This window comes from Vulpes lagopus, chromosome 3 (assembly GCF_018345385.1).
Source record: "Vulpes lagopus strain Blue_001 chromosome 3, ASM1834538v1, whole genome shotgun sequence".
NCBI lineage: Eukaryota > Metazoa > Chordata > Mammalia > Carnivora > Canidae > Vulpes > Vulpes lagopus.
Genome location: NC_054826.1, coordinates 68,996,069 through 69,103,803, shown reverse-complemented (window position 1 = coordinate 69,103,803; position 107,735 = coordinate 68,996,069). Strand labels below are relative to the sequence as shown.

At 37.1% G+C, this 107,735-nt stretch overlaps 1 protein-coding gene across 3 annotated transcripts; it reads left to right on the top strand.

Annotated features, from left to right (window-relative positions):
• Positions 1-1,650: 1,650 nt before the first annotated feature.
• On the top strand, positions 1,651-102,636 carry MYPN (myopalladin). 3 transcript variants are annotated; one of them, XM_041749451.1, is made up of 20 exons: positions 18,811-19,141; positions 29,158-30,060; positions 48,760-48,935; positions 51,413-51,464; positions 54,671-54,785; positions 55,996-56,067; positions 64,103-64,244; positions 66,081-66,104; positions 68,561-68,677; positions 69,296-69,668; positions 76,974-77,570; positions 77,929-78,067; positions 86,647-86,868; positions 88,045-88,194; positions 89,080-89,162; positions 90,950-91,076; positions 92,370-92,577; positions 94,267-94,432; positions 97,185-97,318; positions 99,807-102,636. In XM_041749451.1, the coding sequence occupies exons 2-20, from the start codon at positions 29,159-29,161 to the stop codon at positions 99,974-99,976; spliced, it is 3,969 nt and encodes a 1,322-aa protein (XP_041605385.1). In that variant the 5' UTR covers positions 18,811-19,141; position 29,158; the 3' UTR covers positions 99,977-102,636. The 3 variants fall into 3 exon arrangements, with proteins under 3 accessions (XP_041605386.1, XP_041605388.1, XP_041605385.1); XM_041749452.1 differs by lacking the exons at positions 18,811-19,141; positions 29,158-30,060 and adding an exon at positions 1,651-1,743; XM_041749454.1 differs by lacking the exons at positions 18,811-19,141; positions 29,158-30,060 and adding an exon at positions 15,676-15,699.
• Positions 102,637-107,735: the final 5,099 nt, after the last annotated feature.

The following is a 107,735-nucleotide window of genomic DNA, read 5'->3' as shown; positions in this document are numbered from 1 at the left end:
CTGGGGTGATATTTCTAAAATGCAGATTTGATCATATCTCCTTATAATTTTTTATCATCTAGGCATTTAACATGCTATGTAATCAAGTCTTTACCCCCCTCTGCAACCTCATCCCTACCACATCCTCCAAATCAAACCTTTATTTTATGAGCTATGAAAAATTCTCATACCTTCCCACATTTTCATGTTGTTTTTTTTTTTTTAAGATTTTACTTATTTATTCATGAGAAGCATAAAGAGAGAGAGAGATTGAGAGAGAGAGAGAGGCAGAAACACAGGCAGAGGGAGAAGCAGGCTCCATACAGGGAGTCCGACGTGGGACTCGATCCCGGGTCTCCAGGATCACGCCCTGGGCCGAAGGCAGGCACTAAACCACTGGGCCACCAGGGCTGCCTTCATGTTGTTTCTTTAACGTAGGGAAATTATCATTTTTCAAGATTCAGCTTAATCAGTACTTTCCTGTGAAGACTTGGGAGAACTCAGTCCTCTGTTGTAGAACTTGCCATTTTACAACATAATCAATTGCCTGTCTTCTCCCTCACTAGGTCAGGTCAAGGTCAGGAACTGGGATCTTTTCACCCTTGTATCCCCAAGAATGAATAAATATAAATTATTTCATATTAGTCAGAAGCTCTAGTTGGCATAATTTTTATCTTTGAATAATAAAACATGAGAGAGAAATTGTTAGGAAATCTTTCAAAACAATGTCTCCAGGGAAAAAGTTTTTCTTTGTTTAGATTATAATCTTTCTAAAGGAGGGGCCTGTATTATACTCTTTTTAAATTTTTTTCCAATGCCTGGGAGAGTACTATGTTCATAGAATAATCTGAAGTCCATTTTTACTGATTAACCAAATGAGCGAATCCATTTATTACATCAGAACTAAATCTCAACAGGAATTTATAAGCTCTGCCTCTTTGAATCGCTATGTATATTGAAACATCTCATAAGTTCTTTGACGACAGGAGCTCTGCCTTATTGATTTTTATATTCCTAGGTCGTAACTGAGAGCACAGAACACAGTAGAAGTTTGATAAATCTGTTATCAAGATTACATTAACGAAACACATCTGCTTTGCTTCTTATTGTACCTCTATGACCTACGGCAACATCTCTTTTTAAATAATTTTATTTTTTAAAATTTTAATTCTAGTATAATATACAGGAATGTATTAGTTTCAGGTATACAACATAGTATATAATAATTCTATATATTATTATGTGCTCATCAAGGGAAGTGTCCTCTTGATCGTCTTCATCTATTTCACCCATCCCTAAGACAACATCTTACCCACAGTAAAAACCCAGTAAATATTTTTTAGATAAATATGATTTGGAATCTGGCTATTGGAAGGACAACTAAAATCTAATGCAAAAAAAGTTTCCCGTGTTCCCTGGGATTCAGGAATAAATTCAGATTAGAATAAGTGTAATTGTGAAAGATATTTTATTTATTACCATGAAAGAGCTCAACACCACGGAGGTGGGGAGGTGGAGGAGAAGAGAAAGAAGTTGGAAACAAACAAATGAGACTCAGAGGAGAAAATAGCTCCTCCGAGGGGAGCCACATGCTCTGATACCCATGGCAGCCGCATGAGGAAGCAACCTAAAATTAGCAGAATGGGCAAGCCCAGGGAGGGAAAGCCACAGCAGCTCTCCCTGCCCTCAACAAGTGAGGTGAAGGGCCCAGAGCCCTGGGGGAACCCTCCTTAGCCTGTGGAGCTCCACTGCATTTCATGCTAGGTAAGGCTCTTCCTTGGAACTCACCTTGGGATATAAAGCAAGAGACTTCTTAAGGGGATGTCCAGACAATTGAAAGATTTAATATTGCCTAGTAATGAGGTACCTCTAAGAATCTAATGATTAAGAGAGCAGTAAAAGTATTCCTTATATCCAACTTTACATAAAGTATTCAACTGAACCACCCCTTTTTACCTTGTTGAATTGAGGCTCTCTGAGGTATGTAGATGCTGAGCTTTGGGTTTTTTTAATAAAGTGTTGAAAGTAAAGAGAGGAGGCTGTCCTGAAAAAATTGTAAAACCATGTGCAAGAGGAATGAGGAAAAGATCCCTCACAGTGGCATAAGAAAAAGGATGACATACTGTAGAGCCAAAAAGGAAAGATTAGTGAGAACACAAATAGGACTACAGTGTGCATTTTTCACAGATAAAGTACAGAGTTGTTGAGCTGACTGAGGGGAGACAACAGAATTCTGGAGGGGGCCAGGATTGTCTCAGTGTTATTATTTCATAACAGGAGATCAGTGATTTATTTTATGATGCACATATATTATTCCCAGTGGGGGTATTCATCTATCACTCTCCATGGTTCCTGTAAGTTCCTATTTTCTGTAGATTTCCTATTATCTGTAGATTTTATATTATCTATTGCTTTTGGAAGTTATAATTCATTAATGATAAAAACCTCTAGTGCTACTAAAAGGGTGTCTTACATGGTTGATTTGAGGGATTGTGCAATTGGATAGGAGAAATTCAGAACTACTTAAAATTACAGCAGTATTGAGATATAATTCACATACCATACAATTAACCTATTTAATGTGTACAATACAGTGTTTTTTAAAGTATATTTACAGAATTCTGCAACCATTGCTGCCATCAATTTTATAACATTTTGTCACCTCCGCAACTAAAAAAAAAGCTCCCCCAAAACAAAACAAACAAAAAAACCCCATCCTATACCGAAAAGCAGTCACTCCTCATTTCATCCAACATTTCCCTCCCCCACAGCCCTAGGATCTGCTTTCTGTTTCTATAGATTTGCCTTTTCTGAACATTTTATTTATTGCATATGATTTCATTATACAATCATACAATATGTAGTCTTCTGTAATTTTTTTTTTGGTGGGGGTAGTTAATGTTTAAGTGTGTAGCTACAAAGAAAAGAACCCTCTTCTATTGGGAGTATTAAGTGTTGGTTCATCCTAAAAGAGACTTGTCATTGCCTCCAGTCTCCATTTATGAGCATTTATAATCCATTACTCTAAGATTATTCATTTATATGGCACTTCAGTGCTATATATAATCATGTAATTAATAAATGTTTGTCTATCACTTTTATTAAATGATAATCTTGGATATAACCTGATGGGATAAAGTGCATCCATTCAGGATATCATTAGATGGTATATCCTAAGGTTTGGTAAACAATAATAAATAAAGTAAGATGTAGTATGTCTAAAACATTGGCAGGTATTAGATTCTCAGAAAATAGCCATATATTCCTCTATGCCACTTTCAATGTCAAACATTTAATTATTAAACATACAGAGCAGATTTGAAGAAACTCTTAACCTAGCAGAGGGCTTTAAACATACTAGTTACTCAATAAATGCTTATTAAAATAGGGAAGGGAGTATTTTACAGCTATAATATTATTTCATAAAGGCTGTGGAAAACAGTTTTGTATGCTGGACTAGGAGGCACCAATTGTAATTTCAAGTTCAGGCTGATATCAACTGCAGTCTTGGACAACTGACTTACTTTCTCTGATCCTCAATTTATCTACAACTCCAGACTGAGAATGATATGCTGGATCATAGCTAAAATGCCATCCCCGTTGTTCATACTGTGGAAATATCTTAAGGCAAGGTCTTCAAGACACTTCTGCCCTATATTTATTTCATGCTAAAGGTCACACACTGAGTTATAGGATTGCTCCTTAGGGAAGTCCAGTTGGTTGTCCTAAGATCTTGCAACTTATAATTACCTTGGTGAAATCACCAGATTCTATCACCTGATCTTCAGCTGTCAAAGCTCAGGAACCTAATTTGTTTTTCAAAATTTCTTTTACTGATCCATCCTTTAGCAGTGTACTTACCTTATCCAAACGTTCACAAAAGTCATACAGCATCCACAATTCCAATTTGTTAATTTACAAGAAAGATGGCTTTTTGACAAATCAAAGGTGATGTTCTCCTATCAACTTACTTTTTCTCTGCAAGGAAATCTATTTTTTTTTAAAAAACTAAATTGAAATCAGAATACTGCTATGTGGAACATTCGTGAAGCACATGAAGAATTAGAAAACTGCTTTCAGCCTTGCTGTAGTTCACTGTGTTTACTTTTCAAGTATTATAAAGGATTGGAGCAAAACAGGTAATTGGCCACGGCATTTCGCAGTGTCGGCCTGGGACTCCCAGTACCACTGTCAGGATCAGGTAAAGGCTCTCTTGGATAAATGCTGCTGATTCTTCTTTGATTTCTCTTTCCTACTTGTCATTTTGATTACTTCCTCAGATATAGATGTAGGTGTAGATACAGATAAAATGTAGCCACATATTTATATTTATATACACATACATTTGGTAGATAGATAACACCAATTAGGTGATATCCAAATTTTGCTATTTTTTTTCCTTTGGGTGTTCTTGGAGCTCTTTTTTTTTTCCTTTTTGTCTTGAGGGGAGACTATTGTTTTTTCTCTTTATAAATATAATACATGCGTATATATAAAATATATGCTTAGTAGAAGTATTTAAAAAGTACAACCAAGGGGATCCCTGGGTGGCTCAGCGGTTTAGCGTCTGCCTTCCGCCTGGGGCATGATCCTGGAGTCCTGGAATCGAGTCTCGTATCGGGCTCCCTGCATGGAGCCTGCTTCTCCCTCTGCCTGTGTCTCTTGCCTCTCTCTTTCTCTGTGTGTGTGTGTGTGTGTCATGCATAAATAAATTAAATCTTAAAAAAAAAAAGTACAACCAAGAAAAAATGTGAGAGAAAATCCCCCATAATTCCACTTCCTAGATATAACCATTTAACATTTAGGAATATTTTACTCCAGAACTTTAAAAAATAAAAATAAAACAGAGGCATATTATAAACACTGTTTTGGCGACTTTTCAGAAAAATTTTATATATCATTATTATCTTTTGATGTTAAAAATGTATGCTGTTTTTTTAATTTTTGCTACTACAAACAGTTCTTTATGAACATCCTTATAAATATATTGGAATGATAATTGTTCTTTTCTTAAATTTACATACATTAATCAGTGTATGTTGATTTTCTATTTTAATTTTCTGAGTGTTAGAGGTGCTCTACTGATGCCTCCATGTGTTTCCTATAATATAAAATTCTTTTTTAGCCCTTCTTAAAAAAAAAAAGATTTTACTTATTTATTTGAGAATGAAAGAGAAGAGAGGAGCAGAGGGGGAGGGAGCAAGACAAGGGGACTCCACACTGAGCATGGAGGCCCTCTATCTCATGACCGGAGATCATGACCCGAGCGGAAACCAACAGTTGGCTGCTTAACTAACTGAGCCACCCAGGCGCCCCAATATAAAATTCTATCATATTTATATATCACTTCTAAGGATTTTTTTGTTTCTATATCACATTTAGATTTTAAATACTTTATATATTGTACTTATATTCATAATCTCTTGAAACAAAATATTTTCCTCAGTTTTCAGTAACTGAAAAAATAAGTTAACTAAAGCATATAGCATGATTTGCTCAAGGTCACATAGCTAAAGAGAGAGCTGGAGCTAGAACTTGCTTTTTTCCTTAGGTCAATGATTTCCGATTTGTGAGTAAGACCCCTGGACAACCATGAAACAATTGTAAAGGGTCCGCAAATGCATGTGTACATCGAACATTGTGTGAAAACAGAATAAACATATTACTTACTAGTATTACCAGTAATAAAACATAAATTTGTTGGAAATAAATATTAATGATTGCTTTTTGTCATTACGTATTTTTAAATCAATGGGTAAAAAATTATCATCACTTAAGAAATCCACAACATTTTTAAAAAAGATTTTATTTATTTATTCATGAAAGACACACAGAGGCAGAGACATAGGCAGAGGGAGAAGCAGGTTCCCTGCAGAGACCCTGATGTGAGACTTGATCCCAGGATCCTGGGATCACAACCTGAGCTGAAGGCAGACACTCAACCACTGAACAACCCAAGTGCCCCTATAACACTTTTTTTTAAAAGATTATTTATTTATGTAAGAGAGAGAGCATAAGCAGGGGAACGAGGAGGGTCAGAGGAAGGGTCATAGGAACAGAGAGAAACAGACCCTCCACTGAGCAGGGAGCCTGATGTAGGGCTCCATCCCAGGACTCCAAGATCATGACCCAAGTGGAAAGCAGACACTTAGCCTACTGGACCACCCAGGTGCCCCAAGAGATCCACAACATTTTAAAAGTGTCCTTATACTTAAAAGAATTAGGAAACTGCTTTTGGCCTTGCTGTAGTTCACTGTATTTGCTTTTCACTGTATTTGCTATTATAAAATGGCTTAGAACTCTTGACAAAGCTATAAAAATATGGCCAGCAGTATTTTTTCACAAATAAAATTCCCCTTGTGAGATGTAAATTGTGCTGCCCTAAGATAATCTTACTGTGTCTTGTTCTTTAGAACTTTCAAAGAAAACAAAACAAAAAAAAAATAGGTGGTTGTAACTGTGTAAAGATGTAAGACATGAAAGGAGGTGAGACATGAAAGGTATGCCAATAACTCTTTCTTGCCATCATTTGCAGACGTGTCCTGGACACTGGCAAGGTAGAAGATCCAATCATAAATCACATCGCAGACTGGAGGCCCCTGCCTCTCATCTCAAGTATGAGCCATTTCACAACTCTACAGCCTCAGTACTTAGAACTAGCCCAACATAGACTCTTAAAGCAGAACCTTTATGTTTAAGAAACTGATCAGAAATGAACAGTTTAAGGAATTTCCCCCTAAGCTTTCTTTAGAAAGTTTTGAATATTCTTAATAGGTTACCTGGAACTATAAGTGGTCATATTTATGGGAACAGAAGGTAAAAATGATTTTCAGGGGCTGGGTACAAAGAGGAATGGGGAGTTATTGTTAATGAGTTCAAGGTTTCAGTTTTGCAAGATGAAACAAGTTGTGAAGATGGAAGGTAGTGATGATCATGCAACATAAATGTACTTACCACTACAGAGCTATGCACTTAAAATGGTTAAAATGGTACGTTTTATGTTACATGTATTTCACCACATTTAAAAATAAACAAATTTTTTAAATAAATGAAAATTTTTAAAAAAGAATATGTTATGTAGAGATGGGATTTTGAAATAGATTTTTTGACTAGGACTTTTACTTAGAATGTCAAAATAGAACAGAATTATGCTAGGACATTTAATTTCTTTTTGTATGAATTTGATTCAGAGATGGGTAAAAGATACTTATACTTCTTTTTTTTTTTTAAGCTTTATTTATTTATTTGAGAGAGAGCATAAGTGGGAGGGGCAAAGGGAGAAGGAGAAAGAATTTCAGACTCTGTGCCAAGCACAGAGCCAAATATGGAGCTCGATCTCACCACGTGAGCTGAAACCAAGAGTTCAACACTTAATCAACTGCACCACCCAGGTGCCCCAAGATATTGATACTTCTAATAATTCCTAAATCCTATGTATGTGGACACAGTTCACCAAAACTTGAAGATAAATAAAATAATAGAGATCTATGTAAATAATAACACTCAGATTGTTTTCTAGTAGTGAGTTGCTGGGTAACTAAGGTGATTATTCTTTCTGTATATCAGTTTCCTCATATGTAAAACATGAGTATTGAAACATTTGCCGACAGGACTCTGATGAGAAATCACTAACAAAAAATAATAAAATACGTTTCAGATACAGTGTTAATACATAAAAGCATTTAAATAATAAGATTTAAAACATAACTTTTCTTTATATTTGACATCTGCTCCAGTCCATCATCATTTCCATTCCAGCATTTACTTAATAGCTCTAAATCTGCTTTATCTTACTCTGCGTGGTCTTCTTATGCATTCAGCCTTAGTCTATTAGATAATTCAGAATCATGGAAATATTAAGATATTCCTCACTTCCCTAGCTTTCTCCTGTCTAAATCACTTAACCTTAACAATTCTTTTGTTAACCTAAGCTGAATATCAGTCTTATGCTAACATTCTTTTTTAGATCATATGAGAAATAAGATACTTACCAGTACCCTTAATTATTATTTTCTTGTCATAAAGCACATACCATAAGAGTGTATATACTGCTCTGATATTTGTCACCACTCTACTTATTTGGCTAAAGAAGTCTCGTTTGATACCTGGGTTGTCAGATCAAATTATAATTTAAATCCTTTAGCTATGTTTAGCCCCTTGGCAATGGGTGAGTTGAGAATTTAGAATTCAGAAGCAGATGGTTCAGGAGCATGGTAACTAGATATGAAGCATTTTACCTCTATGTCATTGGTTTGAATATGAACACGGTTGATCACTGTTGGTGTTCTATACAAGATGTAAGTGATCTGATTTGAATCTCTGATGAACAGCACCCCATGTTACAAAAACTCATCACTCTTGGCACTAATTGGCATTCTTGTTGTCAGCGTCAGGAAAGAAGCCAAGGACTGAATCAGTCTGGAAACCTGAACTGCTGCTGTGTCTGAGTCATCAGTCTAGGTGGCCCATTCAGCCTTTGGCCTTTCCTTAGGGTTTACAGTTTAGCTCAGCTGTATCTCCTTCACTCCCTGGAACTTCACAAAGCTAGATTAAGAGATAAATAATTAAAATATATCTTTTTATAATAAAAATGGCTAACATTTATGGGCCACTTTCTAGAAGCCAGGCATTGTTCTAAGGGTATTAACTCCATTAATTCTCAGAGCAATCCTATGATGTAAATACTATTATTTTCCCCACTTTTAAGAGATTAGGAAACTGGGATTAAATAACTTGCCTAAGGCTTCTCACATAAGTGGTGATGTTGGAAGCTGACTCTCAATAGAATTATTCTCTTCCTAATTATAGCATTTATTTGATTTTTTTTACCATATTACTTTACCACTTATATATTTTTTAAATTCTATGTTTAAACCAAACAAGATATATTAATGTCTCAACTTTTTTTTCTTATGTTTTTAAAGATTTTATTTATTGATTCATGAGAGACACTGAAAGTGAGGCAGAGACATAGGCAGAGGGAGAAGCAAGCCCCCGCAGGAAGCCCATTGCGGGACTCAGTCCCAGGATCCCAGGATCACACCTTAATAATGTCTCAACTTTAAAAATTTTCATCTTTCTATGCTAGTTATTTTTTTTCTGAAAGAGGTGATGAATCTTTCTTGAATTTGATTCATGTGCGTCATTATTCTGATTTTAAGGTAAAGATCTTGATTTTACAATGGCTTTTTCGCTCATCTACATTTTCATTGTTTGAACTAAACATTACCTGTTGGAAACATTCTCTCACTTTACCTTTCTAAATTAATAGAGAAGAGATAAATAAAATAAACCTCTACCAACTACTCCATCCCAGTGCAAATGTACTAAATCTCCTACTTACTATTCATACAAAATAAGAAGGCAGGTAAGAATTTTTAAAACTCTGGGTCTCTATTTTAAGAAATTTCCCAATAGTGAGGGAGAAAGTTTTTAATACTTTGAAATGAATGACCATTAAAATAAAGTTCATGAACAATTAGATCATTTTAATGAATAAAACAGATTTATTGGTTCTCATAACTAGTTTTCTTAAGACTTAGTAAATATTACTTGCTATAATGACCAGGTAGAAATAAAAAAGAATCTATCACCACTTTTTTCTTTTCCTTGCCATCTATCATCAGTTACTCAAAGCAAGTTGTCTCATTTGGCACATACTTATTGCTCCAATTTTGCTAACAGATAAAGCTGGAAGTATCCCCCAAAATAGCTGTTATTGAACTAAGTTAATAATGTAAACTTGGTAATCAGGATTTTACTGCTAATATATATCTACATGTAGTATGGGCATTCTAGTGGTTAATTTTCCTCTGTAAAAAATAATCAGAATAAAGACTTTAAGCTGTCTTAAAAGTATGTCATTTTGGTTTTGGTTTTGTTGTTTTTATTAAGCCTAATAACAAACATGTAATTGTAAATGACTTAAAAAGATGAAATGCTGGGCACCTGGGTGGGTCAGTAGGTTAAGCGTCTGGTTATGATCCCAAGGTCCTGGGATTGAATCCCACATCCTGGCTCCCAGCTCAGCAGGTAGTCTGCTTCTCCTTCTCCCTCTGCCCCTCCTGCCTGCTCATGTGCACGTGCACTCTCTCTCAGTCTCGGAATAAATAAAATCTTTCTTAAAAAGATGAAATGCTAAGTAAACATCTACCTAAAATATCTGATCTTTCATGCCTAATTTCACTATGATTAGTAATTTGCAGATACAGATGCACAGAAGGAATTGTCCCCTATATATTGTTGCTTCCATTGCTTTAAGTTGTTTCTGTGACTGATTAGAGATTATGAATCATCAATTTCTGGCGACTTGGAAGGGTTTTGGAGCAAGTCACTAAATGAACATAATCCCAATAACACTGGAGGTCTCCTTGTTACTCTACATCTTCTTTTTTCCAAATTGATTCCTAAAGGCATTACTAACAGCGTGGATTCCTCTGAAAGGTAGTGTGATATAATAGAGAAGAGCTTGGGCTTTGGCGTCATGTAGATCTGGGTGTGAATCACAGCTTTGAGTGGCCCTGTGCAAATTCTTTCTCTGATCTTTAGTTTCCTCCTCCATAAAAACAGGATAATAATATAGTATATCTTGGACAATCTCAAGGTATACTTCCTGAGACTTTTTCAGATCCCTGAATTTGCAAAACCACAGTACCATATAATTTTTTCAGTTTCATCCTCCATAAAATGGGGATAATGACCCATACTTCCTGGTTGTTATATTAAATTAAATTATGTATTAAATATTAACAACAAAGCTTGGTTGATGTGGACACTGAGCTGGGTCAGCTAGGATCACACAGAGAGCTAACTAATTCATTCTGGTTTATCTGCCTTTCAGGAAGTCCAATTTGGAGTCAGTCCCATATAGATGACATTTTAACCTAAATGAGAGAATATTTTAAGTGTACTGTTTATTTCTGTGAAAATAGGAAGCTCTGTATATGACTTGAACTCAAATCCCCAAAACCAAGGCATGAGAGTGGACAGAAGTGCCTCTCAGTGACGAGCAATTGGGTCTGAAAACCCAGACTCAAAGAAGCAGTCTATGGAAGCCAAAAGGAGTTTGATTTTATAGAGTGAACAGAAAGCAAGGACCTGATATAAAGCAAAGGTTATAAAACGGTTAAAAGGGGGGAGGGGCAACAAAAATTACTAAAACTAAGCCAGTTCAAGAGGATGCAAAAGTATGAAAGTGCCTCTATGGAGCACCTCGGGAAAACTCTTAGGCAAGTTTGGGCAAGCTCCAAGCCTTTTCCGAAAGCAAGGGTACCCCATATCAGTTAACTCAGGAATTGTGAGCATCCACTGAGCCAAAGCACGTAGTTCCTTACTTGATGACTGTATGCAATGAACATCCAATCATTTTTGGCTCCCTTCTTCAGTTGAATTGATTCTTAATAGTATTTCTGTGTTTAGTATCATAACCACCAATGACAAATCAGTTAATCTTGCTGAGAGTTTAGGTCATTTAATCTTTCCTGGAACACAATAAATGTTCGGTAGGTATTTGTAGAATTGAGTGAGTAATATAGGACAACTCAACAATTAATGCATCATCTTACGGCGTGCTATGGACAAGTATTTATTAAGTGCCTATTTTTTTCTATGTTATGAGATTGAAACAGTTCGGCCTATAGATAACTTTTTTATAGCTGCAATTCTCAAGGTGTTGATATACTTAAATAGATAAAGCATAAATACCTAAATGAAAAAAAAAGTTTAATTCAGCAATATGAGAAATGTGATCACTAGTTGTTTAATCATAATAATTTGGAGAACACAGTAAACAAATCAGGGAGGAAAAGAAAAGGTAAGGACATATTAGTGAAACTTTTTAGAGACAGGATTTGTGTAGAAGAAGGGCAAATATTTTATATGATTGAGGTGATCACATTTCTGTTTATACTCTTTTCTTATTCTTGGTTGAAATTTGTACAAAATTGTCAGGCAAGTGGTCCGTCTACAAATAGATTTATCCCCAGCTCAGTTTACACGCAAATTTTTGTGTTTAATTTCTCTATGACATTGTATGTTTACTCATCCCTTTTATTGACATTATCACCCACATTTTGAATTAAAGCTTATTGGCTAGGCCAGAAATAAAAGGAAAGTATATCTAAGATATTAACAGACTAGGTTTTAACGATCCATTTTCAGTTTGGAATGAAGAACAATTGAGTGATGAGCAGAATGAATAAAAAGGTAAAACAAAAAAAGATTTTCCAAGTCTGCCTATACTAAAGTATGCTGCTTTTATTTGACAGGAAGTTTATGAAAGCAAGAAACACCAAATGAGTAGATCCATTTACAAATAAAAATGTAAATTGGTTAGGGTGTAAAATACAAATTCCTTCTAAGTTTTTCATGGTTTATATTCTCAGCTCTTTCTCTGTAACCTACTTGCCAGCCAGTTGCTTCCATTCCACATTTGCTAATTTCATGATAGGTTTCATGTAATAAGATGATAAATCCTCAGAAATGTGTATCAGGGGACGCCTGGGTGGCTCAGCAGATGAGCATCTGCCTTGGGCCGAGGGCGTGATCCCAGAGTCCTGGGATCAGTCCCACATTGGGCTCCCTGTGAAAAGCCTGCTTCTCCTTCTGCCTATGTCTCTGCCTCTCTCTCTCTCTCTCTCTCTCTCTCTCTCTCTGTCTCTCGTGAATAAATAAGTAAAATCTTGAGAGAGAGAGAGAGAGAGAGAGAGAGAGAAGAAATGTGTATTGGGCCTTGCTGTTTCAGTCAAAGAATTTTACTAAATCTTTGTTGAGAAAGTAGCCCTAGATTAGTCACATACTATTTTTCTGTTCTCTTCTTGCTTCTGTTAAAGAAACATTAAATTCCCAAAATCAAATTTATAGCTTTAATAATCCTTGTTCATTGATACATATAAAAATAATGGTGAATTTTCTCCTTTGGGTGATTTCTGATAAAAAATTTTAAAAAATTAACCTGCATAATTACTCTTTATGGGAAGGCAGTAGGGGCCAATAAAAAGAAATTGATTTTAGTGATTCATCACTTTCACATAACACCCAGTGCTCATCACAAGTGCCCTCCTTACTACCACATTACCCATTTAGCCCATCCCACACCTGCCTCCCTCCATCAACCCCAGTTTGTTCTCTATAGTTAAGAGTCTCTTGAAGTGTTTAGATGGTTCAATCACTTAAGTGTCCAACTCTTGATTTCAGCTCAGGTCATGTATGATCTCAGGGTCCTGAGATCAAACCCTGTGTCAGGCTCTCTGCTCAGTGGGAAGTCTGCTTTGAGATTCCCCCTCTTCTTCGCCCCCTGCCCCTCACCACCTGCCCCAAACACACCACTCGTGTGCTCTCTTTCTCTCTTTCCAAAATAAATACATCTTAAAAAAAATAGTCTCTTATGGTTTGCTTCTCTCTCTTCCCCCCTTCCCCTGTGTTCATCAGTTTTGTTTCTTTAATTTCATACATAAGTGAAATCATATGGTATTTATCTTTAAAAGAGAATTTGTTTTAAACTAAAATGCCTAGGGATCCCTGGGTGGCGCAGCGGTTTGGCGCCTGCCTTTGGCCCAGGGCGCGATTCTGGAGACCCGGGATCGAATCCCACATCAGGCTCCCGGTGCATGGAGCCTGTTTCTCCCTCTGCCTGTGTCTCTGCCTCTCTCTCTCTCTCTCTGACTATCATAAATAAAAATTAAAAAAAAAAAAAAACTAAAATGCCTAGATGTGAATTCACCCAGCTGTGCAGCTCCCTGGTTGGGTAACTTTGAGAAAACTAAACTTCTTTTATTTATTTATTTATTTATTTATTTATTTATTTATTTATTTATTTATTTTTGAGAAAACTAAACTTTAAGGCTTAGTTTCCTCCTCATAAATTCCAAGTTAACAGTATTTGTAGAGTTGCTCTGAGTATAAAATAAGAGTTAATTTAGGCTACCCCTGGCTTAGAGTACACTTGGAAGAAATGCTAATTCCCATTTCCTTTCTTTCACATCATTCGTGTTAATGCGATTATCTGGGTCATACATAAGAACACTGAACTTTGTTTTTGGCTTTCTGAGATGTCGGTGCTACCCAAAAATAGAATCTGAGTGGAATCACCCAGAGCCTGCATACTGGCATTTAAGATATTCAGTGCTAACATTAAAAAGAGAGAATATTTCAACTGTTATTTTCCTATCCCTAACTTGCAAAATGTTTATTGACCCATATTGAAGTGCTGAGAAGTAACACCAGAGCATTTAAATTTACATTCAAAAGAGCAAAACTCTTAAATTGTCTCAGCAAAATGACTACCATAAATAGAAACCAAAACATAGGTCTGTCAAAGCATTCAGACTCTCTTCTAATGCCCTGCCTTTCAGCATTAATACTCAATGCTTCGTTGTACCTATCAATTCATGTTCTCAGCTAAAATATTGCCGATAGAGTGTATCTGAAAAAATTTGCCTTTTTCCTTCTGTATTTTCTCTTCTTTTGTTTGTTGAGTCATCCAAAAAAACTTCAGAGTTGGTTCCAGTCAGAAAAATTATAAACTTAAAATTCTATGTAACATTCCTCTAAAATACTTACTAAAAGAGAATATGTTTTTTGTTCATTTTTATCCTTATTTTTTTCACAAATACCTTAGAAATGTCACCATTTAAATATCTGCAGTGGTTATGAGCATAGACATAAGAGTTAACCTTATGTTTCATCCTGGCTCAGTCACTCACTTGTGTGACATTGGACAAATTTTTGACCTCTAAGCCTCAAGTTCTCATTTGTAGAATTCAAACAGTACCTACTTCATAGACTGTTGGAGGAATACAGGAAATAAAGCACAATATCCATAAAGAGGTTAGCATACTACCTAGCACACAGCTAGGAATATTAACTTATTTCTACTGAGATGATGTGTGTTATATGTGTGTTAATACATGTGTGTTATGTGTGTGTTAATATAATGTGGTGAGAGAAGGGAATAAATTGTACACCTCAGGATTACATACTCGATACCAATTGTTTTGAATTTCTTCAGTAACATAGTGTTAATCACAAATGCTCTTTTTTAAAATTCTGGGAAGCAGATTTTCTTATTGGAAATAATACTTTCTAAAAAATATAAACATTGATATGTTCTCCATATCAAAAGCACAAGTAAAGAAAGTCATATTGTATTTTCATGGAAACCACACTGCAAAGCTTTAATCTAATTACCCTAAAATTGGAGGAGTACACATTATTATTATAATAATTAATTGTGTTCCCATATTGACTTTAATAAATGTGTTAACCATATTCTTAGTTTTGTATCAAATAAAAGTATTTACACATGTCATATGCAACCTGTATATATATATATATATATATATATATATATATATATATATATATATTTTGCCCATATTTATGCTTTATTCTTTAAAATTCCATCTTTATTGTCCTTTTCATCTAAAGAAAGACCAAGAAAGTCTATTTCCTTAGTCATCTTAGTCATTATCCGCCCCCACCATCCCTCCAGGCTAAGAACATTGTGCAGACTGAGTTATTAAAGTTGATCTGAAAGAGCAATCTGTTCTAAATGACTGTCCCTGGATCCGCCACGGAACCCTGTAAATACCCTTCATTACTCTGGCGGGGTAGTATCACATTACCTTCATGATACTTCTGTGGCTGACACAAGTTAGGCAGTGAGATTTGGACTTTGGATGATCCTGGTTGATTGATATAGGAATGGTGCTTCTCCTCCAGGTAACCACAAATTTACTTCTCAGGATAATGTTTTAAAATAGGTATTCTGTTTATAGCTTTAAAAAAATGTTTTTAGTTTTTAAAACTAAGGCTTTGGACTTAGAGCTTTTTAAATGTTTTTGGTTTTGGTTTTAGTTTTAGGTAAGCATTTTCAATACCGTTTAGATGAAAAAGAAGTTTCTTAAGAATTTAATTGTATTCCTCAATAACATTGTATCATGGAGTTTGTATAAGACCCTCTATAATCCACCATATATATATCGTTTGGGATCGTTTTTCTTTGATTATTTTTCTCATAAACAAAGGTTAGGAAATACATGTCTCTGTTCTTTAAAAATAATATACAGAGGGGGTTTTGTTCTCATCTGATACTAGAGGGGAGTAAGTCAATACAAACCTATGAATTTTAAGCAAAACTTTTTGAAAGTTTGGTATATATGAGCAATTTCTTTTAAAGAATTAAAATCTACAGCAATATGAAAAAATAGGAAATATAAAATTTTACATGAATCTACTAGCACAGAATTCTTGCATTCTTCTCCAAGTGAAGACTTCCTCTGTCATAGATATTTAGGTTCCTTGGTATTCCTGTGGATCATCCCAGTATGAGTAAATTGTTTCTGTAGCTGAGTGACTGAATTAAGAAAACAGCTGAAGGCGAGCTCAGGATCATGTTCAAACCACAATAAACACATGTGTTGGATGAGCCACTCAACTTTATGGGGAAGGCTTAAGACATGTAACCTTGTGTTTATTTGTCATTTATGAAATTTCTTTTTAATTATGTTGGAATATTTTTTAAAGTTTTAAAAATTAATTTTGTATCAATAAACTCTGGTAAAATTTGAACTAGTAAGTGTGTGGTACAATGTTTATATAAGTACTACAATGATATTCAAGATAGAGGCTGTAAAAAATAAAGAGAGGCTGTGTTACTTGGAAGAAAAAACTAATTTTATTTTATTTTATTTTTTAAAAGATTTTTAGATTAATTAATTAATTAATTATTCATTCATTCATTCATGAGAGACACACAGAGAGAGGCAGAGACATAGGCAGAGGGAGAGGGAAAAGCAGGCTCCTTGCAGGGGGCCTGATGTGGGACTCGATTTCCGGACCCGGGATCACACCTTGAGCCAAAGGCAGATGCTCAACCACTGAACCACCCAGGCATCCCGAAAAAACTAATTTAAAAATACCAGAATATAGAACACAAATTTGATGTATTGTAAGCAAGGTATTCACAATTGCTGAATATTATTTATTTTGAATATTTACATGCAGCTTTTTTTCAGTGTTCAAAGAATTTTGTACACTGTCTTATCATGGCATGGTTTATATGGAAGTAGAAATGTGTTCATTTACAATATGTGCACACATTTCCCTTTGGAAGATCAAATTGTAATACATCTATTTTTACCTGAAATAGAAGTTGCACTTTTCCATATCCCTAAAGAAGACCTAGCAGCAGTTATATTAGTTAGGTCTCAAGTTAGGTCTTAGTTAGGTCTCTATCTGAGTGGGATGGGAGGGAGTTTATTTATATTTATTTATTTATTTATTTATTTAGAAAAGGGGAGAAAAGCTTTTTTTCCCCTCTTTTCTTTTAAGATTTTAAAATTTAGAGAAGAGTTTCGGGGGAGTGGGGAGAGAGAGAGAATCTCAAGCAGACTCCCCACTGAGCACTGATCCTAGTGCAAGGCTAGATTCCACAATCACAAGATTATGACCTGAGCTGAAATCAAGAGTCTGGTGCTTAACTGACTGAGCCACCCAGGCACCCCAAAATCTTTTCTTTAAATAAGAAATTGTAGGAGCATCCACATAAATAGAAAATGCAGAAATACAATCAAGTAGTCTTGAGGTTGGTATCAGCACAGGATTAGGTAAGAGAACAAAGGAATCTGTCATTAAAGATCTGGACTATTGTGGTAATAAAAACAGCCTGCCTGCATAATTCAGTTCTTTTTATACCTTTTCTCCTCCTCAGTAATACTACTTTTAACCTGAATTATTGAAAAGTTTTCCTCAATTTTTTTCACTCTGCTTGTGTGAATACAACTCTATAAAAAAGTAGTGAAATCTCTGATGTGATCACAATAAACAAAGAAAATTTATATCTATTCAATATACAATAGGTGGTCTCAAAATGACTGATTTGGGTAAAAAGATCTCTTGGTGAGTTCCATAAGGTAAAGAATTTTGGTATATTTTAGATACTGCTTTATACCTAGTACCAGCCACATAGTAGGCATTAGGTAAATATTTGTTGAATGAATGAATGGGAAGAATTCCTACAAACTGTTGAGTGATTTAATTAAGAATCTAGATGTAAACTAAAAATTTCATGCTATCCAAATCTAAGAATGATCCTTTTAAATAATAACCTGTGACATTTACCTGAATTTTCAAAACCCAGGCTTCTGCCAAGATTTAATGATGTTACAGCACACTTAATCTGTACCAAGCAATGGAATTAACTTCTTTTTCCCCAAATTTCATTCTGAAAATGTATGAAATTAATATCAAAAAACCTATACTTTGACAAAGGAGGTTTTTGAGCAGATGTTGGTTTGGTTAAGCATTCTTTTTTATTGATTGGTAATGCTTGTGAGAGAAGACATCTTAGCATAGACCTTTTCAAGCAATATACAAAAATGTTATTCCAGATACTAATACTGGGTTTACTCTCAGGCTGATGGTTTTTTCCTCTCCATTTTTTTTTGTTTGTTTTTGTGATCTCTAATTAACACCTTTTAATGTTAAATATCTTCTCTACTTTTGCTTAGCTTTTGGATGAACAGTGAAAAAACTCTCCACTTTTAAATGTTAGGCCTCAGCTTTATATGGTTTATCACAGCTTAATTTCCTAAAATGTATCTATCAGTGATTAAATGACAGTAAATTTTCATTAAAATTAAAGTTCCTAAAAATTAAAAATTTTGATGTATTCAAAAATAATGCCGTTTTCTTTGACAGATGGAACATGGTGTCATGAAATTAGTATTAACTCCAAACGTAAATCAATAAAGAACTTAGGCCTCTAGCTAGAAGTGAAATTCTATAGGTAGAAAAACTGATTGACCCCCACCACCCATAGGTGCTGTCCTGCTGTGGAATCCCTTTGCTCAGTTTTCTCCTGTCCAATCAGGTGGAATGTTTCACAGGCACATGGTTTATACAGCTCAAAATAACTTGGGACCTGTGAGCTGACAAATGCTCTGGCTCCGGTGGTGACAGGTTGTCCAGCTTCTTACAGCCATCTTCACTGAAACTAAGGTTAACTCCTCACTCTCTATGGACGGCTACTCTCAATTTCCAAGCGCGTGAAGAATTTTCTTTTTCTCCTGTGCTTTCATCTAAAAGTTCTCCTTGGATAATTATCATCACAGTGGATTGCCTGGGTTGGACATTCTCATCTGAGTCAACTAAAAAACGAAAGGTAATATTCAGATTTAAGATCTCAAGTGTGTTTTAATAATGGGGCACTGACAATGAGAAAAAGGGATATTTCAGAGACCTAGTTACTGTTGTTTAGAGTGAAACCTAGGACAGCTTCCTAATTATGTATGATGGGACACAAAATTTTGTGAAAAATAAAGGTTTCTACATGTAAAGATTTTGGAGGGGATTATTGATGAGACAGAGATCAAAGCCTTCTTGGGTCCTAAGGAAAAATACCTCAACAGAGGAAGTTGTGACATGTTACATACAGCATTGGCATTTCCACAATTCACTTATTAAAATAATGGTTTTTGTATAGAGAATATGTGTGCAATGCCTATTTCCTTTTTAAAGGAAATCAAATCTAAAATAATATGACTCTATAGTTAAAGACTTTCATTTAGCTTTTTTTTTTTTAATCATGTAAAAGGATATGCTTGCTATATTTAGTGTTGGGAGATCTGCTCCCTGGATTAATGTACACAACAGCTGCAGAAAGTCTTGCTCAAAGGACATTGCTCTTTCTTTCTCCTTTCTCTCTCTCTCTCTCTCACACACACACACACACACACACTCTCTCTCTCTTTCTCTCTCTCTCTCTCTCTCTCTTCAACTGCATGAGAAAGACACTTGACAGTCAGTGGCAAGTGTTTGGCCTGGTACACTGCACTATTAGCAGTAATTAGATGCACATCTTGAATTATATTTTAAAACCATATAAGCAAAAAAAAAGAGAACATGGATTAATCTGTATTTCCATTCCCCCAAAGTGAACATTACAGCAATGGTGCTAAGAAATTTTACTATTTTATCAACAGACTCTTACTCACACTTGTTAAAGACACTAGAATCAATCAGTTTGAAAGAAACAAAACACCTATCCAGTTTCCTTTCTGAAAAAAATATGGTTCAATTATTTTCACATTGATAATGACTAAATGAATTCTACAAACTCTAAATAAAGAACTTGTCACAACTTTTCAGTCTCTCCTTAATAATGACTCTTAAGTTCATATAAAATCCATAATCCTTTTCTAAGAAATTGAGAATGTCTATACTTAAAGCTATAATAAACATATTTTTTTAATAAACATATTTCTAAACAAAAATTAAGATAAGCTGTCTGACACATGATTTGAAAATAAACAAAATGTTTAAAATCAAGGCCATTCCAGGAAATATGAAATATATGCACATTATACTTATTTTGTCAGTAGACAAAATTATAGCCATTACAAAATCTTATAATAACGGACTATGAAACAAACAGTTGGATACTATCCAAATTCTGGGAGTTTGTCTCTATTCCCACTTATAGAATATGGCAAATGCTATTGGAACTCATACTAATGTGTTAAAGCCCCGGTTCTATATATCTGTAATTTAGAATACAGGCTCTATTACATGTTTCTATTACAATGTACTTGGTCCATGCAGTGGAATAGACTCAGAACCACAATTCACGGACACCAAAAATTGAATGGGTTTTTAACCCAGGTTGGATTTTAGAATTCATAGAGATGGCTTTTCAAATTAACTTTTGAAGAAATGGAACAGATGACAAATCACATTTTATGGTGAAAGGGCTTTATTTTTTTAAAGATTTTATTTATTTATTCATAAGAGACACACAGAGAGAAGCAGAAACATAGACAGAGGGAGAAGCAAGCTCCCTGGGGGTAGCCTGATGTGGGACTCCATTCCAGGACCCTGGGATCACAACCTGAGCCAAAGACAGATGCTCATCCACTGAGCCACCCAGGCGCCCCCATGAAGGGCTTTAATAATCTAAGGTGACAGCTAAAGTTTTCAACCATTAATTCCTTATATGTAATAGGAACAATGAACTCAGCTTGCTAACTTGAAAATACAAGACAAATGATCCTGCTAACCCCAGAATAATTACAGTAGTTTCCTTCATTGACATTGAGATTTGTCAAAGGCATTGCTTGTCATCTGGTGTCATTGCCTGTAACAAGACCAAAAAAAAAAAGAACAAATTAACTTTTTTCCTCTCTTAGGAGATATAGAAGAATCAAGCACCATGGGGATATTTTCTTAAATTTCTATGGTGCTTCATACTTGACAAAGAGCTTTTAGAACTGCTAGGGCATTGCCCTTTTGCTTAAAGGGAACAACTCAAGTGCAGACAGAATAGTTTGTTTAAAAATTTAAGAGGATATATTTAGCAAATACATTTTTTTTTTGGTGGACATAAAAGCTTGTATGACTATTTACTTGCAGTCACCAGAGTTTGTAGAACTCATCTATAACCAGAGTCACCTTGACAAGCTCTGCACAGGCCGTGTGTTACATAGATCTCTACTTGGAGTCACAGTGCACTATATACCCTGTGGAAGGGGTCCAGCACAGCCTTCTCACCAACAACCACATATTCAGATCCTGGCCTCTTGGGGTACTTGTTCTTCTCTCAATCTAGCAAGCAAGTTATGTCAATGTAATTTGGAAAGTTATCTTTTTCAAATCCTTCCTTCATCACCTAGAAAATTGACAGGCTGAAGAGGGATGAAAATGTTCTATTTTTTTTATATATTTCTCTTATTTAAAATGAATCTTTGAGTTAATGAGATTGATAATGTTCTCTCATTTTTGATCTCCTGTTTAAGAGCTAAGTTAGTGAGATCTTGAGAGTAATATAAAACCTCATTTTTGTGACTACCACCAAACCCTTTGTAAAAGATCCTAGGTGCCTGCAGTCCTCTTGCTCACTTTTCAGGAGCCTTTACACATCTTGTAGAGTTTCCTTTTACGTAATTTCTTAGCTGTCAAGGTTAAGTACTAACTTTGGGCTCTGACTTCAGTATCCTTTTCTCTAGCACTTTGCTACATGTTTATCCTGTTCTGTATTCAAAAGCATATGAAAGTATGTTTCATAGAAGCCAATCTCTTTTCTCCCACTCAAACTAAATCTTTACTTTCTTTCCCACCTTCCCACCTTTACCAATTCATTTAAAACAATAATCAGAGAATGGTTTACTCACCTCTGGCCTCTTACTTAAAAATCTTTTCCTTCCTTAGCCCCTGTCCTTTAAGGAATGTCCCTAATGAAACAGATTTCTACTGTTTCTCTTGTGTATTAGCTCTGCTTTGCCACTTTAGTTTGACATTCTCTTCTAATGTGTACGTTTGTCTGTATTTGTTTTTATCTGCTGTTTTTCCATATTGCCATTGACATACTTCCATATATTTCATGTTTTTATTCTGATAATGCGACAGATACTAACTTATTAAATCACGAATGTCACTCACACCAAAAATACACTAGAAATAAAAGTAAGGTAAGTGGGATCACTATAATAGTAAGGGGATGGAAACTGTAACAATGAAGGATTTATCTCGAAGTGCATCCTATCCGCAGCCAAACTTTTAAAAGATGGTTTGCACCCAACTCTCTAGGACTACTTCCTATGTAATGGGATTTGGTTCTTGGCCCAGCAAGTTTCTCCAAAAGAACTAAGTTAGATACTTCTATTGTGTAGGACACCATGGGACAGAGAAGGCAAGACAAATAGGTCAATACCAGCATTAAAGAGAGGAAATAAAACTTAATTTTGGTGATTCTTCCCCTAAAGAAAATTCTAGTTATAATAATTACACACCAGAAAATTATTACTTTAAATTGCATAATGTTCTACATTTTTTAAAGTGCTTTCACAAACAAACCTATGAAGTAAGTGGGGCAGTTGTGCTCCTCCTCAGTTTAGAGATGAATTGCTTAAAGATGTTTTATCTTGTCCTATTCCAGCTCTTTAGATGAATAAGTATTAAATATTAAGCTATTTTTACACTTACATAAAACCAGATTTGTTTTTTCATTTAAATATCTAATGATACTTCATAGCCATAAAACTTCAGTATTTATGGTTGAGTCCAAATTACTTCATATTAGATTTTGCCAATTCTCTGGTCAATACCCCAGTTTAAATATTTATATTATAACCCAAAGATGAATGTATTACCACGTGATATTTCCAGCAAGGTTTTCTTAGAGCCTACAAAAGAGTAGTGCTCAGTTAACATGAGTTGAAAAATATGCCCAAAGGTATCAGCATCAAGTTTTGTTATTATGAACCAGACCCTTAATTTTCAGCAAGTTCTCAGGGCAGATCCTCTCTTCGAGAAATCTTAGGAGAGAAAATAGAGCTGTTCAGCAAAGTAAAGTAAAGAACATTCAATAAACCTTCTATGTCGCCAAATTAGTTTATATGATTTACTAAAGTCTGTCTTGATTATTGATGCCACATTAACTGTTTCATTTCCAACCTAGGACAATCTCACCTTCACCATGATTTGTTTTCAAGAACAATTATTCATTCTTATTTTTTGAAAGTGGCATTAAATCTGTTTCAGTTTTGTAAGAAGCTGAAAAAAGGAAACAAAGTCCAATGTCACTCTGAACACCTCAGATGAAACGTCCAAGAGAATTCTTAATTTCCTTTCCTGAAACCTGCTTGTCCAAGTAAATGATTCAGCCACTCACTTAGTTGCTTGGGCCCTAAATAATGGAGTCACCATTGGCTTTGCTCTTTTTCTCATATGTTTCAGTCCATTAATAATTTATACTGGCTCTACTTTTTATATTTTTTTTATTTTTTATTTTTTTGGCTCTACTTTTTTTAAAAAAATACCTCCAATCTGATCATTTCTCACCATGTCACTGGTACCATTCATTGATCCAAGCCACCATCATCTCTTGCATAGCATATTGCAATAGTCTCCTAGCTGATCTGCTTGTCTCACACTTGCTCCCTTCAACTTGATTCCTTGCATAGCAGCCACAATTAAATGTTTTCAAATCTATGTCATCTGGTTCTCAGAACTATAAAATGCTTTCCCATTTACACATGTAATAAGATTCAAAGTCCTTCCCATGGTCTGCAAGGCCTCACATGATCTTTGTACTTTTGTGACTCCTTTTTCTTCTACTCTTTTTTTTCATTCACCTCTTGGCACACTGGGCTTGGCTTAAACACAGCAAACATTTACTTCTCTTCACCTTGACACTTCTCAGTTAGAAACATTCTTCTCTCCCCAACATGGTTACATAGCTAACTTCTCCACTACATTAGAAGCTATGCCTGATCTTCTTAGCTAAAATAGCATAACTTCCTCTCTCCCCCTTCATTCTCTATTCCCTTGCCTTACTTATTTTTCTTCTAAACATTTTTCTTCTCCACTAGAATGTCCAACTTCATGAGGGTAGGGACTTTGTCATTTGTTTACTACTGAATCCATAGCACCTAGAATGGTGCCTGGTACATAGTAGATGCTCAGTAGATATTTATCGAATGAATAAATGAAAGCTACATTATCCATAACAGCATTTGGGCTTTTTAAAAGTATAAATTTTTTTTGTAAACAGATAGTTTTTACATTAATGCTTGAAAGGGAAAATGTTACATTTTCTTATTTCCTATTGTTTTTTTTTTCTTCTTATTTCCTATTGTAAGTAATATTTATCAGCTTAACAATTTATATATAAAAAAAACAATTTATATATACGTTTTCATCTGAGAACCATCTGAAACAAAATTGTTGTTATCCCATTTGAAGGATGAGAATAATTGAGATTCAAATGCCTTAAATGAATTGCTCAAGATAACACAGTTAATTAGTGTTGGAGTTAGGATTCAGATCCAGGCTTCTGATTATGTTCTTTGATACATATGTTCCATATGTTCTTTGATACTTCTGGTATAAAAAGAAGGAATAATTCCAAAAATAAATTTTCTTTTGGAAGTCACCTTGAAGTTATTACTGCTTTTACCAGCTTATATTTGTCTTTATGTCTGTAAATTTTCTTTGTAAATATGATTTCTGTTTATCTGTCTTACTTTATCCTGCAATTAAAATAAAAGATAAGCAACAATAGGTTTAGCAGGAAATTCTAATGAACAAAAGAATTCAATAGATATTTATTGATCACTTTCTATGTGCTATATGTGCACAGAGTGATGGTATACAAAAACAAAGCAAGGGATACAGAAAAGTAAATAGGCAAATTTAATATATTGTGATAAGTGCTTTGTTTGGGGAGCACACTGCAGAGGTACCCAACCCAGAACAAGGAAGAAATTCCACAGTGATGTCTCAGCTAAGGACTGAAGACCATGTAGAACTTGGCCCAGTAAGGTAGGGAAGGGAGGTGGGGACAGGGAGCAGCCTAAGTAAAAAAAATACATAGAAAGACCTACAGGCAGCACAGTTCATTCATGAGACTACATGTATTTCAATAGAAGATAGATGGTGCTGAATGAACTACAAATCTAGAGTTCAGTTGCTCTTCAACCACTTTACTAGTTCTACTTCCATTTTTTATAGTATGTCACTATAATTGTTATATAATAATAATAACAGTAACTATTATTTATTGAGCATTTACTAAATGCCAAGAGCATTTAATCATCACTTCAACCTATGAGATGGCTAGTGTTATTATTCCTGTTTTGTAGACACGTAAGCTGAGCCTTATAGAGGTTAAGTGACTTTGTTGAATTTATTGAGTCAGAAAGTGTCAGAACTGGGTTCTGAACCACATCTATCTAACTCCCAAATTTTAGATAATAAATACACTACATTAAAGAACATTAAATGAATTAATTAAACATTAATTAAATTAAAACCTTAAAGCAATTCTTTATTTTGAATACTTGAAAGTATTATCATAATAATTTCTTATGATCAGGTACACATTTACACCTCAGTTGGCTTCAGAACAGGTATAGGTATACATTTACACCTCAATTGGCCTCTTTTCTGTAAAAAAGAAAAAGATTGGTAACAGAGCAGTGATTACTTTTTATAAGTATTTTCTTTCTTATTTCCACCGTAAATATAAAGTTCTTAAAAGTTTTTCAACATTAACATCACCTTTGCTTAAATACTGTTTTTCACTAACATCATTTGAGTGTCCATTGACAGGTGCTGACCCTGTTTTATGGGCTTTGCATTCATGATGTTATTAATCCTCAGTCCCCTAGAAATTAGATATTATCCATGTTTTACAGATGAGGAATCCAAAGCTCAGAGAAGTAAATAATTTCCTCAAAGTCACTTGACTGCTAAGTGTTCATGAAACCAGAATTTGAAAACCAACCTGATTCAATTCTCATTCCATGTTGCTGTGAGATAAAAGCCATCTTAGAATACAAAATTAGAGATGAAGTTACATTAAAATACAATATACAGTAAAGTTCAACTAATAGAGAATGATACTGATTTATAAACTATTTAATTTTCCCCTATACATTTAAATACAGTTGGCCCTTGAACAACATAGGTTTGAACAGTGTGTGGGTCCACTTATACATGGATTGCTTTAGATTTTTTAAAAATACAGTACAGTGCTGTAATGCATTTTCTCTTCCTTATGATTTTTTAAAAGGTTTTATTTATTTATTCATGAGAGACACAGAGAGGGGGGCAGAGACACAGGCAGAGGGAGAAGCAGGCTCCATGTAGGGAGCCCGATGTGGAACTTGATCTTGGGTCTCCAGGACCACGCCAAGGACTGGTGGCGCTACACCGCTGAGCCATCGGGGCTGCCCTATTAATTGCATTTTAAAATAGCAATTTGCACCTTATACATATCTTCCAACTCTTCTCCTATATAGTAAATGCACAATGAGACAAATTTTCAATTGATATATCAATTACACTTTCATATACTATTTTGTATATCATTTATAGTCCTACCAAGTTTAAAATAACTAGATAGCTTTATTTAGTATAATTTAATTAACTAATTTCTTATTGAATGTAGTTCTAATTTTTTAGTACTATCATCTTTGTGATGAATATCTTTGTAAATAAATCTTTGTACTCGTCCAACACCTTAGCATTTTTAATTTATCTTTAAGGCACAATAGATTTCACCCAAACAAATGACTCCTGTAGTGGCAATTTCAGGCTGTAACTAGCATATGGGATAATATTTGGCTGTAGGTGATCCTTTTAGCCATTTCTAATTGCTCTCTCAAGGTGACTGCTTATATTGCCAATTTAGAGGTTAGTTTTGGGTAGCTCTCTAAAAATTTGAGAAGTTCCTAGGAAGCTTTCTATATGATGTAAGTGAGGCTGTCATATAAGAGAAAGGAAAGGAACGAACTGAAACAAAGGTTTGTCATATAATCATAAAGCTTAAAAATATTTAGATTACTTTCTTCTCCATCTTTCCAGCACAAGGCCTAGCACATAGTAGCCAAGAATGGCAAATGGTCTTCATCTCTATTACCATCTCTGATTGATTGGTGGTTACTGAAGGAGTAATGTTAAGAAAGTCAAGATCCATGGGAAGAACACTGTATACTGTTAGCTATGTCTTTTAAGAAAAGACAGAAGTTAACAGCCTACAGGTCACAAGTTTGCCATCCCTCTAATAAATTTGTGATTAAATAAATGATAAAATGTTAATAATATAAAATTGCTTTGTATTACCAAACTCTCTAGTCCAGAGGCTTTGAACTAAAGTTACTGTAGTATTTCTTAATGTTTTAAAAATCATTTATTTTTTGAATCAGTAATATCTTGGTACAATTAACACTCTAAAGTCAGGAAAGGTACACAGTGAATTACAGTATAGGATGTCCTTTCTTGAGCCTCATTTCCCTATCTCCTATGTCCCCTCTTCACCAATGTTAACATAAGAGATTTTTAAAAATCTAGGCTCTAACTCATATATTTGTAGAAATTAAATTAATTATACCTAATTTGAAAAGGCTAAATCACTATACTTTTCAAGAACAGATTGAACTTATAAACAACATTGAATTTAAACAACTTGTCTTTAGTCAAAAAACAAAAGCATTACTTATTTTCATGGGCTGGATTAAACTGATGTTTTCAGTAACTAAGATTATATTGTCAGTATCTTTTTCTTCTGTTTCAAAGAATTTAGTCATTAGTTTAACAATTATTTGTTGGGATCAAAGTCCTTGCATTGGTGGAAGTTATATTCTAATGGGAGGGAAATCACAAGTTTCTCAAAATGCACACCCGAGATATTTCTCATGGACATAAGTGGTACTGAGAAAACTAAACTGAGTAAAAAGGATAGGCTGAAACGAGATTGCCTTCTTATGTTGGGCCCTAAAGAAGGAACCACCACGGAGAGAATAGATGGCTAGATAATTGAAGGAAGATGAGAAGTAAGTCACACAGCATTGTCAGAAAAAGTGCTCCAGACACAGGCAATGACAAGTGCAAATGTTCTGAGGCATTTCAGATGTGACTTTAGAATATATCAGAAAGGGCAGCCCGGGTGGCTCAGCGGTTTGGCGCCACCTTCAGCCCAGGGGTGATCCTGGAGACCCGGGATCAAGTCCCGCCCCGGATCGAGTCCACGTGGAGCTCCCTGCATGGAGCCTGCTTCTCCCTCTGCCTCTCTCTCGCATTATCTCTCTCTCTCTCTCTCTCATGAATAAATAAATAAAATTAAAGAAATATATTTCAGAAATAATAAGAAACCAGTGTGGGTAAAATGGAATGAAAAAGTCTTGAAACAATAAGAGATAAAGTCAGTTTATGCAGGGCTTTTAGGAATGAAATGAAAAATTGCTGTTGTCATTATCTTTTAATTTCAATTATACTATTGCATTCAAGATGAAGAGGAGAGTACAGACAGCAAATCTCTGTGTATGAAAGGTTTTCATAACTAAAAGGCCTTTACAGATATTATCAAAATTATGCTTAGAAATTTCATTTAATATCACTATAGTTACATTATAGCTTTCACTGTTGAACTTGTATTAAGAACTTAATAGAATGGTTATCATCCATGTTTTTATTTTATAGTTTAGGGCAATCTCATTCAGTTCCTCTTTATTTTACAATTTGGCATTAATCTTTAAATCTTTAATGTAAATTTTGTAAAAGTATCAAAATTAGGCAATTTTTTAATTTCAAAATTTAAGTTCCTAAGAATCCATCATGCTTATCGACTTGTTATTCTTTAGAAATGACCCAACTTTTGTTATTATTGTTATTTTGTGACAGTATGCAAGACGACAGCATAGAAGCTTCTACTTCCATATCTCAGCTTCTAAGAGAGAGCTATTTAGCAGAAACTAGGCATCGGGGAAACAATGAAAGGAGTCGAGCAGAACCTTCCTCCAACCCTTTCCACTTTGTCAATCCTTCTGGAGCTGCTGAGGGAGGAGGAGGCCAAGATGACCTTCCAGATCTTTCAGCTTTCCTGAGCCAAGAAGAATTAGATGAAAGTGTCAATCTGGCAAGATTGGCCATCAATCACGATCCTTTGGAGAAAGCAGATGAAGCTCAAGCTAGAAAACGTCTTTCATCTGATCAAATGAAACACTCACCTAAATCAAGTTTTGACCCCAACTTCTGTCAGGATAACTCTCGAGATCCTACCAGCTCTAAGGAGAGCCCCCAGGAGGCAAAAAGGCCACAGTATAGTTCAGAAACCCAGTCCAAAAAAGTATTCTTAAATAAGGCTGCTGATTTCATTGAAGAGCTGTCCTCCCTTTTCAAAGCCCATAGCTCCAAAAGGATTAGACCTCGTGCCTGCAAAAACCACAAGAGTAAACTGGAATCTCAAAACAAACTTATGCAGGAAAATAGCTCCGGTTTGTCAGATATCTCAGAAAGAAGAGAAAGATCTTCTGTTCCCATCCCTATCCCTGCAGATACTAGGGATAATGAAGTGAATCATGCCCTTGAAAGACAGGAAGCTAAGAGGCGCGAAGCTGAGCGGGCTGCCAGCGAGGCAGCTGGTGGAGACACCACCCCGGGGTCTTCCCCTTCATCTTTGTACTACGAAGAACCTCTGGGGCAACCTCCTCGGTTCACTCAAAAGTTACGGAGCAGAGAAGTTCCAGAAGGAACCAGAGTACAGTTGGATTGCATAGTGGTAGGAATCCCACCTCCTCAAGTAAGGTAAAAATGTCCCATTAGCAATGTTTGGTGATTGCTTTCCATCTACCCTGATCCTCCTAAGTTTATCTTTTAAGCATGTGGTTTCAAAAATTATATACTCCTTTTGGAGGAAAAGTCCAAGTCTAACATAGCACTCTCCCATAGGAATATAATAGTAGCCATATTATGCAATTAAAATTTTTTGAGTAGCCATATTTTTAAAAAGTAAAAAGAACTGGGTAAAATTGACTTTATAAATATGTATCATATTATCAATATATTATGATATTATCATTTCAACAAGTAATCAACATGGAAATTATTAGTAGATATCCGTTGTGACTTCTACAGTTATAACAACACATCTCAATTTGGCTGCTTAAATTTTCCTAGGAAATACTTAATCTGCATTTAGATTCCATAACATTTACACTTGAAAAAATAGCTTGACATACTCGAGTTGTTCCTTTCAAAATTTCCTAACAGTGGAATTATCAGTTTTAAAATTTAAGTTAATTAAAATTAAATATAATTCAAAATTCAGATCCTTGGTTGCACCAGTCACATTTCAGGTACCCAATACCAGATGTGGCTAGTGACTGTGGTATTGGACAGTGCAGGTCTACAGCCTGAAGCTTAAAAAAAGAAAGTATTTAGGATTTAGACTCAATGAATACCTGTGATATTTTTTCAGTTTTAAAGAAAGCCAAATGATAGAATAAAGACTAATAGAAAAAAGATAGAATAAGGTTGTAGTTAGGTAAGATCAGTTTAGAGATTCATTTTACATGCGTTGTATTTATTATGAGCTTAGTGATAACAGCTTAATGAATACTATTCTCCATAATGCTCAAGTCTTTGCCTAACAATGACTAATAAGTAGAGAGAATATTAATCTTTTAAGTGCTTACCAGTTAGCTTTTCTTTGAAGCAAATGAAGCTTAAGCTTCAGGGCTCCTCATTTACATAAACTATGCCAAATTTTGTGGTCTAATTTTATTTCATTTTTTAAAGGGGCCCTTCCACATTTATGAGCGCCAGGCCCAACAAACCTGGATCTGGCCTCAGCCCCAGTGTGACCTTTGCGAACTCTAATATTACAGTGTAAGAATATGTGAATAAAGTGCTTTAGTGTGTTGCTTTTGTAGAGAATTACTGGTATTTAGAGTCCTGTTACAGTCACTTTGCCTTCCCAACCATTTTTACTCGTAGAATATGACTTCATTACTATCTAACATTTACTCAAGGTGTAAACAGAGCTTTGTCTTTTTCTTACATAGTATTTATATCATGGGACAGTAATAGTATTAATAATAATGGTTTTATTTATATTTGCATATTGATTCAAGAGATTCTAGTCCAAAGACATATTTATATGTTGAATTTTGCTTTTCAAAGGCAACATAATGCACTATTAAATAGTATTTCTACAATGGTATTTCTACTACTATCTAGTTACCCAAATGAGCTCCTTGAGGGCAAGGGTTTTCCTTTGCAACTTGAGCACCTTTGTATCTGCTTTGTATCTTTCTAGCCCATAGTAGTCACTAAGAAATGTTTAGTAAACTAATGCATAAAGAAACAGGAAAACAAGAAACTTAATTTAGATTTAAATCAGGAGTGAGTCATTTTGCCTAAGACATGACAAAGGGTTGAAATTGTATGATACAGGGCAGTGCCTACCCTTCTATTCTAAGCATACCTGATGACATTCTCTAGAAGTCTGGTTGGTAATGCTGCTGAGACTTCACAGCACCATAATAGGAACCACTCAGTGACATCTGGTCAGACTAAGTAAGTTGGTGAGCACTCAAGTTCTAGTACACACACAGCTTCCTTAGTTTAGTCCTGTCCAACCCACTAATCCTGAACATAGAATGGACCAAAAAATCCACAAAAACTAGACCAGATCATTCAAGACTGATTCTCCCCATTTCTGGACTGTGACAATCTCAGATACAAAAAAAGAATTCAGTGTTCCTATGAGAAAAATCAGCCAGGAAGAATTGTAAGATATCTATTCCCCCCAAAACAAAGTAATCTGGTGGTCACTCGAAAACTACTTAATCAACCAACTACAAATTTACAAATATAAAAGTGAAAAAAGATGTACACAGCTCTATGTAGCAATACTAATTTTACCTGAAAGGATTTCCTTACTAGTAGAATTCATGCCTGTATCCCAACCACTGGTTTGGTGCCAGAAAATTCCTATGTATTCACTAGTTTCTGAATGGATTAGTACTTAATTTCGTGATTGCAATCATATTGTGAAAAGTTTAGAATTTTCCAGGTAGACTATTAGCTGTGATTATTTTCCTAAGCCCAGAGTTTACATAACTCTAATTAACTGGACAGCAAATACATATTTAGCTTTTACTATGTGCTCTGCACTGTGACTATTGCAATGGCAGAGACAATATAAGATGTGTCCCCACCCTCAAGGAGCTTATAATTCAATGAAAGAAATCATCCAAATTTCTATAGTACAAAACTGTAAGAACTATTGGGCTTCAGAGAAGGGTTGCAGGACTAGAAAGATCAAAGAAGGCTTCAAACATGTAGGGGGTGAAGGAGTGAGAGGATTTAAAAAGAAATCTACTCATTTATTCATGCATTTATTCATTCAACAAATACCTATTAAATTACTAAAATGACTCACTGGGAGTACAAAACGACTGTGAGCTATTAGAGGTCAGGGACCTTGTTTTGAAACCAAGTCTAAAACTATTCTGGGAGGGCACCTCACAATCTAAAAGAGCAATCAGGCAGGCATGTAATCAAAACATTGCAATATTGTATGATAAGGGCTGTAATAGAAGTATATATAGAACACAACAGCAGCTCAAAGGAAGATGTGATTATCTTGCCCAGAGGGCAGGATAAAGAAAGCATTCCCACAGGAGGTGCCTTTAGTTTGAAGAGACTAAGGGTGGAGTAGGAAGCAAGTGCAAAGGTCTAAAGACAAGTGTTTTCAAGGAACTGTGAGTACTTGGCTATGTGAAGAACATGGGTAATAGGTGAGCAAAGATGAGAGTAAAGATTGAAGAAGTAGGCAGAGGGATGGGTCCCTAACTTTAGGCCAGGTCAACTTAACATGTTTATATAAAGGCGCAGATGCTGGAAGAGTAATGTTTTTATATGACAGGGAGGAGACTGACCTAACCTGAAAAGACAGTAGAGCTAGATGATTTTGTAGAGCCTTGAAAGCAAAGCAGAATGGTTCAGACTTGGTTGCAAAACCACCTGGAAACCATTTATAAGGTTGTGTCTAGGGAAGTACCAAGATGAAAGGGAGCATTTAAGTAGAATTAGTCTGAAAGGATGCATTAGACTTGAAAAGAATGGAGCCAGTAGGCTATTTTGGAAGCTGCAGAAGACAATCCCAGGTGTCAGATGCTCCAATTGATTTGAACGGGAAGCAGTGGGAAAGCAGAGAAAAGATGGGAGTGAGCAAGATTTAGAAGAAAAGAAATCAAGCCAAACTTGATCACAGACTATCAGATAGGAGGGATGAGTAAAAAAGGTGACTCCACATGTTCAAAGTCAGGTACCTGAGAGAATATTGGGGTCACTAGTAAGGACTAAGAAAATGGGAGAAGTGGCTAATTTATGGTGGAGGGTGATGCTTTGAGTCTGAGAAGACCAAAAGATGATATTCAATAGGCAGTTGGACATACAGGACTGAAGGTCAAAGGAGAGGGTAGTGGAACTGGAGACATTCCAAGGAATGACCTGGACACTGGGAAATCTGGACACAATATCTCTCTAATTACAAAGGGACTATATATAAACAGGTAACACTTGGAACTAATTTCTACTAGTGCCAAACTGGAGTAGTGTTTTCCAATCTTCTTTTAGCAGTAACTCCTCCTCCCATCTTCCAGCAACCAATCTGTTACTTGTTATCCCCACCCCTACCCCAAACACACACACATATTTTTTAAGGATAAAATTAGAGCTTTTGAGACTGAAGAACATTGGGGTGGAAGAAACCTGTAACACTCAGACATCACCATAGAAGCTAGGAACACAGATTCTGATCCAGAGACTACCTTAAAAATGCATTAAAATAATAATGAGACATTTTGGTTTTCCATGTAGGAATGCGACAGTCAATAAGAGAAATATCCTTTTGACTGTTTTTTTTTTTTTTCCTTTTGACTATTTTTGCAAGAAAATGTAATCAGCAGGGCAGCCCGGGTGGCTCAGCGGTTTAGCGCCGCCTTCAGCCCGGGACGTGATCCTGGAGTTCAGGATTGAGTCCCGCGTCGGGCTCCCTGCATGGCGCCTGCTTCTCCCTCTGCCTGTGTCTCTGCCCCCGCCCCCCAGTCTCTCACAAATAAATAAAATCTTTAAAAAAAGAAAAAAAAAGAAAGAAAATCTAATAAGCATACCCAGCAACTAAAGACTGACCTTGTATCTGTGTGCCTGTCTGTGTAATCAATATTTTGTCCATGTTTTGTGACTCAGTTTTAGCAAACTGAGAAATCATTTTTGATATATTTGTTGATTTCCAAGTTAATTGGGCAGAAATTGTTTTGTTTTGTAGAGGCGAGATCCTGTATCACCGAAGGTAGCATTTTTAAAAAGCTTGTTAATTTTGGACATAGCTTCATTGAAAGAGTTGCCTTAGAAAATGAATTACATTCATGCATCACCCACACATGAAAGAGTATGCAGGAATTCACAGCAAATGGCCATGATCCCTTTTTGTATCCTGACTTCAAATTCTTTTCCTAGGAATGTACAGCTGGGTCACACTAAGTATGTTTGCTTATACACAACCTTCTGAAGCAGCATAAATTTACCCTTTATAGACATCAATGCCAGCTTTGGCTATTTCGTTTTGCTATTGTTACTTCTAGACATTGGCCTGCAAGTGATGTGCTCAGGAAATAAATTAGTTACAAAGACAAAGGGTATTTTATTTTTTGTTTGTTTGTTTGTTTATTTAATTTTATAGATTTTATTTATTTATTCATGAGAGACATAGAAAGAGACAGGCACAGAGGCATAGGCAGAGGGAGAAACCGGCTCCATCCAGGGAGCCTGACATGGGACTTGATCCCAGGTCTCCAGGATCCCACCCTGGGCTGAAGGTGGCGCTAAACCACTGAGCCACTGGGGCTGCCCCGACAAAGAGTATTTTAAATGATACAGAGGAATTATAAAAATATTATTATAAATAGTTATAGATGATATATGGTGTCAAATATTATACAAATATTTTGAAATATTACATTATTTAGGGCATTTTTCATCCACCTTTTGGGAAAATCTAGATGCCTCATTCATTCATTTATCCAATCAATAGGAGGGCCTACTATGTGCCATGTATTGTTATAGGCAGTAAGATTAAAGCAGAAAACCAGAAAAATTCTCTGCCATCATGGAGCTTAGGGTCTGGTAAGGAATGCAGACAATAAACAAAAATTCCCCAAATTATTACATAATTACAATTGTGATAAATGTGATAAAGGAGGGTGCAGATAATGAAGGCACCAAACCCTATAGATAGGCTGAGGAAGGTTTCCTTAAAAGACTGTATTTAAGCTGAGAAATGAAAGATCTCTAGGAGTTAGCCCAGCAAAGTTGGGCTTGGGGAAAGTGTTGTATGGTGAGGGAGCAGCAAATTGGAAGCTCTTAAGGCTGCAAGACCATTGTTGACTTTAAGGAATTGAAGGAACTGATGTTATCAGAACATAGAGTGAGGAGGAAACGGTTTGAGTAAGTCCAGAGAGGGGGTAGAGGCTACATTTTGAGAGCCTCCTAGAATACACTACTCAAAGTGGGTTCCTGGTCAGCATCATCTGGGATCTTAGTGGATAGCAAATTTGCAGGTTCCACGTTATAGCTAGTGAATCAGGATCTCTAAAAGAGAGGCCCAGACATCTGTGTTTTAACAAACTGCTGTCTGCCTCTGTGCTGAGAATTTTTGCAATTTCTTCAGAAACATCCTCTATGGAAGGGACCTTCCCCACACTCAGTTCCCTGACCTAGATGTTGAAATCTCCAGGTAACATTTTAGCACCTGCTTCTCAGTTCTCACTCCAACAGTACACTCCTCACACTCTTTCTGTTGGAGTCACCTCACCCTAGTAAGTGATTATTTGAGCTGAGATGTATTTTGAGGTGGAACACCAGGCTCACTTCTGCGAAGTCCACTTGGCCCATGGGAAAACCTATATCTTTAACCCATAAACATTGGAAATTTAGACTGCTACCATTGAAGCCCTCTCTCCTTGTCCTTCCCCCTTGGGCAATACTAAACATCCTTTCACCTTAAAAGGTTTTGAGGCAAGAATTGGGTATAAGCCTCTGTACCCCCACAAACTCCAGAGGCTAGAAGTCAGGCTCTCTAAGGGCTTCTTTTTTTTTTTTTCTCTAAGGGCTTCTATAGAAGTCCCTGCCACTTACCTACCAACTTCTTTTCATCAGTATCTGGACTTCATATACACTCCCAAAGTGGACAAGGAGCACCAAACTGAATTGTCTTGAATTATCTAAAGTATATTTTGAACAGATACTGAAGAATATATATAGATGTATGTGTGTGTGTGTTCATGAGATAAGAATAATAGCACAAACATCCGTGTGCCCACATTACCATTATTTTTAAGACTGCTGTCTTTCTAATCTTATCCCTTCCTCCCCTCTTAGCAGTAACCACTAACTCAAATCCTGTGTTTCCTCTTTAAGTTTTTCTTAACAGTTTTTCTTCATAGTTTTACAACATATTTTTATGTTCCTAAACAATGTTAGGTATGGAAGTATTTACAGGTGAAATGACACAAAATCTTGGACTTCTATTAAAATAAGTCAATGTGGGAAAAAGTAGAGAATATAAAAGATATACATTTGCCATTTGTTGATGATTTGTTGAAACTAAGTGATATGTGCATGGTGTTTCATTATATGGTGTCTTTGAATATGTTTGACAATTTCTATTTAAAAAGTTCTTAAAAATAATATTAGTGAAATTTACATATTTTTAAATGTTTATATAACATTTTGGAATCATGGAATTCCAAAATCATGGAATCATGGAATCATGATATATATATATTCTTCTGCTGCTTGAATTTTTCCTCCGAAAACTATATCCATGGTGTTGCATGTAACTCTAATTTACTCATTTTCATCACCATAGAGCATTTCACTGTAAGGCTAGAAGATTGTAGGATCGATATACATTTGGGTTGTTTCCAGTTTTTTTCCTAATATGAACAATGTTATTATAAATGTTCTAATACATTCTCTTGGTACTTAAGTGTGTCAAACATGGAATTGCTGATGGAGTCTGTACAACTTCAACATTATAATAATACCAATTTTTTCCAAAGGAATTATTTCAATTTGCATTCCCACCTATATTATATAAGAGTTCTGGTTGTTCTTTATCATTCAATAAGGATATTATTATTATCAGACTTCTAAATGTTTGCCAATTGGATAGATATGAAGTGTTATCTTGTTGTGATTTTAATTTTCATTTCTATAGTTATTGATGAAGTAGACAATTTTAAAAAATATGTTTATTGACCATTCAGGGTTCACTTCTGTAAAGGGCTTCTTTACATCTTTCACTCACTTTTCTATCAATTTGTTTTTTTTCTTATTAATTTGTAAGCTAAAAAAAAAGAAATTTGTAAGACTTTTAAAAATGTGATTAAGATATCAACCATATGACATATTGACATATATATTATGAAAATATCCTTTCCTGGTTTGATTTGCCTTCTTATCTCCTCTATGGTATCTTTAATAATTAGATATTTTTAACTTTAGCATAAAATTAATTTTTTTATGGTTTGGTTTTTATAGTACGTGTCCAGCTTAAGAAATTTTTCCTAACCTCAAAGTAAGATATTCTTATATATTGTCTTCTAAAAGTTTTATAATTTTGTCTTTCACATTTAGGTTTTTAATCCATTTAAAGTTGATTTTTGTGTATGGTGTAAAGCAGAGAATCCAATTCAATTATTTTTTGAATGGATAACCAATTGTTTCAGCTCCAGTTTATTGTAAAGGGTATTTCCTCCCACTGACCTATAATGCCAGCTCCATCTAAGTCAAAATTCCATAAACATGTGGATCTAGCTCTGGGCTTTCTATTCCTTTCCTGTCGTTTATTTATTTCATTGCAATAGAGTTTTCATAATTCATATTTCTAGCTTTTTCCTTTTAAGGATTTTTAGTTCTTCTTGGTGTTTTCCTCTACAATATGCATTTTAGAACCATCTTGTCAAATGCCATAAGAATTTTTTTAATTTATTAAGATTTGGGGGACTGCACTAAATCTGTAGGTCAATTTAGGGAGAATTTGACATCTTTAAAATATTGAGGCTTTGGGTCCCCTGGGTGGCTCTGTCGGTTATGCTTCTGACTCTTGATTTCAGTTCAGGTCATGATCTCAGGGTTGTGAGATCCAGCCCCACATTGGGCTCTGCACTCTCTAGGGAGTTGCCCTGAGATTCTCTCTTTACCTCTCCCTTTGCCTCTTTGCCCTCTCATTTTCTCTCTCTCTCTCTCTCAAAATAAATAAATAGATCTTTTTAAAAACTAAAATAGGGCAGACCGGGTAGCTCAGGGGTTTAGCGTGCCTTCAGCCCAGGGTGTGATCCTGGAGACCCTGGATCGAGTCCCGCCCCGATGGAGTCCTACGTCAGGCTCCCTGCATGGAGCCTGCCTGTGTGTCTGCCTCTCTCTCTCTCTCTCTCTCTCTGTCTCTCATGAATTAATAAATAAAATCTTTTTTAAAAAAACTAAAATAATATATTGATGTTTCATATTCAGGATCATACTATATTTCCCCATCTATTTAGATTACCTAAGTAATAAGCCTCAATAATTTTTTCTGAGTCTTACAAATCTTTAGCTAGATTTATCCATAAGTACCTCATTTTCATACTATATACATGATAGCTTTTTTAAAAAATTGCTTCTATGTTTGTTATATAGAGAAATGCAATCAACTGTTGTATATTGGCTTTTCTAACCAACAACCTTGCTACATTCTAGAGATTTTCTATAATTTGGGAGCAGCATTCTTCCTTTCTGGCCCTGTATCTTATATTTCATTTTCTTGGCTTATTGAACTGGCTAAGCCCTCCAGTACAATGTTGAAAAGAAATAATGACACAATGTATTCTAGTCTTGTTTATCTTAAAGGCAATACTTTCCATTTTTCATCCTGACATAAGATTTTGTTGTAGGTTTCTTTTAGGAAGAGTAAGATTTTTTTAAAATCCTGAGTGGATGTGGAATTTTATAAAACATTTTTCTGCATCTATTGAAATCATTATACGATTTTCCCTTTATTCCTTGATATGGTAAAGAATATTTATTTTATAATGTTAAGGCAAATTTGAATTCTTGGGATAAACAAAATCAACACCATCAAAGTGGTTCCAAATTGAATGAATAGAAAAATTTATTCTGAAAGAAAGATTAACATAGTAAACAGAAGAAAAGAAAAAAATTATACTTTAAAATATACAATATTGCAAAGATTCGAGTACATTTCATCAACAAAACTAAGAAATTTAGTATGTTCATTTGTTTATTCATTCAATAAAAATTCGTTCAGCACTCACTGTGCAACAGGAACTATTCCAGGCACTTGAAATTCATTAGTAGCTAAAGCAAAGTTTCCTGTAATATTCTATTTTAGTTGTGATGAAGGAAATAGATGATAAACAGTAAATTTAATAAAAAAGTAAAATTATGTAGTAATTTAGTAACAAGTACTATCAGAAAAAGCAAAGGTAAGAATTCCAGAAGGAGACAATAAAAAGTTTCCAGTCAGCCCTACCCAAAGTAATCTACTCCTTTAAAAATTATCTTAGGGATCATTTTCATTTTCACTTTATTAATCCTCACTTTTATTATTAAAATCGGCTAGGTCTTGATATCTTGATATTTACCAAGTGCTTACTTATGTTTTTCTTAAGTTACCAATAAGTTTCCATCTGGAAGAACTCAGTAAATTTTAATAAAATTTCAAACATAGGCATATCCTCCCCCTTGTACTCCCACAGCCCCGTGATCGAAATACATCCTGGTCATGAACACTTGAGTTTGTTAACTCAGTAGCAAACAGGATGTACAAAACACCAAATTGTGTTGCAAAAGCCAACATAAGTTTGAGTTATTAAAAAATGTCTACTATTATCTTATTGTTCCATATAATCCAGAGTCCAGTGCACTCTGCCTGGGGAAGAGTCACTTTACTACATGGAGAAAGCTGAGGATGTCATGAAGTAAAAATACTACCTTTGTCTCTTTTAGGCCCTACACCCTTCACATAGGAGATCAGCATTCTTAGACAAAGCTGGCTAAACGCAATTCAAGGAAAGTTCTTTTTTACCCCCAAACTTCTTGAAAAGTGAAAACAAAACAGGCTTGATGCTATAATAATTCTAATGTGAATTCACTCATTTAACATCTATACAGCAAACATTTTTTGGAGCAGCTCTGATGTGCCATCTACTGTGCCAGGAATCAAATAAACAAGTGATAAACAAAACAAACATGATTACCTCCGCCCTGTGGTGTTTACTGTTCAGTAAGGAAGAGAAATATTAAACAATTAAACCTACAAACCACTGTATAATTGTAAGGGGTATCTAGGTTAGCAAAGGAAACAAACATGGAGAAGGAATAATGAATAATAAGAGGTAGGATAGGGACATTGGAAAGGCTGGGGCAGGGCTAAAGAAATGCTCTGAGTAATCATCCTTTTAATGAGCATTATTGCTGGTGAGTCAGAATAACACATCCAAATTACATTTAGAAGTTGTTAATGTGCTAAAGCAATGAGTCATAACATTTATCCAAGTCATATTTTTGATAAAATAGTAAGCTAACAGCAGTAACCAAAAATCCAGTAATATCTGAAAAATGTGTTTCTTCAGCGTCTTCAGTCCCAGGCTTGGTAGCTAACCAAATGAGCAGATCTGGCAAACTGTCCTGAGTGCATGAAAGCTGGGTCCTTCTTTTTCATTTGGACCTGCCTTATTTTCCCAGATCACTGACTCATTTCTGCTGAGCCATGAATCACGTCTGGCACCACTGTCATTCTGTGTCATGAGGCTTTGGCGTCCTAAAACACGTACCTTGGGCAGGGCATTTCTGTGAAAGCATTCCCTAACATGGATAGATGTTTGAAGAGAGTGTGTTTCCCTTCTTATCCTTGAGGATAGTCTTCTGGGTAGCTGGATAAATTTTAATACTTTTTTAGAAGACAGACTGACCAGTGCATTATTTCTGGGTCATGGTGTTAAAGTCAGAGTGACGGTTACTGATTATTCTTTGGGACTGGCTGAAGATCTCCTGCCATCTGAGTAGGACAAAAACGCTTCTGACAGAGAGTTTGGGCATTTGAATCATTCCACTTATCGCCTTCTGGCTGTCCAATTGCTCTAGATGTTTCCACTCTTGTTTTGGTAAGGAAGAAAAACATTAACTAAAGAAATAACATAACCGTATAATGTTTATATAAGAGAAGGTGTTTGTTTATTTGTTTTTGAAATAGTTATTCCTATTTACTTTATCAAATTAATACAAGTACAGTGCTTACAAAGTCAAATAACATTAAAGAACAGACCAATTTCAACTTTTTGCAGTTTCCTGTCTATTTACCTCTAGATTTCTAAATAATACTCCAGTAGTTCTCATACTTTTTTGTTCTCAGGACTGTTTTACAGTCTTAAAAGTTACCAAAGCCCAAAAGAGGTTTTGTCTATGTGAGTTATATCTATAATTATCATATTAAAAATTAAAACTGGGGAGTGCCTGGCTGGCTCAGTCAACTAAGAATCTACCTTTGGCTCAGGTTATGATCCCAGGGTCCTGGGATTGAGCCCCACATCTGGCTCCCTGCTCAGTGAAATGTCTGCTTTTTCTCCCTCTGCCTGCAGCTCTCCCTGTTTGTGCTCTGTCACTCTCTCTTTCTCAAATAAATAAATAAAATCTTAAAAAAAAAAAAAAAGGAAATTAAAACTGAGAAATATTTTAAGTACTTATTTCTTACTCATTTTTAAGTAACCATAATGAACATGCTAATATAAATAATTTTATGAAAAATAACTATTTTCCAAAAAGAATTTAATGAGAAGAGTAGCATTCTTTTCTATTCTTGCAAATCTCCTTATGTCTAACTAAATAGAAGAGTGCTAAGATACTCATATTTGTTTCTACATTCAGTTTGTTGCACTATGCTGTTTGGGTTGAAGTAAACTTTAAAATCTGGCCTTGTCCAGGTATGTAATTGGAAACAGAACAAATATTTCAGTGGCTTTTTCGGATAATGTGGCTATTCCTGCTTAGTACTACATCAAAATTCAGCTAGCAGTGGTTTCTAGAAGATTAGTCACAATGTGAAATCTGAAACCATACCAATGAACTTTTGTACTCTGCTATACTAAAACCCTTTGTACATCTTGAACTTTGAATGGATAGTATCATGCACTGGTAATCTGGAAAATGAGTAATGCAGATTTTCCAAATATTGACACATTTTATTATTTAATATTTAAAAAACACATTTGTTAATATCATTTGATTTTATCAAAAAGTAAGTATGGTACTTCCCCTTTAAGTATGGGGAAACCCTAAATTCCAGTGGGGGATACAAGTTTTCCAAAACTTTAATTTTTCCTTGAAAGCTTCAATTTTTTCATTGGCAACAAAAGTATCAGTTATTTTTACTTGAAACAACAGGCTTATCTCATTCATTTCTGAGAAAACATCTGCCAGATACCCAAGTCTGAATAACCATAATTTGTCATTATTCTTTCAAGTTCAAATATGGTTTCATGCATTTAATGCTTAGTTCCACTAAAAAAAAAATCACACAAGAAATGTGTAGAAATGCTTTATGCTACTTTCCACTTCACCACCCAGAATGTTAGAAAGATATGGCTGAGATTGAATGAAAGTCATAATTTGCACTGCTTCACTGAGGACATTTTTAAGTGAATTTGAAATTTAAAAAAATTTTTAAAAAATATTTTATTTATTTATTCATGAGAGACACAGAGAGAGAGAGAGAGGCAGAGACTCAGGCAGAGGGAGAAGCAGGGACCCCGATGTGGGACTCAATCCCGGGACCCCACAAATCATGACTTGAGTCAAAGGCAGACGCCCAACCGCTGAGCCACCCAGGTGTCCCCTGAAATTTTTTCTTTTAACTGAGTGTGTGGAAGTGAGGAACACAATGACCATAAGTCAATTTTGGGCAGTGCCTTGATTTTTACTCCTAAGCACCACAGCTTTACTCACTGTGTTTTTTGCACCATCAGTGTAAATGTAAACACAGTGAAAAGGCAAATATTTTATTTTATTTAAGTTTTTTATTTATTCATGAGAGACACAGAGAGAAAGAGAGAGAGAGAGGCAGAGACATAGGCAGAGGGAGAAGCAGGCTCCACACAGGGAGCCTGATGTAGGACTCCATCTCAGGACTCCAGGATCATGCCCTGGGCAGAAGGCAGGCACTAAACTTCTGAGCCACCCAGGCATCACAGCAAATATTTTAATACTCTGTAAAAATAGCTTTGTCTTCACGGAAAGTGATTTGAGAATCACTGTGTTCCGATTGTACTACTGTTGCTTGGCATATTGCTATTAACTATTTTCTGTTGACTTCTGATTCCAGAAGATGGCGGTTCAGCACCCCTTTACTAAACCAGCACCTTTGTTGCTATGTTCCTTCACTACCTCAATATAATCAAATTACAGTGTTGTTTAAAAAATATTTTATGTGTGGCACCTGAGTGGCTGTTGGTCAACTTTTGATTTCAGCTCAGGTCATGATCTTAGGGTTGTGAGATCTACCTGGTGTCTGGCCCACTCTCTCCATCTCTCTTTTAAATAAATAAGTAAATAAGTAAGTAAATAAATAAATAAATAAAATTTAATGTTTACTTTCTTCTTTACTATGTATTATTCACTGACAATCAGGTAGAGTAAAATGAATGTTTCATTGCTTGTACAACTTTCTTTTTTTGACCTGGAATTGATTACTGTCTTGTGTTTTATTTTGTTGTTGTTGTTTTTTATGTGCTTAGTTTTGTGGTCCTATCACAAATTTGTCTCAATTCTCCGATACATTTGTAAAATATCTCTTAAATATTCTATTTCATGCAGTTGAACCATGAGGCCCATTTGTTTCTCTCCAGAGAAATCTCTCCAGAACCCTTCTTCCTCTTGTTCTACTATGAAGCAGCTGCTCCTGCAGCCAGCCACTCAGCCTTTTCCTAGGGCATCCTCAGACTTTCAGAAGACAGGATGCAATCTGCCGAGGGGATCTCCATGCTTGTTTCCCAAACTTGAAATCAGTTACTCTATTTTAAGTTCTCTTCCCCGTTATTAGTGTGTTTTCACACCTCAAACTTAGGTCTCCAAATTCTGACTTATAGGTTTGTGCAGCACAGATTGGCTTGCTTCATTGACATCCTGAAACAGACACTTGATTTTCAGATTTTTCAACTCTCCTGGCTCCTCAATATCCTTTCCACTTTCCAAAAGGTTTTGAGGACTCAGTCTGCTCTTGTCTCCCTTCTCATTGTTTTCGTTCTTCTGCTTTTATACCTTTTAAAAATTCCTTTATTCTCTTAGGGACATTTCAGGAGGGGAGTAAAGATAAACACGTGTAGGATACCTGGGTGGCTCAGCAATTGAGTGTCTGCCTTTGGCTCAGGGCATGGTCCTAGAGTGCTGGGATCAAGTCCCACATCAGGGTTCCTGCATGGAGCTTGCTTCTCCCTCTGCCTATGTCTCTGCCTCTCTCTGTGTGTCTCTCATGAATAAATAAATAAAATATTTTTTAAAAGATAAACACATACTTAATATGTTATGTTTGGATGTTCACTGTACTTAGAACTACACACGTTCTCAGGGTTTGCTATATAAACTCCTCAAGGTTTTTTTTTTTTTTTTAGATTTTATTTATTTATTTGAGGGAGAGAGAGACAAATAAGGGGAGGGGCAGAAGGAGAGGGAGAAGCAGACTCTTCGCTGAGCAGGGAGCCCTATGTGGGGCTTGATCCTAGGACCCTGAGATCATGACCTGAGCCAAAGGCAGACACTTAATCGACTGAGCCACCCAAGTACCCTCTAAACTACTCTAGGTCTTACTGAGATTTATGCCTTGGGAGATTTTATTAGCCCATTTCAGCAGCTACACATATTAGCACTGTCACAACAGATCAAAAATTGGCATAGAATTTGATAAGTTTAACAATAAAATTCTTAAAAAAAAAAAACAATAAAATTCTTACAAAATATTAATTATCAGTCCTGTCTGTCATTTGGTCTTTCAACAAATCCAACATATGTTTTCTGAGTACCTGCCATGTATCAGGGCACGGTTGTAGGTGTTGGGATTACATTACTAATAAGGTCCTGTCACGGACTTTACAATCTAGTGGCTGGGGTAGAGAGTACAAACAATAGCAAAGTGAACTGACTTCAGATAATTTCAGATAACAAGTACTGTGAAGACAACAAAAGAGGGTAGCATGATAGTGTCTGAGGCTAAAGGGGCTACGTTAGGAAGAGGGCTGGGGAAGGCATCCTCGAGGATGTGACATTTGAGCTGAGGCCTGCTTGACTGATGAGAAGGACCTATCTTTGCAAAGATCTGGGGAAAAGAGAATTTCAGGAAGAATAAAAACCCCTAACATGGAAAATAGTTCAATGTGTTCACAAAGTAGATAAAAGACCAGTGTGGTTGGAACATAATGAAGAGAGAGTGGCAGGAGAAGGTATCCAGAAGTCAGGGCTTGGAAAGACAGATTTGATTGTAATACCAAATAGAGGTGATATTTGAAATTATGAGATAAGATGGCCAGAGGAGAGTGTCTATAGAGAATTGTACGAGGCACTGTGCATGTTGCAAGAGCATATGAAGCACTATCCCTACCTTCAAAGAATTGACAATCTGGTCAGATTGGTGGGAGAAGATACATTCCCCAAATAGAAAATAATAAAGACAATGTATCACCAAGCCTTGCATGGCATAGCACAGGTTTTTAAAAAAAGAAGTGAAGTTAGAAGAAAGTAAGTGAAGTCAGAAAAAAAATGAAGGTAGAAAAAAGTAATAATTTTTTGTATAGGAGATGATATCTGAGCCAAACTGATAGATGAGTTATATTTGCAGCAGCTGAAAGGCAGAGGAAGAGAATCTTAGATAGAAAAACATGAACAGAGACTTGAATGTTGGGGTAACTATGACTTATTTTTGGAAGAGTAGAGAAAAGCTTGACTTTTCAAATCAAGAAGTAATCGAACGGGTGAATTGCTTTGGAATCTTGCTTTATTAATGGTGAGAGGGAGAGAGTAAAACACTGAATGGTTAGAACTGAAATTATAGTAAAGATTAACAATTGCCAGGATTCCTTGATTTTTGACATTGAATAGTCCTAACACCTTCTCACTTAATTACTTTTTATTATGATGTTGATGAATAATCATTATTTCAAAAAATGAAAACAATATAAAAAGGGGTACACTGAGATATCTCCCTCCTATCCGTGTTCATCCACCTTATTTTCCCTCCTTCCCAATAGGGAGCCAGCTTTGATTTTCATTTCAATCTTAGCAGTTTTCTTTATACAAATGCAAACAACATGATTATATCTTATTTTTTGCACCCCTGTGTTAGTTTCCTTGGGCTATTGTAACAAAGTGCCACAAACTGGGTGAAATAAACTCTGTTTTGGAGGTTAGAAGTCCAAAACCGAAGTGTCACCAGGACCATACTCTCTTTGAGACTCTTGGCAGACTTCTTTCTCATCTCTTCTGGCTCATGGTGGTGGCTGTCAGTCCTTGGCATTCCTTCTTGGCTTGTAGCTGCCTCACTCCAATCTCTGCCTCTGCCATCACATGCCATGTGATGTGTCTCTGTGTCTCTGTCTTCACATAGGGTTTTCCTCTTCTTAAAGAACCCCATTCATACTGGATTAGGACCTATCCTAGTAGTTTCATTGTAACTAGATTGTGTCTGAAAAGACCCTATTTCCAAATAAGGTCATATTCCCAAGTACTGGGGCTTAGGACTTCAACATATCCTTTGAGAAAGGATAATTCAACCTGAAACAACACACATTTTTTTTACATAAATACTCCATATTCACTATTCTGTACCTCCCTGTTAAATTTTTAATTATATATCTTGTGGTTCTTTCCATATCAATGCACAGTGATCTTTCTCAATCTCTTTATACAGTTGCATAGTGTTCCATTATGTGGCTGTATCAGTTTGTTTCATAAGACCCTTAGCGATGGACACTGAAGTTGTTTCCAGTCTTTCACTACTTAAATGAGTAATGTGTGCATTTGCCATTTTGTATGCAAGCAAGTGTATCTGTGTGAAAGATTCCCATAAGTGGAATTGTTGGGTCAAAAGATGAACACATCTGTAATTTTGGCAGATATTGCCATATTCCTTTAATAGGGGTTGTACTATTTGCATTCATACTAACAGTGGATGACACTCATCAAACTTTCAGAGTTTTGCTAACATGTTACATGAGAAATTGTATTTCTTTATTGTTTTTATGTCTTTTTCTCTTTTTATGCACCTCTACATTTTTAAATATTTATTTATTTATTTATTTGAGAGAGAGAGAGAGAGAGTGCACATGCACATGCAAGCAGCATGAAGGCAAAGAGAGGGAAGGGCAGAGAAAGAGAAACTCCAGCAGACTCCCCACTGATCAGGGATCCCAATGTGGGGCTAGATTCCACAACCCCAAGATCATGACCTGAGCCAAAATGAATAGTCAGATGCTTAACTGACTGAGCCATCCTTAACTGACTGAGCCATCCAGGCACCACTAAACATTGTTGTATGTATTATTTTATGTAAATTCTTAGCCAAAAAAAACTATAACAAAAATTTCTAACCTCAGGTATATAGATCAAAATAAAATACCAACCTATAGAAACAATCTTAGGTTATTAGCCACTGTGGTGCCAATACTGAAGAATATGACCCATCCTTATTACTCTGACAACTCAAGTAATGGAACAAAATAATTTTCATTTAGCTAGGTTAGATGCAATCTGATAGTTGGAAATGAGTGCATTCAACCTCATGAAATTTTAATATCCCTTAGATTCTCTCCAAATAAGAAAAGGAGCATTTACTTAACACATAGTATAGACAGCTATACATCTTTTTAGGAGAAGCCAAATTCCACCTCAAAGACCCTTCTCCTTGTGATCATTTGTATTTGCTTTCTCATCCATCTTCTTTCAGTTGTATCATTCTTTTTTTTTTTTTAAGATTTTACTTATTTATTTTAGAGAGAAAAAGAGAGTGCAAGAGCAGGGGGAGGAGCAGAGAAAGAGGGACAAACAGATTCTGTGCTGAGCGTGGAACCTGACTCAGGGAACCTGACTCAGGGTTCCATCGCACGACCCTGAGTTCATGACCTGAGCCAAAGCCAAGAGTCAGGCACTTGACCAACTGAGCCACCCAGGTGCCCCACTCAGTTGTATCATTGTTAATATGAGCCACTTTCTAATTTCCTGAATAAAGTGTCAGTATAGTCTGAATACTGATAACTTTTCTCATTGTTATAATCAAATTATATCATTTAATGTTCTGATTCCAAGTTTTCACAGTTTTCTTCTTAGGGAACATCTGGAGCATCTATGTAATTAATTTTCACACTTCAGTCATGTGCAATATTTCCTTCTTTGCAGGTGGTACTGTGAAGGCAAGGAGCTTGAAAATTCCCCAGACATTCATATTGTCCAGGCAGGAAATCTGCATTCACTGACCATTGCTGAAGCCTTCGAAGAAGACACAGGACGCTATTCCTGCTTTGCTTCTAACATCTATGGGACAGATTCAACCTCTGCCGAGATTTATATAGAAGGTAAACCAAGATACTCTTAGAGCATAGCACTTACTGGTAAGACATATACTTATAATAAATATTTATCAAAGGCCTATGGTACCACCACACTCTTCTAGGCAGTGGGGACAATAGTAGTGAAACAAGTAGACAGAGGTTCATGGACAGATGGAATTTATGCTTCAATGAGAGAGAAAAAAAATAAATGAGATAAATAAATAAAATATGTAATATGGGAGGTATATGAAATGGTTCTGATCACCAATTCCAATACGTGTGTAGTGTGTGAGGTTGGGTATCCTGCAACTTAACTCATTATTTACCTGGATACAGTGTCAGATCTAAGAGGTTAAGGGCTTAGTTCTACAAGACTGCTCCTACCTCACTTCAGATGCCAATCACAAGTATTAGGTCCCCCAAGTTATCCACAACTTCTATCTCACTTAGCTACAAATCAGAGGTTTCAACAACCCCCTGTTTGAGTTCAATTAATTTGCTAGAGTGCTTACAGAACTCAGTGAGACACTTATTTATATTCACCAGCTTATTAAAGGATATGATAGAGGATCCAGATGAACAGCCAAATGAAAAGATAGATAGGGTGAGGTCTGAGAAGGTGTGGGGTGCATTGAGCTTCTATACCTGCTGAGTTGAGGTGTGCCTACACTGGATGTATTTGCCAACCTGGAAGCTCTTCATACTGCTGGGATTTTATGGAAGCTTCCTCATGTAGCATGATCAATTATTATCTCCATTTCCTATCCCCTCTTCCTTCTCAGGAGGATGGCTAAATAAAGATAGGGCTAAAAATTCCGAGCTTCTAATCATGGCTTGGTTTTTCTGGTGACCAGCCCTCATTTAGGAACTATCTAGAGTCACCTCATTAGAACAAAAGATGCTCTTGTGCTCTTATGATTTAGGAGTTTATAAGAGTTTTAGGAGCCCTGAGGGGTTCAAAGACAAATATTAGAATAAATAAGATATCTTCATGACTTAGGAAATTATAAGAGTATTAGCAGCGCTAGCATGTGTATGGGTGTGGAGTGGGGCTGCAATTCTACAGATAGGGTGGTCAGGGAATACCTCACTAATCAGGTGACATATGAGTGAATCCCTGGAAAAAAAGGGAGGGAGCCACAAGTATATTCAAGGGAAAACCACTCCAGGTGGAGAAATCACTAAGTACACACCGTGAGGTAGAAGTGAGGCTGTGTATAAGTATAGAGATGAACCAATGTGGCCAGGATGGAGCAAAACAAGGTAAAAAATAACAGATGAAGTCAGAAGTCCAAGATGGGGTAGAGGTGGGAGGATGCAGGTGAGCAGATCGTATTGGTCTTTGCAGGTCATTGTAAGGACTTTGGCTTTTACTCTGAGGGAGATGGGAAGCTGTAGAGGATTCTGAGCAGAAATGTGACCCAAGCTGGCTTAGCTTTTAATGGGGTTACCCTGGTTCCTGGTAGAGAATATACCTCAGAGAGTCAAGGATACAGGCAGGGAGACTATTTGGGAGCATTGGAAGGCATTTACATCAGCGTCAAATTTACATGACTAATTTTAGGGACAAAATCAATTTGTGTTTCTTATGTATCTGCCTAAGTTTTTGTTCCATTTTATCTCATCTCTGAGTTTTTTCTGAGGACTATTCTTTAGCACTTTTATCATCTATAATACCTTTTGTATGCCTTGGTTTTAGCATTTAAATATTGTATTATTTTGGTATAAGGGCTCATTCACCAACTAGATTGTAAAGCTGGGAGTGTTTCATTCTTTTTTATATCTTTAATACCTTAGGTAGTACCAAATACATAGTGAATTTTTGATAAACATTTATTGAATATATGCATGAATAATGACAATAATGAATAATGCATGATAGAAGTGTGTTGCATGTTTTTATCCTCAAATTTTTAGAGTACAATAAATACCTCAAGATTTAGCCCAGTTATATCTTCCTGGAATTCACTATCTTGAGAAGTAAATCCAAGATCAAAGCTTTTCTATCAGTGCTGAGATTGGATTGCTGATTTTTAAAATTTCTGGCAACAGAGCTTCAAACACCCCCACTCCCAAGATGAAGTATGACTTGTTAATATTAGGGCTAGGCGGAAGAGCATCCACCTACACCTGCAATGTTTAGAATCCAATGTAATCCCTCCTTTTATTTAATCTGTGTAGGCCAAGAGCAAGAGGATTTATGGACAGCATAAAATGTCTGCAAAAACTGCTCTGTTAGAGGCATCGGCAGGTGTTTTATATACCAGAACATGTGGCATTTGGGCCAGTTAATTTGAACTTTGTCGTTAACTAGCCATATGACCTTGAGTGAGTCCTTCAACTACTTAGGGTCTATTTTCTTATTTGTAAAATTGGGTGTTATTGTAGGAAATCACTGAGTTCATATCTAGGTGTAAAGTCCCATAGGTCTTCAAATGCCTAGGAACTAGTTTTAAAAATTATCATCTTAAAGATTTCATGTCTTGTTTTTACTTTTCCAGGGGTTTCTTCTTCTGACTCAGAAGGGGACCCTAACAAGGAAGAGATGAATCGGTAATTCTAATTTCTATCTTATAGCTTTAACATTCTCAGATCCTGAGAAAGCTGCTAATTGGTTTAGTAGAACTTGAAAAGGGTAGACCTCAAGAAATACGTATTGAGTGGATTTAGAGAACCCTACTTCTTTTGCTTTAAGTCTTGTCTAACAGATGAATTTTAATATTCCTAATATTTTAAAAATGTGATATCACTTATCATCATACTTATATCATCATGCTGTATCATATTTATATCTATAAAGTAAAACGCAAATAGCCCAGTGCTTCAAAAAAAAATCATGTTTTGTGACTAAATAATAATATTCATAAGGACACAAAACCTGGTTAACCTAAATTATATCTGCGAGTGATCTGAGTAAGTCATAAGCATTTTGTTAAACAATTATACCAATACTGAACAAAGATGTCCTCCATTCTTTAATTTCCCCAACCATCAACTAAGCACCTACTCTATACCAGATGCTTCATTAGACACAATGGATAATAAGAAAAATCAGATGCTTCCTACCTGTGAGAGGTTCACAGTCTACTAGAGGGAAATATATAATAAATATAGCAAGAGATATATGCCAAGCATATAGACAGTAAAAGTAATAAAGTGTAATAGACTATGATATAACCATGAGCAGGATATATAGGCCTTGGTACAAAGGTCTCTTAATTGGTTGGAGAAGGAATGAGAGATCAGGAAAGGCTTCACAGAGTTGGTGACCTTGAGCTGAGTCTTAAAAGAACAGTAGGTGGACACCCCCAAACAAGGAAGGAAAAAGCATTTTCAGGTAAAGGAAGCTGTGACAGAGGGATGGGACCTGAAAACAGATAGAACATCCATTTCCTGAGATTACCTGAAACAAACAGCAACATTTGGAAGACTGGTTAGAGCTGTTGACTGTGTTTGCAAATTCTGTCCTCCCCTACAGAGGGAAAGCGCCTTAAGGGCAGAGATCATGTCTTATTCTTTAAAATCCTTTGTGTGTGCTTACCTTGAAATAATAATTTGCTTTTAGCTTTTGTGCAGATATGAAAACTCATAACCAGACTAAACAATTTCTCCCTTTTAATTCTCTTCCTTATTCTCGTGGCTTTGGTGCAATTCCTCCTTCTTTCCTGACTCTTTGTGCCAGTCACCTCCTTACAGTTGCTCCAGCCCTTTTCTCTCTTTTACAGTCTCCAAACTACAACCAGTTATTCTCTAAAAGATAATTCTGATCCTATTATTTCCCTGACTTAAAAAAAAATATCTATGGGAAAATAAAAACCAAGCACAAAATGAACAACATTAAAAAAATTTAACATGACATATAAAGCCTGATTGAGTAGAGTATTAATGCGGCTTTTCTGACATCTCAGGCTCTCTACACTGCTCCCATCTCACTCAAGCAATGTACAGGTTATTTTCACCCCTTTGTTCAAGTTGTTCACGTTGCCAGGAGTACCCTATCTCCTCTGCCTGGAAAACTCCTATGTATTCTTCAAGGCCCAGTCAAGTTCTCTAATAAACTCCTCCTCCATTGCACATTTCTTACTTCTTCCTCAAGGCTCTCATGACATGGTTTACAAGCCTACTGGGTAGGAATTTTGATTACAAATTTAAGCAAGAAATATGTCAGTTGATTATTTTCTTTAAATATGCTTTTGTAGATAGGATTTTTAAAAATATATTTTTATTTATTTATTCAAGAGAGACAGAGAGAGAGAGAGAGGCAAGAGACACAGGCAGAGGGAGGAGCAGGCTCCTCGCAGGGAGCCTGATGTGGGACTCGATCCCAGATCTCCAGGATCACGCCCTGGGCTGTAGGCAGCGCTAAATCGCTGAGCCACCTGGGCTGCTGGGTAGATAGGATTTAGCTTCAGTTCTGTGTAAAGGACACCAAAATAATAGTAACTTAACACAGATATTTATTTCCCATTTACATAAACATATGGATTTGGCTGATAGAGTAGCTCTACATTTCACTGGGTTCCAGTTGGCTTCTAGCTTCGTCTCACATCTTAGTCTTAGGAAGGAATAAAGGGCATTCCCACTCCCTTCTTAAGATCATTTTCCTTAGATAACATACATCACTATCCTTCAAGTCCCATGACCAGAGAGAAGTCATGGGGCCACACCTTGCTTAATGATGGTCAGGAAATCCAATCTTTACTTGGAATGGCCATGTAAAGAAATCAGAAATTCTATTATTACAGAAGAAAAAAATGGATTATTTGGGGACACTGATAGTTTGTATATCACTATATAATTCTGCTTCTGAGACCCCACCCTTCTTGGCTGGGAAAAAATTCAATCATTCATTGTGGGGCATCCCTTTCCCCCTCCATAGCTGTGCAGATGATAGATAAAGACATAGTCATAATGTTTATATTAAACTGCTCCAAACATCTGACACGAGTTACCTTATTTAATCCTTACAAAGTAAGAATTATTATTTACCCATTTTAGAGATGAAGAAGCTGAGGCAGAAGGAGGTAACAGCTGGACAAAAGGGAAGCCCATCCTGTCATCAATCCCTACAGAATATGGGTGGGAAACCTAGGTCCCAGACCTTAAGGTCCCATCAAGTCCAGCGCTTTGTTGCTTCCCGACCTGCTTGGTACTGATATCTTTAATAAGACAGGGAACCCCTCTGAACTCTGGTTCTCCCTCTTGTCAGATTCTTGGACAGATTCTCAGACCTCTCTCTTCTCCACAGCAAAACCAAAATAATCTCCCTTCCACAGTCTTCTTATGAATACTTCCTGGCTCTTTTGCTCTTCAAATAATAATTTAATTTGCGTAAACTTGAAGAACTTGTTGACTCAGGCTATTTCTGCTTTCTGCCATGCCAAAATCCCACAAGCAACGGTTTATAGCTGGCCTTTTACTTGGAAGGGAAGGGGGAGGAAAAATACAGAGGACAACAACAACAAAAATCTCAAAAAAATTATCTTCTGCACTTGTCTTGAATCTCAGTTAGTTATGAATGTGCCTGTGTCCCCAGCTGAGAGTAACTAACTCAAGGACACTAGTGGCATCTTATCATCTTCCTGTTGACACTATCAAAGTGTGTAGCAAAGAAGTGTAAGCATTTGCAGAATATTGTTGAACAAAGATTTTTTATTACACCTAACTCTGAGAAGTGATGAGATTACTAGCTTTTCTGAAAGAATTTTCGTAAGCAATGATAAGTCTGTTTTAAAATCTATATTTTAATTATTTCTCAGAATCCAGAAGCCAAAAGAAGTGTCATCTGCTCCCACTACTTCTGCAGCCATTCCTTCAGCAGCACCCAAAGCCCATAATGTGGTGGCCCATCCCAGTGTATCAACCCTCCAAAAGGTACAAGAAACACAAGTGCCATGGACTGTGACAGGCAGGCACTGTGACCATGCCCACCTTGTATGGCATGATTGTATTCTCCTCTATCACAGCTTCATGACTTTGGGCAATACGCTTCCATGGTCATGATAATTGCGATGTACTTCTGATGTAGGCTATCAGCGTTTCCTATTGTTTTGGGTACATATTCTCTAGCTTCATAGGCAAATTTCACAGGAAAAGAAACTCTTTATAAATTATTCTGTAATATGATATTCCAGCTTAATGAAGGGCATTGATTATGTATACAAAGAGTTGCCAGCTCTCCTACTGGCCCAGGCAGGACACTCTGTATCATATAACTCAGCTTCTTGGAGCTGCAAATAATTCTACTTTCTAAGATACAACTACCATGAAATGAGTTTTTAGAAAGGATTAAATGCTCTCATCCTTAATGATGATGATGATAATGATGATGATGATGATATTATAAAAACATTCAAAAGATACAGAAGTATACTCAATAAAAATCTTGGTCAAGGTACTACTCCCATGCCCTGACTCCTCCGAGGTACCTCTTGTTAATAGTTTCTAGCAGACAGTTTCAGGCATTTTCTATGCATGTGTAGGAATATATATATAATATTGTAAAAATATGAAATCACACTAATCTAAACACATTTGTAATATGTTATTGATATATTTATGTATAAGTAAACATATTGATCTATGACTTTAAAAAAAAGTTCAAACAGTTTCTTATTTAATCCATTTGGTAATGCAGAGGGGTCACATTTTAGTTCTAATCCAGTAGTTTTCAGGCTGTGATCTGTGGAGACCTGGATTTTATGGAACTTCCTCAGAGGTTTAAGGTTATTTACAGGCAATAGAGCTTTCTTTGTGTGTTGGGGGTAGACAGCACTTATTTACAACCACTGTGACCCCTCCTGGAAACCAAATCATAGCTGTTATATTAGAATTGAACATCAAGTTATAAGAGCAGATTTAACAAATGAAAACAAAAACAAAAACAAAAAACAACCACCATTACCTAGAAAGAAATACAAGCAATTCAGCATAAAGTCTGAAGTCTGTGATTCATAGACTTAGAAAATATCGGTCTTTTGGTTTTAGATTAATTGGAGGCACCAAATTCTGTAGATTTGTTCTATCTATCATCTAGGTAGTAATCATAGTGACAATGAATCTATTGTTGGTTCCCTTCTAATAGTGTCAGAGCCCTACCAACTATCTTCAAGGATTGGATGGAAAACCTATCATTGCAGCTCCTGTGTTTACAAAGGTAATCAAAATATTACTTCTTTCTGTCATGGGTTTAAACATACCATACTACTCATACAAAATTGTTGGATCCCAGGTTTACTGATTTAGCTCAGGGTTTTGGTCTTTTATAAGTACAGTGTAGGTTTGGGGGCTTTGGGTAGTTGTTACTATGTCACTTCAAGTTCCAGATTTCTAATAACTTGTTTGCATAATGAGAGGAATGTCTTCCCCACTCACCACATTGAATTCTTGCTGTTAAATACAATAGCCATACCTGGGGGTCAGGTGGTAAGTTTCTAGCCACTCATTACTCCAGAGGTTTCTCTGGACTTTCAGAGGAATCAGGTTGCAGGCACATGTCTTTGGTGTTCAAGGAGATGGGAGTTAAATGCTCTTAGGAGGCTTAACAGAAAGGAACACACTAGGACAAAGAATTCTCTTTTTCTATTCCACGGTATCAACTGTTGCGGTGGCATCAAATTCTGAGTCTCGCAGTCTTTGTATTTAGAACTGGAAAATTTACTCACCACTTTCGCTTACAAATTAAAACACAAGGGAGGGCCAAGGACATGAAGCAGTTTATCCAATGTCACAAAGCTAGTTAGTAGCAGAATCCAGACTAGAAACAAGTTCTCCCAATTCCCAGTCAATTATTCCTTCCTTTATATAACATAGATTTTGTTTATGTGTTGCCCAAGACAACAAATTTAAAAGTGAAAATTGAGTCACATTTGATTTTTTTTTTTTTTTTTGGTATTATGAAGACCACATGAATGGACTCTGTACCTGGAATATAGATTATTGTTTGTATGAACGCCAAACTTAGGCCCAAAGAGATCTTGTCCTGTCAGAGGTATGCTTTAGTTTAGAGCAGTGGTTCTCAATCTGAGTTAACTTTGTCTCCTTGAGGGGCATTTTTAATGTTTGTAAATATTGATGGTTGTCACAACAGGGAGATTATGCTGTTGGTATCCAGACATGCTGCTAAATATCTTCTAATGCATAGAATGACAGCCTCCTATGTGGTGTTCTGACTGAGTGGGGGCAAGTGGGTGTGAGTGATGAAAGAAATCACCCAAAGCAAAAGAAAGGAGATAGAAGTTTATTGACTACACTGCAAGGGAGCAGCAGGCAGGACAGCAAAGAAGAAACTATCTAGGACAAGGCAATAGTGAGGGGGTGTAGTTATAGAGTGGAGTGAGGGCATATGGGGTTTTCTCTTTTTTGGTAATCTTAAGAACTCTCCCAGGTAGTAAGTTACCCATTGGTTGGTTAGGAACTATGGCTTACTGAGCCTGTTTGCGCTGAGCTCGGTGGTCGCTGTGGGCCCTTCTGCTTTGGTCAAGTTTCCATTGCTCAAGCTTATTGCTCAAAAGCAGCTTCTACACCTCCCACAATAAAGAATTCTCTGGCCCAAATTATCAATAGTCCTGAGGCTGAAAAATCATGGTTCAAACCAAAATGGCAAAAATGGTATATTTCCCAATAACTATTAACCCCAAAAGAAGAGCTAAATGCAAAACTTCCGCGGAAACATCAGTTTTAGGAAAGTTCCATCATATCAGTTCATCCAAAATGGTTTTCCAAAATCAAGCAGAGTCCAGATTGAGACACATTTATCCATATCAGTTGGGCAGACATTCTTATGGGAAGCAAGATGCCTTTTGATTTTTCGGGTTTGTTTCTTATAATCTGCTTTTGGAATTTCAACCTTGCTATTTTCAAAAACTTGACGTAGGAAAGCAACATGTTTGTGACTTGGAGAATATAAGACTTTGATGAAGAGTTATAAGTGGACCTTTGAATAGGGGTGTGTGTGTGTGTGTGTGTGTCTGCGTGTGCATAATACAGCCAATAGTGCTACCTCTAATTGTCGCTTATTTCAGTAAGTCATCTAGCCTTAGAGCTTAAGTGCTGCAGAATTGGGACTTTTTAAAAAGATTTAATTTATTTATTTGAGAGAGAGCAAGAAAGAGAGTACGAGTAGGGGTGAGGGGCAGCGGGAGAAGGAGAAGCAGACTCCCCACTGAGCAGGGAGCCCAAAGTGGGGCCAGTCCCAGGAGTCTGGGATCATGACCCAAGCCAAAGGCAGATGCTTACTCTACTGAGCTACCCAGGTGCCTTGAATCAGAACATTTTAATTTTTCACGCCCTTTTGTCACACCCTAAAGACAGTGCTGACTCTTCAAGGCAACTAAACTACAAAATAATTTATACCCAGTCCCAGCTGAAATCTCCTCTCTCCTCTTCCTCACCACCACCTGCCCAGCCAGACACCAGACAAGTGTCCTTGTTTCCTTCTACTCACTTTCAAAGCTTCCCAGGTGTTCTGTCTTCCCTGCATCTGCATCACCCAGTGCATAACTTTTGTACATATAGCCACTAATAAAGCCATTTGCTTTTGTGTCCCTTCCAAGCACCTCAAAGGCTATCTCTAATAGCTAGATAGAAGTTCCTGAAGGAAATAATAGGTCCAAAGCTGTTTTTATTATTCCAATAAATCCAATAAGACTTTAGTGCTTACTTTTTACATTTAATTTTCATGGGCTAGTCAAAAGAACAGGTTTAGCTGCTTTTGTGTGGTGACTCCAATACCTCCTTGCAATTAGATACTTTAATTGACAGATTCATATTTGTTTTGACAAAGAAAAATGGGAAAATGAATTAATCATTAGTTACATCCTGGTAAACCTATTATAACTTGAAAATATCATAGGTCCAAATGCATTTAATATACCTAGCTTTGCCTACTCTACCTTAAACATGCTCGGAACACTTACATTAGCCTGCAAATTGGGCAAAATCACCTTATCCAAAGCCTATGTTATAATAAAGTGTTGCATATCTCATATCATTTGTTGAATACTGTACTGAAAGTGAAAAACAGAAAAGTTGTATGGGTATAAAATGGTTGGCATGGTATATCGGTTGTATGCCTTTGTGACTGCGTGGCTGACTGGAAGCTGTGACTCACTGCTCCTGTCTATCATCACAGGAGGGGATCATACCACACATTGCTAGGCCAGTAAAAGATAAAAAACTCAAAATTTGAAATACAGTTTCTACTGAATGGGTATCACTTTGGCACCATTGATAAAGTTGAAAAATCATAAGTTGAGCTATCCTAAGTCGGGAACCATCTGTGTATACTGTTTGTTAGATAAATCTCCAAAAACATTAGATCCATAGTAGGAAAATAGTCCTTAGTACAAAGACCCAAACTCTGAATAGGTTTTCTCAGCCCTCAGAATATGTGCTTTTGCCTCCGTAAATGGGATCAGAATCGTTCAGACACCCGGCACAAGGATAGGCTGTGGCTCAGATTCCAGGGAGACTTATCAGCAACGGTGTGCTTGTGTTTGTTTCCACCAGTGAGGGCAGAACTGAGGTCATAGTTATTGCCAGTGTCAGAAAATTTCTGAGTCAGGGCTACTGATGATGGTAATCACATGGCCTGAGCCATGATAACTGATCATATGCAAATGTTTGTTTGGATTGTTCCTGCTTTATTTATTTCTTTAGGGACTTCTGGCATTCCAACCCCTATGACTCATTTTCTATACTGCCCAACAAAGCATTTCTTTGCCAGTAATGGCAAGGAGCCATTTTTCTAAAGCAAAAATTAGAGAGCAGAGTCTTATTTAACTCCTTGTGTCTCCTTTGGTGATAGGGAAGTACTAGTATTATCTTCTTTTTAAAGAAAGTTAAAATGAAAAGGAGGGTTGACCAGCAAAACAATGATAGTTTAAGAACTACCGTATGCTAGTTCATTGCTCTACTCATAGATGATATCTATATTTTAAAATATTTTATGGAAATAGACTATCCTCCATCTTCTATACAGTATCAAAAGCACTTTCACTCTATTTATGGGGGAGAAAACAGCTCTCACACTTCTTGAGTGCGAAGGGAGGTAGATGATCAAATTAGGTTCAAATCTTCCTGCTATCGCTGCTCCCACTCCAACAGCAGCTGCCCTGGCTGGCTTTCAAGGCTGCAGCAGCTCTGGCTCCAGCTGCTTCAGCAGTAATTTGAAGAGTGCAAGGGGGCAGGGGAAGTGAGAATTTGAAGAGCACTTCATTATATAATAGCAGAAACAGGAAAACCCTGAAATAACTGGGCCAGTGGCCGGATCCAGATTTCTAAAGATTATGTGGGCCCCTTTTCCCAACCCAACAATTCCAGAAACTTTTCTGGGTTAACTGTTGCTCTGGGCACCTGAGGGTCCTCAGTCAAACAGTTCTTTATTCATAAAAACTTCTTTGATCCAACTGCAGCCTAAAGCACTATACACATTTACTTTCAGCCTGTCTCTCTTAAGGTGCACAAATATTAACTGGATTTAAAAAGAAATGAATGGGGTGAAACTGGGTGGCTGAGTCAGTTAAGCCTCTGACTCTTGATTTTGGCTGTGAGATCAAGCTGGCTTTGGGCTCCTTGGGCTCATGCTGGGTGCAGAGCTACTTAAGATTTCCTCTCTCCCTCCTGCTTTGCCCTTACCCCCTCACCCCTGCTAAGAAAGAAAGAAAGAAAGAAAGAAAGAAAGAAAGAAAGAAAGAAAGAAAGAAAAGAAAGAAAGAAGAAAGAAAGGTAAAATGACAGTATGAACCTTGTAGCTGACATCTTTTAACCAGTAAGGGAGTTTTCTCAGGGTAATCCCTATTTTATATTTGTGGGTATGAATCTACTAAATACAAACTCTGTCCTTTCAACTCATATTTAAAGTACCTGACATAGTGCTTGGCACAAAGCAGGCACATAGTAATATTTATTCTGTGGTGAATAACTTCCATTTCTGCTAACTAAAGAATTTTTGCTTTCATTGCCTTGTGGCTTCAGAGTATCTTTAGGAGGCATGGAGGGGAAAAAAAGTCCCATATCAAATGGCTGTGGAAGAAATGCTTCTCGAGGCTCTGTGCTGTCAAGTCACCTACAAAGAATGTCTTCCCAGATGATCCGTATGGTGATGACACACAAGACAGATTTGCACTTTGGATACTGTTTACCTCAGGAGGTTGTAGACCTTTCATTATAGTTACTTTAGTCCAAATCTGTAATTCCTAGTTAAGACTAACTAAATCTCTGCTAGTTGGGGAATGTGTTTCATTTATCTTACTCATCTTCGGTGAAGTCCAGATGATTATGATCAGATCTGCAGATATTGTGCCGTTCATAACAGCCTAAGACCTACTCCTGTGTTGAACGTGGCACCATCTGCACCGTGTTCAAATGGTCTGATTGATTTGGACCCTGGTGTGAGTCAGCTCCTTCTCGTGAGACTTTTATAGAAAAGCACAGTTTTCAGCAGTAACAACTATCATCATCCTTCAAAGTATGACTTTCAATAACGTTTTCTAAGTGGCTTGTAAAATGACCCTTGGCACCTCTCTTACTAAATATTGATAACGTATCAACTAGAATGAGTTTCCATCTCATATCACAGACACTTAGCAGGCATATTATATACACTGAAGTGCCTGAGGTATTTGGGCTGGACTCTCAAATAGAACACAGGTCTTGACCTTCAATGTCAAATGAATAATTGCAAAATGAATAATGTTGGTCTCAACTGCAAGCAACATAGTCTCTCATGGATATCCTCTTGCAAGCAAGGCTTTACTGTAACCTTTACGGATTGAGAACTAGCTGATGTATCTGAACTGAACTGCAAGCCATGTCAGAACATGTAGACTGACCTCATTCTTCTTACATTCACTTAAAAAATATGTCATATTTAATTTATTCAATCCCTTCTGCCCCCATCAACATTTTTTTTTCTTGGTCTATTTTTCTAATTTGTTTGCCTCGGGAATGAAACTCTATTTTGTATGAATCCCAGGGAAATGTCTGACTGCCATTAAAATTTTCACTAGCCCTTAAAGCTGCCACTTTAGCACAGAATTCGCTTGGATGCCAGGAGCACCCAAGACTCCTTGATGTTCCCTGCTTACTAAGAACATTATTTTCTTGTCACTAGAAGTTGTTGTTTGGGGTGGACAAAGAATAACAAGGTGGGATTTTTTGTGTGTGGGTTTTTTGTTATTGTTGTTATCAATAGTTCCTTATCAGTTCAGAGACCCCTCTGTGCAAATCTCATCTTGAATTACTTCAGCAAATTTGGGAGTGCAAAACAAAAACAAAAACAAAAACAAAAACAAAACACTAATGTTGAACTACAGCGCCCCCTGGCTTTCACAATATCAACTTACATACCTCTGAGGTAAAAGTCATCCACTATATATAGCTAAAGCTGTGTAGTCATCCCCACCCTTATATATTCCTTAGACAAATGTCATAAATATGATGAGGCCATGCCATGCACAAACTATCATAAATTGTTCTTAAAATAACTATAAATAATCAGAGAATATTTATAACAGTGAATGACAAAAGCAAAAAAATAACTAAATGCCAACTTTCCCCTTCTCTGATGAAGGAGCCAATATTTTCTTTATACAGACTCCCAAATACTAATAGTAGAAAGCCTTGCAGCTAACAGAGCTTGTGGAGGAAGTTAATCATAATCATTCCATGTTTATAATGTTTGCACCAACACTAGAAATAACAAGATGAAAAAAAACTAATAATATGCCCAAAGACATGCCAAAGAAGAATTTAATAATCAAATGAAGTACCAGGGGTATCTAGGCAGCTCAGTCAGTTAAGCATCAGACTCTTGGTTTCAGCTCAGGTCATGATCTCAGGGTCATGGGATTGAGCCCTGCCTCAGGCTCAGCTATTAGCTTGAAATCTGCTTGAGAGAGTCTCTCTCTCTCTCCCCTTTCCCTCCAACTGTGCACTTGTGCTCACTCTCTCTCTCTCTCTCTCTCTCTCTCTCTCAGTGCAAATAAAGTACCAACTACACAAAAGAATGTGTGACTTTAAGCTCACAAATCATGAGTGAAAGACTGGTTATGAATGGAAACTGTGAGTGCCATTCTTCAGGAGAGTCTATTATAGAATATATTCATATGCTACAGTTCAAAGTGGTTTTGTTGGGGGTATCTGGGTGGTTCAGTTGGTTAAGCATCTGACTCTTGATCTCATTTTAGATCCTGATCTCAGAGATGTGAGTTCAAGCCCCACATTGGGCTCTGTTCTGGGTGTAGAGCCTACTTCTGACAAACAAACAAAAAACCAAAGTGCTTTTGTAAACCTTTTTTCCATGGATGTGTGGAAAAGCATTTAACAATGCTTTCATATTTTGCCATGACATAAGATTCCACTTATGACTATGATTTTATAGAGATTGTCATTGTTTATATACCTCAACAGATCATTGAAGCTATACTGTAAAGAACACATAAGGAAAACAAGATAACAAAAATCAATTTCCAGGACTACAGTATATAAATAAGACAAACCCAGGAAAATAGAATCAGTTACTTGAGCCACAGAGATGTTATACCTCATGAACGGTGACATTCTTGTGTGGAAAGATACATTACCACCATGTTGACTACACCTAGTAGATACTCCTGCAGATTTCTTAAATTATTATTATTTCTGGAAACCAAACTCCATTTGGGCATTTAAGAACAGAAGTACTTAGGGACGCCTGGGTGGCTCAGCAATTGAGCATCTGCCTTCGGCTCAGGGCGTGATCCTAGGTTCAGGGATTGAGTCCCACATCAGGCTTCCTGTGAGGAGCCTGCTTCTCCCTCTGTCTATGTCTTTGCCTCTCTCACCGTGTCTCTCATGAATAGATACAATCTTAAAAAAAAAAAAAAGAGCAGAAGTACTTTATCAAAAGTTAGCATTTTTCCAAACCCTCAAAATGTGTCACCAAGTATTTAATAAAGTTGTCTGGCACTGCAACAGAGAGGAAAAGGAAGAGGATAAAGGATAGTGAGGGAAAAGCTTCATATGGGCTCAGATGATTCTATCTTCAAAAATAGACTTGATGAATATCCACAGAATTGAAACTGCTGGAGATGTAGATTTGGAGAAAATCCAAATATGAAGGTGATAGTATCTTTTTCTAAAATTTAGCACTGGGACTAGATTCCAAAAATGTATAGTTTTTAGCTCTAACAATATTCTTCTCATTACAGATGTTACAAAATTTATCAGCCTCTGAAGGTCAGCTGGTTGTCTTTGAATGCAGAGTAAAAGGAGCTCCATCTCCTAAAGTTGAGTGGTATAGAGAAGGGACCTTGATAGAAGATTCTCCAGATTTTAGAATTTTACAGAAAAGTAAGTTGATACCTTAAAATTATTTTCCTGATAGTTAATTTTTATAAATGTATTGTAGTCGTTCATTTCTATAACTTTTTAACAACTAATTTAAAATATAATTAAGAGAATAAAAGAACTACTTGTAATCATAATCCTCCAAACTAGACCCTATTAATATTATGTCGTCTATTCTCCAAAAGTTTCTCCATGCATGTGTTTTACAAAAATAAAAATAAATCATACACCTTTTTGTAAATTGATTTCTTTCACTCAACATTTCATGAACACCTTTTCATGTTAATAAATATACTTTAAAAACAAATCAACACAATTTTATATTTATTTAATCTGTTGTTGAATACTTAGACTGTTTGCAAATTCTTTTATTTTGTAAACTGCTTCAATGCATTTAAAAGAAAAATTATTTGTATCTATAGACTAGAGTACTAGGGGTGCCTGATTGGCTTAGTCAGTAGAGTTTGTGATTCTTGATCTCAAGGTTGTGGATTCAAGCCCCATGTTGAGTGTAGAGATTACTTAAAAATAAAATCTTAAAAAAAATAGAATAAAGAGTACTAGAATTGCTACTATAAATCCACCCAGTTTTAGGCTTTCAATAGGTATTGCCAAATGCCAGCCCAAAGGATTGAGCTAAATTGAGGATAATCACATAATTGATCATCCAATCTGGGACACTTTCAGAGTGAAAGAGACTGCTATTAATAATTACAAAGAGATCCCAGGAATAAATCAGGTCTATCCCAAATGAATGTTCTAGCTTGATTCTACTACAACCAGCAATATATGGAAATGCCATTTGTCTCATACCTTCATTAACAATGGGTATTAAAGTTTTTTAATCTTCACTAATTTTATAGACCGCAAATGGGAACACTTGTTTCAATCTATACTTCACTAATTAGATGTGGGGTGGAGCTTTTTCTCATGTTTATTGGATCTTTGTATTTCTTTATTTTTAAATTACCTGATCATATCCTTTGCTCATTTTCATATTGAAGTTTTGTTCTTTTTTACTGTAAGAATTATTTATATATTCAAGTGGTCTCTTCTCTCTCTTATCATGTACTTCTTTCACCTTGACCCATTTTGGTTATAAAATACATTGTAATTTGTTTACTTTTTTGTTAATTTGTCTCTGCCTGTCACTGATATATGAGTCAAACTGCTCTCATATTTAACAACAGTAGCAACAATAATATAATCTGAATGCCATTTAAATTGAGAAAAAAAAAACTATCAGTTTGAAAGATTGTAACAAAGTCCAACTCTTATGAATGCCTGTAATTGAACACCTATATTCAGTACCATGCTGGCACTTTCAGGATGCCAAAGAATTTTAAGATAAAGAATCTGCTCTCTTGTTCTCTGTCCTGAGGCTCTTAATATTGGAAACCTCAGAGCAGGAGATAATAGTGTACATTTTATTAGGATGTGAGAATCCAAAGCTGAAAATGAGCTCTTAATCTTCACAAACTTTGTTTCAGGTGAAGTTGAATGGGTACCAGTAAAAAAAAAAAAAAAAAAAAAAAGGTTCCTGAATTCCTAACTCAGTAACTTTTCCTTACCTAAGTAAGGCTTTAAATGTCCCAAGTGGAAGTCAGGTATGTCCCAAGATGTGGCAACATTTGGTTAACAGCTCTCTTGCTACCCTTCTGTGACAACTGTCCTGTCCCTGTCGAGGGCATTGGTGCTTTACTTCCACACTTACAGAACTAATCTTATTAAATCACGCATGAGTATACAAGACATTGAAATTCTATAGGAAGCTTCTGATGAAAATATAACCTCTTGGTAAGATAAATGCTTGAAACTTTCTTTTTTTTTTTCTTTTAGAACCTCGATCCATGGCAGAACCAGGTAAAGATTATTTTAACTTTGTTGGCATGTGATCAGTGGTTGTATATAATATATATAAATCAGTGATTATATAGATAGCATATAAATAATAAAACATATTGAAGTTACACTGGTGTCAAGAAAAAGTGAAAAATAAGGTTTTAGAAACAAGATTCCAACCAACTCTAGCTATTATTGTAGGAGAAGGAAAGGAGGGGAGCACATGCAAATGTGAAATTTATATTTCATACTGAATGTGAATGCAGTTAGTTCTCGGTTTGTAAGTGATGTTTCTTTGGAATATTTTCTCTCTCTCTTTGGCCCCTACACCCGACCTCCCAAAACTTGGCAGAACAATTTCCATGACGCTAGATCAATTCTAATTCCACAGCTTATGTATCTTAAGACATCAAATTTTGAACTTTGCAGAATCAATAAAACGTCCACGTTGTTATTAGATTTGGTTGGGAAGACACCAGATGACATGGGAGTGACAGTAGGTGAAGCTCTTACCTCTAGAAAACACAAGTTACTCAAAAGCCACAGCGTAAACATCTGAAAGTGTTCTCTGTGATCAACCTGGGAAATTAGATTGTATTTGTACCCCTGAGTAAGAATGATGGTTTGGGGTTTTATTATTATAATTCTTTCTTCTGAGAACTGAATGGAAAGGCATTCCAGAAATAGACATGGAACATCCATATCGCACAGCCCTACACTAGGGCCTTGAGGATACGTAGAAAAGAACAGAGCAGTCTTATTCTTGCATTGCTTATAGTGGAGTGGTGTTTTTCCCCTTTAAAATATTTCACATTTTGACACTTTTGTCCAGACCAGGCTTTTCAATAGGCAATTTCATACACAAAATCCTTCCAGAGTCTCCCAAAAGGGGTCCCTTCCCACAACAAGTGCTGCCTTTCCCAGCTCCATGATCTAAAATTTCTTAGCCAGGGAGTTCTTCCTCCATCTTGTATATGCAAATACTCTTTGGAGACAGAATACTTTATCTGGCAGGTACAATGTATTATGAATAAATTAATCAGATCATTTTCTAAAAGTGGCTGTTGAAAGCTGAGAGTAGAAATGTTTGGGAAGGGGAACAGAGAGAACAGAAAGAAGGAAGACCAATGGCTCAGAAAAAGTACAGAGAGGCACCAAAACCAAACTTTGCTTCTCCATCATTTAGGATACTTGGCAGCAAGTGAAGAAGACCTAACTAAAAGTGGCTTAAGCATTAGGGAAGTGTATTTTCTCACATAGCAAGATGTCCTGAGAACTGTCTTGAGATTAGGTGATTTAGTATGTCTACGATCATTGGGAGGCAAGCCTTTTTTTCATTTCCCATTCCACTGTCTTCAGGCTTAGGCTTGTATTACCCATCTACCCAAGACAGTTGCCACAGTTCTGAGTCTTGCATGCAGACAGAACAGTGCAGAGGCAAAATTAGGGAACGAAACCCTTTTATTCTCTTCAAAGTGCAAGGAAAACTTTCTCATGATCTCCCCAAGAGACTTTCCCTCCTATTTCATTGACTGAAATTGTGTGGTGCATACCATCACTTCACAAAAATAGAGCTTAGCATGACCAATCATGATTCACCACCTGAGACTGGGAGATGCCAAGTTGCTTTGAAGAATGTGATCCCCCCCAAGGAGGGTGGACAAAATGAGAATTCTATTAGGAAGGAGGAAGGAGGATGAAGAGCTATGGAGCAGGTACTCAACACCATCTGCCGTGGCTGCCTGTCCAGTCTTCCCAGAAGCTGGGCAACTAATTCAATTCAGTTATAATGAAAGCAGTGAGATACCAAGTCCCTCCTAATCCAACTATGCTTTTGTTAACTTTGTTTTTAGTGTCAGGTCCACTGAGTGATAATTGATAGTTTATTCTACTGTCCTATACTTCTCTTCCTTAGCTGTTAAGGAGGATCTAACTATAATAATTTTAGGGAATAATCATGTGGTTCAATCTGAGAATCAATATTTCTTGCCCAGTTTTAAATTGTGGCCTTCATTCAAAATTACCTCAGTGCAAAAGTTCCCCATGGACATAATGAGAGACCTAGACTTAAAAATATTTTATTAATCCTTTTATTTTGCACAAATCTCCTTTTGCTTAAACTCCTAACTTGTTTTTGTGAATTGTAAGTTTACTGCTTCTCAGTTCTATTTTTGTCATCTGGATTGCTGACATAAAAACAGAAAATAATCTGGGAATTCACAATATATTAAGATATAATATTATCGTAAAATCCTCTTGCCAATAGTCTATGTGGAGTTTTCTGTTCTACATTCTTTGATTCATTTAGCCTATTCAGTCAATCCAATCAGATAATTGTTTGGACTAAGTATTTTCAATCAACTAATAGAATCAACTTCTTATATTGACTTTTGTAGAATCATCGTCTGATATCAGTAAATTTTGTAATTTCATTTCCCAAATTAAGTCAGTAACCATTCTGTTATACTGATATTTAGAGGAGATTTGTACTTTGGTCATTGCTGAGGTGTTTGCAGAAGATTCTGGGTGCTTCACATGTACTGCAAGCAACAAATACGGCACAGTATCAAGCATTGCCCAGCTTGATGTAAGAGGTAAGGGCTCGGGGCAGCCCGGGTGGCTCAGTGGTTTGGTACCACCTTCAGCCCAGGATGTGATCCTGGAGACTCGGGATCGAGTCCTGCATCAGGCTCCCTGCGTGAAGCCTGCTTCTCCCTCTGCCTGTGTCTCTGACTCTCTCTCTGTGTCTCTCATGAATAAATAAATAAATTCTTAAAAAAAAAAAAAAAAAGAGGTAAGGGCGCCTGAAAGCCCAGAACAGTTTAGACTAGGGAACAATATCCAATTTTCAATTTCTTATTATGTTTATGACCACCACCATCACCCATTATCCTGCTGTTATCTATTATATTCCCTAAGAAAACATATCCTTCGTCTTTTATAAATTTCTCATACTCTTTCCAAAATGGTACTTAGATTTTTAGTTTAGTGGGGGGGGGGGGGTTGTTTTGTTTTTTGTTTTTTGTTTTTTGTTTGTTTTTTTTAATCCTCATCATTTTTTAATGCTCCAGATTATGGTTACAGTTTTTGACAAATATTCTCCCATTAGCATACTCATCTGATTTGGATACATGCCCCAGCTCACAGTTACAATCCTCTCTGGATCTTCTTGAATAAGGCTAACAGCTCAGGTCCTATTGTTGTCCTTTCAGGAAATGAAGACCTCAGAAATAATGGGTCTCTTCACTCAGCCAGTTCCACCACCAACCTGGCTGTTATTGAGCAACAGCCATCGCCACCCAACCCAGAGCCTCCTTCTGTGGAACAACCACCTAAACCCAAACTCGAAGGAGTTCTGGTGAACCACAATGAGCCCCGGTCCAGTTCAAGGATTGGGCTCCGTGTGCACTTCAACCTGCCTGAAGATGACAAAGGAAGTGAAGCTTCTTCTGAGGGTGGCATGGTGACCACCAGCCAGACCAGGCCTGATTCTTTCCCGGAGAGATTCAATGGACAGGCAGCAAAAATCCCTGAGCCTTCATCACCTGTCAAAGAACCCCCTCCAGTTCTGGCCAAACCCAAACTGTAAGTAAAAATTAGAATGGATGACCAAGGGTACCCGTGAGCTTCACTGAATCTGCCCTTAAAAGTAATGTGCCTGAATGGGACACCTGGGTGGTTCAGTTGGTTAAGCATCCAGGTCTTGATCTCAGGGTTATGGGTTCAAGCCCTGCACCAGCCTCCATGTAGGACACGAAGCCTATTTTTAAAAGGGGGGGGGGGGAGGGCTAAAAAAGTGAATTACAGAATGAGAAAATACAATTTAAATGCTTTGCAAACCATAAATCCTTACATCGATGCTAATATACTATCACTACCATCCTTACTGTTAAATATTCTACCTCTGAATATTTATATCAGCTACCCTAAACTAGCTGATAAAGATGTTTGTCTAACATTAGAGGCTCCAGCTGAAGCACTTCTACACTCTTCTTATAAAGCCTTTTCTTGCATCTAATAATCCATATAGTCTGTAATTTTATCTTTATGTTTCCAATTTGTGCTTTAAGTGAAGCTTTTGAGTCATGGTGGAAGAGATAGTTAGTACTTTTTCGACTATTCTTTGCTATGGCTAGATAGGCTATAGTAGCCACAGTAGGTTTTGTATAATATAATGGGGATGAAAGAATGGGGAGTCAAAATTTTCAGACTCACTTTGGGGCCTGATGTGGTGTCACCCTAACCCTCTAGAGAGCCTCCATTAGATGCAATGTTTAATGTTCATCCCTAATAATGCAAACACAGAACATGATACTACTACTGTTCTGTTTGATCCGCATGTCAAAATTATGAAAAATTATATTTATAATCACATAAACCTTTAAATGTCAACATTAAAATCTATAGTAACAGTACTCCCATCATGTGTTTCTCAGTGCAGAACACAAGATGTTCATTGGAAGCAAGTCATGTCATTTAGTTTTATATTCTTCTCACTACCACATAAGGCAAAATCCTGGGCATATAATTAAAAACATGCCTCTTGGAAAACCATGTCCAAAAATGTCTCTGTCCCCTGAAAGTTCTGCTGGTCTTACTTTAGTAGGAATCTACTAAAGTAAAAAGAGGGAAGAAATTATTGTAGGGAAATAGGCAGGAATGGGGACCAAAGGCAGCCATGCCCTGCCTAGAGAAGGATAACCCAAGCCTGTCCACCACTCAATTCTCTGCCTTGAGCACCTCCTTCTTCTTTGCATATCCTCTCCGCTTCTCCCCCTTAGAAGACTCATCAGTTCACACCTGGTCCATCATGGCCTGTCCCATTCTATGATTTGTGTCAAGTTCTACTGCTAATTAAATCATTCATAGGAGCTCAATTCCAAATACCAGCTGGTCCAGCCTGGGCAGGTACAGAGGATTTATGTGTGGAGGAAAGAAGAGTCAAATGGACTAAATCAGAACTGTGAAGGGCAGTGGGGTGAGTAGTGGGGGCATTTATCAGAAAAGGGAGTTTTGAGAACAGGAAATCCAAAACCATTTCTTCAGGAACTGCCTTCTTTCTTTGTAGGGCCTCCTATTACCCAGGGACTGACTGTTCAGGGGCTATTAGGTATGTCAGTTAGGATTAGGTTTAGCTTCATGTTGCAGAAAACCCAGACAAATGGTGGGTTAAACACATGAGGGTTTTTCTCTTAAATAAAGGAATTAGGGGGATCCCTGGGTGGCTCAGCGGTTTAGCGCCTGCCTTCAACCCAGGGCCTGATCCTGGAGACCCGGGATCGAGTCCCATATCAGGCTCCCTGCATGGAGTCTGCTTCTCTCTGCCTGTGTCTCTGCCTCTCAATCTCTCTCTCTCTCTCTCTCTCTCTCTCTCTCTCTCTCTGTGTGTGTGTGTGTGTGTGTCATGAATAAATAAATAAAATCTTTAAAAATAAATAAATAAAAATAGAGGAATTAGATGGGCAGTCTGGGGCTGTTATAGTGGCTCCACAGGACTAACAACCTTGTCTCCTGTCTTTCTGCTCTGCCACCTTCAGTATTGGCTTCTTCTCCAGGTCCCCTCGTGGTCAGTATGGCTGATAGTGGTCAGGATGGCTGACAGTGGTCTGATGTCAGACTCCTTTTAAGGAGTCTTCTTAGGTCTTACCCAAAAATCTTGTGCTTGTGACTCAACTTAGTCACATGGTATACTAGCTGCAAAGGAGACGAGGAAGTGTAATCTTTGGCTGCATATGTTGCCTCCATGAATAAAATCAAGTCCTTTTACAAATGGAAGAATTAAGCAGTCAGCCAATAGTAACTGCTACATTAGACTTTCAATGAATATAATAATTCTTGCTACTAAATTATGTAGTGACACCCTCTACAAATCCCAGTCCTCTGCACTATATAATTCTTTAATCTTTTTTGCCTTCCTAAAGTTTTCTCTTAATTGTGTTTGTATTAGTAGAGGAATAAATATATATGTACATGTGCACACATACACTCACGAGTCCTTTGGGGACCCATCTACAGCTTTTTCTTACTAGTTTTGACCTCACTGGTTTGAATCTTTTAGGTTTTGCATTAAAATGTATCGACTCTAGGAATAATCTTGCGGATACAATTTTCTGCTTGTTTCTTCAATTTGCCATTTATACAGAAAATAGACATAGTTCTTACAGATCCTAAAACTGCAAGAGAAAGAGAAACTGTCATTTTTAAACATTGTATCATCCAAGCCTAGATAATTCAGACTTTGAGATTTTCAACTTGAATTCAAGCTGTCTAGAGCAGTGATTCTTCATCCTAGCTACATTCTCTAATAAAATGTAGAGCTTTTAAAAAAATATTTATGCCTTCCATCCCAACTAAATCAGAATCCTTCCACAGATTATTTTAATATTCAGCCAGTTTGGAAACTACTGGTCTAAAGTTGGAAAGTCTGGGATACAACCCTTTATCATTCCACCCCACCCCATACAAACACCCCTCCACACCCAGCAGAAAACAATAACTAACATTTAAAGTGAGGAAAATGTCAGACAAAAATCAGAATGTACTGGGAAAGCCTGTTTTGGGGACAAGTGTTTCTTTAGAGTAGTGGTTCTCAGTCCCAGATGCCTGAGAAAACCACCTAGAGCCTTGCTATTCATAGCGTGGGCATCCCCTGGGAGCTTGATAGAAATGCAGACTCATGTCCCACTCCAGACTTGAATCAGAAATAGGGGTGGGGCTGGGTGAACAAAATCTGCATTTCAACAAGCCCTCCAGAGGCTTCTGAGGCTCACTAAAGTTTAAGAACCACTGACCTACTTTTTAAAAGATAGTAATAACTAAGCCTGGATGTTTTCCCAGGCCAACTGACTCTCTGAGCAAACAAACCTCAATTATTGAGGTTTGTCTTTTACGCTCTGTGGGGGATTCTAGTGTGTAGCCAGCATGGTAGCCACTGTTAAAACCACAGCTAAAAGCCAATTGCAGAGACATGTTTACTCAGAATTAGTTATCCTAATCAGTGATGTGCTGGCAGATGTTTTAACAACGGGTGGAGACGGGGAAGCCCATAGCATTTGCCAATTTTCTCCCACCGTGTTCTATTTCAAGCTGTTAGAGAAAGGTCATTAACTGGGAATTGGAATGAGATGTGCACAGTCGGCTCTCTAGAGCAGTCCAGAACGGGCTCCAGCACACACTGCCCCAAATTTTTGTTGCCAAAATTGCTTTCAAAAATACTTGATACTTGATCCCAAGTTTGTTTTGTTGTTTGATCATTAAGCCTGTTTTATTTCAACAGTTCAAAATCCCTAAGAAATTACTTTGTATCTCAGAAACCACAAGAGGCATCCTTATAATTTGGAAACTCTAATTTTCATTCTTATAAATCTTGGAATTAATATTTGTAGTTTAGAAACTAAAAAGTAAAAGAGCCACCATTTATTACTTATATGTTGTAGGCAATTTATCCATTTTCACAACAGTGTTGAGACGTTAGTTATTCTTATTTTATTTATGAGGGAATTGGGTCAGAAAAAGTGTAGAAGCTACCCAAAGCCACACAGATAATGAGTGGCAGAGCCAGGATTAGGACCTAAGTCTGTCTGTCTGCAGAAACCATATTCTTGAGCATTATGCTTAAATTATGTGTGTGGCAATGGAGAAGATATATTCAGGTAACCCAAGAGAGATGATAAATCTGCCTGGGTAATGATGTCAACTTGAAAACTGATAAAAGAAACCTTGGGTATAAATCTGATTTCAGATATCCTCATGGCAACAAGAAAAGAGCAGCTGAGCTTATAACAATTTATGATAGGCAGTTACTTTGAATTAGAGATGTTACTCAGGATTTTAGAATTGGTAGCCGTTGTAATTAATTTTCTCTTCCTTTCTTCTTTCATTGCACTTTGTACCTTTATTATTAAAGCAGTAGATAAGTTCCACATGTTATCTGTAAATAACCAGTGGTTATTTATGTCATATGTATGTATAATAAGATTTTTGAGTCCTGAATAGCTTGTACTATCTCATGCATATTTATATCTCCTACACAGACTATCAAAGTAAACACAGAAGATTCAATAAAAGTTTGTCGAGTAATGGAATTGACACCCAATGTAATGAATAAGCGAATCCAAACAACTGTTTTAAATCCCTTCTGAAACAAGACTAATAAAATGAGAGGGGGAAAAAACAACCTTGTTCAAACAAAAAGAGACATTATTTCCAAGTGAATTCTTCCAGAAACTCAGATAATCAAAACAATTTGACACTGTATCTCATATATCATTATGTTTAAGACTTGTGACCCTCTATAATCCAATGTATTGCATTGGATGATAAGGGCTAATGTGCCTTGGGAAGCCTTACTTACAGTAAAAAGCTAGTTCTTAGTTTTTATTCAATGAGAACTAAAGGAAACAAGAATCAATCAATACCAAATGACTTCCTGCCCCCTTTTATCATCCTTATCTTTCTAAGCTTACTTACTTGTCATATACTACTTTTTCTGTTTCCCTAAGCACAATAAAATATTTCTGCAAAATCATTCATGTAAACTACTCTATGCAGAGATGTCCTGAAAACCATATAGCATTATTTTCTGGCTATAGCAATCACAGAATGTGACCTGACAAATATGAAATCCATTAAAATCTAAAGATTTCTGTATTTTCATTCTATTGGCTAAGTTAACACAGAAACAATACTAATTGTATATATTTTTATTTTTCTAAGGATAATCTAACAAAGTTATTTCTGTTTCTCTTGGTCACTGAATCTTTCCTCTATGATGAAACTAAAAGGTTTAATTAATTTTTAATTATATTACTTTATTCTCTCAGCTTAAAACTTCTAAAAAGGAGAGAGAGATAAGAAAGTTACTATACCAAGTGGCTAACGCTTCTGAATTCTTAGTTTAACTCAAAACAAGAATTTTCATAGATTAGTAGAATGATTGCAGCCATTTGACAGCAAATAGGGTCTGTTTGTGAAGTTACTTTTCCATATATTGTGTATCAGAAATGTTACTGAAAGAAAGGAAAAAGATCTTAAACTCCAAGAATTCAGAAAAATCAAGGTTTGGAGAACCTCCTGATTCAACTTTATTATCACTGGTGTTGTTGACCTTCCTGATGCTATGAAAATACTGAACTTTTCATTTTTAATAGATCTCATGTTCAGCAGATCACCTATGTTACAGTAGCAACCTATGTTTCCAAAGAACGTAAAGCTGTGGTAGATTTGAAACACCACAATCTTCCTTGTGGAATTTCCTGTAGTTATTCATTTGAGAGTAAATACTTCTAAACAGCAAAGTTTAGCAGCCCTGATGACTTTATGCATATAAGATTTTTAGAGATTTTAATTTTCCATTTTCTTTCTTAAGAAATAATTAACCAGGGGCACTTAGGTTGAGTGTCCAACACTTGATTTTGGCTCAACCTCCACTCGGGCTTGCTCCCTCTTTAATGGAGTCTCCTCTCCCTCTCCTTCTCCCTTCGGCCCCTCCCCACCGTGGTTGCTCTTTCTCTCTCAAATAAATAAATAAATCTTAAAAAAAATAATTAAGCATTTTATTAAGATAAATAGATTGTAGGCAAATCATATAATGTTTGTGCAACTCAGCTTCCTACGAAAGAAAAAAGTACTTCCAGCTTTTCTTCTTTCCCCTTAGGAACAAGAAAAGTCTAAGGCAATGTTTTCTTTTCTTTTCTTTTCTTTCTTTTCTTTTCTTTTCTTCTCTTCTCTTTTCTCTTCTTTTCTTTTTTAATTTTTAAAAATTTTTTGAAATTTAAATTCAATTTGCCAACATATAACACCCAGTGCTCATCACATCACATGTAAGGCAATGTTTCTAACTAGGGTGGCCATATAATCTACCATTCAAACCCTGACATTTTTTAAAGTAAAAGAGCATTATTAAAAATTATGCCAGGAAAACAGGCATAAACCAAGACTCCAGGATGTATTGGGACATATGATCACCTTATCTATAATGCTTTGTTGTTGAGAGAGGATTAGAAACACCAAGACACACCCAGCAGCTTTATTAAGGTTTGCTTTAAAATGAGGCAGAATGGGGGCACCTGGTGGCTTAGTTGGTTAAGCATCTGCCTTCAGCTCAGACTGTGATCTCAGATCTCAGTCTCAGGGTCCTGGGATTGAGCCTGGTGTTGGGCTCCCCAACTCAGTGGTGAGTTTGCTTCTCCCTCTTCCTCTGCTCCTCCCCATTGCTTGTGTGCTCTCTCACTCTCTCTTTCTGTCTCAAATGAATAAACTCTTTTTTAAAATAAATAAATAAATTGAAGCAGAATGAAGAATACAACACACTCAGTTACTTATGTCGCTGCCTTCTGTCCCAAAGCTGAGATACAGTTTGCTCCTACCAGAACTTTAGGCACTCCCAACAGAGGAGCATTGTTTCAATTTCTTTTCCTAACTTATAAACACTCTAGAATTGGGCTGCCATGTTGCAGGGTCACAACACAAAGAATATAATGTAAACTATGCCTTTTGGAGCTGTGCGTTATGAGGGCTTTTCCCCTTTTCCTCACAAACAGATTTAGAAAGGAGAAACAGCTCACAAAGAATTGATGAGCTCCTTCCTGGCAACTCTGGTTGTGTGTTCTGAGTCAGCACAAAGTTATAAACAGCCTGTATACACATTTTATTTTTAAGATTTTATTTATTTATTCATGAGAGACAGAGGCAGAGGCAGATGGAGAAGCAGGCTCCCTATGGGGAGCCCCATGCAGGACTCGATCCCAGGACTCCGGGATCATGCTCTGAGTGGAAGGTAGACGCTCAACCACTGAGCCAGGTGGCACCCAGGTGCCCTTACACATTTTCTGATGGGTGAGGTCAAGGGTGACAGATTTCCCTTCTCTCTCTCCCCACTCTCGTGTGCAGTGATTCCAGTCAGCTGCAACAGCTTCATAACCAAGTCTTACTGGAACAACAGCAGTTGCAAAACCCGTCTCCTTCATCTCCTAAGGAGTTTCCTTTCCACATGAGCGTTTTGAACTCCACTGCTTCCCCGGCGGTGACAGCGTCCGGCAAGCAGGTGAAGGCCCCGCCCGCACAGACATTCAGCCTGGCCCGGCCCAAGCATTTCTTCCCCTCTCCAAGTGCCACCGCAGCAGCAGCAAGCGCGTCCCCTTCCAGCTCTCCAGTGTTCACCCTGAGCGGCACACCTCAAACCATTCAGAGGACAGTGAGCAAAGAGAGCCTCTTACTTTCTCACCCCTCCATGCAAACCAAACCTTTGGGAGGAGCGTCCATCCAAAGCGAGCCACCCCCTCCGGCTCCCATAGAGCCAGCACAACCACCACTCACATTTGCTGTCTCCAGTGGAAACCAGTTTCAGCCTCGTTGTGTTTCCCCAGCTCCAGTCTCTCCTACCAGCCGGATTCAGAACCCGGTGGCTTTCCTCAGCTCGGTCCTGCCTTCTCTCCCTGCCATCCCGCCCACCAATGCCATGGGGCTGCCCAGAAGTGCACCATCTGTGTAAGTGTCATTAAGATCTCTGAAGTAAAAGATGTCACTTAAGAAAGGACCTATGCCTAGAATAGCTTCATCTGGGACAGGACTCTCATTGAGTGGATTCCTAGATAACCCTCGTAGACACTAAACGGATTTTGAACACTTTAGAGCAAAGGGCATGATTACTTTAAATCATTTTCAATAATTTAAATACTGAAAACCCCTCTACAAACACAGATTCTCTGTGCAGTGCTCAACATTGGGGCATAAGTGCCTGATGACTCCTAGTATCTGACTGCCATTTCAGCCACCCTGATTCCTAGGCTTTCGGGCACTGGCAAGGGCTTTTCATGGGTGTGTCAGGTGTGACTTTATTTTACAGGCCATCCCAGGGACTAATGAAGAAAAACACAAAGTCTCCCCAACCAGTGAATGATGATTACATTCGTGAAACTAAGAATGCAGTGATTCTAGACTTGGGGAAAAAAATGAATTTCAGTGATGTCAGATCAAACCAGCAGGTAAGATTGTTGGGCTCAAATGGTTTATTGGAATTTCAATACAAGAAGTACAATTTCACTTAATTCAGTCCTTGGATGGTTGGGCCACCAGACCTCAGAGAGGCTGACCCTGCAGTGTTAGAAGATAGAGCATAGATTAACCAAAGGCCGTACAGGAAACTCACCTACATGGATCTACGGTTCTTGATTACTCCAGTAGTTAATTCAATGTAACTGTTTATATGTTTTTATGTAGGATGGAATATGTTAAGGAAAGAGAGATTAGATAGTCTGTTGGCCATTCCAGCAATCCTCAGCTCAGTATTGACAAACACCATCACATCTTTGATATATTTCAATGTATGAGAAGATCTAGATTGAAATGAACTCTAGGGTTCCACGCTGTCCTTTATTTGACTTCTACAATCTAAGGTGCTAGAGGTCTACTCACCAGTTCCTTTCAATCTTTACATTCAACATCAGTTGAATCATGTAAAATAGCCATTAGTCAATATCCTGTGGTTCAACCCATACAACTCTTTGCTCACTAGTGAGTGTTCACACTGAAGGAGAGAAAGAAAAGCCATAAGTGAGCATCAAATTAAAAAAAAAAAGACTATTTTGTTATTTGAGCTATTTACTTTTACATTTCATAACATGATTATTTTTTAAAATGTATTACTTTTTAATAACCAAACTCTTGATTTATTTCCCAAGGTGGGAATTGATAAAATCTAATTTGAAACATAACACAAGAAAAAAAAAAGAAAAGAAAAAGAAGAAGAAAAAAAAAGAAACATAACAATATTTCAGTCAAAAGTACATGCCAAATATTGTAGAATTTGTAGCATAAGTAATCCCTGGAAATAAGGCTCCAGATTTTCCTGACCATATGCTGTTTTCCTTAGTGTTTCTGTCCTTTACATCCAGTGGAGCCATGGATATACAGTATTTTACAACTGTGCTGTATGTTGGGCAATTTTTACTAAGTAGATTCTTTTGAAAATGTGCTGCTTAAAATCTTTTTCAGTTTGACTTTAAATTATTGAATCAAAGAAGAACAGTTAAACTCGCTATAATTGAATACCTTTTCCTGTATTGTTTCACCAAATTACATATGTTTCTGGGAGGCAAACGCCAAGGCAACTATTCTTCTCTCTTCCATCTTCTAAATGGAGAAATGGAGGCACAGTTGTCAAACTGTCAGTGTTAGAACTAAAGCTGGAGCCCTGGTCTCCAGGACACCACATTTTCCCTGCAACTGTGCAGCCTTTTACAGTTTTATGGCAATTACCTGTAAGCCCCATAAATGTTGCTCTGTCTGATGCAGATTTGCTTTCCTGTAACACTGTCATCACATATGTGGTTGTTAATCCTTCTAAGTGTCACTGAAATCGGAGCTGTGTTCAGCCTATGTCTTTTATAACTCAGAGAGAGAGCAATTAAAACTCTGTAAAAATGATACCAGGTCAGCACACAAGCTGTTTTATTTTACTTTTATAGTTACTCTGTAGGTAGATCCATGCTAATCTGCTGTCCAACTGCAGCAAAGTAGGGTTTTTCTCCTAATTACCTGAAACGTGAGCATATGTAAACATGAACTTCTATGAATTGAGTGTCATAATCCTGATAGAGCTCATTATTAAGCTCCCATCATGAATTAACTCCAAGGCTAATAGAAGGGACTAGGAGCAGTTTCAAAAAGCATCTCAATACTCTCCATTTGAATATCTGTGACGTGCATCAGTGTTCTTCTGAGAATCATTAGTCTGAGAATTACTATGGTAGTTTAGTTACAGAATTGGTCCTAGACTGAGTTCTATGCCATGAATAAGAAAACCAAGCTGCATAAATGCAATTCTGGAAACTAAGGATCTGTCTAAGATGGAAAGTTTGCATTAGGTTGGTAGATGTTGATTCTGAGTAAGTTTGGGGAATAAAAGGATGACCACATTATAATACTGTTCTGTCATTGTTGCCTTGGGAAATGATAGTGAAGATGTTGCGGAGAACTATCTAAAATGTATTGTGGCCTATTGATGAAGTTAGAAGAAGAAAATTTGCTTAGGAAAGTGGAAAAACAATCATAAAGAAACACTTGCCTATTGATAGCCATCTATATCTGTAGTCTGGGGACAGAGGAATCAAAATGATCAGTTTTATCATTCCCATATTAGCCTGTACATATGAAGGGGAAGAAAAATATTTCTTCTGAAGAGTATGCATCTGTTTTTGTTTTATTTTGCTTTGAAAACTTTTAGTTCTGAAAGTTGGACTCTCTTACCCAATTTTATTCCTAGCAAATGAAGAACAGCAACCTTCTAGAACATGTGTGTGGTCTAACCTCATTCCACTATGCTGAGCATGGAAATAAATCAGAGGTCCTTGAACAATGAATATTGAGTATAGACAATTTCCTCCCCAGAACTCAAACTTATAAATTAACGTTTTAGAAAATGGGTTTTCTTTGACATATCTACCACTTTGTATTATCATAACTGTAATATTTCAGCATTTACCTTCTAACTCATTTTATATAACATTTCTAAATAGCAATTAACATTTGCTTGTTGATTCTTAGAACACAAAGGTTCATATTTATCTGGCTAGCTTTCTAAACTGACAGTGAAGTTTCTTTGAGTTGATGATAAGTTGAATTGACGCGAGAGGTACCCAGCCTCTAGATTTTAGGCTACATTATTCCTTATTTTGAAGTGTATCATTCACCACCAGTGTATCTTCAGTGGACAACAATAAAACATAAATGGTTTAGGATAGCAAGGTGAATCTGAGAAGTCAAAGGAACATAGGATCACAAAATATAATAATGAATGTTTCCTAACCAATTATTTTAATTCACACATGACTTAACATGATTTTCTGTACCCAGTATATATTTGGTAACTGTTAATTTCTAAACACACACACACACACACACACACACACACAGAGTCTTATTTCAGCTTTCCTCCTTGACCTCATTTCTCTGGAAACCTTCCCATCACTTTATTCTGCTCATTCCCCCCAACACACTTTTTAAATTAATGCTTCTTTAAAACTGTCTGTGGTTCCCAGATACTGCCAAAAGAAAAAAATATGCACCTAATTCTTGCTATACTTTTTGTTCCTCTAATCTTCTTCTCTAAGCTGCTTAGTCCTTTCTTCTACCTAAAGCATACCTCTTTCATCTCTTACTATGAACTCTTTATGAAAATCCTATTTTGTGAGTCTTGCCATCATTCCTTTTCTAATAAGAATTCCACACAGCCATTGACCTTAGGTTGCTTATTTGGGGGCACAGTAGAACCTTGGGATAGTGAAGTATCCCCATGTCCTCTGCCATAGGCCCACCCAGGATACACCAGTTATAATCTCCCTAGGAGCTGGAATTGGTGGATGTCTTAATCATTGCTGCACCCCTGTTGTGTCTGGCACAGAGTAGGTACAGAATATGTGCTGAATTAGTACATGGTTATGGGATTTACATTAGTTTCATATAAAATAATGAAACTTTCAACCAAATAGAAAATTTTGGATATTTGTGGCCTATCTATGGAAAATATCTCACTTGACTATATAGATTCTGATTATGCCTAATTATGGATACTACCCTATGATAATCCATTTCACTCAATAGATTAAAAGGATGAAAACATTGAAAGTAAACAAAACTCTGGTGTTAACTGAATGTCAGTTTCAGACAGAAAAACATTCTCTCCTTTGGGGCATAGACATCACTTACAAGCATCTGATGCAAAAACTGCTGCTTTTACTGACAAAGGGATAAGGCAAGGGGAAAGGGAGATTGCAGCATAAATTCAGTCCTGGGAATTCAAAGCCTGTGTGGATCAGTAGGACAACCTTTCTGCAAACAGTGTAGAAAGCACTTAAATTTAACTCCTACATATTGCTTTTGTTTGCAAATTTCTTTACAAAATCTGAGTCCCATCAGTTGTGACTTGGAATGACAATCTTGATTTATGTGTAATCAGGGTAGTTATCCTTGGGATAACCAACTCTTAGTTGTAAAGCACTACAAAAAGAGGTCAATTTCTGCTTTGGGGATGGTATACATCTTTGGTAACCGCTCAGGAATAAAGATTCAGTGCTTTAGCAATAGGCCGCGTACCCCTGTCACACAACTGCATGGTTTCCAACTGCATGTTCCTGTTTCCCATTTCCCAAATATTTGTGAAACCTTTATGGGAATTCCTTGATTTACAGCATTCTTATTTTGTTGCTGATTTGCAATTTATACATTATATACTTGGTAAATTAAACAAGTATGTCTAAAAAAGAATTTTTTTCTCCCAGTATCCCTTTGAATTTATTCAGTAGGACTATTTCTCCTGCTCTAGCAATATCAAACCTAAGGCAGTCAGTCTCAAAACAGTTTTGGCCCATTTAGTTCTTTAAGGTTCTATGGTAACTTTGTTGTGAAATACAGTCTTGACTCAGTAGTACAAAATTTCCAGTCCTTGTAGTAACCAACACTGTAATCCTTATTCAGAAATATAACACCACACACAAATACTCCCATCCATACCCCCACGCTGCAGAGACTGTTATAAATGGTGAACCTAAAAGCCAGGAAGGGAAGTATGGCCAGCTTCTCTCTTTTTTGCTTCCTCCTCCCCCACTTTACTACACTGTTCCACACTCCCTTTTCCAGCCACGGAGAGACAAAATCTGACCCCATAGTGGCTTTGTCTTGTATGTGGCCCATGTGTGCAGGATGGAACCCATCACAAGTCCTCTGCCCTGACACAATGCAGCTTGCCCAGTGACAAAAAGCTGCCTCACTCCTCGCTTTAGCTCTTTTAGGCAGGAGTCAGATATTAACCCATTGTAGAAAACAAAACAAGCTCTCCAGATGGATCCATTTAATCTCCCTTGCTGATCTTAAAGTGAAGGTAGGTACCCTTGGAGTAGAGGAGGAGGTAGGAGCTGCAGAGACACAATAACTTTTTCCAAAGTCCTCTCACTGGATCTTCCTCCTTGCTTCTTTGTAGGGTTCAGATCGTCTAGCCTGTCTGTAAGCACCTGCTTTTGAAATTTCTGGGGAATAGTTTGTCTACCAATTCACTTGTTTTTTTGATATCTAGCCCATCTTTGTGCCTCAATAAAAACTTCCAGTTAAGATCTGGTTGCTACTGTGTCCTCAGTACCTAGTTATGAGTAGTATTTTTTTAAATAACTCAGTGAGTGTTCTGTTTCCATCACCTCCCAATTTGCTATACTGATAAAATAATAAATATATAACCAATATGCATACCTTTATAGTAAAACAAAATGTGCATATTTTCATCATAGTGCTTCTGTAGTTCCTTGGATCAAATCAATTCAAATATTTATAAACTCCATAAAGTCAGGCCTCAACTTGGTCAAGTCAAGTTTGGAATACATGGAGACAATGTGGCATTTATATTCTCAGGCAGGCACTTGAGGCCTCATATATATCATCCATTGTATTCCTGAAGGTTAAGTATAATCATAACTTACCACTATGTATAATAACCCTTCTTTGGGAAAATTACTTCATACTTTTAAAATAGAATTTCAGGAATTCATCTCTCCCTATAATAACTCTGACAATCTATTTAGCCAGGAAGTTACCAGCCCTTACATGTCTGGCAGAAGCTTCAGGAAAGATGCTTTAATTTAGAGCAAGAGCTCCATTAGACAATGACTAGAGGTGTTATGGAAAGAACTGGGGGGAAAAAAAGGAAAGGACTAGGAATTTGGGGACTTAAATAAAATAAGATGAGAAGCCGTAGAAGGCTAAGACATCCCTCGTGCCACCCTCACAAAAACTCTGAGTTTCCTGAACTTTAGGATCAGTGAGTGAGGTTTGAGAACTATGTGAATTATTCTGTTTGGATGTAATTTTCAAAATAATAAATCCTCTATTTAACACCTACTTCATATGTAAGGGAATAAAATGACTCATTGGTTTTACTCCTCAGTATCCCAGAAAATAAACAAATGTGTTAAAAAGAAAAATAATATATAATCAGAAGCATAAATGCAATTCAAGAAAGAAGAAATATATATTCTTCATGTGATTTTAAACTGGCAAGTCTTCTCGGCCTTTTGGCTAAGATCAAGTGTAAACTGGCAAGACTAAAATATTTCACATTTGGGAGATCATTAAATGTATTTATGGAAAATATAGTCATTGTGTGAAGTATTAGATTGAAGCATATGAAATTCTATATTTTTGACCTACAAAAAGGTCAGCCTCGTTTGGTTTGGTCTACTAGGTAGCTGGAAGCTTTGTCAACTTTTTAAAAATTCCTATAATATATAAAATAGTCTTAATGCTTTTAAACTAGGTTTCAAATTAATGGAAGTGGACAAATTTTTACTTTAACTGGTTTGAATTATCTGATTAAGAATTAATAAGCTAACTGAAGATTAATCATTTTCTCTACCCTGAAGAGCTGTGGGTTTATTTTGCTTACCCACTGTGAGATGTGGCCAAGAAAGGAGGATTTAAAATTGGTTTCAAGAAATTGAAACCAAGAAACACCTGATTTCTGTATTTCTGTTTCCTAAGTTCCAATTCTACACAAATTCAGGTGATAATATGTATAAGATAATAACTAAAGGGCATGAGTAATGTGATTTAATAGCTTGAGAATACATTTTATGAGTCCTGAATGCAATCACTCTGCGTAAGACTGGAGGCAGATGTGTATCATCCATGTACTTCCGAATTCTATTTCAGGAACATCCTAGTGCTATCTCCGTGGTGTTCACCTAAATTATGAAATTGTGGTTAACTAGAGTCACAAGCTTAACAGAAGGTCTTACCTTCAGCCCAAAGCCATGGCTCAGGAGTCCTCAAAGATGCAGTTGGAACAAGTGATTGCCCCCATGTCATCCATGTATTCACTCATTCTTCAGATACTCACTGAGCATCTGCCACAAGGCAGACACCATTCCATGTTCTGTTGATATAGTGAGAAGCAAGATAAACAAGATCTTTGCACTTGTGGAGCTAACATTCTAACCCTTAGAGATATTCAGTCACTCAATCAATAAACAAACAAGAAATATACTAGATAGTAACCAGTACTGTGCAGAGAATTTGAATGGAGAGTTCATTTACATGAAGTGGACTGGGAAGGCTGCTTTGAGGAGGTGACATTTAAGCTTGATAGTATTCAGCAGGGAGAAGGAATGACAGGAATTCAGGATAAGTCCTAGATTCAGAGTTTAACTTGGTACACTCAAAGTGTGGTCTGAGGTCCTGTGGCAATCTGTAAGCTATCACCTCTCCACCTTGACATAAGTACAGAAACTGAGAGTAACCATTAAGAAATCTTCATAGCAGTTTGACAGAAAAATTTTAAATACCTATTAAATATAATAATTTTGCATGCCTCCTAAATTACATTTTTGCTCTGAATTCATTTTTATTTTACTTTATAAAACTATGCATTGGAAATTTTTTAAAACCTGGTTTTCACCAAAAATAGTGTGAGAAACACTGGCTTAACTACTTAACAATTGGATGAGTAGTGGCATGATTTCCTGATTTGGGGAAGAGCAGGGTAAGAACATTTCTGGGAGACAGAAACAAAATGTGTATTGTTTGGATGATGCTAAGTTTGAGATGCCCATTGGGTGCCCAAGCCATGATATAGAATCAATCACTGGGCATATGATTCTCATGATGTACAGTAGATCATCGAGTATATGAGTTTTGGGGAAAGCTCAGGCTTGAAGATATGGATTTGGGTCATCAGCATACAGAAGGTAATGAAGTTGTGAAATGGGATGAGACAACCTACCTAGGACTAGGAGCTCGGAAAGGAGACTGATAAGGAGCAGCTTAAGAAAGAAAAGGAAAACCAATATGGTGTTGTGAAAACAAACAGAAGAAAATATTTCAAAAAGGAGGAAGTAGCCATCTTTGCCTAATGCTGCTGAGGGGTCAGGTAAGAAAAGATTAGTAGCAATTGGATTTGGCAAATTTGGAGACCCTGACAATCTCAGTGGAACAGTGAGAACACAAGCCTCATTGGAGTATATTAGCAAAAGAGTGGGTAACAAGGAAATTATCCTGTAACAATACAAAATTACTTCAGGTAGGTTTGTTGTGGTAGGCATAGAGAGATGCAATGAAGATGGATGTGAAGTAAAAGATTTATTCAAGACAGGTTTCATCAAGTATACAGATGGGAACGTGCAGAATAGATAGGAAGTTGGTAATGGAGGCATGCATCAGAATGCAATTCAGAATAGTTTTTCCATATTACAAGATAAGAAGTTCTACATATTGAAATGGACATTAATACTAGAAATGGAAATTACATTCCATCTTCATTTCTCTACAGGATGCTACTGGGGCTCCATACTCAAGGTGAGGAATCAGGATTCACTAAGGCAGTTTGGGATTATAGTAGAGACATTGACATCTCCTTTAGTGCTCCATGGTGAGGAACTGGAAATGGAATATGTTTGGTTTATTGGGTTTCCATGATATATATTTAATATCTGAATCTAAAAAGTTCCATCCTCAAATTATACTCATAGTCATCCTCTTTATCACCCATAGAACTGAAATTGAAACATATTTGCCATTTTGACAGGAGTACAAAATTTCAAGCTTTGAGCAGAGGCTGATGAATGAAATAGAGTTTCGCTTGGAACGTACCCCTGTTGATGAATCAGATGATGAAATCCAACATGATGAGATCCCCACGGGCAAGTGTATTGCTCCCATCTTTGACAAAAGACTTAAGCATTTCCGGGTTACAGAAGGCTCTCCAGTGACATTTACTTGCAAAATTGTTGGAATACCAGTTCCAAAGGTAGGAGAAGATGACCAGTTGGTTGCCCAACCAACAACACAGAGCTGTAGACGGGTGCCTTAACGAAAGTTTTGTCAGATTCTAAGGAAGTATCTACAGAGGGAATAAAAACTACTGCCAGAAAACTAACAAAGCCCAGATAATTTTACTAAAAAGAGAGAGTCAGAGATAGGATCATTAAATAATTAGGCCAAAAATAAATCAGATTTATGGGTAAGTTAGAATTTTAATACAAGCTTAAAATAAACTTCTTAGTCATAATCTTCCATTTTGGGCTATTGATTCTCTCAACCACCGAACTCACCAAATTGATATTTTTCTTTTTACTTAACATTTATTGAATACCCACAAAGTGCCTGTTGTTGCACAAAGTGAGCTATATTTGTATTATGACTATTAGGTTGGTAAATGCTGAAAATGTCATATCGTTATTACTGGCTGCTGAAAAATCTTATGAGTCACCAGATTTTTTTGGCAGTCAGCTGAAAGAAGGATTTACACCTGGTATGGCTGTGGTAGGGGATCTCTCTGCTCTACTTTCAAAAACATTAGCATGGTGTTATCATGTATGGTTAGGTAACCAGGAAATGTGAAGAAGAACAGCTGCAGCCAGTATTTTAACCCCCTGTCTTTGAGATATCTCCTTGATACATGCAGAATTCAACATGAAAAATATACTTACTTAAATTTTAGCCAGATGAGAAATTTAACAAGTGACTCCTGGCTTCCTTCCACTTGGTATAATAAACCATACTATCCTTTCAAGTAAGGTGAGCTATTGTAGACTCTCAGATCTGTGACTGCAGAAGACTTGAGCTTGTAAACAAGATAATGGGAGGGGGGGGATTCACACTCCTGGCTTTCATTATTTTGCCTCTGAAGACATGTCTGGTCCTTGGGGTGGCTTTTTAAGTAATTATGAAGTACAACAGAAACAGTCAAAAGCTTGATCTTGATCCTAAATTATACAGAATTTTTGACTTATGTATTGTGTATGTACAAGTGCAGGAGCATATTATATAGTCATTTTTAATATATATTTTTCTAAGTGCTTTATAAGGGATGGGGCACTTGTAGAGATGACTATCAGTCCTTGCCTCACCCTATTTCCTACTTCATCATCCTCAAAAGATGTACAGAACAGTGTATGTTCTCCTCGATTAACTCTCATTGCAGGTTTACTGGTTCAAAGATGGGAAGCAGATATCAAAGAGAAATGAGCACTGCAAAATGAGGCGAGAAGGAGATGGGACATGCTCTCTGCACATCGACTCCACCACCAGTGATGACGATGGCAACTACACTATCATGGCTGCCAACCCCCAGGTGGAGAAGCAGGGTTCTGCGCTGTGCTGCACTCTGAGGAAGGAGAACTTGATGTCATTGTGAATGAGACCTTGAGAAGTGCCAATTACTAAGGATTGCTGAGGAAAATGAATGAGAAGCATTGTGATTGTGTGTAACTAGAGCACAGTATCACAGCTTAAAAGACCAGTTAGCCATTGATGGGTCACTCAACCCTTCAGCCTTTGTCAAAGGAGATTTGTAGTTCTGTTCACTATATCCCATATGTATTGGGCTAAATCATATGGTTATCAACTCATTCACTCTCTTGAAGAGTCTATTTGTTTTGTTCTTTAGAAAATAAGCAAATTACTCCAAAAAAAACTTGTCAATATTCCTCAAAATCATAATGTCTTTTTTTTTTTGGTAAATGCGAAAGCCATAATCTTTCACTTTCCTTTTCTGAATGAGATCAAGACTTAAAATTCCCCTAAAAGTCATGGTGGCAGAATAAATATCTTTAACCACGATTAGAATACAAACTATAGAACTATAATTTCTATTCTCACCCATTCTTCTTATTAAAAATGTTAGTTTTGAGGATAATCTCTATTAAGAAAAGTATAAAAGACTTGGCCACAGTCTCTGCATGTGGCTGCAGATAATGTTAAGTGCACAAGAATTCAGATTTGTTTACATCTGTGCTCTATTCATTTCTCAGCTCAAAATGAAAGTCTCCATAATATTCTTTAAATTCCTCCCTGGAATATTAACAGTGATCTAAGGAGTCATATTTTATTGTTTTCATTCCCACCCCCAAGTTTTTGTCCTCAGAATAGTTAGCAAAAGGTTCATAATGTTCCAGTCCAGAAAAAAATTATATAAATTGAAAAAAAAATGTGGAAATCTCTTATTTTTGTTTCTCAGGGGAGAATCAGCTGTTCAGGCCACTTGATGGTCCAAAGTTTGCCCATTCGCAGTCGACTAACATCTGCTGGTCAGTCTCACAGGTAAAGACAGTAAGAATCTCCCTTCTCTAGCTCCTCCCAAACATCTGCCCACCACAATAAACATCAAAGTATTGGTCTACAAATTGTTACATAAAGTGCAGTTCTGCACCTGTAGCATCAACATTCCTTGGGAGCCTGTTGTAAATGTGGAATCCCAAGCCCCACCCCAGCCTACTGAATCAGAAAGTGCATTATAGGGCAGCTCGGGTGGCTCAGCGGTTCAGCGCCGCCTTCAGCCCAGGGCATGATCCTGGAGACATGGGAATCGAGTCCCACGTCGGGCTCGCTGCATGGAGCCTGCTTCTCCCTCTGCCTGTGTCTCTGCCTCTCTCACTCCTTTCTGTGTATTCTCATGAATAAATAAATAAAATCTTGAAAAGAAATAAAGTACATTATAATAAAATCCCTAGGTGATTTGTAAGCACATTACATTTGAGATGCAGTGGTCTGTCATATACTCTTAATGGCTCAAAATTTGTAACCATCAGTAGCACCTGTGCAGATAATATATAAACCAGAGTCTTTGAATTAAATTACCATATTTTCTTTAATAAAACAGAAACTGGGGACGCCTGAGTGGCTCAGCAGTTGAGCACCTCTGCCTTTGGCTCAGGGTGTGATCCTGGAGTCTCAGGATCAAGTCCTATATCGGGCTCCCTGTGGGAGCCTGCTTCTCCCTCTGCCTATGTCTCTGCCTCTCTCGGTGTGTTTCTCATGAATAAATAAAATCTTTTAAGAAATAATACAACAGAAACTGTTAATGGGTATATGTATATAGGTCAAATATTTTTGTTGTTGTCCCCAGTATAACAATTGTCTTTAATATAGCAATTGGCTTTATTCCTCTCTGATTTTACTAACCGTTAAGAATTAAGAGCCTGGCTTCCCCTTGAGTCTTATGGTGCCATGAAGTCTTAGCAAAGCATTCCATAGTTGCTGACATGGATAAATTATATTTGACTTACCAAAGGAGCAAAAATAGTGACCCATGGTTCAGATACAGTATTTCATCACTGCTGCAACTATACCTTCTTCTTCATTTTTTTTCCTCAGGAACAGCTGTTACTGTTGGTCAGTCTTAACCAGTTTAAGTTCATGACCATCTTTAATGGTTTGCCATAATTTATAACCAGGTTAAATTTTATTACTCAGAGACACAGGGATTGCAGCTGCCTTGTTCTGGGTAATAAACAGGACTTGTCTTTTGGCTCTCATTTGAGATTCAGCTTGAATACTGATTTATTTGTTTATTTTGAAACTTTTGAACAACTGGTCAAAGCCAAGGCAAGGGGAGCTGAGCTACTTAACCCAGAATGACTTCAGAGAGAAAGAAGCTAAAGCCTGTTTATTACAGATCTCATAAGATAATCCTACAGTGTATGAGATGCTTACCACTTTGCTTTTTTACATAAGCTTCACACCATTATTTATTATTTTATTATTTGTTTACAACCTCCTTCCCCACCCCACCCCAAAAATATCTGTTCTCTGGACTCTATAACCAGGCCTAAATGCTTGCTGTTTTAAGTTTATAGATTGGAGGTTTTTTTGTTTTGTTTTGTTTAGATTGGAGGTTTTTTAAAGATTTCATTTACTTATTCATGAAAGACACAGAGACCTAGGCAGAGGGAGAAGCAGGCTCCCTGTGGGGAGCCCGATGTGGGACTTAATCACAGGACCCTGGGATCACACCCTGAACCAAAGGCAGACACTCAACCACTGAGACACCCAAGGGCCCCTATAGATTGGTTTCTATGTTTAATGCCTGAACATGCTTGTTTTTATAGAGGAAGGTCCAGAGTACAAGAAAGAGACAAAGAGCCCCTACAGGAACGCTTTTTCCGACCGCATTTCCTGCAGGCTCCTGGGGATATGGTAGCTCACGAGGGGCGCCTCTGTCGGTTGGACTGTAAGGTAGACTCTAATACCTATCTTTGATTCCAGCTCTGTTCACATTTTGCATTTGTTTTCTTGACTTATTTTTGTCTGTATTCGTTTTGTGTCTTGTTTTGTTTAGCGAAAGGGGGACTGGAGAAGGGAGAAAGATCACTTCTTTTCTCACAAGGCTTTTTCAGAGCATTTAATACCAGTCAAAAGAATTTCATGGAATTTTTAAGTTTCTATATCTTAATAAAATTACATTGGTATTGTATCAAATTAACTCTTCATCTGTAAAAGACAACCAAAAAGTGATATAATTCCCTGGAAAGTCTTTATTACTATAAAGCCAACAGTGTGATTTTTGCATCCTTGACGTGAATTTCTATGATATATATATATATATATAGATTGAAAAAATTAGTCATGAAAAGATGGCTCCAAGGTAGTTTATGAAAATGGGAGTTGGTTTCTCAGACTAATCAACATCCACCACCTTTAGCTATTCTACATGCTAATTCTTCAATCAGAAACTATGTTCAGTTGAGGAGCATGAATATCTCTCAGTATGAAGAGAGATTTAAGTCCTCTTCTATCCCAGACAAAGATGCAGAATGCTATGGGAATTTTAGATGCTAATTAGTAAAGGCTTGAGATTAAGCATCCGTGGAGTCCACTTCTCTAGGTGGTTCTTACTCTGCCAATGGCTGCCTAAATAATATTTGAGATTGATTGTTACTTCTTCCATCCTACACCCAAAATGATACCCATTCCAGGTCCCATCCCCAGAGATTCTGATTTAATATAGCAAGTGAACATTGAGATTTTCGAATGCAACCCACATGATTATAACACACAGCAAAGTTTGAGAATTCTAATTTAATGTCTTCCCTTTCCTTGGCTGCCTCTTGCTTATCATGTAAGCAATATATGTAAACAATATATATCCAAATATCCTGGCAACAGAGCTGCAGAATGTCTGCAGACACCAAGGGGGATGACATCCACACCGACAATGTAAGCAATATACCATCTGTGAAACTAACTCCGCAGGCCTTTTTTATCTATTCATTTAGTTTTTTATTTCTTATTTATGCTAATCTAGAATATATTCATCACTCAAATTGGGGTCAAAATCCTATACAGTTTAAATTAATTTGGCAATTCATCCAGCCCCTCTTGTCCTAATGCCCCTGAGGAGAGGTTCTTATCCACCCCATGATTTTTCTCACTATCTCTGGTGCCAGACGAGGATGAAGAATTCAACCACCAAATAAATCTGCCTGTCATCGGTCTGTCATTTGCCTCAGCTGTCCTGTTGTTTATTAGGTGAGTGGCTTACCGCCCCCAGAACTGACGTGGCTGCTCAATGGCCAACCTGTGCTACCAGACGCCTCCCACAAGATGTTGGTCAGGGAGACTGGAGTCCACTCTCTGCTCATTGACCCGCTCACTCAACGTGATGCAGGGACCTATACATGCGTTGCTACCAACAAAACCGGCCAGAATTCCTTTAGTCTGGAGCTCACTGTAGTAGGTAAGGTTTGCAGCTGGGACCCCTAACTCCCTTCAAAGTTATTGCCCAAATATGCACAGCCTCTGACACAATGCCTTAGTCCTTTGCCCAAGTTTAATCAAGTTAAACTTTAACCAAGCTTAATCTCAGTTTCTCCTTCGCTGTAGTAAGGACCATATTTTCTACATTGCTTTCAAAGACATATCAGTAAACACATAATGTGGTTTGTTGTGCATACAACATGTAAAAAATTGGAGTCATTGTAATAGTTAATCAATTAATTAGTATATTGACTACCAATAAATTCAAGTCCCTTGCCCCACAGTTCATCACTCCTGGAACATACCAGCATCTTGCCCCTACCCCAAGCATCTATGCCATTGCTTCACTGATCCTTCTACCTGGAATACCCTTCTTTGCCTAGGAACCTCCTAGTTACTCTCTAAGGCTTAATTCAAATGTCACCCCAGAGGCATATCCTCCTCTGTTTCCATAGCACTTAGAAAAGGAGGGACTCTTTAGAGTACTTGCAACCTTCCTGTAACTGCCTTCCATGTAAACTTTGCCTTCCTGAAGAGACTGTAAGCTTCTAAAGTCAGACATTTTGACTCTTTCTGTATATTTCCAGTTGTCTGACTCAGTGCCTGGAACATGCACGGTGCTCAACAAGTGTTAGTTGATAACTACACAAACGAACCTTTACCTTAGAAGATTATATAAACAAAACACTGTCATGCCTACAAATAAGGACAACAAGTCATCATCACTTGGTTGATACCAGCCCTCAAGGCAGGGGTCCAGACAGAATTAGATTTCAGAATACACGAATTCTAGTGCTGAACTTTCTCCCATGTTTGGCCCTTACCAGAAACCAGGTGGGGTTCAGCATGCTATCCTCTCTCTAGACTAGTGGCTGCTTACCCCATATATCCTTTTCTTTTTCTCACTAATTTTTTTCTTACCCAACAGAGTAGGAAAAGCTCATTCTACAAGGATATATTGATTGCAAGCTTTTACTTTTCCCCCACTATTTTGCCAATATTGACTCTGGAATCCTGATATATGAGGTATCTTTGCCTTATCTAGTTCTGGCCCCCTCTCATTAAAAAGTGTCCTTAGGAAGCATAATTTGCACTGTAATGTACTTCTGGGACGCCTGACTGACTTACTCAGAGGAGCATGCAACTCTTGGTCTCTGGGTTGTGAGTTCGAGCCCCACTTTGAGTGTAGCGATTATTTGAATAAATAAAACTTAAGAAAAAGTAGTATATTTCTTTTCTGTAGCTATAAACTTCTTCAAAATAAAAGTTGAGGGAAAATTAATATACCTTCTACAAAATAAACTCCTCTAGAAAATAAAAAGCATATATTCAGTACATAAAATCTATTGTTTTTCAAAACTAAAAAAAATTACTGCTGAGAATAAAAGAAACTTCTTAAATTTCACACCCACCATTCGCATCCCCTGTGAGCAACTCAGATCCCTTACCCTCTCATACAATATGCAAAGAGGTTCTCTCATGCCTTTTTTAATCACTTCCAGAGCTTTTGTCAAGGCAATGATCTTCACTTAGAGCTGTGAGAAGTGTTCTGAAGAGGAGGTAAAATGGGTAGGCGCCCACTCTGCTAAATTCCAGGGCTGTAATGAGTTTGAAGCATGAACCCCAGGGTACTTAATATTCAAACAAGGATGGCCCTTCTCTCATTCAGCCAAAGAGGTGAAGAAAGCACCTGTGATCCTAGAGAAGCTGCAGAACAGTGGAGTTCCTGAAGGCCACCCGGTGAGGCTGGAGTGCCGAGTGATAGGCATGCCGCCACCCGTGTTCTACTGGAAGAAGGACAACGAGACCATCCCTTTCACTCGAGAGAGAATCAGGTATAGTCTGCTCTCATGTTCAAAGGGACTTCCAAGCTCAGTAGGGCTTGCTGGGCACCCAAATAAGTCTGCTGTCTTTTAAATCTGGCATCTTTCACTCAGCATGATGCATTTGAGTTTCATCTGTGTTATTGTGCATATCAAGAATTTATTCCTTTTTGTTCCTGAAGGGTAGTCCATGTCTCAAAGTTTGGGGTTCTTTTAAAATATTTTATTTATTTACTTCTCAGAAAGAGAGAGCGCGCACAAGCAGGGGGAGCAGCAGGCAGTGGGAGAAGCAGGCTCTCTGCTGAGCAAGGAACCTGATGCGGGGCTCAATCACAGGACCCCAGGATCATGACCTGAACCAGAGGCAGATGCTTAACCGACTGAGCCACCTAGGCACCCCGAATGTCCTAAAGTTTTAAAACTTTAAATTTTGGGAGGATTAATTAGCAGGGGTTTTTATTTTAAATTCAGTATAGTTAACGTTCAGTGTTACATGAGTTTCAGGTGTACAATATAGTGGTTTAACAATTCTATACATTATTAAGTGCTCAAGATAAATTTATCCTATCACCTATTTCACTCATCCCTCTACTCATCTCCCCTCTGGTGACCATGTGTTTGTTTTCTACAATTAAGAGTCTGGTGTGTGTTTTGGTTTGTCTCTTTTTTCCCTTTGTTCCTTTGTTTTTTCTTAAATTGCACATATGAATGAAATATTATGATATGTCTTTCTCTGGCTGACTTATTTCATTTGGCATTATATCCTCTAGATCCATTCATGTTGTTGCAAATGGTAAGATTTTATTCTTTTATGGCTGAGTAATATTACACACACACACACACACACACACACACACACATCTTCTATATTCGTTCATCAACCTATGGACACATGGATTACTTCCATATCTTGGCTATTGTAAATAGTGCTGCAATAAACATGAGGGTATATATATCCTGTCAGATTAGTATTTTTGCTTTCTTTGCACAAAATCCCAGTCAGTAGTGGAATAACTGGATCATACAGTGATTCTGTTTTTTAATTTTTTGAGGAGCCTCCATACTGTTTTCCACAGTGGCCATACCAGTTTTTAGTCCCACCAAAAGTGCATTAGGGCTCTTTTTTCTCCATACCCTTGCCAATGCTTATTGTTTCTTGTGTTGGTTTTACCCATTCTGACAAGTGTGAGGTGAAATATCTTATTGTGGTTTTGATTTGCATTTCCCTGATGATGTGATGTTGAGCCTCTTTTCATGTGTCTGTTAGCCATCTGTATGTCTTCCTTGGAGAAATGTCTGCTCATGTCCTCTGCTCATTATTAAATTGGACTATTTGGCTTTTTGTGTGTTGAGTTGTATTAAGTTCTTTATATATTTTGGATACTAACCTTTTATCAGATATGTCATATGCAAATATCTTCTCCCACTCAGTAGGCTGTCTTTTAGTTTTGTTGATTGTTTCCTTTGCTGTTCAGAAGCTTTTTATTTTGATGTAGTCCCAATAGCTTATTTTTGCTTTTGTTTTCTTTGCCTCAGGAGATGTATCTAGAAAAATGTTGCTATGGCTGATGTCAGAGAAGTTACTGTCTGTGCTCTCTTCTAGGATTTTTATGGTTTCAGGTCTCATATTATGTCCTTAATCCATTTTGAGTTTATTTTTGCATATGGTGTTAGAAAGTGGTCCAGTTTCATTCTTTTGCATGTAGCTATCCAGTCTTCCTAACACCATTTGTTGAAGAGACTGTCTTTTCCCCATTGCATATTCTTGCCTCCTGTGTCAAGATTAATTTACCATACAATTGTGGGTTTACTTCTGGGCACTCTATTCTGTTCCATTAACCTATTGGTCTATATTTGTGTCAGCATCATACTGTTTTGATTACTACAGCTTTGTAGTATAACTTTAAATCTGTGATTGTGATACCTCCATTTCTGTTTTTCTTTTCAAGATTACCTCAGCTATTTGGGGTTTTCTGTGGTTCCATTCAAATTTTAGGATCATTTGTTCTAGTTCAGTGACAAATGCCATTGGTACTTTGATAGGGATTGCACTAAATCTGTAGATTGCTTTGGATAGTATGGACCTTTTAAGAAAAAGGAAGAAAGAAAGAAAGAAAGAAAGAAAGAAAGAAAGAAAGAAAGAAAGAAAGAAAGAAAGAAAGAAAGAAAGAAGAAAAGAAAAAACTGCAGGCCAATATCTCTAATGAACATAGATGCAAAAACCCTCAACAAAATATTGACAAGCTAAATCCAACAATACATTAAAAAAATCATTCACCGTGATCAAGTGGGATTTATTCCTGAGTTGCAAGGGTGGTTCAATAATCATAAATCATTCAATGTGATATATCACATAAACAAGAGAAAGAACAAAACCATATGATCATTTCAATAGATGCAGAAAAAGCATTTTACAAAGTACAACTTGTATTCGCGATAAAAATTCTCGACATAATAAGGGCCCATATATGAAAAACCCACAGCAGACACCATAATCAATGGTGAAAAACTGAAAGCTTTTCCCTAAGGTTAAGAATAAGAATAAGAATAATGTCCACTCTCACTGCGGGCAGACACTCAACCACTGAACCACCCAGGTGCCCTGATAATTGCTTTAATCTGATTGCCCTATCCCTCCCAGTAAGGTCAGGGAGAAGGGAAACACTGCACTGGTGGATTTGCCCCAAGAATTTCCCTGAGCCCTGAACTGCTCCAGGCCTTTTCTGCCCCCAGATACAATGGATATGTACTCTTTTTCCTCCAGTATGCACCAGGATACAACAGGCTATGTCTGCCTCCTCATTCAGCCAGCCAAGAAATCCGACGCTGGATGGTACACGTTGTCAGCCAAGAATGAAGCTGGTATCGTGTCGTGCACTGCGAGGTTGGATATATACGGTAGGTGTAATGTCTTCAGTGAAACATCTGTGTGTGATAGGCAGCTTTAAAAACATTTTTTTTAAGGATAGGCATGTTTCCATAATTGAATTGATTAGATTATATTTAGTGCTTAAACAATGGATTTTTAAAATCATTTCATCCTAATCACCTCAGGGCTTTTGTACACTTTTGCATTTTACTATGAGCTTAAGCTTCTTAAAAAATGTCTTTTAATACTAGAAATTACAGCTATATCAGAGTTTAACTGTGTTTGTGCTTCTGATCATCCAACATCTCTTGCTGTCTTCTTAATACCATGGGCCACCCACCCATTGGAACTCCCTCTCCACTGCCTGTCATTCCTCCCAGCCAAACCTGCCCCCAGCAGAATTTCCTGTCCTCATTCATTTGTTAATTCACTCTACAAATATTTATTGTGCCAGTCTCACAACCAGACTTATAATAGAGAGCTGTCCTAATAAAAATATCAAATGATGTTTGTATACTGACTTGTAATTTACAAAATGGTACCCTTTAGCCCTCCCAAAAAAGTATTGCAATTGTTGTCATTTAAATGTTGAGGAAATTGAGACTCGAAGTTTAAGTGTCTAAAGCCAGGATGCAAATCCAGGTTTTTGAATCTTTCCTTTGAGCCATGTTTCTAATTTTCAAAAGAATTTAACAACTTAATCTTTATTAATGTATTTATGTACCCTACTCCTCTCCTCTATACTTTTGACATTAACTGGTATTTTTGGAGACATATTCCTTAATTCAAAAGGGTGATTCTTTTTTTTTTTTCCTCTCCTTTAAATTTTTTTATTTTTAAAAAATAATGCAATAATTAATAAATTTCTTATTCATTACTGGTTCAACATGATTAACTAGAATAGCAAATAAGAGTCACTGTGCCTAGAATCTGAGGTCCCTGCTATTCATGAGTGCATACTAGGTATACCCCTTTTTTAGGACCATTACGGGAGGGACCTTGGCCTGCTATTTTCCTCCAATATTTGGAGGAAATATATTAACTTCCTGATTTTTCCCTTATCCTTGGACTTGAAAAGAAATTCAAATGTGAGGGAAGCTGACTCTAATGTTCTTTCCCCTGGTGAGGGAGGGCGAGAGAGAGGCCATTGATATATTTAACCTAACCTAAGTCCCTTATTCATTTCATCCACTTCACCATGACAGAGGGAAATAGGTCTCCAACTAAGAAACTCAGTACCATTAAGCCCTGAAACTGATAAGTCTTGTCCCAATCCTGCCCTCCACTTCCCAGTTCGGTTTTTCTGGGCTCACCTCTCTCGGGCTCCTGTCTCCATTGAGCAGCACCAACAATAGGGTGCTATTTCCTCAGTTGGGACCTGGGAGTGGAAAAGGGGGTTGGAAGAATTAGGCTAAAATCAATCCCCTACTCCCTCACCACCACCACCACCACCACTTCCTGCCTGTCTAAGGGATAGCAGGTAGGGTCCCCTCTCTCATCCAAAGTAGGACTTCTAACAGATGAGGTTAAAAGGTATGGAGCAGAGACTGGACTATTCACTGTGGCCTTACTGAGTGCCTACTCTTCAGTGAAATTGCTAGAAGTTTTGTCCTCACTTTCGTAGCTTTCAAAATTTGATCTTATCAATTCAGTCAGAGGTATTTAGACTCTAAAAAACTGAATAAGGAAATCAACAAAGGTCCAGTTTAAAAATCAGAATGCTAAATAGGTCCATAGCTTTCTAGGATCTGGAGCATCCATGTTCCCCACCTGGTGCTCCCCACTTCTCCACATCAGGGCCCCTGGAAACCTAAACAATCAGAAGCTTGTTTGACAATTTTTGAATCAGACACAACAGCAAAGACAAAGCAGTTTGGATGGATATTTCATTCAGACCGTGTTCAAGCCTAGGGACCACCTCTGCTAAAAACAGGGTCTCCTTTAGACGATGCTTGCTGAACATGGAAATTGTAACACATGCTCTTATGTCCCTGAACCACGGTTGATTGCACATAAGTTACTTTTCAGTCTCCTTGCTATAATTCATTAAAATCTGATTAGGGTGGTGGGTAGGTAGTGGTTGATGAGTGATTAGGGTATGGGATAGGTACTTCTCAGAGGTCTGGACCCATCTTTTGACTGCCATTACCTCAGGTTTCTTGTCGCTACTTTCTGAGGTACCTTCCCTTGAGAGCTTTCTACGCTGTCCCTGGGAGACCCCATGCTAGGTCAGTGTGAGGGGACCTAAGAGGAGATATTTTGACAATTCACCCTAGTCAGCCACTTTTATAGTCCCAGATTGTGGGTTTCGGAATTAGGAGTATAAGACATCACCAAGTGCAATTTGCCCATTCCTGGCAGAGAAGGAAAGATTTTATTCTTCTTTTGCAAATCACACATTTCAGACCCAGATATATTTCACAGCAAGTATTGGAATGAGAACAGAAAACATCCCCGCACTGTACCCACTAGATTGCATTCCTTTGATCGTAACATATTATTTGGTCCATTTCCCAGCTCAATGGCACCAGCAGATCCCACCACCCATGTCCGTCCGGCCCAGTGGCAGTCGCTACGGATCCCTCACCAGTAAAGGACTTGACATTTTCTCTGCCTTCTCCTCCATGGAAAGCTCAATGGTGTTTTCATGCTCTTCGCGGAGTGTAGTGGAGAGTGATGAACTTTAGGAATGTCTGGGTGCCAGCTGTGTACGGGGGCAGACTGTGGAGGGGGAAGGAGGACAAGCCAGACACAGTGGTTTCCAAGCAACTGGATTTGAGTAAGTTCTCATGCTGCTGGACCCTTGGCAAGAAGTGCTTTGAATAAGTCGGCTGTGGACTCTTGCAGTCTCAGCTGGGGGAAGGATTTGGGCTGTGCCTTTTAAAGATTCCAACAAAAATGTGAGAAGATGATACAGATGAACCAAAGATGTCATGAAGTCATCCACTGCTTTGGGAAAAAGCTAGCATGCTCCCCTGCCCCTTGCTATGTTAGGGATACTTAGGCCCTACTAGGAGCAATGAGGGGCCATATGCTTGGGCTGAAAGGGGTTAGACAGTAGTGACCTTAGGTATCACTAACTCACCAAACAATGCAAAGGAAAAAGGTGGGGAGGTCTCCATTGCCTGTCATCAATTACATCCATAGCAGTCACTTTGATGGATTCATTTAATCCGCTTCTACTTAGCCTTAAGAGATCATGCCATACAACTCACAGATGTGGAGAAGCACTTTTGATTTACTTATCCTGAGTGTACTGAGCCATATTATAAGGTGCCAAAATGTGCTTGAGCTACAAAAAAAAAAAAAATCACTGAAACACTCAATATTGCACAGTGCACTTGTTCTATAGCCAAAACAAGGCCCCATTAGTCTGTCTACACCATTTTCTTTTGGATATAATGGTGAGTGGTTTTTCTTTCTGACTTTATACATCCTAAATTCTAGAATGAAAAGGTTGTTAGTAAACAACCAAAAAGAAATCTGTGGGGTCACTTTTAAAACGACTAGCTTCAGTTGCCCTTGCAAAATACATAAGAGTTGTCATCATTTGTCACTCCTCTCTCCCCAAAAGTCTGGAAGTGTATGAGGCAGTGAGGGAGGAAGAGATGCAAACAAAGAGAGGAAGTGATTGGAGAATGTTGTTTTTCACTTGCCCTAGAAGAGCAGTGGGTGTGGAAGGAGAGGTCTTTAATAGGTATGAACTGTTTTTGAGGTCATTCGTTTGCATTTTCTATATAGAAAATATCATGCTAACCAGGAAAGTGGAAGGAAAAGGGAATATGCATCTTTATTCTAAGCCACCTATTCAAAACCTGCCTCTTAAGGATTTTTAGACAAGTTCACTGCAATTATCCCCAGTGCCTAAATGAGTGCTTAGCACCACATAGACATTCAATAGATATTTGTTGGATGAATGAATCTTATATTAGAGAAATCTGCAATTTGTACAGCGCCAAAAATTGCCCTGGGAACGGTCATCACAGCACAGTGTGCTCCAGACCCACTTGTGAAATGAATTGGAGATGTCTGTTACCATCCTTATGCCCAAGTGTCTGGTGTTCTCAGGCACCCTCAGGTGGCATCTTACTCAAATGAACAAATAGAGTAATTGTTTAGAAAGGCTTGAAATTTTCTTCACTTCGAGGCAAGGATTTCCAGTACAAAAAAAAATAAATTCATTCACTCAAAAGAATCATTTGTGTGTCTACTCTGTATAAGATGCTATGCTAGAGACTTATGAATAAGACACAGTCCCTGACCTCAGGGAGCTTACAATCTAGTACGGGAGGTAAGATGTAAGGCATAAAGAGTGCTGCTTTGGGAGGGCGGGAATCTATTCTTTATCAAATAGAAGTTTCTAGTACTTTCCATCTGATATATTTTATGACTCTAAAATCATCTTAGTATTTTCAATCCTTATTTCTTAATGAGATAAAATGCCATAGGTTACATCCTTAAGAAGTAAAGTTTTCAGTCAATTATGCAGTGAAACTATTAGATTTGGTTTCCTTTTTTCATGTATTCAGGAACAATACTAAAAATACAGGTAACTGTAATGAAATAATATATGTTTCAGACAGAATGCATCCTATAAAATGTTCTGTTTCCACATTGGCTTCTACTATGAAATATCTTCTAGCCAAAGAGACCTTTCTAACTGCAGACTTGTCCCTTCACAGTCTACACTTGAACTCCCCATCACATCTGTTTCTGTAAACCCTAAAGAGTCCTCCCAAGAAAGGATATTTTTCTCCTCTATATGTCTTCAATTTCCGAATACTTTTTATCTGCTGCCTTTCAGGGTCCAGCAGAGAATTAGGATAAATATTAAATTTGGCCACTAGATGGCGCTGTCTAACCTAAAATATAAGAAACCTAAAAATTCCTGAAAGTGCAGGTACTGGATTATGTCAATGCAGGATTTCTGAACCTTAGCATTACTGACATTTTGGGGTGGATGATTCTTCATTGCAGGGGACGTCCTGTGCAGTGTAGGATGTTTGGTAGCATCATTGGCCTCTAACTAGATGCCAGTAGTATTGTGGCCCATCCCCAGGTTGTGGCCACCCAAAGTCTCCAGATAGTGCCATATGATTCCTAGGAAGCAGAATCCTCCACTGTGTTGCACATGAATCAGTGCCTTGCTCTTAGAATTCCATTAGAAGTCAATTATGATGAGGGATACTTATATAAGAAATTTGGGTTCTGCTGAATATATTTGGACTCAACATATCCAAAATCAGATTCATCATCTTCCCTTTCATAAACCATTCTTCGGCCTCGCTTCATGATTTCTATTAATGACACTATCACATTCCTAGCAATCCAAATAAAAAGCAACCAAGTCATTTTTTGCTTCCTCTAGCCAATCGATTAACAGATCCCTTTAATTCTAACTCAATTACTTCTTTTACATTCATCCTGTTCTTTCCATCCTGCTGTAGTTCTCCAGTACAGACTTGCATTACTTTGTTAATTTCCCTCAATATTTCTGACTTCAACCATAATAAAGGACTTCTAAGTGGCCTTTCAGCCTCAGTTCCTGCCATTTCTCCCACTCAAATCTAGCCCAGATCCATGTCAGCTTTTTCTTCCTGAAGTACTGCCCCACTCATATTATTCTCCAATTTCAAACCCCTATTCACTTCCTGGAGCCAAATCAGGTACCAGCTCTTCTGCCCTGTGATATTCAAAGCCTGTTCCAATATGATCCCAAAGCTTTTCAACCCATTCCTCAGAAAATATACCCAGTATGGCAGCAAACACGGGCCCTTGCTTTCCAGCTACATGACTCTCTTTGGCTCTACCTGGAAGGTCCTCTCCCCAACCTCCACCTATGGCAATCTTATCTGTTCCAATCCATCTGAAATGCCACTGCCTCTGCAAAATATTTTCTGATCCCCCAGGCCCCACCCAAATACAGTTCTACTTTCTTTGAAAACTTATAGCAAGTTTCTTGAATCTGGAAGAAGATGACCTTGTGTAGTATTTTATACAAAACATAGCCTCTATATACTTGCCTGCCCCCTCCCCTTGCACTAGCCAGTCTTGCCCACACTAGGTTTTAGCTACTGCTGGTATGGACTGTGTCAAAAGTTTGTTATGTACCTTATACAGAGTAGGTGCTCAATAAATATTCATTGACCTAAACTGAACTTTAAAATTCAGTTATGTAAGTCAGTATGTTTCTATATAGTGAATTGAGTCTAGAGCAGTGGTTCTTAACCTGGGCTGCATATCGGAATCTCCTGGGGAGCTTTAAAAAAAATCTCAATACCCAGGCCCAAACCCCAAATCAAACCCTGAATTGTGGTATAAGCATCAGTATTTTTTAAAGCTTCCCAGGTGATTCCAAAGAGCAGCAAAGATTGAGAAGAATAATTTCAGCACTCACCCGGAAAAGTCCGGAGGGATGCAGATGACATAAAACTGTAGTTTTGGCCCTGGTGAAGAATATAACTTCCCCCTTGTGGCACATGCAGAGCATGCCTAGAAAGTAGAAATAAACACATGCTTTGGCCTTCTTAGACTCTACTATTTTGTGCAACATGTAGCATCCGTGAAGCCCCCAGAGGAAGCTCAAATATCTGCAAAAATGGACCAGGGAAAGAGGGAAAGTTGGTGTAATTTGTCTGGCCCTTTGTTCCTAAAAGCCATACAGGTTCCATAAGCACTCTTCTCTCCAAACAACTTGAAGGGCTTTTCATAACTTGATTAGTCATGGAAATGGGGATCAAAGGGGAAATAGAGAAAGAAAATGCACCATTTAAATGAAATTGCCTTTTTGAAACATAGCACCCTTCACTAAAGGAAGGTCTTTCATCAGAATTACCAAATAGTGGAACTGGTATCACTGCATCTTTCTCTTTATTCCTCCTGTAATTTTTGTAAGCATCCAATGAGAAATTAAATGGCTGAGAGACCAGCAGTAGATAGAGCCAGAGCTCTGAATTAAACTTACCATGGAGAATAACTCCCAGAGGAGTCAAAAACTGACTTTTGTAGAGACAGGTTAATTTGGATAATCTTCAAATGATAAATGGGTTGCTTGCCAGATGTTCGCTTACAAATTGGTTGTTTAAAACTCAGAATATATTTCTTTACACACATAACACCCAATGTTAGATTCCCAAGTGGACTCAGTAAAGTCCATTCAGTTCATGACTGAGTTATACTATTTATTACGCCTGATTAGGTTATGGTCCCAAGAACAGGATCCAGGCAAATTAGCCAATGAGAGAAGAGGGACGACTTCCTCCTTTTTTTGTATCTATGATGTGTCAAAGCTAACATGTGTCGAAGGTCCTTTCTGCATCTATCCCCCATTCTGTGTTTTTCTCCCTAGATGCCCTGTGCTCCCCCTCTGTGGTAACACATCCCATCTCAGCCTGTCAGCATGCTTCATGCTCCAAAATGACCTAACTCCAGTTCCAGGCATCTTGGCCCAATGGTCAGAAGAAAGCAGTCCAACTGAACAAATTCTGAATGCCTGAGAGAGTCTTTTAACTTCACAGAGGGGCTGCATTTTTAAAAGCAGCTGCCTTTTAATTCCTATCAACTTCTAATTGACAGAATTGCTGACAAAGTAAAAAAAAAAAAATCAGGTTGGGAGAGGTCTAGAAAACTAACTGGATCAGACATCCAAATTGTTGTTGTTGATCACAGCTTCCTTCTGTCCTCTTCCTCCCCCACACACTCCCAAAGTACCTTCCAAGCTGAGATCTTGGCCTAAGTCTGTCTGTATAAGGGCCATTTTTAAGTTGGTTGTAAACTCAAAGGCAAATTTCTAATGACCTTTATTCAAGGTCCCTTCAAGGGTCCTTGGGTAACCTGGTCTCAAAGTATCTCTGCTGATGGTTTAGTAGAAAAATCAATGTGCCTTACCAGTAAGACGAACAGTTACTTAGATTACAATAAGCTTGTTGAAGTCCTTTTTACCACTAATTGCCTTTTCTTGTTTTATGTGGATCAATATTTCAGAAAGTTAATTGCTGAAACATTGCTTGAAGAATGCCAAGCATCTTCTAAACTTTGACAATGCAGTGGTCATCACTATGCTAAAAAAGTTGCTAATACTATGTTTTTAAAAATCTGTGCAGTGCAAAAAAAAATGCATATTTGTTGAAAATATGTTTGCCTCTTATTTCTATTAGTTAGCATACTTGGTAATATAGAATGATAAACAGGCTGCCTTTTGTTAACATGTAAATAATGGCCACCTTAAACTCCAAAACGCAATAGCCTTAGAATTGCAAGAAATAGAGAAAGAACACACTTTTCAATCCTCTGAGAATTGTGCTGTAAATGCTGAGAGTAAGCATAAAGAGAATGGCTGTAATGTAGAGGCCTATAAACACTAATTTGCTAGAATATTTTAACATGAGTGGACAGAAAATGTTTCCCTAATAAGAAAAATTAAAAGATTTCAATATGATTTAACAATAAATATTTTAAGGCTGAAATAAATGTATTTTTTCTTTAATATAAAGAAAACAGTTCTAGTTTCCAGGTTTAAAGATGATTTTTTGATGATGATTTAACCAATTTTTTAATGTATGAATATATTTGACACTTAAATGATTTTTAAAAATTGTTCTTATCCAAATTGTATAAATTACAACATGAATTATAAGTTGGTTAAATACCAACAGAAAGATAACTAGGTTTTAATCTTCCTAAAATATCAGCAAATCCACTAGACTTCTTGCAGAATGTTCTTTAACACTCTAAGATAAAAATTCATTCTGCCTCCTAGCTGAAAACAGAGATATATTAAAAAATGAGACTTAAAGATGGGAAAGATGAGGGTGGAGAGGCTTGACGAGTTTAGACTGGAAATTAATGGAGATACAACAAGAGATGTTTTGGGATGCCTGGCTGGTTCAGTTGGTAGAGCATGCAACTCTTGATCATGGAGTTGTGAGTTCGGGCCCCATGTTGGGTGTAGAGATTACTTAAAAATAAAATCTTTTTAAAAAGAGCATTGGGGGAGGGATGCAGACTCCCCATTGAGCAGGAAGCCCAATGCTGGACTCTATCCCAGGACCCTGGAATCATGACCTGAACCACTGACTGAGCCACCCAGGTGCCCCTCAAAAAAGAGATGTTTTAATACCCATAAGAAACATGTTACTTTCATATAGTATGGTAAGATTGAATTACTCGATGTTCCAAAATTCCAAAGAACCTGATGTTTCTCACAGATTCAGTGTTATCTGCAAACTAGCAGATTCTTGTAATTTTCCCACAATTAGCAATGCAAGAATTCAGCAAACTATATGCTAGTATTTATTGACTATAGCAGTCACTACCAAAGGATTATTAAATGTGTATGTGTACAGAGTATAATGGTTTTACTGTGTTTAAGGAGAGTTAAAACCCTAAAATAATTCAAATTAAACCATTTGCATATTTGCCTGCAATTGCATTTTTTAACACACGTAGATAAATTAAATTTTACTTTTTCAGTATTTTCATTTCAGAGACACCTTATCTTCTGTTCTGATTTTCACTTACTTTTTCCAATCTTTAGCATCAAGTTTCTGAATCTAACCTCCTCTCTTTGTTACCTTTCTGTTAAGATAGAAAATCTATAAAATACTTCATAGCATTAGGAGAGCTCTTTATTTCTAGGAATTCTTGGTAGATTTCTAGGAATTCAAGGGGGATTTTAATAACTCAGATGAATTTCAGACACATTCTGATTTTTCCATAACTCTGAGGTCTGTTTCTTTACCTGTAAAATAAACAAAATACTTGATTGAAACTTTCCCAGTATGGAGGCTAGGATAAACAAATATTTATGAAGAATTTACTTTAGAGACCGAAAAAAATGGTAATAGCAGTTTTTTATTCCCTAGGAAGCATTTAAAATATTTTTCTCCAAAGTAAGTAAATTTGCTTTAAAGATTCACATTTCTCTCCTGCCCCACTATTTTGTAGTACATAATGGTGAAATCTTCTTCCAAGATAGTATGCAGTTAAAAAAAGAATCTAACAAAAAAATCAAATGAATTCAAGAAATATTCCATCCACTTCCTGCAGGCATATTCCAGAAAAATTTATTTTGGCATAGGTATAATAGCCTACAGGAACTCTGACTCCTGTGTCCACAATGAAGCTAGTGGAAATAATGACTCTGCAGCTCACAAAGAAAGAGCAAAGGAGTTCTTGTATTCTTTTCTGGCTTAAGCAGTTTAGGTCAACTTCATTGTACTATTCAAGACCCCAGTGATAAAAATGTCCCATGCTAGCACATCAATGGCTTTATGTTGAAATGAATCAACTTTAGGATAACAGATATGGATCCACAAAAATGAGCATAGCTCTTGGCCTCTATTTTTGATTCTCAGCTTCATCAAGTCTGAATTTAACCCCAATGATTCATTTCAACCATGAGGACTGACAAAGGATGTACGTATGCCCAGGGGCATGTACACACAG

Bases quoted from the DNA above. Each gene is read 5' to 3' on its own strand.
- MYPN (XM_041749451.1), top strand. From the start codon at position 29,159: ATGCAAGACGACAGCATAGAAGCTTCTACTTCCATATCTCAGCTTCTA. The intron at 51,465-54,670 runs GTAATTCTAATT...ATTATTTCTCAG, and splicing joins AACAAGGAAGAGATGAATCG to AATCCAGAAGCCAAAAGAAG. The intron at 97,319-99,806 runs GTAGGTGTAATG...TCCATTTCCCAG, and splicing joins TGCGAGGTTGGATATATACG to CTCAATGGCACCAGCAGATC.